Genomic DNA, 121,896 nt, shown 5'->3' on the forward strand with positions numbered 1-121,896 from the left:
TTCCAATCATTCCTTCATCGGTGTACATATGGCATCATTGGGGGCAACCAGAATGCTCACCACCTGTCCACTCAGGGACCTTTTTGATAGTTCCTAGCTCATAGTATAAGCGGTAATATATTCACATATCAAAAATGGAATCTCTGTTGAAGATCAGCAAGATCAACCAACCGATCTATGTAAAAGAGCCATGGACTCATCCGTTGAGGACCAGCAAGGTCAATCAACCATATCCATGCTCGAATTCAGAAAACAACTCTTACTCCTTGTTCCAATATCTTCCACGATGCATGTGTGGGTATCGTCACACGATGCATGTGGGTATCGTCACACGACCCAGAGCCCAAGCACCGTATGGTCAGCACCCTCTAGGATCCTTCGCAGGTGACCTAGTGCTGAACTCATAGGCTGCTTTTGGAGGCATCAAAATGACACTTTCTAGCTTTTGAAACAATATTGTCAATCAATAAAACATTTTCTCATTCATTGAGTAATTGTTCCACATAGATGTAAACTATATGAAGATTCCACGCTAGTGGGCGGCCATGCTTTACGTGACCAAAACAAGCACTACGTTGGCCTTTGTGGCCCATGCTTTACTTGACCAAAATAAGCACTACATTGGTCCTTATAAAAAATTTCTTATCAATCAACTAGAAATGAGCATCAGTGGGCAAATCGAGTTCAATGGTGTGTAATTTTTGATTTTGTAATCTGCCAAGTGATGTTTCATTTCAACAAATTGATTTTAGAGGGTTGTAATTAATGGGTAACCAAATTGCATACACACTTTCTTGTAAGCACACCATCAATGTATGTGTGTACGTGTACACACACTTACTACATTTGTGCTCATATGACACGTGTAATGGCACAAATTGCATGATAGCCTACTTTACTAGGGTTCTTTACTTCTGCAACTCTTTCACATTGGAGCTATGGGTTGTTGCGACTTTGTTGTACACGAATGTTCATAATAACCCTACAAGGGATGGTGGTGGGCAGTTACGTTTTTGTGGCACCTGGTGCCTATGGGTTACTGTGATTGTTGCGTCTTAGTATATGATTGTTCATCATAATCTTACAAGGGAGGTGGACAATAACGTTTTTGCGACACCTATTGCTATGATGAAGATAGAAGACTTCTTTGCTCTGTCTCGATCATGACCCATATATTAGAATGGAGGTGGGTTCTTTAACTCACTTAGCGTGTTTGCCTTCTTATTGAGCATTACACGATGTCTCTCACCCTTGCCTCTACAGGGGGTCCTTCTGTCTAGGTACACAAATACTTAAGAAAAACATTATTTTTTCATACCTGAATAAGCTGGGATTTTGCAAGTAATTAAACTAATCTATGCAAGTATATTCATGGGCATCATTATGTGTTTTAGCTCTGAATATTGCTGGATCAAATATTTGTTTTAATTGTTCTACATGGTAAGTATTTGAGAAAAATAAAAGAGTGTTGCTTTAAAATATGAATACACATGGGTTCATTCTGGCCATGATCATCACTCTGTTTAGACTACATCTTCTCATACTAAAGATATGCTACAGATGGTTATGAGTTGCCCAGCAGCCCAGGGCACACAATAGATTTACCAACTATCCTCTGAATCTCTCTTGATATAGTCCGACACCTTACCCTCATCAACTTGAGTCATATGATCCTTTAAAATGTCTTCTTAGGTCAGATATGACTCTGAACAACCCTGATCTTCAACCCTATCTCCTCATCTGATCTTCTCTAACAACCTATTGACCTAAATTGACCCCAGCTGACTCTTAGTTGACCACTACCTGATTGTAATCTGATTCAACTAACTGCTATGTTGACCTCTGTTAGATTCTTGTCCTCCAGACCCTTAGATTTTCCTCCAGTAGCAATAATCTTCAATCCTCAAATCTCTAGCTCTAGGACCCTACTGAATATGTCAGTTGTCCTGACTCTTATTTGACTTAGGTTTAACTAAACTGATTCAGTTGACTCAGCTGATTCAGATCTCCTTACCCCTGTGTCCTTTGACACTCACAGACCTTCAAACACCTCAAGTCCTAATAAAAAGATTGAACACTACAGTCTCTTTCCTCACTTAGGTGACCTTTAGCTACTATGATGACTGCGTGAGTCCTATCTGGTTCAGCTGTTTGATCTGACTCAGATCTTTCCACTTATGTTTCCTCTAAGGCTTAAAAACCTTCCAAAACCTTAAATCTCACAAAGATTCAGCCTTATAACCCTTAAACCGACATCAACTATCTTCCAGTTGACTCTATTAGATATCCTTCAACCCACAAACCGTTTGACTGACTGAGACTGACTTCTGACTGTTAAACTAGACCCAAAATAGCTCCCTCTCAACCCAAAAAGACTGACTCTATTCTTCCACACGCTCAGCTGATGGGTTCTGACACTCACCTGACCCTATCGGACACTGATGACTCTCAGCTGGCGATCTGCTGACTCAAACCTGACTCAACATACTTCAGATCTTCACTCACAAGTGTTTTTATAATCTTACTGAGATTATTACAGTCTTATTGAGTTTTGAGAGTCTGTTTCAAATAGTAACATGTTATTGAAACCTACAGGGTTTAGCTCTAGGGGTGCTGCTCCTTAGAAATTATATGTAGGTTTGCTAGTTACATAGCAATGAATACTTTGCTATCTTCAGCTCACTTGGTCTACTCTTACTGAGAGGAAGTACACTCCCCTTTCACCTATTTGATTTGGTTATGTACAGGTCCTCCTTCTATGTATGTAGCAAGATTTCAAGATTGATAGAGATGGCTCATAAAAAATATCATAAGATTGTAAGATATTAATGAACTTGCTAAATGGAGTTTCTTTTAAGATAAATTTAATGATGACTGTTGAATAAACACATAATAACTGGATGTATCAGTACATGCGGTGTTAAGTGCTACGTGGATTTACATAATTTAGCTTGGTTAGGTGTTTCTGTTTTTAACTTGTAGAGATAGGGCGACATCTATAACATGTGGATAGGTCCACTAACACCTGTAATACACATTCAAGCTAACAAATTGTTTTGTCCGTTTGTATGGTTGTAGAGGTAACAGGACCTACCTACCTTTTCTTTTGCAGTTAATTTCAAACAAGCTTTCCTTTCTATTTTAGTTTTATTTCCACTAGATGCAACTTGTCATCATTGACCTTAAAATGTACATGATTCATTGTTTAACTTGTTTCATGTATAACATTTATTTAAATCAAGATGGTATGGCTTCATGAATAGTTTTGTCTATTCATTTGTGGATATTGTTTGTGGATATTGTATATGTTTTGAACTAGCAACACACACACACACACACACACACACACACACACACACACACACACACACACACACACACATGTAGGTAGGTAGGTATGCATGTATGTATGTGTGTGTGTGTACACAACATAATATGTTTTCATACATGAGTTCCATGAGTGCTTTAAAAACCTAATTTGTAGTGTATTTTTTCTAATCGCAATTTTAAAATATCAATTGGGATTAGGCATTGCCTTAAAAAATGCCCATTTTAGTTATAATCATGGCATTTATATAATTATTTTGAGTGCTGCTGCTCCACTAGAAACAAGCCCTTTAAGTACAAAGTTTATTGTTTTACATAAGGCTTCACATGCACACATAGGCGTTAGAGACATGCACTCATGATGCTCAAGTGATTTTTGATGCTTGTTTGTTGGTTTAAGGCGTCTAAGTTTTAGTTTGTGATGTAAAATAGAAACAATCATTGATTTGTTTTTATTTCACACACCTGTAGAATTCTCTTTGTACCGCTTAATGAAAAATCTACTTTTGCTTTCATCAAGTCCAGAACGTGGAAAATGATTGGAAATTATTCATGTCTCATCAAGCCTTTCTCCCTCCCTTTTAGGAAGATTTCATAGAAAAGCTGGCTTATATTGTGATCACATTAACTAACTTTGGAGGCATCAAAATGACACTTTCTAGATTTTGAAACAATATTGTCCATCAATAAAACATTTCCTTATTCATTGAGTAATTGCTCCACATAGATGTAAACTATACAAGGATTTCACACTAGTGGGCTCTGCCATGCTTTAATTGACCAAAATAAGCACTACGTTGGCCTTTATAGTAGAATTCACTTTGTACCACCTTATGTTCATGAAGTCTAACAGATTGGAAAATCTATTGTTCATGTCTCATCCAACCTTTCTTCCTTTGTTTAAGGAAAGGTGGTTTATATGCGATCACATTAACTAATTTTGGAGGCATCAAAATAACACTCTAGATTTCGAGAACAATATTGTCCATCAATAAAGCATTTCCTCGTTCATTGTGTAATTGTTCCACATAGTTGTAAGCTATATGAAGATTCCACACCTGTGGGCCACAATGCTTTACTTGACCAAAATAAGTACTATGTTGGCCTTTGCGGCCCATGCTTTACTTAGCCAAAATAAGCACTATGTTGGCCTTTATACTAGATTTCTTATCAAAATTAACTAGAAATGCACAATCAATAGTAAATTGAGTTCAAGTGGTGTGTAATTTTAGATTTTATAATTTGCAAGTGTTGTTTTATTTCAAAAAATTGATTTCATGGTGTTGTAATTAAAGGGTAACAAAAGTGCATACTCACTTTCTTGTAAGCACACAATCAATATATGTGTTTACATGTATGTGTGTGTGTGTGTGTGTGTGTGTGTACATCTATACATATGTATGTATGTATGTTATATATATACACACATACATACATAAATACATACATACATATACATATACATAAATACATATATAGGGCCAACAACTTTGTAAATGATTTGTTTGGTGTTTTTTCCAAAGATTATAAATTAGGTGGGTCAAATTACTTCTTATGGAGTTTTATGGTCAGAAATGTCCTTGTTGCAAAGGGCTTATGGGGTCATGTTAGTGGTGATGATCCTTGTCCAAGTGTTATTACTCCTACTACTCCTCAAAGGGGTTAGGGGGCCAACAAACATGATCACATTTGGTCACAGGACTATTAAACATGCTTGGCATGTACTTGGATCGTACCATGTACATAATGAAGCACATGTTGCTTATCTACACAAGCAATTAGAGTCAGAGCAACATATGAATAAGGGAGACTCTATAGACAATTTCCTTACAAAAATCAACGATTTTAAAGAGTAGTTGGCCAGTGTTGATGAAGTATATCCTGATAGTTCATTGGTGCCTACTATCTTGAATGCATTGCCAGACTCGTATCAAAGTTTTGCTTCTACCATCAGACTCATAATGAAAGGCAATCCAAATGCCTTGAAGTTTGAGGAGTTGGTTTTTATGCTCTTGAAAGAAGAGAAATCTAAGCAAAACAGATATGTCATGCGTACAGGAGACTAGGCTTTTGCTGCTAGTCAACAAAGAGGTAAAGGTAAATCCTTTCCTCAGGGTACTCACAAGACGAAAGCATGGTCATCGGGCAAGCCTGCAGACAAGGAAGGCGACAAGCCAAAGAAAAAAAGGCAAATGCAAATATTACAAGAAACCTAGTCACTACAATAATGAGTGCAGGAGAAGGAAAAAAAGAAAAACTCACGTATTGCTGTAGTAGCCATCAACATCTAATGTAGAAAATAATGAATATGTAAACTATGCACATGATGATTGGGCTTTCATTGTGAAATGCATTTTTGACCCTTTGCTCTATTCGGGGGGCGGTTCATTTATATTTTGAATCTTAAGAACTCCAATCATACCCTATAGAGAGGCATCCCAGTGTGGATGGATCAAGTGATTCTTTCAAAAGACGCGCAAGGAGGTTCAACGATTTGATTCGATTGGAATTATCCACCCCCCCACCCCTAAAAAAAAACAAGGAAAAGGATGGAAAGATGACTGTATTGGTAATTTGGTTGAAAGATAATGAACCGTGTGGAAAGGCCGGCCAATCCGGCCCAATTTCTTTATGTAATCTCAATTAATTGAGTTGGTGCCAGGGGATGGGGTAAAGCGGAGTAATCTAGTCAGTAATAGATAGATTAGGTAGGTAGGATAGGGGAATAAGCAACTTGCTAATGTTTCTGTTCCATAGTATACTCATCAGGACCGATTTATGTACCATGCCAGTTGCCATTAAGTGAATTGCCAACTGATTTGATGACTGCACTATCGTGATTGGTAGCTATTTCTAGTCTGCCCCCTTTGGAGGACTCTATGGTAGCAATCACTCTATCTTCTGCGATCAAGGTAGCTATCCATTTCCATTTTTCAGAAGCGAACCTCGAGCATTTGTCATTCACGGTCTCCTCCATGGAAGCGACATCCCTAGTTTGCAAGATTGTAGGTAGCCAACCCCCTAGGGGTCAAATTTGAGAAAGGGTGAATTTCTGACATCCAGATCCTTGGCCATGGCTACATCCATGTGGATTTCGACTGGTCCCACCGTGGTGGATAGAGTGCTCAGTCAGAGCCCCATCACGTTGCACATCGCGCATCCGTAATTCGCTCGATGGCTACATCCATGTGGATTTCGACTGGTCCCACCGTGGTGGATAGAGTGCTCAGTCAGAGCCCCATCACGTTGCACATCGCGCATCCGTAATTCGCTCGATGGCTACACATCTTTGAGCCCACATTCAACCCGTTGGCAACTATTGCAGGATTCCTAGTCACAGATTTCTTTCCAAGCCTTTGCAAAGAGTAGCTCTCCCCAAGACCATCACCTTTCTCGACCTCAATGGTGCATGTTTTCAGCAGTGGTGGTGGGTGGAGTACTAGGGAGTACTTTGGTCTCCCTAGATAGTATTTCATCTACTGCTAGATGGGACACCTAGCGCAATATCATACCCTCTTCTTCCCTTAGAGACTTTTGTCGACCAACCCCTGGCTCCCCCAGCTTTAGTTCTATCATGTGGTGCTCCTCCTCCTGAGGGGGAGGCGTTGCTGAGAAATATGGTGCCATTGGATTACACTAGAAGGTTGGGAGTGAGTAAGGTACAAGGTCATCTAGCAGGTTGCCACATCATCAAAGCGAATTTATCCCACATGAGCTCTCAAAAAACTTAGTACTACCTCATATAAAAGGGGCACTTCCAAGCAATGTAAACACAATCAACTCATCTCAAGCAATATCAAGTAAGTCTATTTGGTTGCATATCTTGTTCGTCTCTTTTTAGTTGTTCTTTACTTTTCTCATGTTATACTAATCATGTTTAGCATTTGCTTTAATCCACCTTAGCTTAATCCTAGCCTTGATCCATGTTTGTCAACATGGTATCAGAGCTAGGCAAATTAGGCTTGGCAAGGTGCTAGATTAGACTTACATTTAGTTCTCTCTCCTACACTTGCTAAGTGGTCTAAAAAAAGGACTGCTACACATGAAAGGAGATGGATGATCATGAAAACTTGATTTGTCTTGCACTTAAGCATTAGGGCAATTAAGGGAAGAGAGACAGAGATAAGTAGAGGATATTGCTGCTTAAGGGACGTAGTAGAATATGTGAAGATTCATTAACAGGTCAAGCAATATGCCAAACAATCTTCATATAACAAGCCAAAGGCATTAGACATAGGTACACATCAACATCAGCTTGCGAGCAAGGCGGTTCATCAAAAGACTACGCACAGCAGTATTGCCCAGAGAGAAGAAAGGGCAGTGAGTCTAGCTTACAGCCAGCTAGTTGAACACAAGACTATGCATAGTAGAATTGCGTAGAGAGAAGAAAGGGTAGTGAGTCTAGCACAACAGCATTGTCATCGTCATTTTCCAACAAATATAGCAGCAGCAGTAGTTGCCCGCATCACCAAATCATTACACAAATGCAACAACACTACGGGTAACTACTTTCTTAGCTCTGGTCACTCCTAGCAGTGTTCTAGCTAAGGCTCTAATCCCGGAGCAGACGCTTGCCTGCTTCCACAAGCAAAGCGCTGAGAATCTTTGGACGAAGAAAGAAGACAACCACAACCTCTGTAACCATTGTCCCATAGCAGCCAGTTCGCGACATCTTCCAGTAGCCAGCTTGCGGTGCAGATAAGGTAGTCGCATCCTTATTGTCTTTGTGGTTCACATAAAATCGCAAGTTTGAAAACCTTATGGTGAGAAAAAAAAACATATTTTCTTCTAGAGGTTGTTTCTATGGAGAAAATCAAAAACTTGTGGGTGATGATAAATTGGGAGCCCAACACACCAACACCTTGGACAACACATGCTTCAATCATTTCAGCATGGTGGTCTATGCTCCAAGCCAAGGTTGCATGGAAGAGAAGAAAGAAGAGGATGGAACGCTTGGGTGCCCATGCACTTAATTTGTATCACATTTTCTTGCATTAAAAATAAGTTTGATCCGCATGCATATTGCACATCCTAGTGACATATATTATTTCCATGTTTTGCATTGGGATTATACAATGGCCATACAGGCTAAGAACTTTCTGTAAAAATATTGCATTTGTGTTCACATTTATTGGGGCATAAACATTGTTATATAGGACTCAAGAAGCTCATGGTAAGACCACCCCCTGCATGACATAATGTCGCAGCAATGTGCAAGAAAAAGAACCAAAGTCACAATGAAGAGGGCAACATCAAAATGAAAAAGAAGAAAAGAAGTCAAGGAGAAAAGCCAAAGACATGTAGAAAAGCATGAAGTCAACAAAGAAGATAACTCTAGCAACTCACTACCCAAGCCAACATTGTAAAGGCCACCAAATGAGTAGGCCAAAAATCATTTGAGATGGTGTATCTACCCAACCACCTAAGGGTAGCCAGTTGACCACCCATGGGGGGTAATGATAGTTGTAACCCTATGCTTAGAAGAGACCTCTAGACCTCAAAGATAGGTTAAGTCTCTATCAAGAGATGACCTCTAGGCCTCAAAGATAGGTCAAGTCACTATCAAGGAGGGGGGGGTGAAAATATGTTGTACAACCTCGCATCTGACCACCTTGAGTAGCCCAAAGATTTGACACCAAGGGAGGGTGTTGAGAAATATGATGCCATTGGAGCATACTAGAAAGTTGCGAGTGAGTAAGTTACAAGGTCATTTAGCAATTTGCCACATCATCAAAGCTAATTTATCCCACATGAGCTCTCAAACAACTTAGTAGCCACCTCATATAAAAGGGGCATTTCCAAGCAATGTAAACACAATCAACTCATCTCAATCAATATCAAGTAAGTCCATTTGGTTGCATATCTTGTTCATCTCTTTTTAGTTATTCTTTACTTTTTCTCATATTATATTAATAATGTTTATCATTTGCTTTAATCCACCTTAGCTTAACCCTAGCCTTGATCCATGTTTGTCAACATGCGTCTCCCATTCCACCACTGCCAACATAAACAAAAATAGCCAACAATTGTGGAGGGTTGACAACCTAGCCAACACACTAACGTCAGCATCCCCTCCCCCCTGTGGATCTACCCTCGCACGTAGGTTCTCAAGGTTATAGTTTGATCTGAGAACTTTTTTGAGCATTTACACACGGATGATGTGGGAGATTTATGTGGATTCTCGGCTTCCTCACAAGCTCCCTTGGTTTTATCGCTAGACACGGTGCCCCCGACAGCAGCTACAAGATTACCCTCGAACGATATAGGAGATCCAGCTAGATCCATGGTGGCCTCATAGGCTATTGCTCTGAATCTTGCAGAGTCCGATGTCCCCTCCATGTGGGCCTAGGGTCATCATGGCTCTTGGAGAGAAATTGGAGGTTCTAGGAAGGACCGACACACTGCCAACATCAACAACAATAGCCGCGACGATTGTGGAGGGTTGACAACCTAGCCGACACACTGACATCAGCATCCCCTCCCCTTGTGGATCTAACCTCGCACGTAGGTTCTCCAGGTTGTTATAGTTTGATCTGAGAACCTTTTTTAGCATTTACACCCGGATGATGTGGGAGATTCATGTGGATTCTCGGCTTCCTCACAAGCTCCCTTGGTTTTATCTTTGGACAACACGGCGCCCCCGACGCGGCAGCTACAAGATTACCCTCGAACGATATAGGAGATCCAGCCAGATCCATGGTGGCCTTATTGGCTATTGCTCCAAATCTCACAGAGTCCGATGTCCCCTCCATGTGGGCCTGGGGTCATCATGGCTCTTGGAGAGCAGTTGGAGGTTCTAGGAAGGGCCCCCCTATAAGGGTCTGCTACTGATTTATTTTGTCGCGATCTAGTAGAGAGGTTGCACCCTCGAGATTTTTGGAGTATGCACTAGGCGGAAGCATAGACAAAAGAGAGAGAGAGAGAGAGAGAGAGAGAGAGAGAGAGAGAGAGAGAGAGAGAGAGAGAGAGAGAGAGAGAGAGAGAGAGAGAGAGAGGTTGCACCCAGATATTGTTGGAGTATGCACAAGTGGAAGCATAGACAAAAGAAAGAGAGAGAGATGGAGAGAGAGAGCAATTGTTGACAACATCACTTTTATTGATAAGCAAGAGGTTTACAATGGTGAAGCCAGTCAACGAGTGTTACAATGTGCTTGAGGATGAGAATACAAGTGGGAGAGAGGAGGCCTTTAAATAAGGAGGCCATGAATTAGCCAACTGCACATGATGCTAGTCGACTACTCACGAGTTGCATATAAATATGGAAAAATACATAGTCCCCCAAATAAAAGGGTCAGCTCCCATGCATAGAGATGTAAAAAATTCTAACACCCCCTCTAATGCTTGTAGTGTGCAAAAGTCTAAAAAAGATAAGCTAATGAAGATGCAACCATGGACACTCCAGTATTGCGCAGTACTATAAATACACCTCAAAAAGAGTACCTGCCAACCTGACTCCTTGAAACAAAATGCCACCTTGAACATCAAAGAAATCTTCTTAGCTCTGAATTCCTACACTAATGTGCAATGAACTCCAAGAATATAGAATGATGAGCTAACAAACCACCCCCATAATCCCCCAACGGTGGACTATGAATATATCATGTCCCAAAACCTTGAACAATGAACTCGGAACACATCATATCCATAATCTCTAATACACCAAGCAATAAACCTAGAACACATCTAGTTCATTGCTCCCAAAGTTGACCTTGTCTTGCTAGATTTTTAATGATTGGAACTCTGACTCGTGGTTCCCATACACCAGGAGCTGCAGAGTTAAGTTTTTTCCACAACCTTGTCATGTGTCTTGGCTTTCTAAGGTTAGCAAGCTATGGTGGATCAAACAAATCCATGGTGTGAGTGTTAAGACACACACACACACACACACACACACACACACACACACATATATATATAGAGAGAGAGAGATGCCACCAAGCTCAAGAGAGAGACACATAGTTGCACGATTAATGAAGATTAGATCTATATTAATAGAATCACTTCATAGTACATAGCTTTTATAGACAAGCAAACTTAGATTTAGATTAATAGAATCACTTCATAGTACATAGCTTTTATGGACAAGCAGCCTTATCTTTTCACACAGCATCACTTATGTCATGGTTGGGTGGCTATAAGCCCTTGTTTCCATGCACATAGCATACACATACAAATGTTCACACAAATAGTGGTACACATGTTGGGACACACACATACGGCCCTGAACCCAACAAACCCCCCTTGGGAGCGAAGGTGGGAGTGATGAGGAACTTTCACTCTAGGCAAGTAACATACCCCCCTATAGTATAAATGCGAGGTTTACAGAGATTTTAGATTAGTATTTGAAAAGGAAGGCCCAAAGATTTGTGGAAAGCCTCAAACTTTTAATGCGATAAGGCTTTAGTGAAAAGATCTGTCACATTGTCATGTGTAGTATAATTGATCAGATTGATCTCTCTTCATAGAGCCACTCTCTGATATAGTGGTAATGCACTTCAATGTGCTTGGTCCTAGCATGAAAGACAATATTCTTTGTAATTTCCATTGCGCTTAATGTTAGTGAGAATAAGAGTAGGGATGCCTGAAGGGACATAAAGATCCTCCATCAATCTTCTCAACCTTTGAGCCATGTTGTAGAGGTGCCATAGCCATTGACGATAACTCCATGGGAACTACTTCAAGTAATCTCCTAGAAGAAACCCTTTTGAAGCATCCTTTGGCATGGTGTTCACATTCATGTAGAAAATGGCTGAGCAGTGGAAGATTGGGGTAAGAAAAGATAAAATAGATTAACCACATCTATTACCCCATACGTGAGTTGGTCTGGTGTTCAATATGCCACACCAAACGGAATGCCCCCACCTACTAAGACCACGACAAGGAGGAATCTGGTGTGCATACTACTTGAGGATGGGAAACCATGATACTAACCCAATAACAAATGGCAAGGAAATTGTTCCCATATATATATTAAGCGTTTTAGCAATGCAATGTGTATTAGAACTTGGAGGCGACATCCACGACCAAGAGGTGGTAGCTTGGGGCCCAAAAAAATAAAAAAGGAATGACCTATATCTTTTCCAAGGAGGAAAAGAAGACCATTAGCTCATCAAAGCCATAGATTCCCATGTAGACTTTTACCACCATCAGCGGTGAAAGGAGCTTAATCTTTTTGAAGTATTGGTCAGATTAATGGCCACAGAGAGAGATGAACCTATAGGATTAAATGAGTATATAAAACTCTCTTGATCCACAAGAAGGGCAAAGAACAAAGCCTTAGGTAGGCTGAAAATGAAGCTAAGCGTGTCCTGCATAATAACCAAGCTTGCGCAAATGACCTTAGAGAAGTGCCTCCGCATTTCAAAACGTTTAATTTGGATGATCGCTTTGTGCACTTTGAGAAAGCAAAGAGATCCCTTAACAAGAAGCTTGGAACATCTTATAATAGACCAGCTAAAGTTAAGGAGGTCGACCTGTCTCCTAGAAGAAGAAAAAAACCTCATTAATCTACTCACAGAATTCTATTTTGACATGAAGGGCATACCCCCAGACTATTCGCATTATGGATGAAACATAGCGCCTATCAAATGAATCCTAAATACTCCAAAATGGTTAAGAATGAAATTGACAAACTTGTTGAGGTCGAATTCATTTATGAGATAGAGCACACAGAATGGCTATCCTCAATAGTCATAGTACCAAAGAAAAATGGGAAGATCTTGGCTTGCGTTAATCTCAAAAAGTTTAATACAGCCACAATGAAAGACCATTACCCATTACCATTCACTGAGAATGTGCTGGGATGATTAGCAAGCAAGGAGGCTTACAGCTTCCTTGATGGGTTCTCGAGCTATAACCAAGTGGAAATAGACCCGAATGATTAATATAAGACTGCATTCTCCACAAAGTGGAGCACTTATGTGTATAGAGTTATGCCATTCAGCCTATCCAATGCCACAGACACTTTCCAAAGGCTTATAAGTAGAGCATACAAGGAATACCTTAGGGAGTTCCTTGAGGTATTCATGGATTACCTTTTCGACAATTACAAATATAAAGCACATCTCTAGTGACTTAGGAAGGTACTTGAAAAATATCCATTGTATAAATATCCCTTAACCCACTCAAATGTCATTTTTAGGTGAGGTATGGAGTAATACTAGGCCACATTGTTTCTAAACATGACATCTCTGCTAGTGATGTGAAGCTAATTCAAGGGTGTCCAGTGTTTCATGGGACGTCAGACACTATAGAAGATTTATAATCCTGTATGTCAACATAGCAAGATCCTGATACATGCTACTTGTCATCTTTGAGTGGGGACAAATGAGTATCAAAAGTCCTATGACACTCTCAATAAAGCCATTGCAACAAGTGCACCAATCCTAAGATCTCCCAACTAGGATATTATTTTTCATGTGCACATAGATGCCTCAGTCTTTTCAAGTGGTTGTGTGAGATCATAACATCGATTTTCTTGTTAGCTTTGCTAGATGCTGAATAAAACTACACCACCATAGAAAGGGAAGGAATCTCAATGGTCTCTGCTATAAAAAAGGTACCCGTTCATTATTTGCTGGCAAACAAACTTGTATTTTTCATAGACCATCAGGTGATTCTTTACTTGGTCAATAAGCCTTACACCACGGGAAGGATAACCTAATGGCTCATGATCCTTCTAGAGTTTGGTTTCACACCGATGACTATGCCAAAAGACTCATAGCATGTTTATGTTGATCACTTATCGTGCATCCCCAATGGAGAACTTCCAGTTGGAGTGGAGGACTCTTTAAACTCTCTATTATTCTAGAATGGACTGAAGAGATTTCCCATTATTTGGCTAACAATGTTTCCCTAAAGATACCCCTCATTAAAAGAGACAAAGATGGTGCCTTATCAAAAAGGTAGTCCCCTACCAATAATTATTACGGTAAATTAACAAAGCTAGGCTAAAATAGGATCATGAGGTGTTGTCCTCTCAGGAATATAAATATGTCAAGGTCCTTGAGCAAGACCACTCTGGGATAGTTGGAGGATGTTTCTTGATAGATACCACCATTAAAAAAAGTTCACTTTGTTTGCAGATGCAACTAAGCTTGTAAAAGGCTGCGATGAATGCTGATTCATTGTTGGGATTCACAACCATGACAAAATGCCCTTGCACCCCGTAGTGTCTTTGTAACCATTTGAGAAATGAGGCATTGACTTTGCTAGACCAATTAGTCCAGCAGCTCGAGGAACTCAAGCGCAATTTGCTATAGAGTATTGTAACTTGACATGCAGAACAAATGCCATCATGCCCATGGAATTTTTAATACCAAGCTTCAAAATTGCCATCAAGGAAAGGTTAACAAAAAATGTACGGATCGACAGATTGTTTAAACTTGAATGCTTAGAAGAAGCCAGAATGCGTGCATTGGGTAGTACGGATTGATAGTTAAAAAGCTGAAGTATAAGGAATGGTTTGATGAAAAGCTCAAAGATAAAGATATCGAAGACAGGGGCATGGTTCTCATGTATAGCACAAAAAACCAAAAGCGTAAGCTAAAGTATAAAGGGATGGGGCCATTCGTTGTGTGCAAACTCGCCCCACAAAGGATTAACATGAACTGAAACACTTGGTAATGTGGAAATGCAAGGATTCTTTAATAGTGGTAAACTTAGACACTACTATGGCTCTTTAATTGTGAATTCCTTGAGGGCAATTCATCAAAAAAAAGAGGAGAAATAAAAGAAGTTGCACCAAAGCGTGGGGCCCAGCAGTAGAAGCTAAGGCTACATAAGAAAATTTGCTGATTCGCTGGCGCCTATTTTTCGAGTGAAAAATGTGATTTCTTCTTCATCAATTGCAATGACTCTAATTCCTCTTAGCCCCGGGGTTTTCAAGCATGCTCAACAAGCTGGTGAAGTCAGAAATTGATTTGATCAAGTCTACAATGAGATCCAAGCTCTTCATCAAATCTGCAGGTGACTTTGGTAAAACAGAGATTAAGCATTTAATATTTGGTCAAATCTTGTGTTTCTTGGCTTAATCCTCTACTAGACTAATTGCTATTGATGGCCTTGAAAGGATTTGAGCTCATTTGAAGTCTAAGGTCCCAGATCTGGGCTCCCCGCATACTCTGTTTTTTGCACACAAAACAGAGGATTAATTTGCTAATTAGTGATTAATCAGTACTAATCACTGTATTTTGGTACAATTGAGGGTTCAAATTAACCATTAGGTATCTGATACAGATCCCTATAACTTCAGATTGCAATTTGGAGTTGGTTTGATACTCCAACCATTCCGTACAAATTGGTTACCCCTGATTTAATGTAATTTCTGATAAAATTGTACTGATAAATTTATGGTAATCATCATTTTGCATTTAACCCTTGGTTAATGCCTGCAAATCACACTCAAATTCAAGATTATTCACAACCAAAGTTGCATTTGGAAATGTGCATAAGAATGAATGCTATATGCATTATGTATTGGGCACATTACATCAATGTAAAAATGGGATCACACACTGCCCTTGTCTAGAAAAGGCAAGAGGTAAGACTTCCCGCATAGATTTGGCCATTCAATGGATGAACACACACGATTGGCATGTCGTGATGAGGCTTTTCGATTCCCTCACCACGTCCTCTGCCGAGGCCTCACCTTCTTCGATCGCAAACAAGGGTGACTTCATCAACCTTTTTATTCCCACTGAGTTATGCCCGTACACTGCTTCCACACTAACATCATCACCAACACGGCCATTCAGTGGTGGGGATGCGCACCACAGACTTGGGATGATGTGATGAAGCCTATTGTCATTTCACTGCAGCTGCTAGTACTGCCTGTGCACCCATCAACATCCTTGTCTTGTACCACAGAATTTGGAAATAGGTGCAACTAATGTGCACCAGTAAGCACCATCTCTTCGACATGGTGCACCTGGCCTACCCCCAGGACACATCTTTGAAGAGGAATATAGGGAGGCCCTTGAATTTTATCAATCCATGGAGTGCCAACACTCACTCGAGGTTAAGGAAGAGGACAACACGGAAACTACCAAGGAAAAAGATGATGATGATGATACATCTAGCAGAGTAAAGACATGTTTGAAGGCCCCCCAACAGGATCATCATGCAGACATGACATGCCCTTCAACATCAGGCCCCTTTTCATCTATATATGCTTTAGGAACTTCTACCAAAGGCAAAGATAAAGTACATACCTTAGCACCCCTTCCCGTGGACCAAACCCTTGACATGAGCTCCACCTCTCCTCACCTTCACCCCACCACCTATGCCACTCCTCCTTGGATTTCCCCACCTGCATCTCCATTACTACTATCACCTCTCTCATCTCCTAAGCCACCCCCACCACTGACCTTTCTCAAGGACTTCCTCAATGGATTGTCTAAGACCTCAACCTTGCAACCCGATCACCCTTCTCTCCCATCAAAGGTCTTGGAAGAAGGAAAAATCCCAAAACCACCCCTTGTGGGAGAGCAGGCACCAGATACACCTCCTTGATCGTCCATTCAACTAGCATGATACTCTCGATGGGATAAATATTAATAGAGTCAAATTCCTAGACCAACGGCAATGCCCCGAACCTACCCCGACACCAATAGGATCACTGATTACCTCAATATATTCCTTATTAAGCTTTATCTAGAATAGAAGTTCAATCAGTGGTCCACATCTCATCAAAAGAGGGACCATGGTGGGGGATACAAAAACGACCACTGACCAAGGTAGCTCTCCAATAATGCACGACTTGATGGGGAAGCAACATGTGTGGTTGGCGACCTTACATTCTCAAGGCCAAGTGTTGGAAAGAGCACTGCTATGCTTCCATGGTATCTTAGGATCACTCATGTTTATTTCCCAATCAAACGCAGATGTGTATGGGACCTCTTTGAGAAGGGCCTAGAGAAGAACCCAAAGCTATGATTCAATTTGCCATGGGTACTTCCACCTCAACCACCCATACTCCTACATGAAGAATGGATGCTTTGCACAATGCGAAAGTTTATCCAAGATTATGATGTGCCGGACCCTATGATGGTCATCATCATTCGCTTTTTCAAGCTTATCTCATCGTCCTTTTGGTGGAGTTCCCTGATTGGCATGCATTTGATAGGATAACAAGGCATGGCCTTCGACATCAACAAGGGTCCCACACTTCAACAAATGCTCGACTACTATAAGTGAGTACAATGGATACGAGGCTGGCTGCATGATCACATTCAAAGATATGTTTGAGATAGCCTTTTGGATATCCTACATGGTCTTTCATCAAACCACCCAATACACAAAGTCCCGAGGTTTCACGTCACTGGAACTTCAATGGACTTTACAACTAGCCTCCTTGAAGCTTCATTGTCGATTCCAAGGATGGAACCATGATTAGGAAGGGGGTTATATCAACCACATTGGCTAACATTACTCTAACATGTGCTGCAACATCTTCAAGCCATATTTTTGTACTATGCAATGTGTTTTATGTAAAATGATTATGGGAAATCTCTGAGCTTACGACTTGTGTAATGCACTTGATCACTGTGAAGACCTAGGCATGTTTTTTATACTTTTAAAATAACTTTTTTTTGGCATGTTATTGTTAAAAAACATGAGTATCTTAGAGATAGTCATGCATGAAAAACTCAAGATAGTCTCATGACCGTGGAAAACTTTGGTTTTTCACATCGAATGATTTTGTGAATTTTCTTTTGAGGTGATGTTATTCATATGATATGAGGGACAAGATCAATATGATTTGCAATGCTTTTGGAGTACTATTGGGTGCGAAAAACGGAAGTTCTTCACAGTGTGAATATGTCCACTGGCTTTTCATGCCAACTCATCTTCTGAATATCATGTTCTTGAGTTGCTTTCATGATTCTTTAGATCATTATGAAGTGCTAAACATGATTTATGATCCTTTTAGAGTAACTTTTGAGTTGATTTCATGATTCTTCAGATCATTGCGAAGTGTTAAACATGATTGATGATCCTTTTAGAGTAACTTTTTTTGGGTATGAAAAACTTGAGATACTCACAAAGTGATTATTTCAGAAAAGTCATGTGTGGACATTCCCACATGTTTGTTCATGATTGGATTTAGGGGTATAGCGAACTTCCTTTCCTCCTCTTCCTTTGAATCTTTACTGCTCTTCCTTTGAATCTTTACTTCCTCTCTAGCTCTAGGCCTCTTGTACCCACTTCCTTTCTTTGCCACTATCAAGGTATATCACTGGTCGAGGTGCTCCAGCTCCTTTGAGTGTTGTATCTCTTCTTCTAGCCATTGGACAAAGTTGGTTGTTGAGTCCATGATAGGATCTATTTTAGGCTCTTTCCCCACTTTGCTCTTTCTTTTGTCACCCATGGGGCTGATCATTGATGCTTTTGGTTCTTTAGACCCCAATCGTATGTTGCCTTCATCTACGCTAGTCGAGAAGGATGGCACTGCATCTTTTTCCTCTAGACTAGTGGAGACTCTTGTGTCCTTTTTGAGATCAAATTTGCTTTGTCATGCTTACTCTCTTTTGGATACCTCGTGACCTCTAGTTTTTCTGTATTCTTGTCCTTACTTGCTCTAGATTTTGGACTCTCTAAGGCAACTAGATCTAGGAAGCTCCATTGTAGTACCCCTATGATTTCAAGATGGCCTTAGGTACCCATCAACCATGGCTTCTTTTTTCGGTTCTCCCTTCTCCATTTTGGTTATATTGGTGTTGTAGATTGTTCTGACTCTTTGAGCTAGGGATTTCTTTACTCTATGTTTGGGTATCCAAATTCCAGATAGGGATTTCAAGAGGTTCATAGGATCCCAATGCTTTCTAGTTTATTGGTTCAAATGATGATGGTTCTTGGAAGCAAGTGGAGAGGTTACCATGACTCATTTGGATATAGTTTATGTGTTGGAGTAATCAGGTATAGAGTATGAGGGTAGTGTTGATTTTACTGAGGTGAGACCTCATGGGAGACACATGATTATTCATATGGATCTAGAGATTTTCACATTTGACCTAGATATTATCCATTATTGATGGAGATAGACCCTACCTATGAGGATTACTTCAGTGACCTTGGAGATTCTAGGGTTAGTGATTTTTGGGATGAAGATTCCACTTGTCTCTTATATGTGGATGTGTTGTCAATCTTCAGTGGACGATGATGTTTATGATGATCCTATTGACCATATTCTTACTCTGGAGGATCATGCACGCATTGAGGGATTTGCACATGAGGATGTGATGCATAGTTTAGGTTATGCATCACATGGATATAGTGGATCGTGCCATGTTTCGAGTTGTGCTACATCAACGGTGTCGATTCCCATCTGACCTTGAATGATGCTAACTACGAGCTATGTGTGTTTGGTTCCTGTGATTATCGACATGACGCTATGTTTTGCGGAGCCATGACATTTACCTTTGGGTGAATCATTTGCCATTTAAAGTGTGGTTTTTGACTGTGGCTCTTGACTGTGGCTCGACATTCAAATGCACCTGCAACACATCCTAGTCTCTCTCACTTTCACTCACTGCATGTTTGAAGCCCTCTATGTGCATTGCATAGATTCCCCTTCACTTACTGCTCTATCTCAAGATTGATCAAATCTCTCTTTAACAAGCGAGCAACTCGCTCTCAAAAGGATCCATACAATATAGAGATCACAGGTGTTTGATCTTGTACTCGATGGAGCTTTGTTGTCATCGAAGACTCTAGTGACATAGCAATCATGGAACCAAACACCTCTCAAACCTTCATGTGGTCTCGATTAGGCGATAGGAGTCCCCCCCTCTCCCCCACTTAGAGTCATCCAAAGGAGAGAGTGCATAGATGGTGCAACCGAGCCCGAGACCCTATGGAACCATGCACCCTGACAAGATTCACCAGGGAAAGGGCATAATCTCTTAAACATCCTTAGATGTCATAGTGTTCTACAGCCACAGGAGGTGGACATTTCTTTACACTGTACACCATACAGGAGGAGGATGAGCTTTCATGGACTCATGTAATTGGGAATGTTTTATCTCGTAGATGTTTAGTTTTTCATGATTCCAACATTGTACTCATTTTCAGCCTCATAGACCCTCTGGGTCTTTCATAGATGTTTTGACTCTCTCTCTCTCTCTCTCTCTCTCTCTCTCTCTCTGCATCGCATGTCTGAAGCCCTCTTTATGCGTTGCAGAGATTTCCCTTCACCTATTACGTTTCGCTCTATTAGCAGACAAGCGAGCATCTCTTTTTCAAAGGGTTTGTAAGTAGCATTGCATCCGCCTCTACTGTTTCTTCTCTCTCCGTAGCATGTAGGACACACAAAGAGTGGTGGATGGGCGCCTCATGGCCTAGGGAGCGAGCAGGAGTTGCGTGGTGTGCTAGTCGCAGGTTTATGGGATTTCTTAGGTCACCAGGTAGGCATGCCACATGTAAGCTGCGTTTCCTACAAGAATAGGAGCAGGACATTTTCTTTGCATTTAATACCAAATGCCTACACAAATATCTCATTGGAAGTATGGTTGAAAATATGGGTGACTAGGGGTTCACTATAGCAGGACCAAATAGGACTAACAAATCAAATTATCAACATGCATTTATTAATACTGATATTTCTCAAGTCTCTGTAGGCTGCACTAGACTCGATTGGGTTTCCAAATAACGGTCGCTTTACCGGCCGTGTAAACAATAGTACCCAAATAAGCACCCAAAACGTTTTGACGTTTTTTCCTGTTAATTAATCTACGAAGAACCTCCGCAGCTTCAGCATCGAATTATCAACCCCACCATCAAATAAAGGTTTCAATTTAGCAACGTACACGTGTTCGTCTCTATTGCCTCCTCTGCATGCTTCTCGACGTCTCCGACAGCTCCAGCGAATAAAGCCTGCATTACACAGCCATCAACAACTATTAACGAGCAGGAGGAGGAGACGGGAGGATGATAGAGGGGGGTCGCGAGCAAAGGGCGAGGAAGATAGAGAGGAGGACGAGACAGAGGGGGTGGCCGTGGAGGACGAGACGGATTTTTTGGCCCTTGCAACAAACATCCGCGTAGGTGTGTCCGTCTAGATGGAGGCCAAGCAGACGATAGAGAGGAGGTCTGCGTAGGTGTGTCCGTCTAGGTGGAGGCGGAGACGGAGCACGATAGAGAGGGGGCGGCCATGGAGGAGGACGAGATTGAGGCGACGGCCGAGGAGCACGAGACGAAAGGGATGGGTGTTGTGAGGACGAGGATGAGAAATGCATTAATTTATCCCACGTCAAATAGCACTCACATACTTTCTAAAATATACAACAAATGTTTCTCATCTAAATCCCCCCCCCCCCCCACACACACACACACACACACACACACAAAAATGTTTCTCATTTAAGATATGCCCCCCCCCCCCCACACACACAAAATGTTTCTCATTTAAGATACCCTCTAAAATATCAACAAATGTTTCTCATCTAAGAACCACCCTCCCCACACACACAAAAAGAAAAAAATTGTTTCTCATTTAAGATATGGCCCCCCCACACCCCACACAAAATGTTTCTCATTTAAGATATCCCCCACACACGCACACACATATATGGATAGAGAGGAGGGGTAAATAATAGCACTTACATAGTTCCTGAAATATACAATAAATGTTTCTCATTTCAGATATGCCCCCATATATATATATATATATATATATAGAGAGAGAGAGAGAGAGGTAAATAACAGCACTCACATAGTTTCTGAAATATACAACCCACTAGTTTCTGTGGCAACATTCGTACACTTACATAGTTTCTATGGCAACATTTGTTGTACACTCACATAGTTTCTATGACACGTTTGTGTGTGAGTGTACAACAAATGTTGCCATAGAAACTATCAAGTGTACAACAAATGTTGCCACAGAAACTGTGGGTTGTATATTTCAGAAACCATGTGAGTGCTGTTATTTACCCCTCTCTCTCTCTCTCTTTTATATATATATATATAGAGAGAGAGAGAGAGTATATATATAAAAGAGGGGGGGTAGAGAGAGAATATATATATATATATATATATATATATATATATATATATATATATATATATATATATATATAGGGGGAAGAGAGAGAGAGAGAGAGAGAGAGAGAGATGGCATGCCAACAAGGTTCAAAGGACTTAGAACACTGGCCTCGCAGCGTCTCCACCTCAACAACAGTCAACACTCAGAACAAATTGAGAAATGCACCAAACTCCAAGACAAAAAGGTGATATGGTTTTTTCTGGTTTGTTGATTCTTGTGATCCAGTTCGCCCGTTTTACTATTCTTATAATCGTAAATGTCATAGCAATGAACCTACTTTACATGTCTGCATCAGTTAGGTTCTGTTGTTACTTTCTTTTTGTTACAAAAGTGATTCATGTTTTGAAACTGAGAGAGAGAGAGAGAGAGATACACAAGCTACAAAGTAGAAACCAGAAGCCAACATTGTAAAGGGGACAATTGGAGAGAGCTTTTGAGCAGTTCATTCTTTGACATAAGAGGTCATTAAAAAATGACTTTGAGTTACATGTACTTCAATGGCGCATGGAAACACAGGCGATACTGTGATCTTATGTACAAAAACAGTGTATGGTTTGTAGCACGTGCCTGCAAAGACTATGCAAGAACAGCTAGTGCAGAAGCGCTCTGCATCTTGTTTGAAGATGCACCTTTAGGAGCTTCAAAAATCTAAGTGAGTTCAAACAAGATGCACCTTTAAGAGCTTCAAAAATCTAAGTGTGAGTTGATATGCTGGAGTCATTTACCACATTGCAGTCTTTCTGGGACTATACTTCCTTGAAGACATACCCCTTTGAGAGTTGATATGCTGGATTCATTTACTACATTGCAGTCTTTCTGGGACTAGCCTTCCTTGAAAGCATACCCCTTTGTGACCTAGAAACTCCTGAGCCAGCATTTGAGAAACTTCCACTCCATGATTTGTTTGATTGTGCTGTACTTTGCATGTGAAATCCATTTCCACCATTAGAACTTCTTCTATCCTGCATGCATCCATGCATTAGCATACAACACAAAATTAAAAACAGCTGCATGGATTTTGCACTATTAAAAGTTTTCCAATCACTAGTCTTCCCTTGTCTGTGCCTTCCCCTCTTCTTCCTCCCTTTTTTCTATTACACATTTCCTAAACTATTTCTGAATTTCATAAACCCCCATCCAAAACTCCTATACATGTCTTAATTTCTCTCTCTCTCTCTCTCCCCCCCCCCCCCGCAGCACTGCCCCACAGAACAGTTGGTATGATGATGAGTGTCGTGAGACACGAGCACAGCTACAGCGTGAGATTGCCATTGGGACTCACACGCATAGACAGGCCAGGATGATCTTTCGGCGCCTTGTGCGGAGGAAGAAACAAGCCTACCTGGCTAAGCTAGAGGAGGAGATCTACCAACTCTTCCTGGGGAAGGACAGCAAGAGGGCATGGAAGATGTTTTAGGAGAGACAGCCTGGTACTCCGATTACAGCACCTGAGGCATGGCATACTTATGCTAGAGAGCTATATGATGCACCAGGACAGCCCCCCACCCCCCCTCCACTAGGAGCTAGACCAGCTAGCAGCACCTTTTTTACTATGCGGATGGTGCTAGATGCGATAGACAGGTTACAGAATGGAAAGGCACAGGATCATGATGGGCTAGTTGGAGAGCATTTCTCATATGCGCGCAACACTTTGGCTCCGCTCATCGTACATGTGTTTAATCGTGCCATTTGTGAGGGTTTCCCGGCAAGCTGGATAGAGCATATCATTGTACCGCTCTTTAAGAGTGGGGACCCCATGGTACCAGGCAATTACAGGACGATCATGATTGGTCATTACTTGGCCAAACTATATGGCTCTATATTGGAGTCGGAGTTGAGCCGCTGGGCAGAGAGGCATGGTCATCGAGCACATGGACAGGCTGGCTTCAGAAGAGGATTTACTACCTTGGATCACATATTGACACTTCGGGCACTTATTGAAGAGGACAGGGCACAGAAGAGAGGTACCCGAGGATATGCAGTGGGGGATATATGCTTTGTATGAGTTTGTGACAAGCAGAGTCCGGACTATCCGATATGGTGACCAGCACGATAGGGGTGAAGTAGGGATGCCCGCTATTGCCCACCCTCTTTGGACTGTACATTGATGTGGTCTCCAATTATGTAGACAGATTGGGAGGCCGAGTGGCATGCCTGGCAGGGGTGTTCATACCTATCTTGTTATATGCTGATGATATTGTTCTAATCTCAGACTCTCCGGAGGGATTACAGAGACACTTGGATGCATTACAAGCTTTCTGTGCGGATAGAGATCTGACAGTGAACCTTGGGAAAACCAAGGTTATGGTGTTTAGCACCACACAGGCATCGGTGACGAGATCAGAGCCTCAATTCACTTTCCGAGGGGAGCCGGTTGAGTACGTCAGGTCATATGTCTAGACACTTAGGAGTTACTTTCACAGGACCGCGTTTCTCCCTAAAGGAGGCAGCAGCAGCTAGATTAGCTCAAGGGCATGTAGCCTTGGGGGCACTTGAGAGGCAGTGTGCACACATACAGTTTCAAGACCCGCACACCAAATTGTGGCTATTTGATACACTTGTCACACCAACCCTCCTGTACGGAGCTCCAATTTGGGGGCCCAGTATACATCACAGATCTTAGAGAGGGATGGAGGCAAATGGAGAGACCACTGATTATGATGATTGCCCGCATGATTCGGAGCAAATCATCAATACCACATGAGATTGTTCGGGCTGAGCTGGGTGCCGCACTAGTAGTGACCGAGGCCCTATTCGAGGCAGTTACCTTTTTACAACGGCTATGGGAGCTCCCTCAGCAGAGGTACTCCCGATTGGCATTGACCTCATCCTTTTCCTTGGTGAGATTATGTAATGGCAAAGCAATTTCAGCAAAGTGCTTAATGAAGCATCGGTAATACGAGCATAATCCCAGAAAACTTCGAATTTCATGTACCGTACGCAACTTTGGCCAATCCTTGATTGCCTGTAATTTGATCGGGTCCATGCGTATGCCTTCTTTTGATACAATGTGACCAAGGTAGTGAATTTCCGATAAGAAGAATTCACTCTGCTTACCATTTATGTAGAGCTTGTGACTACGAAGCTCTTCGAACACAATAGCCAAGTGCTCACGGTGTTATTCCTCATCTTTGGAAAACACAATGATATCATCAAAGAAGGTTCCAGTAAACTGTCTATGCTTTCTGAAAATCCTATCCATCATATCAAACGTGGCCGGTGCGTTGGTAAGTCCAAACGGAACTACTAAGAACTCATAAAGCCCAAACTGCATTCGGAAAGCAGTTTTATGTACATCCTGCGGTGCCACTCGTATTTGATGGTAGCCGCTCTTGAGATCAATTCAACTAAAACAAGCTGCACCTTCCAACTTGTCAAGAATATCATCGATGCGCGGGATAGGAAACTTGTTCTTTATTGTAATCTTGTTAAGGGCACGATAATCGATGCACATCTTGTATGTTCCATCTTTCTTTTGCACCAATAACACAGGTGAGCAATAAGGAGATGAGCTAGGTTGTATCAACCCTTTCTCAAGCAAGTCATTTACTTGCGCCATAATCTCTTCTTGCTGGCTGGCACTTACCCTGTATGGAGGTCGGTTGGGCAGTGTGCTGCCATGTATCACATCAATACAGTGATCTTCAGGATGCTTAGGTGGTAATTCACCAAGCAACGCATCACGAAAACAATCACTATAATGATAAAGGAACTCTACTCGCTCTCGAGTTAGTTGATCAACATTCACTCTTTCATGCTCAGCACTCTCTCTTACAAAAACCAAGTAAGAACAAGCAACTTTCTTTATTACCTTATTGACCTGTACATGACTAACAACAGGTATGGTAATTCCTGGAGTATCAGCATCTAGAACAATCTCTCTACCTCTACGCATAAATGATATCTTCTTTTCTTTGTATGATTTCTTTGGCTCCATACGAGCATGCCAAGGCATTCCCAACAAAACATCACAACCAGTGAGAGGAGCAACCATAAAGCTCTCATGATCAAGGTAGGCCTGTATGTGAATGCGAAGCTTGCCAATGATTGGCGTTACATTCACTCCTTTACCCTCAAAAGCTGCATCTGCATCCATTTGAGTGCCATAATCTGATACATCCAATACTATGGCGGTAGCCATAGGCACAGAAATGAAATTGCCTGTGGATGCATCATCAAAAAGAAACAGTGCAGGTTGATCTTCTAGCTATCCCCATGCTTTACCTATGAGTCTTTTAGTTGAAGTATGTCCTGTGTTTCCCAGTACATCTAGCACAACATTTACAAGAGGCTTTTCGGTGCCACCATCAGCGTTTTTCGGGTTTCGTGGGCACCCATAATACAAGTGATCTTTACTTCCACATCCAAAACATTTTCCCTCACGTGCATACTCAATCCTTTGCTGTTTTGATAGCCCATGATCATTGTGTTTGCCCCCTGGCTTCTTGGATGACGTTCCTTTGTACCTTGGGTATCTTTTTGATCACTTTTTAGGGGCTGTCCGCCCTTCTTCTGGTCATAACCAGTCCTCTTCTTGGCCTTGAAAGAATCTGAAATTGGCTTATATTTATCATGTTTTATGTGCAATGTCTCCGCCACAGTAGCCAAATGCGTTGTCTGCTGAAGGGTTTGGTTTGGGTACACTTCAAGGCTCTCTTGAATGATCGGATGCAACCTAGACTCAAACTTTCTTTTCTTCTCTTCATCAGAGAGTGTCATGAAAGGGGTAACTTTCAGCAATACCTTCCAGTATTTGGCAATGTAAGTCTGCACCGACTCCCCTTCTTGTTTCAGCCAATCCCATTCTTTGCGCACATTTTTAGCCAAGTTTGGTGGTAAGAATTGATCATAAAACTGAGTTTTGAATTCAGCCCATGTGCGGGCAGCACTATGGTCCAAGAGTTTGGCCATCCACCAATCACTAGCTGTATCTCTTAGATGCATACCCACATGTCTTAGTTTAGACTTCTCCGAGAAGTCTTCATTGCAAAAAGCTATCTCAAACTGCCAAATAAAAGCAAGAGCTTTGGTAACTTCCAGCTTCCCAAAGAAGTTCTCAAATTTGATGTCCTTATCCCCTGACTTAAACTCTTTGGCTTTCTTCTTTGAATGTGATCTGCCATGTCCATCAGTTTTAGCCATAGGGGACCCATGTCGAGCTCTCTTTCCACTATCCCGAGCAGCACTCATAGATCGGGTGGAATCGGCATCACGAGAATGCTCTCGGTGTGGAGCAGTATGATGAGGATGAGATATGGCCTCTTCTGAATCATCAAAATTTGCATATGCTTCCTAGTGAGAAACCTTTCTTCCACTGGAATCCTCGGATACATCCCTTTGTCCTCTTAGATAAGACTTGGCCAATTCACGAGGATCTTTATATCCCATCTCTACTGCCATGGCCTCAAAGGCTGCATCATCTGGATAAATTTTCCTTTTTGTACTCAAGACTTTTTGCACATCTGGATCCTTTCTCAAAGATCTCCATTGCATAGTCTCATCATGGTATCGTCTAACTTGGCGCCTCAAGGCCTCCAACTCAGACCTCACATCAACAAAATCTGTATATGCAGTACCAGTAGTCTCTCTTGCATTTTCCCTCTCTTGCTTAGGAGGAGTATAAGCAATTCCAATAGATCCCTCGGCATGTGCCCTCTCCTGCCCAAGAGCCTCAGCTTGAGTGCTCATGTTATCTCTTCTGTACGCTTAGCCAATAAATTTTTTTTCAACAGCCAATCAACCCTATTGACCCTGTTCCATAAGTCGACCAGCTCTGTAGCTCTTGTACATGGAGTTGGCCAGATTTTCCACACTTCCTACTGCTGTCCACAGCCCATATACCCTCTACAGAAGAAGTCGACCTCCCCCATCTGGCTGCCCTTGACTTGCTCCACACCCCAAAACCCAGAAAAGCAACTCGTTTGGCAAAAATAGCCTGCAAGGTCACTTTTGGCAACTCGTGGGTTTCTGGTCCATGCCCGGGTGACCAAACCTAAAAATTGACTGCATGTAAGTGCACTTCACAAGCAAATGCTTGTGCGCGATGATTTGGATTAAATCTCCCAAGTTGCCATCTTGTACACAAAAACTATCACGACCATGGGCACCACCCACGCTGAATCCAAATGCTATACTCACTAGAGCCATTGCCCTTGCTTGAGCCCAACTAACTCACCACAGGATCACCAACCCTTCCATGAGTTAATATACTCACTAAACAAATTCACCAACTCTGTCATGAGTTTATGCAGACACTAGGGTCTCCAACCCTTGCATGAATGCATAACTACAGTAGTCAGAGTCACGAACTCTTCTTACTGACTTAAAGTCACCAACTCTAATCACTCATTAAAGTCACCAACTCTTACATGAGTGAATCTATCATGCTCCAAGAAATCCTTCCACATGGCACATATATCTAGAGGATTGTGACATCCACGTCTCATCACAGAATGAATTATGCTCTCGAGATCATTGAGCCTGAGAGTGTAGAGGAGGCTCGTTCACTACCGCAGTGGTGGCGGCAAGCCATGGAAGCAAAGATGTCCCCTATTGAGAGGAATCACACTTGGTCTTTGGTGCCACGGCCTTTACATCGTCGTGTGATTGGTGTGAAATGGATTTTCAAAGTCAAGTTTCATGCAGATGGTACTTTCGACAAGTACAAAGCCCGCCTTGTTGCTAGAGGATATGCTCATAAGGCAGATGAAGACTTTGATGAGACATTTGCTTCTACAACCAAGTATACCATCATCAGGATTATTTTGACTCTAGCTGCACACTTCAGATGGCCCGTGTTCCAGATAGATGTAAAATCCGCTTTTCTGAATGGAGATTTAGAGGAGGAAGTTTATGTTGAGCAGCCGCTTGGTTTTGTGATTTAGGGATAGGACACGTGTATCTTCTGAAGAAGGCTCTTTATGGTCTCAAACAGGCACCTCGTGCCTGGTATGAGAAGATTGATGCCTTCTTGTTATCTCTTGGCTTTGAGAGGACATATGCAAACAACAATCTCTATGTGCTTCTTTCTGATGGGGATATTTGTGTCATTGTTTTGTATTTTGATGGCCTCATCCTTTTTGCCTCAGATACTGAGTTGGTCACATAGGTTTAGTCCAAGCTTTCAAATACATTTGAGATAACTGATCTTGGCCTTCTTCATTATTTTCTTGGGCTAGAGGTTTGGCAAAGAGATGATTGTATCTTCATTTGCAAAAACTGCTCTCACTTTATGGGTTGGTCAGACTCTACACCTCTCTCTTGTTCCATGGATCCCAATGCCAAGTTATCCAAGGAGGATGATACACCGTTGGTGGATTCCACAGAGTACCGGAAGATTGTTGGCTCATTGCATTACCTTGCCAACACCCGTCTAGATATCTCCTATGCTATGAGTGTTCTCAGTTTGTTCTCATCAGCCGCTCGAAGGTCTCATTAGCAAGCGACTTTCAGAGTTCTTCGTTGTCTTCCAGGTACTTCAGATTATGGCATCACCTATTCGAGTGGTGCTGATTTGGCTGGTTTCACAAATTCTGATTGGGCAGGCTGCATTGATACTCGGAGGTCTACATCTGGATATTGCTTCATCCTTGGTACAGGATTGGTTTCTTGGAAGTCTCAGAAGCAAAGGACTGTTGCTACTTCTTCCATCGAGGCTAAGTGTAAGCCTAGCAGGGCGTGCAATGACAGACTCAACCACGTGTCCAAGAGATAAAAATATAAAGAGAGAGGGGAGAGAGAAAAGGGAATGGGAATCTTGCACAGTACACATTGAGCGGGGAACAGGCCCCACCCCCTTTCAAGAATTTATTCAGGAACAATCCACGGGCGTGCTGGCCAGAATCAATATAATCAATGAAAACAAAACAAACAAATATGTCGATGTAGGATATCCAAGTCGATGTCGATGTCGATGTCGATGCACAAGATCTCTGATGTCGAGCACACCACGGGGATGACCCACAAGTATCTCTCACTGGGCTAGTACCAGATCCAAGATCCAAATCCAATGGATCCCAAGTCCAATGAATCCAAATCCAAGTCCAAGTCCAAGTCCAAATCCTAGTCCAAAATCCAAACTCCAAACTCCATGTCTAAGCTCTGTGTTCCATGTTCATGAACAAGCTTCATGCCCAAGCTCTGTGTTCCATGTTCATGAACAAGCTTCATGCCCAAGCTCTATGTCCAAGTTCTTCATGTCTATGCTCAAGTTCAAGCTTCCATGTCCAAGCTTCATGTTCCATCATCCATGTCCAAGCTCTAAATCCACTCGCTCATCCCATGAATAATCTCCACAATTCCTATAGCCTTGTTGATGATGAAAACCCTAGAGAAGCTCTTTCTAGCATGAAAACTGATATAAAACCTGTTTTAATGGTTTTCAGGCCATAAAACCTCCAAAAAGCAAATTTTAGGGTTTTCTTTAGCAGTTTTAGGGTTTCTGGAATTTTATGTCCGCACAGTCCATATAGCTGTACGGATCCATACAATCGCACAGAAAGATGGTGACGTGGCACTGCAGTTCCTAGAGGCGCTCTGAAATCAGCGGGTAGCGATAAAAAGCTCCATGATTTGGTTCATAGATGATGATGAAGAAGATAATCTCCACGCTTGAACGAAGATGGCAACGCGATGAAGAGATTCTTCTTCAACTTGATGCTCAAGAGAGGCTCATGCTTCTTTTATACTTGGGGAAGCCTTACTTTTTGCCAAAAAGTAATGCTTTTGTTTTGCTTTTGTCTTTTTATTAAATATTATTAATAATAGCCAAAGTTCTTGATTTGTGCTTTTACAACTTCAGGGCCTTTTTGGCTCTAGAGCTGCTTTTTGAGAAAGCGGCTTTTAGGTTTTTGGTCCGGCTTAGTCTCCTCTTTCCAATGGTGCCCTTGGCTCGTGGTCAACCCTGTTTGACTTTTTGCTTTTTCTTGCTTTTTGACCAAGAATGGTGCTTTTTCTTAATCAATCCTTATGGACCCTGTCCCCATGTCTTCTTCCACCTGTTTGGTGTCCGGGCATGGATTTCATTATGTGAAATAGAGCTAGGAGGGTCAAATAGTTACACTAAGTACAAATCTTACCTTCTCTCCTCCATTGAGGCACTTTGGATTCATCAGATTCTGGAGCATTTGTGTTGTGCTGATACTTCCTCGGTTACCATCTTCTCAGATTCTTAGAGTGCTATTGCTCTAGCTCAGAATCCTGTGATACGGGGATGATCCAAGCATATTGAGGTGCATTATCATTTTGTATGCAACTGGATCGAGCTGGGACTTCTTCGGTTGGCCTACTGTTCTACCAAGGACAATGCGGTTGGTCTCTTCACCAAACCACTTTCGAGAGCTACTTTGGAGGTGTTACTTCAGTGTGTTGGTATTGGACGCGCTGAAGAGGTGGTGTTGGAAAATATATCATCTCCAAATGGTCTACATGTACCCTAGCATGCTTGTACTGGTCATTTCTATGAGGCCTTGCATTAGCATACAAGCAAAACATCATTTAGGAATTTTTCTAGCATTTTTACAAGTCTTTTTAGGCTATTTATGACATATTTTTGCCTCACGACTGTTGTCGGCTTGGTACAGCTGGCCGACTTACTCATATGGGAGATATATAAGGGTTCACACCCTTCTCCCTATATCTCATCTCATTCTTGCATATTTGCTGGAGGTCATTGGCTGTTGCAATAGTCTCTTATGCTTGTAAGCACGTACGGGCTTCCCTTGTACTCATTTTCAGCAATAATCAACTGTCTATAGCCTTCTATAGTTTGTACTTGTGCCTACAACCTGTGTTTTCTTTTTCTTTCAGTCAATGAGTTTATCCATATGAAGTAACAAAGGATGATTTGCAATTGTATATAACAAAGCACTCAAAGGGCAACCCTGCCTAATCGATTTCCCAATACCCAACGAGAGGATGAACCTTTGCATAGTATGCACTGTGCCGTGTTGTCTTAATATAGCCAATAAATGACATTACATATTTTTTCTCCAAACCCAAGTTTTGTCATTACTACAGTAATGTAATCCCATTGAACTGTATCAAAAGCCTTCGCTACATCTATTCGCACTAATAAGACATCCTACTCTATATGTTTGGCATTTTCTATTCCCACATATGCATTACATATATTATTTGTGATTTGCTGTGTAGGGACGAAGCCATACTATGCTAGATGCAGGCCTCTATTCAAGATCGTTTTGATCCTAGCAGTAATCATTTTAGTGATTAATTTATAGATCACATGCATCAATGTAATAGGCCACCAATAAGAGATATTTGGACACATTTGTTTTTTTGGCACTAGTTTGACTAACCCCTCTTACGAAGAGGATGGCATAAACCCTTGTAACCATGATTAATTGATCATAAGCAAGAGTGGTTGTTCTAGTATTTCCCAGAACTAAAGAAAGAATAAAGAATTCCACAGTGAAACCATTCCAACTTGGGAATTTCCGTCGATCCAATGATTGAATTGTAGCGCTTAGTTCTAATTCCGAAAAAGGAACTTCAAGATCTTCCGTTTCTTATGCATCCATGATTTCTTCCACATGCATTGATGAAGTCGTCAAGTAGTGCTCTAGCCATACCAGTATGCTCAAGGCTTCTTCGGACTATCCCTGTGTTTCCATGTACATGTTGATGCACACCAGCCTCAAAATTTTCCTTCTAGCGTGATAAAAGGATGTCTTCGGGATTTCATGCACCTCATACCATGATCGACAAACAGACACCCATCCCATTAAGTTTAAATTCATATTTAATATTCTTTATTTTTGAGTCTTGTAGCCAAGACACAGAGAGCACATCATATACATAGTTTGTACAGACAAAAATGTGTTGGATGTGGAGGGCTAGCAGACCCCGAATCCAAGAAAAGTAACCAATGTTAGAATGCAGTCACGCACTCGGACAGAGTCATCTGCATATACATCTCGGAATCAAGTATCTACCCCTGTGATGTTGATGGCGGGATGTTGTTGGCTGATGTGCTTAAGGGTGGAATGATGAAATCGCTCCCTTTCTTTTGACAACAAATGCGCCAATAAAATGTATGACATATGCATTAGGGGTTGAATGACCCAAAAACCTGGAAATTGGTTTCGGACTATATGTACAGAATGAAACCAGATATAGTATGTTTGCTAGAACATAATCAACATGCTCTAGCTGGGCAAACACGTTTTTTCCATGACTATGATTTATATCATGCAGGTTCGAATACTTTTTTTTTTCTTCAGAAAGGAGACTTCTATTAAGTATGAAAAAATTTTACAAAATGGAGATTTCACACCAGGTGGAGATCTCAACCAATCAGGAGCTCTATGCTACCAATAGGGTCCCGAATGAGAGGACGTGAAAAAAATACCAATGTCCCACTCTCTCATAAACTGGCCGCGCTTCCTCTCCGCAGCCCTTGAAGATCCCTCGATTCTGGCCCAGGTAACCATGATGGTGTGAATAATATCACTCCAAATCCTGCAAAGACATTGAGAAACAAGAACGGGAGTACCCTCAATGGCCTCGGTGCATCTAGCCTTCCAGATATTCCAGGCTGAGATGCTAGCAATAATCTCCCAAGAGCTGTCTAACCTCTGTGCCGGAGGGACAAAGTGTGAAAGTGGCAAATCCTGAAGACAACACTGCTGAGCAACTCCTTGCCTAACCATAATGGCCAAGCTCCTGTCAGTCCCCTCGAATCTCAGCTGAGGCCCAGACTGTGTCAACCAAATGATAGAACCAAAAGAAATGATAGCATCCCTCTTAATACTACCAAAGAGGTGTGCAATCACAGACCAAACCCTCTGTGCTTCCCTACATTCCCATAAACAATGGTAAACTGACTCCGAAACTCCTACACATATAGGGCATGCTGGGCAAGCACCAGTAACAGACCTCCACTGATTGGTGGCCAGACCACCATGAAGAGAAACCTAGTAAAGGAGGAAATCTGTGGCTTCCTATAAGAATGCCACAATCTCCGCCAAAAAACCCTCTGAATGTCAGTCGAAATGCCATAAGATTCCCAATGGGGTCTAAGAGTAGGGACACTCTGAATGTGTCCCAAGATAAGATGTCTGGCATTCCGCACCGTATAACTGAAAAAAGGCATGTTTTTCAATGGGTTACAAGCATCCTTCCACTCCCACTCACCGAGGTCCCAATGCAAATGTCTGATAGGACAGCCACCATACAACCGAAGGCTAACACTCTCTGTGATCATCCCTGGGGGGGGTCAACAAAGACGTGCTTCCCTAACCTGCCAACAACTCTGACTGGACGAATCTGGGGGCCCTCAATAAGGTCCTGCACGTCACATCTCTCCAGCTGCCATCCATCCTGTACAGAAAAAAAGACCCGTATATCATCCTCCCTAGGCAAGGGGAGACCCATAACCTGAAGAGGAACACCTGTCCCAGAAAAAATCCCAAACCAAGAATGATGACGGCCTTCCAAGAAAGATCCAGTAATCCAGTGGTTGGGAATGGCTACATCAATCTGTGCAATCCTCCGGCTAGAGCCTCTCAAATGCTGCATGAAATCCAGTCTCTGTACCTCAGTGAGGCTTTTAAACCTCTTCCAAGCCAGCACTGTGGGGCATAGGGTCTCCCAGCCAGCCCAAAGAATATGCATAGCTGCCCCAAGAGGCCTACCATGCACATCTAAGATCAAATCATTCCACAGAATGGGCTGCCGGTTAACTTCCTCCGCTGAACACGGGGAGATGTGTACCAAAAAACTCCTCAGGCAGTCCCAAGCCCGTAGGAGGGACCTAACCAAGGGGGCATCCGAAAAAATAAAGCGTGAGCTGAGAGTACAGTCACCTCCGCGAACAAGGACACACTTCGTGATCTGCTGCATGAGAAAGTCCTTCCACGGCTCAGTGCCTAGAAGAAGCCCCTAACAACCAGCTTACAAAGCAAAGCCTTACATTGCACCTCAGGGTCAATGATATTCAATCTCCCTTCCTGCTTAGGCCTGATAATGGTTTCCCAAGCAACTCTAGCCCTGGTGTGTGCGTTTCCATCAAGCCCTGACCAAATAAAGTTCCGAATAAGGCGACGAAGCTGGCCAATGCAGCCCTTATGAAAAATCCAGCATGAAGCGATAAACCAAGTCATGGCTAGCAAAACTTGGTTAACCACCAAAGCTCCCAGTCGAGCTTCCTCCTACTCCAGTGATGAAGTTTACTTTTAATCCTTAAGAGCACTGGAGCAAACTATTGTGCAGGGGAGATGTCAATGCCCACCTGACAACCAAGGTATCTGGCAGAGCATCCTCTCTCAATCCAAGTAAAACCAACATCTGTACCCCAATCTGCAAAAGGAGAATCACTGATCCAAAAACCAACTGCCTTATGCCAATTGACAATAGCTCCTGCTGCCAAACAAAAGGCCTCCAAGGCTGTCCGGAAAGAACATAAACAAGCATGAAACCTCAAGGAACAACGCCGTATCATCTGCTAACTCAGAGTCCAAAAACTCTTCCTCCGTGCTTGCATAAAGGTAGCCTGAGACTCACAACACCAGGGTCAGCCCGAAGAAACCTGCTCATAGCCTTAGCTACAATGAGGTACAGTAAACGGGCGAGGGGACAGCCCTGCCTCAGTGAACGGGAAATCTGAAAACGCTCACCGCGGCCCCCATAGGCCAAAACAGTGGTATGAGCCTCCCTGTATAGGCAAGACACCCCTCTGATCTAGTTTTGGGAAAACCCCATGTGTGCCATAGTTCCCTCCAAAAAATCCCAATCCACTCTGTCATAAGCTTTTTCAAAATCAAGCAAAAAAAATGGCAAGAGGCTGCTGACTAGACTTTGCCCACTCGACAGCTTCCTAGAAAGAAAAAATGTTATCAAATATACTCCTTCCTAAACCATTCTGAGTATCATGGATAGTCCTTTGGAGAATCAACTGCAACCTTATACTCAAGGCTTTAGCTAAGATTTTATATGCAGATCCAAGGAGGGTGATGGGCCTCCATTGCTTGATGTCAGTCTTATCCCCACTCTTGGGGATAAGGTGAATCAGCCCCTACATGAGGTATGGAGGCATCATACCCAACCACCACATTTCCTGAAGGGCAACAGTGATAGCATCTCCAATATGATCCCAAAAAAGAATAAAGAAGGCGGGAGTAAGACCATCATCCCTTGGGCATGAACCATTGGAAAGAGCATGCAGTGCGTGAAGGAATTCATCCTTCAAGAAAGGGGCATCCAGGGAAGAACACATAGCATCTGTAATGAGCCTGGGCATGCACTCCCAAACTTTCTCCCGTGCCACATCTCTCTGAGGAGAGAGGGCACCTCTGCAGTCAACAAAGACCGATAAAATTATGAAGCAATACCCCTCACCTTATCAGGCTCAATCTGAACCTCACCCTGTGAGTCCTGCAAGTACCTCACAGATTCCCAGCTGCTATGGGAAGGCCTGTGCGCTTAAAAAAACTCTTTGTTGCATCTGCCACCCATCTCAGTCCAAAAGGCCTCGTTCGCATGAAAGGCGAACTCAGCCCTCCTATCCATGGCTAACTGCAGCTGTACTCTAACTGTGGTCAAGAGATCTGTAATCCAAGTCGCATGTGGATGCTTTTCATGTTCCCTCTGAAGAGCAGCAATCCTTCTCTCCTTGTCCAGAGCCTCCTTCTTAGACAAGGCAATGCTATGATAATGATGGCTGGTCCTCTCAAGAGCTAGGGCAATATTATGCCGAGGATCAGGACCGTCACAAGATCTCCATATCTCTCTGATCTCAAGGGAAATGTTAGCATCAAGATAAAGAGAGTCAGGGATACGGACATGGGGAGAGGCCGAGCGAGCCCCAGGCTCCCTGAGACACAGAACGATGGGGCAATGATCGGATTTGGTGGTGCCAGGCATAATAGCAATGGTGCCTCCTCTGTCCAAGGACCAATCATCCACATAAAACCTGTCCAGACGTGCAAAGATGCTCTCATCCCCGCTCTTGTGGTTATGCCAAGAGAAAGATAAGGAATTTGGCCTTCTCTGGAAATCATCCTCAGTCCAGCAATCCCTGCCAAAAAAGGAAAGCGTGAACCTCTCCCATGAGGTTTGCTCCAAAGGGTGTAAACCCCCTTCGCATCCACCCTTCTTGTCAGAAGGTTGCTTGACCATATTAAAATCTCCTCCCACTATCCAATGATCAACCTGGGGAATGACATTTGTAATGGTGTCCGAAAAGGCCACCCTTTCACCTCTCACGTTAGGTGCATAGATATTCAAGATTCCCAATTTCTGACCCTCATGCATGATCAAGATCCACTGCGCTCTAGCAGGGATGATAACACCGTGCCGAATAACATGAGGTATAATACATGCTGCCACTGAAATACAAACACCCCCTCTAGTCCCTCTTCCCAATTTTGCCACACTGAGATCTATCCAATTTGTGTTCCTACAACAGCACATCCATAGACCCTCCTGTAACAGTAGGCTGAAGCTGGTTCTTCAGAAGGCGCTTCCTACCACGGGTGGGAAGCCCTCCAAGGCCCTGAACATTCCATGAGACGATTCTCATGGAAGAGAAGAGGGTTTGACCCCCGATCTAAGAAGACGATGGGCAGCCTGAGGATGCCTCTCATAATGCTGAAGGACGGGAAAATCCACGGGGCAAAGTCCACTAACATGCCCTTGTCCGAGGCCATGCACAGTACCTACATATGTACCAGAAACCTGTTCGCCCTGCGGGGCATCAAGGGGAATTGCATCATGCTGAAAATGCTGCAATACATGATCCCCACTGTGCTGAACATCCTGCATATCGCCCCCTCAAAGTAGAGAGGACTCAACAAAATCATTCTCATCTGAGATATCATCTCTCTGCAAAGATGCATCAGCTGACACATCCCTCTGACCAGAAACATCATCTATCTGTACATGATCCGAGGAGGCCTTCCCATCACCAATCGCACCAGGGGGGCGGGCGTGAGAGACAGCTCGCCACACCTGGCGGACTGAAGGACGGGAAGGAACCAAGGGAGGTGGTGCTTGAGAAGCACGCTTACGAGGCCTCCTGCGACCTCGAGCCCGAGGACAATCTCGAGCAAAGTGACCCCGTCGGTGACAAACCCGACACTGATCGGGTTTACCTGCAATCTCCATACGTTGCTTCAAAGGGCCACAAGGGCCCGGAAGCAGAACATAGTCCTCAAAGAGCTCAATGTCACGGGTAAGAACCATGACCCTGGGGACAACATCCGCCGAGGCAGTGACCACCTAGGCAGAAGATGTCGGCTAGGCGTGAAGTGGGGGCACTTGAAGAACCGGCCCAAAGGCAGACCCGATGGCCTCTAACATAGGCCAATATGCGCGAGGAAGACTTGGGAATCTGAGAGTAATCGGGAAACGGTTCCGGTCTTCCTCAACAAGGTCAAAATAGCTGGAGTAGGGAAGAAAGAATATCTTCCTCAGGCCCAATGGCAAAGGGCTGCCCTTCAAAATCTCTGAGGCTGCGTCCTCAGAATCAAAATCCACTTGGAAGAAACCTCTTCCAAGCAACCTGACATCTTGAAAGTGTACAGCGAGGTCGGAGGGCAGAGCCGCCAGGACCCACCCGAGCCTGGAGATGGGACGGGTGAGATCCAAAGATTCTGGCAATGAGGATCGTTTTGGAGTCTCTCTCTATTTCAGCGCAGAGGACCGCAAGCTCGGCTTCGGAAAAAACAATGGTTCGCCGAGGGAGAATGATTAGCCATGATGCTCATCGAAGAAAAAGGCCAATTTGAACCCGGATGAGGAGCAATCTGAACCAAGGGGAAGAGGTAGGCAAGGAGGCGGAGGACAGGAAGGGAGGGTGGAAAAGGGAAAGCAAAAAGGAAAGGGAAGCAAGGGGGAGATGGCTGGACGCAAAGGCGAAGAAGGGCGGGGGAAGGGCAGCACAACAGGGCTGCGCAGAGGGAAGAGGCGGAGGAAGGAGGGGAGGCAGGGAGAGGAGGGGAGGCGAAACAACACAAACTGGAGGGCGAAGAAGGGCAGGCAGAGGCAGGGGCGAACACTGGGGAAGGATGAGGCGAAGAAGGGCAGGCAGAGGCAGGGGCGAATGGCGATGGAGGAAGGAAGGGAGGTGGAGTGAGGATGGGGGCGAAGCAGGCACAGAGGCGGAGGGGCGTAGCGATGGAGGAAGGAAGGGAGGCGGAGTAAGGAGGGGGCAAAGCAACCACAGAGGCGGAGGGGCGCAGGTCAAGGTTCGGGGAGCTAGGCGGTCCTCACCGTTCGTCCGGGGGAGGAATTCATTTTTGTTCTACATTGAGATTTTCATGAGGCTTACAGAGGATCGGTTCGAATACTTTTTCTGGAGTTTGTGTATTAGTTAGACATGTATTACAGCCAACAGTGGCCTATAATGATCCAGATGGCCATCTGATCATTGTGCAGCATACGTTGAATGGCCAAGTTTATGAATTTGCATCAGTTTATGCTCCCTCATTTTCAGCCCACAGAGCTAGGCTTTGGCACAAACTTTTGCAGTATCCATGGCTGACAAATGCATTTCTATGCCGGGACTTTAATAATTCACCACTACGTGATGACAACACTCGTGGTCACTTACATATGATTGCAACTGAAAGGGTATCATGGACAAAGTGTTCATATCCATGTACTCAATTCTGATTTTTCCTTCACTGATAAATAGTGCCTCCATGAGATGGCTAGTCCCATGACTCTTGTACAAAAGATTTAGTGTTGTTAAATCTCAGAGTTTCTCCTTTTGGATACAACTTAGACCACAACCCTTGAGTTTTAGAATACTCAATTCCCTATAGTGGAATATAAAAACCTTGAGCATTCTCCTTTGTTCTTGGTTCCTTGGATGTCAAAATACAAAGGCCAGTGACATGGGCAATCCTAATCGTTTTTGCATTTTGTGGGACATTGATAAACCCACCCCTCTGTCTATCCTTGTGAAGAAAGATGGTGTACATGTGGGGGGAAAATGCTTTGACTTGAAATGAGGTGTGTTTGCAGGTGCATGCTTCACATGCCATAAGTTTGGGCATCTGGCTTTGGAATGTCCCACTCTCGCATTGCGGCCTCCAGCTGATTCTATTCCTCCTGCTCTCATGGTGAATGAACCAGTAGTCCAAGCAAAGCCCCCTTCAGTTAAGACACCTAATTCAGCCCCTGTTGCCAAGGTGGGTGTACAAACAAGAAGCAAAACCATGCAACAGCCCCAATAGCAAGTACTCTCTAAGGCACCTTAGAAAAACACTGCTGCAAGCATTTTCCATAGTCAGTTATTACTCCTTGCATGCAAATTGCAAAACGATACCAAGCAACATCTATGTCCTCATACATTTATTCTTGAAGTGCATTGACAATATCACGCACCATATCCTGAAACAAGGGGTGAGTGAGAGTGTTGTTATGTACCAAGCAAAGCCTCTTTTCTGGCAGCTCTACATCCTCAATGGGAACATCTAAATAGAGACCCATCCATAAAGGATCACGATCTGAGAGTCCTAGAGAATAATCAATCGATGTTACTGGATCAGTGTGATCAGTATTTGAACTCCACCGGTCCAATCTAGCACGATATTCAGTAAAGGCATTATGATGAAATGTGAAACCTTGTTTGTCTGGACAAGTTTCTTTCCAGATATCCATTTCATTTAAGTGGTGCATACATTAATTATTCTACCATAGTCAAACACTAACATGGGTAGTTGGACCACAATAGGACTTGGTGTAAAAACAAAGAAATTGGTGTCAAAACCAAGGAACTATTTGTGCATTCATTTGTTCATTTGATTTATGCTTGTGAGTATATTTGGGAATGCATGCCAAGGATTGGGGATGCCTGGTCAAACCCAAGCATGTGTGCACGTGGTGCAAGGGGTGGGAGTATTTGCCAGAGAGGTCAAACCCAAGGTCACTGTATGTGAAGGGTGAAAACTGTAAGGGCAAGATGCTCCCCAAAGCCAAGCACAAGAGAAGAGGAGGACATTCCACATGAAGAACCATGTCTCAAGAGCTAGAGAGAGAAGAGCTAGACCCACAACAAGAAAAAGCCAAGAAAAGCAAGACTTATCAGTTGAGGACAACTGTTTAATAAGTTGGGGGGATGCCACCGAAGCATCAAAATACAGGTTGCTAATATGCAAAAACACAATGTGCAAAAAAACAAAGTTGGGGAGGGAGAGTGACGTGGCGCTGATGACATGGTGGCAGGATAATAGCGCAGGGCCACCTTACAGGCTTGGAATGATGCGACTTGCTTTTGAAAATCAAAAGATTAAAAGATTTTTAAATACTAAAAAGAGAAGAGCTTTTATTATTAAAAAGATACTTTTTAGGCTATAAGTGAGTTTTAAAGCGCTCTTCTCAAGTGCTTTTGGGCAAGAACTAAAAATTCAGCTATTCTCTCATTGTTGAGACATAAAAAGACGAGAGCTCTTTAGCTCTAAGAACTTGCACTCAAGACTCCTCCAAGGGGTTTTATCTAATATAACTCAAAGGGGGGGGGGGGGAAAGGGGGGGGGGGGGGAGTCGGTCCAAGGCCATTCCGACCCCTAGTGTGGTGTCTTCTCTCTCTACTCTCTCTCTTTTGTTTATTTTCAGATTTTCTCAAGGTTTTACACGTGAATTTATTGTTTATTTTCAGATTTTCTCAAGGTTTTACACGTGAATTTATTGTTTTCTTGAAGGTAAGCTAAGTACCCATGCCACAAAACTTACGAGGGTCTGTTACAACCCATCACACGTGGGCGCAAATTATAGCTCTCAACTGTTGAGCCAAGCCTAGTAGCGCTTCGCTCAAATTCACAAGAAAGTTAACCACCTCAACCCATGATGAGGATATTATAATCCTTAGTAGGATTCCACGGAAGCATATAGGACCATTTGCTTGCCATAATACAATGGCGATTTTCCGAGTAGTTGTTGTTTGTATGTTCCTCCCGAAAGGACCACTTCAAAAAAGCCATGCATTGCATAATACACACCATCAAGAAAGCATCCACCCACTATATTTTTAAACCATTGTTAGTTGTTGTTTGTATGTTCCTCCCGAAAGGCCCACTTCAAAAAAGCCACGCATTGCATAATACACACCATCAAGAAAGCATCCACCCACTATATCTTTAAACCATTGTGCAACATCATTTGTTGATGGCATTTTCCTAGGGAAAAATAAGATGACAGCACTCTCCGAAAACTTCTTTATTATTGGTAGAAGTGTTTGCACCAAAATTTTGTATTTAATTGCAGGTTTAGGCTTGTCCCACACAACCTAGTTTTTTGAGAGTCCTTGTGCAGAACATCACATAAGTATTGTGCATTCAGATTATCATGGTGAGATAGAGCAGGAGCTGATTCCTTTACTCTTTTACGATCTTCGAAAGTCAAGATGATACACCCGTGGGTCTTAACTTTCTCATGAAAGACTTGTTTATGTCGGAATGCACAACGGAAATGAGACTAACAGTCTAACTGCTGTGAGAGAAAAAACATAGAAAACATAGAACTGTAGGAGAAATGAAATGATATATTAATGTCTCTAAGAGGCCATAATGGACTATGAGATAAAAACTGAGGGTACATCTGAAGTTGGTGTCTCGTCAAAGAGAACAACCAAATGAAACTGAAAAGTACAATAAATTGACTGTCTTATAGTTATAAGAACTATAAGTAAGACTCCTAGATGATAATGAGTAGAAAATACTGGAAAATGTATATCAAGTAGATCCATGTATGCTAATTAGTTGAAGTGATGCCCTCTCCTCAGAACAAATATCTCTGCCATGGGGCTATCTAGAATGGAGTGGTCGTAGAAGCGAGGTAGGCGCCTCCGATGCCGAGCAATAATGGTTCTGATCTGGCGATGGTGAGGATGCCGTGGTCGCGATCCTAGTGGGCATGGCTGACGAGCACGACGTAAGACGACTGCTCTTACCAACAACCTCGCCTACAAAGAGTGGCTTTGAGGATTCTAGCACAGGTAACCACTAACCACTTGGCACCAAGTTACTAAATTATGTGTAGATACTAGAATCCTGAACATTGTTTATTTTTATTGTGAATTAGGATTGCTCTTAGGGTGCATGTGAGAGGAACTGGAGTTCCTACTCACTTATAAACACAAAGTTGCGCAATCAATTGAGCACGAGACAGTTAGAGCGGCTGGTCTATTGCCGCAATAACTTGCGTATGGTGCGTGCAATGCACGATATGAGTCAAGCTAGACAGGTATATTGTTATGTAATATGTTAGGCTTACATAACTTTCAATGTTTTATTATTTATCCCCTAATCAATTATAAAACTTGTAGATAAACGTCTACGAATTCAAGTTGATGGTGGACACTCTTAAAAGTGTCCACAAGGAGCGTAATGCAGAGGAGGAGGCCATATATGCGGAGCTCTACAAAGAGATAGAGGAGATTGATAGACGAGACTCTCGCACTCGTCGTGGCTGCCGAGCTAGAGGTGGAGTACAAGTTCGGCCTATTCTTACTTTTGGCTCCCGAGACTCTGATCGCCCAGTTGCTACCTATGTCAGACATGGCTCCATGAGTCGGAGCTCTACTCCCGCAACGGTTAGAGTTGAGGACACTTCCATTGCAAAGTCTTCTTTGGCAGTTCATGGTGATATAAGGGAGCCTGAATATGATGATGAGGGCAATGTTCTTAGCGATGGGGATTTTGGTGGGAGCTCTGAGGTGTACTCCTCTAGTGAGGATATTGAAGAGCCTAGCGATAGCTTTGAGTCCTGAAACATAGGCTTTTAGCCTCTATAGTCCTCTATGGGCTTTTTGCATTTTTGTACTCACATTTTTGTACTTGTCCATGCGGCATGCCGACTTTTGCGGCTCTATATATATTCATCACTCTTTGACATGTCACATGTACATTTGTCTACTTTCATTTTTTATGCAACTTGCAAGTTGAACTATATGAAAAGCCTTTGCTACATCTAGCTGCAGCAATAGTACATTCTATTTCGAGTATTTGGCATACTCAATGCCCACATAAGCACAACAAATGTTATTTGTTGGGCTTGATGTAATCCTTTTGTGCAATATCTTTTTTACTCTCCGAGTGATTATTTTAGTGATGATCTTATAAATAATAGCCATTATAAATAACGGCCATGAGAAATTGGACACCAATCCGAAAGATTCTGACAAAGCTGCTTCTTCGTTAATAAGCTAACTAATCCTTCTTTCCAAGATGTTGGCATAACACCTTGCTGCCAGGATTGATTGTCCTCAAGTAGGTCCCAGAATTGCAAAAAGAATTCTGCAGTCAACCCCATCCCATCCAAGAGATTTCCATTTGCGTAAAGCCTTGACTTCATTGTGTATCTCCACAGATGTAAATGGGTTTTCTAATTGAAAGGCTTCCTGACCATCCATTTTTCCTTTGACATTATGAAGCAATACTGTACGAGCACGTGTCATAGAAGGGGTTTCATTAGGAGGTGATGCAAAAACTTGTTGGAAGTGAGTCACACATTCTTGCTCTATCTATAGTGCGTTTTGCGTCTACTCTCCATTATCCTTTTGCACTCGTGAGATGCATTGTTTTTTGTTTGGTTACTTGTAAGTTTTTAAAGAAAGCTTCTAAAGAGCAGCCCTTACCAAGATAGGCTTCTGTCCAGGCCTGAATTGCCATTTTTGTAGCTTCCTATAATTATTCAATTCAAGCTGATGCTTGGCACAACATATCTGATCCTGTTCCTGAGAAGATAAGGAACGAACACGGCTAATTTCTTCAAGAGTTTACAACTTATTTTTCAGCCGCTCCTCACCCCCATATACCATTTACCATAATTTGTAATCACCCCTTGCATACGGGATGCAAAATGGTACCAATATGGATTGAAGGTGTGTACGGGAAAGACGAGTACCCACTACAAGTGAAGGTTTGCATATGTGTATGTCTTTCTTGGTATTTGGGCAAGTGATTAAATCCCTGCTATATTTGAAACATTGGCATATGTATGTGGATAAATATGGCCTCCCTCCATGTGGGAGAAGAAGAGGCCTGCAAAGCTTGTACAAGATTCAATTTCTTCTTGGTAATAAAGAATTCCAGCGGTGCAAGGGAGGGGGGGGGGGAAGTGTGTGTGCACAATGGGTTGCAATCTGACCCCCAATGTGGGTGTCCTATGCATGTCTCTACTTTTCAGCATTGTGGATGCACAAATTTCTCTAGTGTCCCCTCCAATATAAGCACGGAGTAGTCTTAGTAGGGCCACGAGGAGCTCTCTCTCAAACTGACTCAATAACTCACTATAGGCCACCCACAAGATAAGTGCGATAAATAGCCCAATCCTCTAAAAACCCCTAGACCCTCCCATTTGGATTCCTGATCTGGTTTCCTAATCAACCCTAACCAAAGGTTGGTCCTATAAACCTTGATCTGGTTTCCTAGTCAACCTTTTTTTTTCGAAAAAAAGATCCTTCAATTAGTTAAAGAGAAAACGCCCACAAAGGGCTAAGTACAACCACAAAGGGCTAAATACAAACTCGCCTCATATAAGGGCGGGAAACAAGTGATCATAAGGGGGAGAGATGCTTCTCCTCCGGCTCGCCGCTCTATGAGAAGAAGGTTATCTCATACAGGGGGAGCGGGGGGGAAACAACCACACGGGTGGTCTATACTATGTAGTGTCTGTATCTATGAGGAAAGAGCTAGGCCTCCAAAGTCTCAAGAAGGCTTCTCGCCACTTCTGCATGCGGTCTGAACCTCCCTGCAGCTTCCCCCATTGACCACAAAGGGTGTGAATGATGTTGAGCCATATGCTCCTGATGGTCTCAGCCGGCGGAGTGTGGGTACCCTCGATGGCCTCGCTACATCTAGCACGCAAGATGTGCCAGGCTGCTATGCTACTGCAAATCTCCCAACGCTGGCATGAGCATGGACGCCAAATGCTGCAGGTGGGGCTGTGACTAGTACTACTGCAATACGATGGTGGGAGACCCATGGCCTCCCCCATCTTCCTCGTAAGTCCTGACCACTCTAGCCTCGATGGCCCAAGCGACAGTACCCCAAGTGATAAACTGGGTCATTGCCCTGTCCATAGCAAAGATGCGCAGAATCTGCTGAGTCTTCGGGCAATCCCAAAGGCAATGTCCCTGAGACTCCTGGGGGTGGCCGCACCTCGGGTACCTCGGGCAAGCTGCTGGCCGCCCTCCGATTGCCACCCAAGAACCCGCTGCTAGACTCCTGTGTGCCGTAAACCACAGGAAGAGGGTGATTTCCTCACCCGAAAGCTGTCCCAAAGCCTCTTCCAGAAATCTGAAAGGAAGCATTGTGATAGGCCTTGAGACTACCAGTGTGCTGCTATTGCCGGTGTGCCATCTATCTCCGACATCTGGATCCTGCGGATGAGCCTCGCTATATATGCAAAGAAAGAGGCATCCAGAGTCTCCACCCGATCTGTGGGATCATGCCACGTAGACTCTCCAGGGTCCTGCTGCAACCGCGTGAGAGGTCGGCACTCCCAAATCCATAACCGCCAAAATCTCTCCCTGGCCACCTTGGCTGGTGCTGGATCTATGTGCCATGCACGTGCCCAAAAACCAATCACCCTCACCCTCTGCAAGGTGCAACCTCTGAAATCCTCCAGGGGGTGCTCTAATCTCTCTAATCTGCCATGTAATCCAATAAAAAAATTGAGCAGACAACTGTCCTCATCTTCTCCATAGACCGCCACGAGAATATCGTGTTGGTGAACACGTCTTGCCATATCGGGGGGCTCGGATCTAGAATAGGAGTCAGGCACTCGGAGGAGTAGCTGAGTGAATGTCGATGCTGAGCTTGTCTCTACCCCGGATCCCTGTCAAGCCTCTCTCCTGCTCCTCCTGAGGTAACTGCCTGTGTGCAACCCAATCTCCAAGAGACTTGGTTGGTCCCATGCTCAAGGCACCCCGGGATATGTGCAGTCGGGCCCCTGGCATGTGGCCACTGGGTAAACGGATAAGGGGGATCCACATCAAAGGCTGCCGAAGCTGCTCCTCTGAGGCCACTGGAACAATCTGTCTGAGGGCTGGCCTGAGATGATCCCAAGCACAAAGTAGAGTGACTGCGAATTTGTCCTCAAAGGCAAGACGAACACCATGGGCTCGCATCTCTGTGAAGATCCATCTAGTACTCTGTGGCCATGGGCCTCCAAGGCTCAGAGTGCGGGCTGAAATCCGGGCCAAGAGGAAATCCTTCCAAGGATCACCACCGGGTTGGAGTCCTCTGACAATGCATGGCTCTGTATAGCTGGATCAATGAGACCTAGCTCCCCTCTGCTACTTGGCTGAATGATCACTTTCCGTGCCACCTTGGCCCTGGCTGGCCTCCCATCACTTCCGGCCCACAAGAAGCTCCAGATCAAACACTGTACCTGGCCAATACAAGCCCGAGAAAAGGCCCAGCACGAGGTGATGTACCACATGGTGGCAAGCAGTGCCTGGTTCGCCACCACCACTCTGCTTGCTAGGGATAGCCTCGCCAAGCTCCAGTATAGAAGCTTCTTCCGAGTACTCAGAAGAAGCGGAGAGAGCTGTTGCTCGGGAGAGAGCTGCTACTGCTTCCTAGTCAACCTTCACCAAAGGTTGGTCCTATAACCCTACTAGGGCCTTGAGATGTAAGTCTCTCTCTCTCTCTCTCTCTCTAAGTACGTGCTCCAAGAGGTGACTCAAAGATCATAGACAGCACTATCGGGGTGAAGCAGGGCTGCCCCTTGTCTCCTACTCTATTTGCTCTATACATTGACGAGATCTCGGATTACATAGACAGACAGGGAGGACCAAGAGCACATTTAGTAGGAGCCCTGATACCGATCCTCTTGTATGCAGATGATATTCTGATTCACCAGAGGGGCTGCATAGGAATTTGGATGCATTACGGGCCTTTTGCGAGGACCGGGACCTCACTGTAAACCTTGGAAAGACCAAGGTCATGATCTTTAACACCTCCTCACAGTGGATAAGTAGATCTACAATACAGTTTACATACAGTGGAGAGCCTATGGAGTATGTTACCTCATATGTATACCTTGGGATCACTTTTTCTGGACCTCAGTTCTCGATGTGGAAGGCGGCCGAAGCTAGATTGATGAGGGGATATGTAGCCCTTGGCTCGCTAGAGAGGCAATGCTCACAGATATAGTTCCAGGAGCCGAGGACGAAGCTTTGGCTATTTGATACTCTCGTTACACCTGCACCACTGTATGGTGCCCCCATTTGGGGTCCTAGCTTATACCACAGGAGGAGACCAAGGAGAGAGCCGGCCGAGACAGATACACAGGAGGTATATGATGGGTGGAAGCCGATGCAGAGGCCCCTAGTGGCGATGATCTCACGCATGATTAGGAGTAAGCCATCAGTGCCACATGAGATTGTGCAGGCAAAGATGGGGGCTGCACCGATAGTGACAGAGGCTCTATTCCAGATAGTGACATACTGGCATAGGCTATGGAAGCTTCCACTAGATAGATACCCCTGGCTAGCCCTGGAGTCCTCGAGACAGCTGACACTTGAGGGAGATATAGAGTGCTAGTATGCACAGGTAGGCACTTGGTTTGGCATGCAAATGGAGGCACTCCCCCTGTTCCAGTATAGCATAGAGGCCCCGTCGTTTTCTCTCAGCCGCACAGAGCGGAACAGGGTTATGAGGAAGGACATTGTCAGACTGGATACTCAGAGGACATGGAGTTCACCTAGTCGTCCACTAGGGACAAAGATGGCCTTCTACAGAGATCACCTCCTATGCCTGACAGAGGATGGTTTCATCATCCGCCTACGCTACATGGACACACACCTATCTTTTGGGGTGAGATGTGCGATCGGCAAGAGTCACACCTCGTCCCACCAACTGACAGTGGAGACTGCCAGATATGGGCCCAGGGCAACCGCACCAGAGGAAAGGATATGCCAGCTTGGTCACGCAGAGCCCGAGACAGAGGATCATTACAGATGCCGATGCCCTGTATACTATGAGATTCCGGGGAGGTTCCACTGCCTTTTCCGACCTCGGTTCAGACCACTTTCCAAGATCATGGGCTTCTCGGATCAAAGATGCCTGGGACATTTTCTTCTAGAGCTCCTAGACACAGGGAGTCCTTACTGAGATCTAGATCAGCTGTACTTGCTCGAGAACTAGCACAAAGAGCTCTCACCGACTTCTTCCATACCAGCACTCCGAGGGCCGATCCACCCATCATACCTGAACCACAGGCTAGTGCAGGAGCTCGGCCGAGAGGTGTGACACTCGACAGAGCCACTGAGTTATGCAGAGCTCGACGCCCTAGACCCCATGGCCCTCGCCCAAGGCCATGCCACCACAGGAGGATCCGGGCCATCATCTCCCATTATCGCAGGACCTTCCCGTACCAACTTAGTTTTACCACCTTGAGCACCATGTCACAGGATCCCATGAGGTATGTATTAGTTTTTAACTAATAAACCTTGTACTCAGTCAACTCTTCATCTTATGTGAGCATTTACTCATTTTTGGGTATTTTCTTTTATTCTTTGGATTTATCTTATCCCAACACTTGGATTAATCCTATTGGCCCATAAGAACCTTAATTGGACTATAAAAATTTATGAAAATGTAGACCCTTAGGCTAAGGTCTCTTATACCATTTTCAATTAATTCCTAATGCACATTGGAAAGTTCATTTTGAACTTCTGTTTCAGGGAAATCCATTTTAGACACTAGGAGAATTTTTATATCAAAAGATATCTAAATTTTGGATTATCTCTCTAGATATTTTCTCTCTCTAGGCCAAAATAGGGTAAAACAAGATCTTTCTTTTATTTCAAAGAGGGGAATAATTACAAGAACAGAAAGGGAGGTTCTTACACCTTTACACCTCAAAAGCTGGAGGGAGGAATCTCACATCATGGTTTGACCTACATGGTTTGCGGAGATAGTGGCACTACCACCCTTTCAGTACAGTCTGAATTGTCCATTTTTTTATCTCACCCGCTCAGAGCAAAACCGTGTGATCAGGATGGATATCATCAAAGATGACACAGAGAGGACATGGACTAGTCCCCTTGAGCCCTTAGGCACGAAAATGGCTCATTACAAGAGCCATTTTCTACACCTCTCACCAGACGATTTTATCACCCGCCCGTCGTACATGGATGTACACCTATCACATGGGATACATTGTGCCATTGGACACATCCGGACCTCATCACACCAGCTACAGATTGAGACAGGGCAATATGTGCATCAGATCTTGGATGACTGCATTTTTTAGCTATGCTACCAGGAGGCAGAGACAGAGGAGCACTGCATTTGTCAATGTACAGTCTGTTATGAGATCCGAGGGAGATATCACTCCCTCTTCTGAGAGGGTTTTGGGGCCGTTGCACAGGGTCATGGAGTTTGAGGATCAGAGATGCCTGGGATTGTTCCTACTTGAGCTCAAGAGACAGAGAGACCCTCTTGGCAGACAGGAGACCGAGCCATGATGTACCTAGACAAAGGACCCTCATAGATTTCTTCTGCACCAGCACCAGGAACCCAACCCACACACCTCCCGATACCTTCTCCATTGGGCCATCAGGGCACCGACCACGCTCCCAAGGAGTCACCACTGATAGAGTAGTCATCTTATGTCGTGCTCGTCGGCCACACCCACCAGGATCCCGACCACGGCATCCTCACCATCGCCAGATCAGAGCCATTATTGCTCGGCATCGGAGGCACCTACCTCGCTTCTACGACCTCTCCATTCTAGACAACCCCATGGCGGAGATACTTGATCTAAGGAGAGGACAACACTTCAACTGATCAGCATACATGGATCTACTTGATATACATTTTTCTGTATTTTCTACTCAGTATCATCTCCGAGTCTTACAATTAAGTTTTTATAACTGTAAGACAATCAGTTTATTGTACTTTTTAGTCTCATTTAGTTGTTCTCTTTGATGAGACACCAACTTCAGATGTACTCTCAGTTTTGGTCTCATAGGCCATTATGGCCTCTTAGAGACATTAATATATCATTTCATTTCTTTTCTCGCGCCAACCCCCCCCGCCTTTGCGCCCCCTCCCGCCAGCCCCTCGCCCCCTCTGCATCAGCCCCCTCTGCCCCCCCTCCCGCCCCCCTGCGCCAGCCCTCCCTCCCGCCCCCTCTCTCTGCGCCTCCCCTCCTCCTACCCGCCAACCCCTCGCTCTCTCTGCTGCACATACCGCTCTGCCCCCCCCCCCCCCACCCCCTCCCCTTTGCTGCGCCTCCTGCCCTCTCTGCCCGCCAGCCCCTGCGTCCCCCCTCCTCCTAAGTCTTACGGCATTTTGATTGACATTCAAAGGGCATTTTGGCGGAGATTGTGACACTCTTATAGGAAGCCACAGATTTCCTCCTTTATCTGGGTTTCCCTTCATGGTGGTCTGGCCACCAATTAGTGGAGGTCTGTTTACTGGTGCTTGCCCAACATGTCCTAGATGTGCAGGAGTTTCGGAGTCAGTTTACCATTGTTTATGGGAATGCAGGGAAGCACAGAGGGTTTGGTCTGCGATTGCTTACCTCTTTGGTAGGATTAAGAGGGATGCTATCATTTCTTTTGGTTCTATCATTTGGCTGACACAGTCTGGGCCTCAGTTGAGGTTCGAGGGGACTAACAGGAGCTTTGCCATTTTGGTTAGGCAAGGAGTTGCTCGGCAGTGTTGTCTTCAGGATTTGCCACTTTCACACTTTGTCCCTCCGGCACAAAGGTTAGACAGTTCTTGGGAGATTATTGGTAGCATCTCAGCCTGGAATATTTGAAAGGCTAGATTCAGTGAGGCCATTTAGGGTACTGCCGTTCTTGTTTCTCAGTGTCTTTGCAGGATTTGGAGTGATATTATTCACACCATTATGGCTACCTGGGCCAAAATGCAAGGATCTTCGAGGGCTGCGGAGAGGAAGCGCGCCATTCGGGACCCTATTGGCAGCACAGGGTTCCTGATTGGTTGAGATCTCCACCTTGCTTGGTGTGAAATCTCCATTTTGTAAAAATTTTCATACTTAATAGAAGTCTCCTTTCTGAAAAAAAAAAAGGTCACTTGTGACGGAGCTTCCCAACGAACTGAACGTGCCTATTAGAAGCACTAATGAAGAGCTGATGATACACATGCTTCTTGGGCTACAGACGACCTGTAAATGAGTTCCAATAGTCTTGATGGCCTCTCTCAGGAACCAGGCTCTGATACCATTTGATGGTATTGTGGGAGATGAGCAGACAAGCTATGGTGGCTTGAAGAGCTTCACCATAGCTATGGCATTGGACAAAGAGAGCAGGAGAGAGTGTGAAAGTACAATGACACAAATAAGGAGCATAAGCTGGGTGACACAACATGCAAGAAGAGTGGTTAAGTTACTCTCAATGCAATTTTCTGGTCTAGATCTTTTGGTACTAAGGGTGATGTTTGCATTTCAGTTTCAGCTCCAATTTTTCTCTTAGAGCTCTGAGAGGGTAGTTTTAGTCAACAAATTAAGAAATAACGATCAAAATCATGTATGTTTTCACCTACGAAAATGAAAGTACTTGACAAAGCATGGGGCCAGAAACTTGGTTGAGAAAGAAGTCACCTATTTTCGAAATTAAATCCAAGAACTCATCTATTAGAACGTTCATAACTTACAAATGCGAAAATACGTTCGGCAGAAAGCATGGGAAGAATTTGTGGCGGCATTCTGTTGGTCGACACATGTTCTCCAGCTACAGGGCTCAGTTTCTCCACTTGATGATCACAAGACCTGAGGTACGACAAGGAATGAAATAAAGTAGTCCAATCAAATCTGACTTGCAATAATTATATCATAAAGTAAGGATTTGGCACTTCTTACATGCACTTGAACCCATACAAAGGCTTTGTAGTAAAAAGAGCATTTTCGGGCCTTTGGAGCTGTTCTTTCATATAGCGAGCCAATCTCTGCAGTGAGTCGTATAAGTTTAAGAAGAGTGATAATCTATGATATGCATGATAAAGGAAATACAGACGTAGGGTGAGACGCAACTCCTGAATTCCAGGAGTATCTTGCAAGTTTTACTGAAACTAAGATATAAATAATCTGCTTCATGGGAAAAAAATTTTAAGTTCTATCATGAATTTGTCCTCCCTCAACTTGGTAATCACATAATGAATTCAGGCACATCAGTTGCACCATTTAGTTTAAGAATCAGACATGTCATGGAGATTGGAATGCAGGAAAGTGAATAAGCCAGCATTAGACAGGACGAAGCACAACAGCCAGAGTCATACCTGCAAATCAAACTTATCAGCTTTTAATGCCAGTCCATCCTGTAAGGCAGGCACAGCCATATTGAGCTCTTGGATCCTTGACAAAAGATTCAAAATGTCTTGAGACAACCTTAAGCTAGTTTTTTGACTCTCCTTGGGCTCAAACTTGTTCGTCCTTAAAGCTTCCTGAAAGTAATGCAAATTACAATCAACTTAATTTTTTAAAACATGCAAAACGCATTGCTTGGGGGGGGAAAGACAGAGAAATGAAATGAAATGAAATGTTATATTAACGTCTTCAAAAGGCCATAATGACCTATGAGACCAAAAGTTACATCATGGTGGATCTGATACAATGTCTGGATAAAAAAACCCAGAAAATGAAAACTAATGAAAAATAAAAAATGAAAAATAAAGATGATACTACTGGCACCTAGAAAACGAAACTGGAACTGGAAGGTACACTATGGAGGTGCCTCCATCTCATAATATGTGCCGCATCGGACACTGGCGGATCTCCTCAATATCCTCTGTGGTGAGCACCCTGACTGGGTGTCCCGCATGCCTCGCAAGAATAATCCGAATCTGCCGCTGCAACCTCCGTCTATGCTGGGATGCCCTCCTCCGTAGTCGTGGGCGTCTGGACCACCCAAGCTCAATCGCACGATCAATCAGTGTACCCCTGGTGTGGGCGGTATCCATGTCCCAAATCGAAATAAAACCGACACTTGTTGGCCCCAAAGCTTGGCGCCCCTTGCGGTATTTCTTTATTCAATTTCAAAAATATGTAAGGCTGAGTACAACAAAACCAGCCAAGAGAATACACCTGTATGTCCAATCTGGCAGCCCACAATACCTCTTAGCACAGAGGATTCACACACACAGATCTGTGTCTCAAAGCAACACTCTGTGCTTCCCTCTGATCAGCCAAGACCATTCAGCAAGACAGCCTTGAGCATACATCTGGCATATCTCATGCACATGATTCCACAACTCAGCACAAACATACATTCACTGTCCAATCTCTATTTCCACCCTTTTCAATCTGCCATACCCCTCCTCTCACAAGGGGCCAGATAGCACAACTCTACAGCAGACATAAGCCAATGGAAAGAAAGACAGATGAACAAGTTCAGAGCTTACCAAGTCAGCACGTGATTCTGCACCCGTGGAATAGTTCGTACCAGTCTGCAGTTGACAACGACTGTCTGTACTCTTTCCCCTTCAACCACTTGACTATTGCACCAACCAAACTCTGGAAAAGCTCTGCTTGCAACTGAAGATGCTGTACCTGTCCGTACAGGTCAGTATTTCCGTACTGTACCTGTCCGTACAACCTCTGCACACCTGATTGAATCTGTCCCGTACAGAACTGTACGGACTGTGCTACTGTCGCCTGAGTCTACTTATGCGCCTGTTGTACCCGACTTTACCTGATGGTACTGTTCTGTACCTGCAGCACAGCCGCCTGTCAGCAGTCGTACAGCCACCTGTACCTGCTGTCCGTACGATTGTACCTGCAGTACAGCCTCTGTCAGTACCCACAACACCGCTTGTACCTGACCTGCAGCAGCCGTACACAGTACCTGCTGTCGTACAACTCTGTATGGCCTGCACACGTGGACTGTACGGGCAGGTTTGCACAGAAAACAGCAGCAAAAACCATAGCCAGCAGTCGACCAGCTTCTTTTCTCCTTCTCCATGCTTGACTTTACACGACTCTCCAAAAGCTAGAGAGAGAGAGAAGTGAGAGAGGCATGCAACTCCAAAAGTGGAGTGGCCTCTCTCCAAAAATGTCCTAGGGCCCCAACTTTAATAAACATTAAAGTTCCCTAGGGGCCACTAAGGCCTAGGGGCAACTTATAGATAAAACATTAAAATATTAATGTTCTAGTCCCCCCCTTCACACCTGGAGATGTCCACACATCATTATCTCTGTCCGAGCACCCCAAATGTGAATCATTTAATATTTTTGCTTAGCAACCACCATGCCCACACTTGTGCTGTATCCAAAGTGAAATTTACAATATGGCAAGATCAGCGTCCCAATCTCTCTCTAAGCCATGCACATGTATCAACATTCACTGCAAACCAATGGCGTAGTAATAGTCCAAGTTGTATACCACTCTGAACCATACACAACCACAATATCCCATGTGACTAGTACACATATATCATAGAAGTCCCATAAACAGATGTACTGTCAGCCATCAGTACCTTCGGGTGAGATAAAAACTACACCAAGCGACCTCTAGATGTCATCTGAGCCTGTCTGTATCAAGGGAGTGGAGGTGCTACCCCCCTCTTGAGCATCAGGTAATGCTCCAGACCCATGCTCTGCTGAACCTGAATGAACCACAACAAGAGTCGGCTCTAACTCAAAGGCATCGAGATAAAGCTGCAAAACCTGAGGTGAATCTGTTAAGTCACCTTCCTCCATCCACTTCGCATCCATCGGTGAATAGTTCTTGAACTTCACAAGATAGCGACGGGAAACTTTACCTCGTACCTTTCTTTCCTTATGTGCCAGTATCTACTCTGGAATAAGAACCTCATCAAGTTCCTCAACTTCCGGCTGAGCCTCATCTGATACATCCTCAGGCACATCCCCACGGAAAGGTCTAAGGAGACTCACGTGAAAAGCATTGTGAATCCTCCAGTGATCTGGTAGCTTCAAACGATAGGCTACCTCACCAATCTTTTCCAATACCTGAAAAGGCCCATAATAACGCATGCTCAACTTAGGGAATAAGCGCTCTTTACCCTTCATCTTCTTGAGTCTAGCCTTTTCAAAGCGCAAAAGAACCCAATCACCCAATGCAAACTCTAGAGCACGTCTGTGACGGTCTGCGGCTTTCTTTGGCTTCTGCTGAGTTTTCTGGAGTGCCAACTTAACTCTCCGATAAGCTTCATCCATATTTTCCACATACTGATCAGCCTCAAAGATCTTATCCTTTGTATGCAAAATGGGTGGTACCTTCTTCCCTCCTTCCACAATCTCAAAAGGCGCCTTGCCCGTCGAGGTATGGACAGTGTTGTTGTATGCAAACTCCACCAAAGGAAGATACTTTTCCCATTGTTGCTTGTGCTCTGACACATAACACTTAAGAAGATCCAACACTGTAGAGTTAGCCTCTTCTGACTAACCATCTGTTTGTGGATGAAATGACGATGAAAACTTGAGAGTTGTACCCATGTTGTCAAACAACCCTCTCCAGAACAAACTCGTCATCCGTGGATCACGGTCACTAATGATAGACGTAGGCAAGCCATGATACTTGAAGATGTTCGCCATGAACAACTTCACCATATGATCTACTTTGATCGTCTTACGTACGGGAATGAAATGAGCCTGCTTACTGAACCTGCATATGATAGTCCAAATGCCATCATTGCCCGTTTGTGTCCGTGGAAGATCAAATATAAAATCCATGGCAATGCTCTCCCAAGGTCTATCTGGAATAGGTAAAGGCTGTAATAACCCTGGTGTCTTTTGACGGTCAAACTTTACCTTCTGACATACGATGCATTGCCTCACAAAGGCATCAACATCTCTTCTCAAGGTTGGCCAATAAAAGAAAGTCTCCACTGCTTTTACTGTGGCGTCAATACCTCTATGACCTGCATACGGTGGAGCATGGCTTTCAATCATAACCTTGAGTCGCAATGGCCTGGTAACACATAGTCGGCCATGCATCAATAAAAATCCATCTCTGAGAGTATAATGCTCATGCCGCTGACCCTCAGACATCTGATCATACAACCTTTCAAAGTCCTCATCATGGGCATACTGCTCTTTCATTTCATCAAGCTCATGATGATAAGCAAGTGAAACTGCTGAGACCTGTGGCTTGCGTGACAAAGCATCTGCCACTACATTCTTTTTGCCTTCCACATGCACAATCTGGAAGTGAAACATAGACAAAAAAGTTTGCCCAACGCATATGCTTCTCTGAAAGCTTAGTTTGCATGAGGAAATAACGCAAGGTCTGATGATCTGTCTGCACAGTAAAATCAGCCCCAAGCAAATAGTGTTTCCATGTAGAAAGAGCGTGAATTACAGCCAACATCTCTTTCTCATAAACCTGTAAATGCTTCTCGGCATCTTGCAATATTCTACTCTCATAGGCTATCACATGTCCTTCCTGCATGAGAACTGCCTCAATGCTACTTCCACATGCATCACACTGGACAACAAAAGCCTTTCGGAGGTCCGGTAACACCAAGAGTGGATCCGAAGTAAGCTTTTCTTTGAGCTTTTTGAAGGCTGTAATTTCCCGATCAGCCCATCTAAACGGAGTTGCCTTCTTTGTTAAGGCATGAAGGGGCGAAGCAATTTCAGCAAAATACCGTATGTACTGCCTGTAATAGGAACACAATCCTAGAAAGCTGCGTACATCATGTACAATCCTCAAATATGGCCAATTAAGAATTACTTCCACCTTCGCTGGATCCATAAAGACTCAATGCTTAGACACAATATGCCCCAAGAAATGTATCTCTTGCAAGAAAAACTCACTCTTCTTGCCATTAATAACCAGCCTATGGTTCCTGAGTTCTGCAAACACAATGGCCAAATGCCTTCTATACTCTTCCTCAGTTTGTGAATGCACAATCATATCATCAAAGAATGTGCCCACAAACGCTCTATGAGGTCTGAAAATCATGTCCATCATTCTGTTAAATGTGGCAAGTGCATTTGTCAAACCAAAGGGCATAACCAAGAACTCATACAACCCAAACGTGGTTCGAAATGCTGTCTTATGCACATCCTCGAGTCTAATACGTATCTGATGATACCCGCTTTTCAAGTCAATGCGACTAAAGACTGTGGAGCCCTGTAAGCGGTCCAAAATGTCATCGATCCTCGGAATGGGGAATCGATTCTTTATGGTGTTCTTGTTCAGCGCCCTGTAATCAATACACATACGCCAAGAACCATCCTTCTTTTGCACTAAGAGTACAGGTGAGCAAAAGGGTGATGAACTAGGCTATATCAACCCTTTATTCAAAAGCTCCTGCACCTGACTCATAATTTCTTCCTGTTGGGCTGCACTAACACGATACGGCGGTCTATTCGGTGGAGTACTACCAGGAATTAGATCAATGGCATGATCTTCTGGCCTCTCAGGAGGAAGTTCTCCTAGCAATGACTCGGAAAAACAATCTTGAAACCCACATAAGAAATCAGTCCTGTCCTTATCTAGCATAGACAAATTAGACTCAGACTCATCATCTTTTGCATCCTTTACATAAATCAAATACGCGTACATAAATCAAATACGCGGAAAGATGCTTTTTCATTACTGATGAAATTGCCGAAGCGGATACAATAGGAACAGATTCCCCTTTAAGTTTTACATCCAAAACATGTTCTTTCCCTCTATGAGTCAGAGTGATTTTTCTATTGTATGTGTCCACCACCGCATGTACTCTATGGCACCATGGCATACCCAACAAAACATCACAGCCATCAAGAGGCATGATGAAAAATTCTTCGCTGTCCACATAACCCTGCAAATGAAGCCGGAGCTTCCCAATGATAGGAGTAACCGGTTCTGCATACCCTGGACAAGCCATGTTAGCCTCATATAACGGCCCCATCTCCTCTGCACGAATCCCCAATCGGCCAGCCAAATCTGGTGAAATGAAGTTGGCTCTAGCACCTGTGTCAAAGAATATCAAGGCATTTTGATCTCTCTCTTTGCCCCATGCCCTGCACAACTCTGTCTCTTCACCACCTGGCTGTTCCCCAACAAGATCAGGAACTAACCCTACAGAAGGTGTTGGTTTCTTTGACTTGGGCTCTCCTTTATTGTCAAAGTCCTTTTGGGACTTTCTCTTGGGACAATTAAATGACATATGTCCCTCTTCAGTACAGTAAAAACATTTCCGAGCATCTCTCAAAGCCTGTCTTTCCTCAGAAGTTCTCTTGGGCATTGGCAACTTCTTATACCGCGTCTCTGAAGACCCTTAAACATCACGTGAAGCATGCCCAGATTTTTCAGCTTTCTTGGTCGAGTTCTTACTTCCTTTAAACCCAGATGAACCTCCAGTGAGTAACACATTAGCTGTCATAGCATTCTCTAGCATCTGTGACATGTTCGTTACTCGAGTCTTGATACAATAGTCACGCACCTCTTTGGGCAGCCCACAACAATACTTCTCTACCTGCTCAGACAAAGGCACTGCACGGTAAGAAGTCACTGGGAGTAAAGCTTCCCAAAACTTCTTGTTATAATCTTCCAAATTTTCACATTTTGAAGCATCCAACTTGTGCCATGCAGTCATAACATCCACCTCAAATGTAGATGTGAGCCATACGAAAGAGAAAACCTGTTTAAATTGTACCCAAGTAGTGGGTACTATGCCCTACAGAAGAAGAGTAGACCACCACTGCAAAGCATTGCCTTTGAGAAAAGTGGCAGCTTTCCTCACTTTAGAGGACTCTCTGTAATTCCCACCAGAAAAAGCAGCATCAAACTGCTGTAAAAAGGTAAGTGCTTTTAATTTATCTTTGGCTCCACTGAATGTATCAAATTTCACAGCAGCTCCCCCTTCCTTATAATCCTTCGCCTTTCCCATAGGCGTTAGATTATCGTATGGAAGTGGCTTCGCAAGATTGCTGTCCCCAACATTCATGCCCATCATAGGGTCAACATTACCCATTCCCACACCTGGCATGCCATACCTTCCAGCCATGTTTCCAAACATACCATTATGCATACCTGGCTGCATACCACCATACATATTTGCTTGCATTCCAGGTTGCATGCCCCCAAACATATTTCCTTGCATACCGGACTGCATACCACCATACATATTCCCCTGCATACCAGGCTAAAAATTAGCTCCAAAAGGCCCTGGCATACCCATGCCTCCCTGAGGATAACCCCCAGTCATAGATTGGAACACAGAGCCACCACCAAAATAACCTGGATGCATAGTCTGCTGAGGAATAGATGGCTGTCCAAAGAAGGAACTCTGAGAGTTAGCACCATAAGCATGCTGCATGTTCAGAAACTGTCCAAAAGATGGATACTGTGGGAAGGCACCACTATGACCTTGAGGAAGGTTCTTAGAACGCACCTTCTTCTTCTTCTTTTCGGGCTCTGTACGGGATCTCATAAATTCAGCAAACTTCTCACTTTGTGTGAGCTGTATAAACACATCCATAACACCAGCCAAACGATTTTTAAACTGAGCATCATCTACATCTTTACCAAGCACATCTTCTGGCTGTGTTACATCCTCATATTGCTCAACATCTGCAGCCTGTTCTCCTGCAGGAATATCCTCGGATTCGTTTCTCTCATGAGAGGTCTCTTGCTCTTCATCTTCATGATAAAAGTACTCGTCTTCTGTATCAGACATGTTGCTGAATTTTTCAGCGATGACTTTCCTCGAGTCAACCACGAGCTCACCCCCTTAAGAAAGTTGATGATTGGTCCCGGCAACGGAACCTTGAAACCGGCCTCTGGTAGAAACCAAAGTGCGGTAGACTAGCAGTCACCCTTCCACTTGTAGTCCAGATATGAAAACAAATTTGATTGGAGCTAGAGTGCCCCAAATCTGAAATAAAACCGACACCTGTTGGCCCCAAAGCTTGGCGCCCCTTGCGGTATTTCTTTATTCAATTTCAAAAATATGTAAGGCTGAGTACAACAAAACCAGCCAAGAGAATACACCTGTATGTCCAATCTGGCAGCCCACAATACCTCTTAGCACAGAGGATTCACACACAAGATCTGTGTCTCAAAGCAACACTCTGTGCTTCCCTCTGATCAGCCAAGACCATTCAGCAGGACAGCCTTGAGCATACATCTGGCATATCTCATGCACATGATTCCACAACTCAGCACAAACATACATTCACTGTCCAATCTCTGTTTCCACCCTTTTCAATCTGCCATACCCCTCCTCTCACAAGGGGCCAGATAGCACAACTCTGCAGCAGACATAAGCCAATGGAAAGAAAGACAGATGAACAAGTTCAGAGCTTACCAAGTCAGCACGTGATTCTGCACTCGTGGAATAGTTCGTACCAGTCTGCAGTTGACGACGACTGTCTATACTCTTTCCCCTTCAACCACTTGACTATTGCACCAACCAAACTCTGGAAAAGCTCTGCTTGCAACTGAAGATGTTGTACCTGTCCGTACAGGTCAGTATTTCCATACTGTACCTTTCCGTACAACCTCTGCACACCTGATTGAATCTGTCCGTACAGAACTGTACGGACTGTGCTACTGTCGCCTGAGTCTACTTATGCGCCTATTGTACCCGACTGTACCTGATGGTACTGTTCTGTACCTGCAGCACAGCCGCCTGTCAGCAGTCGTACAGCCACCTGTACCTGCTGTCCGTACGATTGTACCTGCAGTACAGCCTCTGTCAGTACCCACCGCACCGCCTGTACCTACTCAGCCTCTGTCAGCGCCGCCTGTACCAGCAGAGCCTGCAGCAAAGAAAACAACCGCCTGACCTGCAGCAGTCGTACACAGTACCTGTTGTCGTACAACTCTGTACGGCCTGCACACGTGGACTGTACCGGCAAGTTTGCACAAAAAACAATAGCAAAAACCACAGCCAGCAGTCGACCAGCTTCTTTTCTCCTCCTCCACGCTTGAGTTTACACGACTCTCCAAAAGCTAGAGAGAGAGAGAAGTGAGAGAGGCATGCAACTCCAAAAGTGGAGTGGCCTCTCTCCAAAAATGTCCTAGGGCCCCAACTTTAATAAACATTAAAGTTCCCTAGGGGCCACTAAGGCCTAGAGGCAACTTATAGATAAAACATTAAAATATTAATGTTCTAGTTCCCCCCCTTCACACCTGGAGATGTCCACACATCATTATCTCTGTTCGAGCACCCCAAATGTGAATCATTTAATATTTTTGCTCAGCAACCACCATGCCCACACTTCTGTTGTTCCATTTTCACAAGGTCATGACAAAGAGAGAGAGAGAGAAAGAAACAAACAAAGCTGTATTAACGTCTACTAGAGACCGAACTCGACCTATGAGACAAATCAATGTACAACTGTCAATGTCTTCTGGATGTCCAGAAAAAAAAGAACAAAATGAACATGAAATAAACTATGAAAGTACTGAGCTAGTGGGGGGTGTGATGGATGGAGCACTACTGCTAGAGGCTCAGTATGCAACCTATATGGCAGGGTATACAAGAATGCAATGCAGATCTGTCTAGCTCCAACCACTACCATAATGGGGGTGTAATATGTGATACATAGGCGATGGCGAGGCAAAAATACCTCGAAGCATGATCTCCGGGTGTGAGTGTAAGTGAGCTAGCCGCTCCTGGATATGGTGCTGATGTCGAGCCCATATCTTTGTGATCTCCCTCTGATGTAGTCTGGGAGTCTGGTAGCCTGGTACTCTCGGTCTCCGTCTGACTCGGAGGTTCGCAGCGCGCTGAAGTGTAACCCCCTCCTGTGTCAGGAAAGGCACTGGGATAGATCTCTGGAAGAAATCAGTGAGCTGGAGCTGTCGCCCACCTCTCCCTATGGTATGAGTCCGTAGCAGTGTCTCTCTGTGGTGCTATGTCTCTAGCAAGAACTGGCCAAATCTGCGCTGCTCTGCGGACTCCATGATCTAATGACAGTATATGCTCTGCATCTGCATACATAATGTTCCTCACTCTCAACCTCCTCCTGGCATAGTCTGCATATCATCTCTGCTCTGGGGATCCGTGCTGCCCTACCTGCCTCAATCTCAAGCTGGTGTGATGACACTCTGAGCTGGCCAATCACCACTCGGGCACTGTGAGACATGTACACATCCATGTATCCAGGTCTCTATATGAATCCATCCGCTCACATACGCATAAACTGATCTCTGTAGTATAGCATCTTTGGCAGTAGAGGCTGACTGGGTGTAATCCTAGTCTCTTTAGTGTATCGCTACCTTAAATCCTGCCGAAGGACTCTGTTCCTCTCACTGTGTGAGAGCTGGATGTGTGGTGCATGTATATCATACTGGAAAGGTGGCACGTGATCTATGTCAAGACCAGGCTGAGTGAACCACTGTATCATCTGTGAATACCATGATCTCCTATCTCCACTCTCTACGAGCTGCCTAGACGCCTCAAAAGCTCTATGTGAGAGTCGATCTGATGGCATATCTCTGATCCTCTGTATGAAGCAAATCGTCTGGAAGAGGGCCTCTACTAGCATAGGAGGTGCAGCAAACTCCGTCCGGACAATGTCATGTGGGACGGAGGGTTTGCTGTGGATCATCCATGAGAGCATGAGAATCTAAGGCCTCTCTATCTAAGACCATGTGGAGGTGGCGAGCCCAGGTGCCCATACTGCTGCAGCATACATCAAAGCAGGGGTGACTAGTGTGTCAAACAACCACCCCTTTGTGCGGGGCTCCTGGAAGTGTGCTTGGTGACACTGTCTCTCTAACATGGCCAGAGCTGCATACCCTCGTGTGAGTCTATCCCTAGCTGCCTGTGCCATAGTAAGTCTTCCTGGCGGAGTCGTAAATGTAATCCCCAGGTACACATATGAGTCTACCACCTCTACCTGTCCTCTTGCTAGTGTGAAGATGGCCTGTCGTCGAACCGGCCTTCAGGTGTGGAAAATCATGGCCTTGGTTTTCCCAAGGTTCACTGTAAGCCCCCTCAGTGTGCAGAAGTCATCGAGTGCATGGAGATGGTGCTGTAGTCCCATCCGCGACTCAAAGACCAGAATAATATCATCTGCATATAGCATAATGTGGACTGTGGTACCTGAGATGTCTAGCCTGTGCCCACCACTGTGACCAATGAAGTCAGCCACCTCATCGATGTATAGCCCAAATAGTGTAGGAGAGAGTAAGCATCCTTGCTTCACACATATGGTGCTAGCAATAACATTAGATAGCCCCCCGGGGCATCGTATGCGCCCGAAGACCTACTCATATAAAGCATAGATGCCCCAAACCATCTCTGATGGGATCCCCAATGATTGTAGGCGCTGGAAGAGTCTCTCTCGTGGCACCGTGTCAAATGCTTTGCAGAAATCCACAAAGCAGCAGTATAATCTCTTCTCCCGCGCCCTAGCCTGGTCAATCAGACATCTCAGAGTGAATATATGGTCAATAGTGGAGAAAGCTCGTCGGAATCCAGCTTGCCCTAGTGCTCACAGTCCCTCCTTCTCTGCATATGAGCTCAACTCTGCCTCGAGCACTGCGCCATAATGTTTGGCCAATGTATGACCAATCATGATGGTCCTGTAGTTGCTGGGGTCTAGCATGTCTCCCGCTTTGTGGAGAGGCACGATGGTGTGCATAGTCCACTCAGCTGGTAGGCCCTCCACTAGTGCCCTATTAAAGAGGTGAGCAACAAAGGGTCCCAGTGTGTCAGCTGCATAAATAAGATGCTCACTCTGTATACCTGTGTGGTCAGCCGATCTCCCATGCTGTAACCGGCGGATAGCTCTCTCTACCATCGAGGCGGTAAAGAAAGTAGAGGTGGTAGGGCGGGATTCCTGTGGCTGCAATATGGGCGGCTGCTGAGGGATATGGTAGAGGCTCTTTGCATGTGTGCACCATGTGTGTGAATCCTCAATCGGGGTACGAGGGCGAGGCTCTCTCATCCTGCGCCATGCAGTGGCTGCATCTCTGCTCATGAGTAGGTGGTATATATCCCAGTACTATGCCTCCTCATATGCACGCCTCTTATGGCGTGTGAGGACCCTCATCTGTCGGCTCGCCTGTCTCCGTGTAATGGTCCCCAGTGCTCTCTGGGCACGGAGGTGTCTATACAGCTTGGGGCATGCTCCCAGATCTATCTGTGCGCGCAATGTGTGTATGATGGGAGAAGCTGCGGATGGCGGCCGTATGTAGTAGAGATGACAGCTTGGGGGTGGTGAGTGTGTCTAGAGGTGACAGGGGATCCATCTGGAATAGCCTGTCATATACATGATGCTCATATATGTCTGCCAAATCATGGGTGAAGTAGAAAGTTGTATGCGATGCCTGTGTGGGCTGTGTGGGTGCTGGTGTGGAGCTCGCCAGTGACAGTAAGAGGTACGTGTGATCTGCACCAATAGGACAGGGGGGGATGGTGAAAGATGTCACTGCCTGTGTGGTCTCCATGGACCCATGATGTAGTCCATTGTGCTACCCCCCCCCCCCCCCCCCCCCCCCCCCCCCCCCCCCGATCGTGGAAAGCATGTCAGTGCTCCTGAATCTTGCCACTGTCTCATCCCGATATAAATAACGAGATGGTGTCACACTCCCAGCTCAAGTAAGTGATGACCATATCTGGTGTCATCCGGCCCCATGTCCTCTGACACCCTGCAAGCTCCCGTGTCCTCCACCTCTAGTGTGTGCATCACCTCGGGGTACTCGAAATCATAAATGTCGCATTGTCGGCTCTGTGTCCGTGCATTGAGAGAGAAAGAAAGAAAGAAAGAAAGTTATATTAACGTCTTCAAAACGCCAAAATGACGTATGAGACCAAAAGGTTACATCATATCCATGAGGTACATCATCCTGGGTACAAAATAGTAATAAAGAAAGATAACAAAAATCTAGAACTTTAAAATCTGATCTAGGTACATGAGCAGAGAGCTCTCATATCACCCTAATACATCCCTCATGGGCCGCTGTGACATGGTGCTCAAGGTGGTAAAACTGAGCTGGCGCGAGAAAGTCCTGCGATGATGGGAGATGATGGCCCGGATCTTCCTGTGGTGGCGTGGCCGTGGGCGAGGGCCATGGGGTCTGGGGCGTCGACCTCTCCATAACTCGGTGGCTCTGTCGAGTGTCACACCTCTCGGCCGAGCTCCTACACTAGCCTATGGTCTAGGTATGATGGGTGGATCGGCCCTCAGAGTGCTGGTATGGAAGAAGTCAGTGAGAGATCTCTGTGTTGGTCCTCGAGCAAGTACAGTTGATCTGGATCTCACTAAGGACTCCCTGTGTCTACGGAGCTCTAGAAGAAAAAGTCCCAGGCATCTCTGATCCGGGAAGTCCATGATCCTGGAAAGTGGTCGGAACCCAGCTCGGAAGAGGCAGTGGAACCTCCCCCGAATCTCATACTACACGGGGCATCGACATATGTAATGGTCCTCTGTCTCGGGCTCTGTGTGACAGAGCTGGCATATCCTGTCCTTTGCTGCAGCCACCCTAGGCCCATATCTGGCAGTCTCCACTCCTAGCTGGTGGGACGAGGTGCGGATCTGGCCGATCGCACATCTCACCCCAAAGGATAGGTGTATGTCCATGTAGCGTGGACAGATGATGAACCCATCCTTTGTCAGGCATGGGAGGTGATCTCTGTAGAAGGCCATCTTTGTCCCTAGTGGACGACTAGGTGAACTCCATGTCCTCTGAGTATCCAGTCTGACAATGTAATTCCTGATAACCCTGTTCCGCTCTATGCGGCTGAGAGCAAATGACGGGGCCTCTATGCTGTACTGGAAGGGGGGGAGTGCCGCCATCTGCATACCGTGCATGCCAAACCAAGTGCCTACATGTGCATACCAGCACTCTGTATCTCCCTCAAGTGTCAACTGTCTCGAGGACTCCAGGGCTAGCCGAGGGTATCTATCAAGTGCAAGCTCCCATAGTCTATGCCAGTATGTCGCTGTCTAGAATAGAGCCTCTGTCACTATCGGTGCAGCCCCCATCTCTGCCCGCATAATCTCATGTGGCACTGATGGTTTACTCCTAATCATGTGTGAGATCATCGCCACTAGGGGCCTCTCCATCAGCTTAGATTGATCATAAATAAGAAGCTCCAATATAGGTTGAAGGAGTCAAGCATTTGTTGCTTAAAAAGGCTGTTTGCTCTTTTGTTTGGCCATTTTGGGTTACTTGTATATGCAAGACAGGATCATGGCAGCATGATGACAATGTGTACACAGTGCTCAAACCTCCTTGATCCACATCATGTGCCCATAATATTTAGAGAAATGATGATGATTAGAGAGAGTGAAGTACAATGATTGGACACAAAGTACAAGTTTGCTTCATGATTAAGCGTGTACAATGACGCCCCTTTTATGGGCTGAAAGTACCTCTTCTTTGACCTTGTTAAATGAGGTGTGTACATGGGCAGGTTGCCCATGGTAGGCACATGAGAAAGCATGAGGTGGATGAGTTATCCCACATGAGGGGATTGTAATGCCTACGGGCTCTTTGTATAAAAAGGGTTTTCCCTACTCTTGAAGGCAATCAATACAATCCATTCAGTTTGTTCAATTTCTTTAGTTTGGCATTCAGTTCAGCTACAGGTATAGCTAAATTCTGGCAATCCTGCTGGGGGAGGGGTCGAGCTTCCATCGCTCCCCCTCCCCAGATCTCGAGCCGTAGCTTAGTTTTCTTTGTTGTGCGCTTGTAGCTTAGTTTTTCCTTGTTGTGCGCTTGGACGCCTCCACGTATCATCTGCTGTGCTGCTCCAGGTTTCTAGTCTAGGATTCGATAATGTTCGTTGCTCCATGTAGCTTCTGTCTTATGGTTTTTTTTCTATGCTGGTGCCTTTCGTCACCGGCTTCTGCAGGTATCGGCTACTCATAGTGTCGGTGCTATCCTGGTACATGGGTTGGCGTGGCCTGTGCTTCTTCAGCTTCTCCTAGGCTGGTCCTCATCCTCCCCAACTTGCCTTCCCTCACCGACAAAACCCCATCTCCTCCTCGCTCCCTTTCCCCTTTTTGCCTTCTACCACCCCCCCCCCCCCCCCCCCCCTCGCTCTCATAGCCCCTTTTTTCCTTCGCTTTCATCACCCTCCCCACTCTCTGTCACCGCCCCTATCATCCACCACCTACTTCTTGTCACCTTCATGCCCCTCGAGGTAGCCATAAGCAAGGACCGGTGGACAATGTCTGTTCACCGTGTGGGTGCACGTTAACAGCCAGGATTCCAGCAGAAGTTCTTAATTCCAGGGATTTGTAAAGACCACCAGTCAGCCATTCAACAGATTTTGAGGTGAAGAAGCAGCAGTTCTGCAGCACACAAGTCCAAAAAGCAGAAAAATTGGTAAGGCAAGCCAAAGGCAGGTTGAGGATGAGGCTGCTAGTACCAAGGAAGAGTGCTTGCCACGCAATGGAGTGTTTCAGCGACACCTTCTCTTGAACAAGGACATCGGGCTTTCAATGGCTTCTTGGGTGCAATTTTCATGTATTCATTTATGTAGCTTTTTTTTTTTCAAAAAGAGATTTCTATTAAGTATGAGAAAAACATACAACAATCACAACTATAAGCCAGAAAAGAATAGAATCACCCCAATATGTAAGGTGATTTCAACCACTAAGGAGCATCATGATGCCATGTAAGACCTATACTACTAGAGGAAAAGAAGATGCCATGGTCCCACTCCCGCATAAGTATCACGCGCTTCGCCTGCATAGAACGAGAGGGCCCCTGAATGCGAGCCCAGGTAGCCATAAGAGTATGGATGATATCACCCCATATAGTACTAATGCATTGAGACCCAAAAATTTGGACACCCTCAATAGCCTCCGTGCATCTAGCTCTCCAGATCTGCCATGCTGTAATACTGGCAACAATCTCCCAACTGGTGTCAATCGTCTGTCTGGGGGGGTGTATAATCAGAGTGAGGAACATCCTGCAATAAACCATGCTGGGCAATACCTCTACAAATGAAAATAGCAGAATCTGTACCACTACCCTCATAAAAAAGCTGTGGACCGGACTGCGAGAGCCAAGCAACTGCCTCCCAAGTCACATGCATGGCTCGGCCACTCAATTTGCCCATAAGTTCGGCTATAGAACCCCAAATCTGATGTGCAGTGCTGCATCCCCATAACAATGTTGTACAGTCTCAGAATCTACCGCACACCTAGGACAGGAAGGTGCTACACCGAAAACCGATCTCCACTGATTGGTGGGGAGACCACCATGTAAGAATAACCAAAAGAAATGAGAGATCTGGATCCTTCTGTATGAGGGCCAAAGTCTATGCCAGTATCTACGCTGTATCACTGGAGACATATCATAGCTCTCCCAATGAGGCTTGAGAGTAGGGATCCTATGCATCTGTCGAGTGAGGAGAAGCCTGGCATTCCGAACAGTGAAACTAAAAAAAGGAAGGCTTTTCAAAGGATCGAAGGCATCAATCCACTCCCACTCTCCTGGATCCCACTGAAGATATCTGATAGGACTGCCACCATATAACCACAAACACCAAGAGCCATGAGTCACTATATGAGAAGAAGGGTCAATGAACCAATGCTTCCCCGATGAACGACCAACAATCCTCACTGGACTAAGCCTGGTATCTGGGATGATCTCCTCCATACTACATCTCCTCAATCTCCCTCCAAGCATCATCGAGTAAATGATGCAATCTGTAGCCTCTTGGCCCGAGAGAGCAATGACCTGCAGAGGTATGCCTATCCTCGAAATCAATGGGCAATCTGTCTAACCATAAGAGGATCTGAGTGAAGAGTGCCATGTGAATCCTACAACTGCCTGACATTGTCTCTGGCATGAGATGGGCCGTGAGTAGCAAAGAAATGTTTGTTACATCTGCCACCCATCTGTGTCCAAAAGGATTCCTGGGCATGGAAACGGTACTCCGTGCGCTGCTCAAGAGAGTGATGAAGTTCTGCCCTAACAATACGTAAAGAATCTGCAACCCATTGAGCATGAGGATGTTTCTCGTGCTCTTTCTGCAAGGCAGCCAATCTACGTCTAATAGCCCTTTCTAAATCCAAGGCCTCTTGCCTCTTACAAAGGGAACATGTGTGATAAAAGTCACTAGCATCTCTTCTTTTGTTAGACCATGAATAAAGAAGAGTGGATGAACTCCTCAAAATGTCATCCTCATGCCAACAATCTCTGCCATGAATGGAGAGTATAAACCTCTCCCAAGACGCTCTTTCAAGAGGATGCACCAAGCCTTCATGTCCACCTCTTTTATCTGTTGGCATCTCAACCATGTTAAAATCCCCACCAATAATCCAATGGTCGGCAAGAGGCATCAGTGTAGTGAGAGATTTCCAAAAGGCAATCCTCTCACCTCTATGGTTAGGAGCATAAAGGTTGAGAATACCAATGCGTGTAGTACCTGCATAAGAACGATCCACTACGCTCTCGCGGGCAAAATAACACCATGTCCAATGATGCAAGGCAAGATCAAAGCTAAAACAGAGATATAGACACCACCCTTGGTACCAACAGCTGGTGACCAAAAGGTGTGTCCCGAGAGAAGCTTGCCCGATCTCCCACACTGGCTAGCATCCAGTTTATGCTCTTGCAAGAGCAATACATCCATAGGTCCTCCTGTGACTGCACAATGGAGCTAGGTTTTTACAATTTATTTCCGCCGACGCGGAAAAAAAACCCAAGACCCTGAATCTTCCAAGAGACCATCCTCGTAAGGATTGAGAGTAGGAACGACCAAATCTCGTGGTCAACGTAGAGGCGGAAGTACGTCTCACATAGGTAAGGGAGGGAAAATCTGACGATGTAAACCTTACCTCTCTCTCCCACTCCAGGGAAAAGCCAAGGCTAGTCCTCAGAACTGGAGAGGTATTATGACAATGCGAATGCGCAACATCATCCTCAAGGGTACAATCATCATGTAACTATAATGCAGCATCCTCTTGTGAAGGATCTAGATCATGTGCCTACAAAGCCTCATCCTCCAAAGAAGGATCAACATCCTGTGAGGCAAGAGCTACATAGGGGTTAGGGTGCTCCATAAGGGGTGTGGGTGAAGGCAAGTACCGGGGTCCAAGGGTGCCTGCCATCCCTAACCACAACCCAACGCTATGTGGTATGTTGTGGCAAAGGAGCAACTCGAGTATCGGCAACTACAAAAGGCCTCTAATGGGCAGGACCACGCCACCTCCTAGCATGGCCCCTCGATTTAGGACAATCTCTAGCAATGTGACCCTGTCGACGATAAATCCGACACAGGTTAGATCTGCCTGCAATCTCCATCCTCTGGTGGAAATGAGATCCGTCAGGTCTCTAAAGGATAACACAATCATCAGTAATCGATGGATTAGGAACAAGCACAAGGACCCGGGGTACACCATCAAGAGTGGCGGTAACGGCCTCGGAAGCTGAGGTGGGAGAGCTAGGAAGATCTGGTACCTCTAGAACTTGGCCAAAGGATGCCCCTATGGAAGCTAAAAGCTTCCAATAGGACCGAGGAAGAGCAAGGAACCGTAGTGAGACCGGGGTAAGGCGCTAATCCTCCGCCACTGGATCAAAGCCCACCTAGTACTGAAAGAAGAAAATCTTCCTAGGACCAAGAGGAAAGGGACTGCCAACCAAAACCTGAGAAGTAGTTTCTGAAGAATGAAAGTCCACCTGGAAGAAGCCTCGACCAAGCAAATGAGTATCCTGGAAGTGCACAATCAGCTCTGAAGGGAGAGCTGCTAGAAGCCATCACGGGCCTGCGACGAACGAGAGGGGTGGGAACCATAAACTCTCGCAAACAACAATGGTGGTTTGGACCTCAAGGTCAATGTCGTGCTCAAGAGAGGTGAGCTCGTCTTGTGAAAAATTGATGATCCTCCCAGCCAGTGGGGGTGACGAAAGATTGGCTGCAGCAGAAGAAGCCATAAAGCCAATCAAAAAAATGGGCGGCTGACTTGAATCCAGATAAAATTGCTGCTGATAAAGAGGCGGGTGCAAAAGTGGGGGGCAAAGGTGGGAGCAGCTGGGGTAGCAAAGGTAGTGGGGCAAGCGGGGGCAGCAAAGGGGCAGGCAGGGATTGCAGATGGGCAGCAGAGAGGCAGGCGAGGGTAGCAAATGGGGAGGCGGGGGCAGCAGAAGGGCTGGTGGGGGCTGAAGAAAGGCAGGCGAAGGCAGCAGAGGGGCAGGCGGGGGCTGCATAAGGGCTAGCGGGAGCAGCAGGAGGGCAGGCGAGGGCAGCAGAGGGGCAGGCGAGGGCAGCACAGGGGTAGGTGGAGGCAGCACAGGGACAGGCGGGGGCAGGAAAATCAGCAGCGCAAGCTCACCCGTCACTTCAGTTCATTCATGTGTTTGAGGTTTGAGGTTATGTGGATTGGTTTATCCCAAAGTCAATCATCTATGTATGGAAGTCGTAGGAGCCATGTGTGCATAGTAGCCACGAGTTTCATAAAAAAGGTTTTTGAAACGCGTTTCGAAACGTTTCATTGCCCGACCCAAAAGTATGAAACGGGAGGGGTACCTGGGGGGGGGGGGGGGGACCCAACAATAGGGACCCTCAACAAGTTTCATATCAGTTTATAAGACTGCAAACAAACAACATGTCACCTTGATCTTATAGACTTAAAAATGTGTAAATAAAAGCAAGACATTGCAATTTGAAATTTGATTTACGAATCACAATATCATATCAATATTTGACATCATGATTCATGACATGCCAACCTTGGCCCCTGGATACCGAATTTAACAACTTACAAGTAACAAAATTACAAGTAGAGAGAGAGAGAGAGAGAGAGGTAAAACCTGCTAGTTGCAAGGCTGTAGCAAACACGCACACACGCTCTCTCTCTCTCTCTGAAACTCGCACGTAAGCTCTCTCTCTCTCTGTGAAACGCGTGCGCAAGGCTGAAAAAGGCCCAAATTTTGAGCCATACGTTTTCAAACGGCAAAAATCCCCAATTTTGACATTAAAAAAAAAATAAGCATAAAAAACTCGTTTCAAATTTAACGAAACGTTTCGAAACGTTTCGTACTTCAGTGGGGATGCAAAACGCGTTTCATTGCTACTATGCATGTGTGGCATGGTGCATTAGAGTAGGAGCCAAGGGGGCAGAGGGCTTGACCCACCATTGGTGCAGTAGGGGGAACGGTTTGGTCTGTGGTGATGCAATTCCTGACCCCAACTTCTCATGTCTTAGTGGTTGATGATGGTTATCTTTTGTATTGTATTCGTGGTAGTTTGGTGGTCATACACATGAATGGAAGCTATGTACTTGTTTCTTTTTGCTTGTTCACCGCGACGGTGAACTCTTAACACCCGGGGCACCTGTACACGGGCAAGTTGCCAATGGTAGGCACATGAAAAAGCACGAGGTGTATGAGTTATCCCACATGAGCGGATTGTAATGCCTACGGGCTTTTTGTATAAAAAGGGTTTTACCTACTCTTGAAGGCAATCAATACAATCCATTCAGTTTGTTCAATTTCTTTAGTTTGGCATTCAGTTCAACTACAAGGTGTGACATCAGTGCTTACATCAAGGGAAGATTCTAGGCTAAGAGACTGTTCCCACACTTAACTCTGATTTCCCAACATCATGCATAGGTCTCCAGGCAACCATTTGATTGAGACAGGTACATCCCAATGGTCGAGTTTGCCTAAGATCCCCGTTAAGTGCAAGACTTCAAGGTATTCATATTTATGCAATTAGAGATTTTCTGATGCATATGCACGAGATGTTGGTCACTTTAGGATTCTATCAGCACAGCTCATAGTAGAGCGCAATTTTACGCTGGTAGGAAGTGTTTAGTGAGAGTTTTTTCCAAGAAAATGCTTGTGTATTCGAGAGTACCCAATAGTTCTTAGGCATTGTGGGGGCAGGGATGGACCCCCTAGGCACGAGGAACATGAATTACCTAATTCACGTGTGGATAGGTAATATAAATAGCTACGATAATTGTCTTCCGCGATTTTAGGTTACCAATTCCATGGGAGTTCGAGGAGGAGGTTGAGTTTTTAACGACTTGATTCGGTTTTGATTTTCTCTCTTGTTCCACGAAGTTAGCCTTGTAGGAGCGGTGGCCTATAACTAAGCTGGTTCCTATATAGCTAAATATGTGGAAAGATTAGACATATGTGAACCTGATTTTGGAGTCATTTGCTTGATGTGGCTCGACTTTCCCGGATTCATTTAGGACGCAGCCTCAGAGGTTTTGAAGGGCAACCCTTTGCCATTGGGCTCGAGGAAGATATTCTTTCTTCCCTACTCCAGCTATTTTGATCCCGTTGAGAAATACCGGAACCGTTTCCGGATTACTCTCACATTCCCAGGTCTTCCTCGCGCATATTGGCCTATGTTAGAGGCCATCGGGTCTGCCTTTGGGCTTGTTCTTCAAGTGGCCCCCCTTCACGCCTTGCCGACATCTTCTGCCCAGGTGGTCACTGCCTCGGCGGACACTATCCCCAGGGTCATGGTTCTTGCCCGTGACATTGAGCTCTTTGAAGACTATGTTTTGCTTCCGAGCCCTTGTGGCCCTTTGAAGCAACGTATGGAGATTGCAGGTAAACCCAATCAGTGCCAAGCTTGTCACCAACAAGGTCACTTTGCTCGAGATTGTCCTCGGGCTCGAGGTCGCAGGAGGCCTCGTAAGCGTGCCTCTCAGGCGCCACCTCCCTTGGTTCCTTCCCGTCCTTCAGTCCGCCAGGTGTGGCCAGCTGTTTCTCACGCCCGCCCCTCTAGTGCGATTGATGGGAAGGCTTCCTCGGATCATGTACAGATAGATGATGTTTCTGGTCAGAGGGATGCGTCAGCTGATGCATCTTTGCAGAGAGATGATATCTCAGATCAAGATGACCTTGTGAGTCCTCTCTACCTGGAGGGGGCGATATGCAGGATGTTCAGCAGTGGGGATCATGTATTGCAGGATTTTCAGCATGATGCCATTGCCCTTGATGCCCCGCAGGGCGAACATGTTTCTCGTACATATGCAGGCACGGTGCAGGGCCTCGGACAAGGGCATGTCAATGAACTTTGCCCCGTGGATTTTCCCGTCCTCCAGCATTATGAGAGACGTCCTCAGGCTACCCATCGTCTTCTTAGATCGGGGGTCAAACCCTCTTCTCTTCCATGAGAATCGTCTCATGGAATGTTCAGGGCCTTGGAGGGCTTCCCACCCATGGTAGGAAGCGCCTTCATAAGGTCCAACTTCACCCTGCGGTTACAGGAGGGTCTATGGATGTGCTTTTGTTACAGGAGGGTCTATGGATAGATCTCAGTGTGGCAAAACTGGTAAGATGCTTTCTGACCACACCTTCTGGTCCTCGGTAATTGGGACTAGAGGGGGTGTTTGTATTTCAGTGGCAGCATCTATTATACCTCATGTTATTGGGCACGTTGTTATCATCTCTGCTAGAGCGCAGTGGATCTTGATCATGCATGAGGGTCAAAAATTGGGAATCTTGAATATCTATGCACCTAACGTGAGAGGTGAAAGGGTGGCCTTTTGGGACACCATTACAAATGTCATTCCCCACGTTGATCATTGGATAGTGGGAGGAGATTTTAATGTGGTTGAGCAACCTTCTGACAAGAAGGGTGGACGCGAAGGGGGTTTACACCCTTTGGAGCGAGCCTCATGGGAGAGGTTCAAGGAAGGAGTATATTTGATAACATCTTTTCTTCCTGGGAAGCTGTCGAGTGGGCAAAGTCTAGTCAGCAGCCTCTTGCCATTCTTTTGCTTGATTTTGAAAAAGCTTATGACACAGTGGAATGGGATTTTTTTGTGATATGCAGCGGAAGTCTTTGTATTGGAAGATCCTGTCACACAAATGCTCACACCGTCTTCTGTATCCTGAGTTTCGTGAGTTTAGCAATCCATTTCAATACTTCAAACTTTAAAGAGATGAGAGAGAGATATATGAGAATTGTACACCAGATTGGGTCCCGAATTACCCACTGAAGGGCCCCCTATCCCGATAACGAGATAGTATTTGCTTTATTTCTTTAAGGAGAATGACTGTGGACTGTAGATAAGCCAAACGCAAGATCTCGGAGGATCGGAGATTGGCTAAACTGTACACGGCTGTAGAAACACCTTGATGACCTGATCTCGAGCCTATGCACTCTTCCCAAGGGCATGAGGAAGGGCTGCACACCTGAGGCTGAGAAAAGAAGAAGGTGGACTGTTCTACACTATGTTAGAATGCTGAAAACACTTATGAATGCTGTGTTACCTTCACTAGATGACTGCTGCATGTATGGATGATGCACAAAAGGCTGGATACTGATGCAAACTGTTGATTCAGGGCTGGAAACTGCTGTGGACAGAAACGCAGACCTACAGGGAAGCTTGCTGGACTGAAACGCAGGTGTACTGAAGCTGCTGGACAGAAACGCAGGTATGCTGCTGTACGGCTGGACAGAAAACACAGATCTGCTGGCTGAAACCTGGCGTTGAACTGGGGCTGGTCTGTATGCTGAATCAAGGCCTGAAGTGATGCTGAATGCAGGCTGATTTGATGCTGATGGCAGGCGCCTAGGGCTGACTGAAGCAAGGGTTCCCAAGGGGCTGGAGAAGTAAGCTTATGAGCTCCAAGGGCTGGATTAGTCTAGGGCTGAAGGCAAGGATACTCCTAGGGGGCTGAGGAGGAGAGCTCTTAGCACAATGAAGACTGAATGAGAAACTAAGCCCTATGCAAGCCTATTTATACTAACTGGAGGTTGGTCAAGTTGGCTGGTCATTTAATAAAGTTTATATTTATAACTGACAAATAATGCAAATAATGCTAAATAAATACTATAAAATATGGAAAAAATACCAGATAAATCCTAGTAAATTCCCTAAGACTTCTGGGATGTTCTAAATGATGCACAGGCATATGAATGCATATTATGCAGGATGCAGAGTGCTTTTTGATGCAAACCCTAAGGCTTCTACTGACTCTACATGCATGAATGATTCTCTCCAAGTGGGTTAAGGGACTTGACTGACTGACTGACCCGCTAAGGCTGAGGAATAACCTACCTAGCTCGTGCCTGACTTATCCTGGACTGAGGATGTACAATGGGGTCACGGCGTACGACAATTATCATCCTATTGGGTTCTAAAACTGTACAACTGTTGCACTTCTGATGATGAGCCATCTTGTCACCATGCACTGAGTGCAGAGTGCATGTGACATTTTTGGAGGCCACTATGGCATACATAGGGTTTTCCCAAAACTGGATCAAAGGTGTGTCTTGCCTATACAGGGAGGCTCATAGCACTGTTTTAGCCTGTGCGCGACGCAGTGAGCGTTTTCAGATTTCCCGTTCAGTGAGGCACGGCTGTCCCCTCGCCCCTTTACTGTACCTCATTGTAGCTGAGGCTATGAGCAGGTTTGTTCGGGCTGCCCCTGGTGTTGTGGGTCTCAGGCTGCCTTTATGTACGGAGGAAGAGTTTTTGGACTCTGAGTTAGCAGATGATACGGCGTTGTTCCTTGAGGCTTCACATGCTTGTTTATGTGCTTTCCGGACAACCTTGGAGGCCTTTTGTTTGGCAGCAAGAGCTTCTATCAATTGGCATAAGTCAGTTGGTTTTTGGATCAGTGATTCTCCTCTTGCAGATTGGGGTACAGATGTTGGTTTTACTTGGATTGAGAGAGGATGCTCTGCCAGATACCTTGGTTGTCAGGTGGGCGTTGACATCTCCCCTGCACAACAGTTTGCTCCAGTGCTCTTAAGCATTAAAAGCAAACTTCATCACTGGAGTAGGAGGAAGCTCGACTTGGCCTCTAGAGCTTTGGTGGTTAACCAAGTTTTGCTAGCCACGACTTGGTTTATCGCTTCATGCTGGATTTTTCATAAGGGCTGCATTGGCCACCTTCGTCGCCTTATTCGAAACTTTCTTTGGTCACGGCTTGATGGAAATGCACACACCAGGGCTAGAGTTGCTTGGGAAACCATTATCAGGCCTAAGCAGGAAGGGGGATTGAATATCATTGACCCTGAGGTGCAATGAAAGGCTTTGCTGTGTAAGCTGGTTGTTAGGGGCTTTCTTCCAGGCACTGAGCCGTGGAAGAACTTCCTCATGCAACAGATCACGAAGTGTGTCCCTGTTCAAGGAGGTGACTGGACTCTCAGCTCACGCTTTATTTTTTCGGATGCAGTTCACCGCTCCCCTTCATCCCCCCTGGTTAGGTCCCTCCTACGGGCCTGAGGAGTTTTTTGGTACACATCCCCCCGCGTTCAGCGGAGGAGGTTAACCGGCAGCCCATTCTGTGGAATGATTTGATCTTAGATGTGCATGGTAGGCCTCTTGGGGCAGCTATGCATATTCTTTGGGCTGGCTGGGAGACCCTTTGCCCCACAATGTTCGCTTGGAAGAGATTTCAGAGCCTCACCGAGGTACAGAGATTGGATCTCACGCAGCATTTAAGAGGCTCTAGTCGGAGGATTGCACAGATTGATGCAGCCATTCTCAACCACCAGATTACTGGATCTTTTTTGGAAGACCGTCATCATTCTTGGTTTGGGGTTTTTTCTAGAACAGGTGTTCCTCTTCAGGTTATGGGTCTCCCCTTGCCTAGGGAGGATGATGTACCGGTCTATTTTTCTGTACATGATGGATGGCAGTTGGAGAGATGTGACGTACAGAACCTTATTGAGGACCCCTTGATTCGTCCAGTCAGAGTTGTTGGCAGGTTAGGGAAGCACGTCTTTGTTCATCCCCCCCAGGGATGATCACAAAGAGTGTTAGCCTTTGGTTGTATGGTGGCTGCCCTATCAGACATTTGCATTGGGACCCCGGTGAGTGGGTGTGGAAGGATGCTTGTAACCCCTTGAAAAGCATGCCTTTTTTCAGTTATACGGTGCAGAATGCCAGACATCTTATCTTGGGACACATTCAGAGTGTCCCTACTCTTAGACCCCATTGGGAATCTTATGGCATTTCGACTAACATTCAGAGGGTTTTTTGGCGGAGATTGTGGCATTCTTATCGGAAGCCACAAATTTCCTCCTTTATTTGGGTTTCTCTTCATGGTGGTCTCGCCACCAATCAGTGGAGGTCAGTTACTGGTGCTTGCCCAGCTTGCCCTAGATATGCAGGAGTTTCGGAGTCAGTTTACCATTGTTTATGGGAATGCAGGGAAGCACAGAGGGTTTGGTCTGGGGTTGCACACCTCTTTGGTAGGATTAATAGGGATGCTATCATTTCTTTTGGTTCTGTATCGGGAAGCAGACGCGTGTATTGGAATCGTATAAATGTGAACAAGATTCTGAGCACTTAACACTTGAGCATTACAACCACAAAGCTGAAAATGACAGTACACCACATAAAGGGGGCGATGATAGGCTGACCCCCCCTTTAGGTTATATTACCAAAAGAGTCTGCAAAGTACAAGATTACGGGTGCCTAGGGATTCACCACCAGCCTGCACCTGATTCTTCCAAATACATTATGAATGAATACATTTCAAACAAGAGAATCTGTAGGTACATCCGCCCTGCACAAGCCTCTTCACAGGTACATCCGCCCTGCACAAGAGTATCACAATCCTCACAGGTACTCCGCCCTGCACAAGATGTAAATGGATCTTTAGGCCCTGTTTCCACGCGAGAAACTGATCCACAAACCTGTGTTCTCCGCGAGCAAGTGTCCCCAATGCTTGCCCTAAGCACCTGCTATACCAGGAATCCTTGAGACACATCCATGCTCACATATTCCATTGCTGTCCGGCCTGTTTTGTGCAATAACCAATCCAAAACAGCAACTTTCTGTCACGAGAAATCCACCTGTAAAGAGTCCTACAGCCCTGTGGAGGTCCCTAGAGCTGTCCTGTACTGTCCAAGTTGACTTTGGACACCTGTAACCAGCCCAAAACTCGCAATAACCAGAAATTGCAGGTCTGAAATTTACCAACCAGCCCTTTAGAAGAGTGTGGGGATCGTTGTCCAAGCTTGTGTGAGTCCGGGAAGCAGCAACCAGCCCTGTAGCAACTCCCAAAGGTCCAACCAGCTCTCCAATATGTTGAATAATCAGTAAAACAGCCCAAAGGGCCTCTTGAGGGAGGCGCCTTTTTCAGGTGCCACCTCAGGGGCCTGGTGGGTACACATGCTGGCTGACATGTGTCCCCATAAGGTGTCCAGGTAGGTGTCCAGCCCATAGTGCTCCATTTGTCCTGTTTCTATAAGTTTAGGTCCAACCAAATGGAAAATGGCCATAAGCTGTCTGGACTTCATTAATTTTGGTCCAACCAAATGCGAACGCATTATAAGTTGTCCGGCCACTTATTAATGAGTGTGGACCTGCAAACCAATAAACCTTAGTAGTAAATGAAGTAAGCTGTAAATTGAGTGTGGACGCACTTACCACCTGCAAAACCCATAAGCCCACAGTTTTAGGCCCAAACAGGAGTGCACACACGTGTCCACAAGGTGCCTGGGCGTCCCCGGTCCCTCGGACTTCACAAGCCAAAATAACAAGCATTGTCCAGTAAAATAAAGTTATGGCATGCATCATTTATGCATTGTGCACATGTAAACTTGGAGAACCACCTATCATCATTCTTGTACTTGAAAATATTCCGCCTGCCATCATAACACACCATGTGTGCATGGCCGGAATCCACACGGGCACCGCCCGAAAGTCCACAAATGTCCTGCCATGTCCTTGGACTCATATGCATCCACTCATATGATCCATACACATGCCCAGGTATAATACATACATGCATCCGCATGTTTCTAGGCCTGACACGCATCCGCATGTCCCTAGAATATAGGGATTTGTGACAGGTTCTATCATTTGGTTGACACAGTCTAGGCCGCAGCTGAGATTCGAGGGGACTGACAGGAGCTTGGCCATTATGGTTAGGCAAGGAGTTGCTCGGCAATGTTGTCTTCAGGATTTGCCACTTTCACACTTTGTCCCTCAGGCACAGAGGTTAGACAGCTCTTGGGAGATTATTGCTAGCATCTCAGCCTGGAATATCTGGAAGGCTAGATGCACCGAGGCCATTGAGGGTACTCCCGTTCTTGTTTCTCAGTGTCTTTGCAGGATTTGGAGTGATATTATTCACACCATCATGGCTACCTGGGCCAGAATCCAGGGATCTTCGAGGGCAGCATAGAGGAAGCGCGGCCAGTTTATGAGAGAGTGGAACAATGGTATCTTTTTCACGTGCTCTCACTCGGGACCCTATTGGCAGCACAGAGCTCCTGATTGGTTGAGATCTCCACCTTTCTTGGTGTGAAATCTCCATTTTGTAAAAATTTTTCATACTTGATAGAAGTCTCCTTTCTGGAAAAAAAAAATCAGCCTCCTCTTGCATGGATCTCAACAAAAGTGCTATTTCCTTTGAGAAATTCGCTGGGGAAATTTTTCTACATGGCAAACAAACATTCATGAGATGGAGTGTGGAATGTGGTCAAGGGCACTGATGAAGAGCCCAAGGGAGAAGAAGGATCCTTGGCAATGTGCGCTTGGCAGGATAAGAACAACAGGGCACTCACACATATCGGCTTGAGACTAGCTGACAAACTCATCCATCATCTTGACGTAGATAAGCCAGCCAAAGAGGTATGGAAAAACTTGAGAATCTTTTTGGTGACAAGATCAATAATTCCAAAGGAATAGTTTCCGTGTAAAAGCTGATTGTCCAGTGGAAAAGCAACATATTGCAATGTATATTTCCCTTGCTTCTAGCAAGGCTAAGCGAATCCCCATGAATCGGGCCTCCTCGTCTCATGAAACCACTGGGACCACCTTGCATAGGTGGGATCTAAACAATATCCCCACTCCTCCAGTTCCTCGCACTCCCTCAGAAGTACGAGTCTAGCCTCCGTATGTGGACTCCCACATGCATCCTGAATCCTGTGGTAGCCCTCTCTCAAGGCTTCGGTGTGTCTCGGTGTAGAAAACAACATCCCTTTCTGGGCAGGTCTCAGACCACAAGGTCTCAGTGCAATTACATGTAGCCATGTGTAATGTATCTCCAGTCTCATACACCGCGCACCATCATTTAGGGCGTAGTTTTGTGATGATGATGACTCCCGTCTGGGTACACTGCCGACTTACCTCCCTTGTTGCTTCATTGACCTTGAGAAAGAGAGAAAGAAAGAAAGATTTTACTAATACCAACTAAAGACCTGAAAGACCCGAAGGGTCTATGAGACCAAAAAGATGTTACATCTGCATCAGAACACAAAAAAACAGAGAGAGAGAGAGAGAGAGAGAGAGAGAGATGCCTTATTTTACTTACATCAATTGCTTCAAAAACTGCATTATTATCCATTTGATCCACATTTCCCACAAGAGTGTGCCTTTGAGAGGCAGTTGGGAAAAGAGTAACTTTAGACATTCTTTTGGATATCTCATTGTCCGATTTATCCCCTAGATGTAAATCCCTACTATCAAAAGTATCAGATACAGTGCCTGAAACGAATTTTGAATTTCGCTGATTATTGAGGGTATCTGGCAGTACTATTGGTACGACGTCTCCAAGGCCTTCAAGTATTTTCACCAGCTTTTCTGCAGGATCGATTGTCTGGGCAACTTTAAACTGCTCAGTGTGATGACCCGACAGAATGAGGATACTTTTTCCAAGCATTCCAAAGTCTTTTTGAACCTGCAATAACAGTTATTCACTATCAAGTTTATCCTTATACCAATGATTCAAAAGGAAGTGAGCAAGTAATACAAAGCATATTTGCAACTCAATTTAAAAGTAGTTCTTGCTGAAGCTCAGTGCAGTGCTTGATGGCTATATATTTACCTTTGCAATCTCTTTGTTGTGCTTTTCCATGGCCACCTTTACATCCTTGGTCAACTCATCCACTAGTTTAAGGCTCAATTCCACTACTGTTGTAGCTTTTGCATCTCGTACAAAAACCTGCATGTACATATGCACAGCATGCTAAGGCATTAGCTGTGAGTTACAAAATGTTTGAAACTTTTAAGTCTGAGCCCTTGAAAAAATTCAAGTCAGTTTCGCAGTTTGTTAGACAGGAATGATGATAGCAGGTGCAAAGTTGCGGCCTGGTTCGTCACTATGTTGATAGATTCAGAGCTCCAAAATATCAAAGAAGTAGCTTCAAAATCCTACTGATTCGCCCAGCTTCTATTCAGTTAGTTAAGTATTGCAGTTGAAGCTGCAGAGACTCCTTAGAGGATTTGGTGTTCTGTTGCCTGGCTTATCAGCAGTGTCAAGATTGCAAGTATCAGAGCATGGAAGATTTGGACAGCCAGATGTACGGAGGCTACTGATGGCTCTCAGAATTTCTCTACTCAAGATGTGTGTCATTTGGGGAGATATTATACACTCTTATGGCCACTTGGAGGGTCCTTCCAAATCTGCACAATCTAGGCACACTGCAGAGAATGGGATCATGTGTTTTTTTCTTCTTCTTCTTTTTCAAGTAAGAGACTTCTATCAAGTATGAGAAGAGCATACAACAATCACGGCTATAAGCCAAAATAGAATCACCCCAATATGTCAGGTGATCTCAACCACTGAGGAGCATCATGGTGCCATGAAAGACCCGTGGGACTAGAGGAAAAGAAAATGCCATGGTCCCGCTCCCGCATAAATACAACGTGCTTTGCCTTTGCAGAACGAGAGGACCCATGAATACGAGCCCATGTAACCATGAGAGTATGGATGATATCACCCCATATAGTACTAATGCACTAAGACTCAAAAACCTGGACACCCTCAATTGCCTCCGTGCATCTAGCTCTCCAGATCTGCCATGCTGTAATACTCGCAATAATCTCCCAACAGGTGTCCATCCTCTGTCTGGGGGGGGGGGGGGTTGTGTGTGTGTGTATAATGTGAGTGAGGGACATCCTACAACAAACCATACTGGGCAATACCTCCACACAATGTTTGAATCGCTGTCCTCGTAGAAAAGTTGCGGACCAAATTGGGAAAGCCAAGCAACTCCCCCCAAGTGACATACATTGCGCAGCGACTCAATTTGCCCAAGTTGGGCTATAGAACCCCAAATATGTTGTGCAGTTCTGCATCCCCATAAACAATGTTGTACAATCCTAGAATTTGCCACACATCTCGGGCAGGTAGGTGCTACACGGAAAACCAATCTCCACTGATTGGTGGGGAGACCACCATGTAAAACAACCAAAAGAAATAAGAGATATGGCTTCTTCTATATGAATGCCAAAGCCTATCCCAATATCTCCGCTGTATCACCGAAGTGATGTCATAACTCTCCCAATGAGGCCTACGAGTAGGGATCCTATGCATCGGTCAAACGATGAGAAGCTTGGCATTCTGGACCAGTGAAACTGAAAAAGGGATGGCTTTTCAATGGATCAGAGGCATCAATCCACTCCCACTCACATGGATCCCACTGAAGATATCTGATAGGACAGCCACCATGTAGCCACAAACACCAAGAGCCATGAGTCACTATCTGAGGAGAAGGATCAATGAACCAGTGCTTCCCCGAACGACCAACAATCTTCATTGGACTAAGCCTCGTGTCTAGGATGATCCTCTCCATGCTACATCTCCTCAATCTCCATCCAGGCATGGTAGAATAGATGATGCAATATGTAGCCTCCTAGCTCAGGAGAGCGATGACATGCAAAGGTACACCTATCCGAGAAAAAACTCCCAGCCATCTCGGATGATAATCTCCATGAAAGATCCCAAAGAGCCACTCATGTGGTATAGCTCTATCAATCTGATCAATACGTATGCGAGAGCCCCTAAGATGTTGAATGTGGGTGGAACTCTCCGATCCACTGGAAGACTCTTGAGGGTCTTCCAAGCAAGAGCTATATTGTATATGCACATCTCTCCCATCTTGACCACTGCATGTAACGAGATGCACCAAGTAGCCGACCAGCCTCATCCCTAATGAACTTGTTCCACATATAGGTTGTCACTCAACCTCACCCAAAGACCTAGGAAGCCTCTCTCGCAAGAAAGATCTCATGCTTCTCCATGCTCTAGCAATGCTACATAAGAGGGAAAGATGGTGCCCTGATATCTGCCTCCGTGAACAAAAGCCGTGTACTGGGCAACCAATCTCTCCCAACACGGGGTGTAGATCTAGAAATTTGAGATTTAAAAAAATACTTCCAAGTCGTGCCAGTTTTGTGCCGACAGATATTTTATACTTGTTCCATGAACGGGAGATATGTCCATGTTACTATTTGCACTTGCACACATGATTTGCATGCTTGAAACTGTTTTCGCATGACATGTATTTGTGTGTTTGCCTGCTTGACGTGTTACTTACTGAGCGGGGACGCCTGCCAGTGAGTCGTGAAGTCTGCTCTGTATTCTGACAAGTTTTGGTGCATGTGAACAGGTGGTAAGTATGTCGCACATATTGTTTTAATGTTTCATATTCGAACCTTTTATTTTATAAGGTTAGGTGTTCACATTCACTTAAATGTGGGCACCCCCTTTGGGCACCCACTTAGGGGCCAAGGTGGGGAGCCCCACTTAAGTGAGTGTGGGGGTGGGCATGGTCACCTACCCAAACTCCCCACCCACATGCAAGCGTGGAGTAAACTCCACTTTAATTTCATAAAAGAATTCCTCCTCCTTCAAGCGTGGACATCACCCGATTACTCCATCCACGTGAAGATCAAGAAACGTCGCCTACGCTTCTGCTCCTACAGCAACCAGGCGCATGCTTTTACCTCTACTGCTGACGACTGCATCTCAGGCTGCTGGCTACATTTCTGAATAACCAGGCGCATGCTTTTACCTCTCCTGCAGGCGACTGTTTCACTCCAATACAAGCTTGAGTGTGCTCTTTCTCTCCATACAGGCTGCGCACGGCTGCTTCTCCCTCCCCTACCAGGCGGCTGATGTACTGTTGCGCCTAACCCGGCGACTCTGAAATGCTGCAGCTGCTCCCACAGGCGGCTAAATTCCAGCAGGCTGCGCTGCCCTAACCTCTGCGCCAGCTTTACCTGCAGGCTGCCCACCTTCTACAGTTATACAGGCTGCGCATACTATCTTCTCCACCATTGTTTGCAACCCCACAGGCTACAGGCAGTTTGATTGATTGCTGCGCAGGTATCCTCCTACCTATACAGGCTGCGTATCACCACCTGTACGCGTTTGTGCACAGCATCACCACCTGCAGGCGGCTGTAATCTCCATTTCCAGTAAAGGCGGGTGGCTGTGCGATCCATATCCAGCGAGCTACTCATTCTCCTCCACACTGCAGCCAACCATCTCCTCCCTTGTAAGTGGATGCTTCTTCTCTCACAGCAGGCGGCTGTGCCTTTGGCGGTGATACTTGTCTTGGTGGTTCACCACGAGGCGACTGAGCCTTCATCAAGGGGACTTCGCATCTCCTAGGTAGCTTCATCATACCACGAGTATTGGTTTTCTATCAACCATCTACAAGTAAGTGAATTTCAGATTTAAGTAAAGTATTTTATGTTTAAATCTGATAAGGGATTCATCCCGCTCGGCCAACACCCGTTCGGTGCCGGGTTGTCCAAGCTCTATTGGAGAACCTCGGTCCAAAGGTGCTGAGATCGGGAGAGCCAGGCGTTAGTACGAGAGCGCCTGTTTGTGCGTGGTCTCGGAACACCAGTGAGGCGCTCTCCGCGGAGTCCAGTGAAAGCACAGGACCGTAGAGATTGGACCACACCAGTGGTCGTACTGCTTCAAGCTTCTACATCGAAATTCGACTTCGAGCCTATTTGTTTGGTACTGTTTTCATATGTACATGGACATCATCTGGTTCTTGGAACCCATGGAGCATTGTATTCATTAAATACTCCCAATAAATATATCATATATTGAGGGGGGGGTCGGCCCATTCTGGCCCCAGTGCTGGTGTCCATCTTTCCATTTCATTTCATTTCAATTTCAAGTTGTATTAAGTTGTCCATTTCAAATTTGTGGTTTTAAAGTTGTGCTATTAAGCGTGTGGGTGTCCAACGGAGTCTTTCCCACTCGACGGGATCGGTTTCAGACCCCTCCTGCATCACGTCAGTCCACCCTACACCCCGCACCCGCCCTAGGGTGCTGCGTGATCTCTCCGCCTCATCCCGCCGCCGCACTGCTTCCCCTGCCCCACCATCCATTCCACCTACCCCCACTATCAGCGGTTGGGTCCTGTGTCATCCTGCCACACACCACCTTCGCCTTTGGCTGTTTCTTCATCCTCGACAACAACTGTTTCTACCCTCTCCACCAACCCATTCTCCACATTAGCTGTTTCTACCTTCGCTCCTTCTCCTGTTTCCCCACCTACATCATCCTCTTTTGCTCCACCAGCTGCTTGGGAGACATCCTCGATAGTGGCCGCCGCCATTCCTGCAGCCACTGCTACCATAGCATCTGGAGGGCCCTCCCTGCGTGCCCCCACTCTCGACTCCCCGTATGAGGTGATATTCCTTGTTAATGAGGAGGACATGGAGTGCATTGAGCTTCCTCATTCCCCATTTTCCTATAGTACTCCCGACATTTCTGTGGGAGATCTTCCCTGCCCCTGATTTCAAAGCAGCTCTCCATGCCATATCCTCGTCGAGCTCGTCATATCATTCAGGGTCTTGACCTCTCGACTCATTTATCTGCATACCTCACCGACTACATTTTTGAGCTCTCTAGTGATCTCCACTGCCAGAGGGATTGCACCCGCTGGGTTGCAGACACCGTCCGACTATATTTTTGATTTTTGAGCTCTCCAGTGATTGCCGTGCCAGAGGGATGGCAGCCGCCAGGTTGTGGACACCATCTGCAGTCTCCAGGCTCAGGTGTGCACATTAGAGCAGCACCTGCAAGGGACAGAGTCCGAGCTCACCCACCACCTCTCTTCATCTTCCCATAGCACTGAGGAGGTGGTCAGATTACGTGATCTTGTGGAGCTGCACAATCAGGAGCTGGTCTCTTTACGGGCCCAAGCAACCAAGTTGGATACCCTCCGAGCATCCCTCCGCTCTCTCCAGTTCCTTCTCTTTGGTCTCCCCACTTCTTCATCCGTTGGTGCTAGCACTAGTTCTCGGCACCTAGCACCACTTCTGGCAGTACTTAGAAACCCTACTATCATGATGGACATTTTCAGTTGTTAATCTCCTTGTATATACCATCTTTGTATGATGTCATTTTTTTTCTGCACCATCTTCATAATGTAATCACTGCATGCATGCATCTTTCTACATTGTAATAACCACCACATCATGCATACTTTCCATATATGTAATCCTTTTCAAGGCAACATACTTCTATCTTCCTCACCGAGGACGGTGAGCACTCTAGTGGTGGACAACCTGTAGCCACCAAGGGTGCCCACACGGACTGTCCACCGCAACAGCGTGACAGTGTCACACTGCCACACCGTCGCAGTGAGTCAACGGAGGCACCAAGCATTTGGGATCATGCGAAGCAGAGATGCACCACCACAACTGACACAAAGAGGTGCACACAACATTGAAGGCTCCAATGGCACTGGCACTAACCGCACCGAACTGACACTGCAACGGCATCTCCTAGAGATAGGAGATTCTACCAAAGGCTATGTTGCCACCTCAAGGCATCCAGCAAAGATAGGAGATGCCACCGACTCGGCCTTAGGCATATATGGCCCCTCGATCCATTTTGGAGGAGATCCATATCCCATCTTGGAGGACATCCTTTATCCATCATCCCTCCCTATCACCTGAAGGACATCCTTCATGCTCATCCTTCCTACCACTTGTACCCTATGTTCTAGGGTCACTTGCCATCTGCTTGAGCTGTGTCGTCCTCTTCACTGTGACCTCTGCTGAGTGTGCACAGTACAGTGAAGGACATGTATCAATGTTCTCTGAGTAGTGCAAGTGTTCTCGTTCCTTCTGCAGTCTTTTCTCTTCTTGTGTTGTGTTCCGCTTCATAGTGTCTTCTATGTTGCACTGTGAGCATCCAGGACTTCGGACATACTGTCCAGAGAAGAGCCACCACGTAAGTGTGCCGGGCAACCAGCTTTGCTACACATGCATGGTGCCAAAGGGTCGCACACTCGGTTGCAGAATTTGTGCTCTCCCCTCTACACGAGCCGCCCGAATAGTGGTCATCGTGATCGCCTGATTGGAACCAAAGAAATCTATAATGGAGGTTTGAGAGGTGTCTAGCTCATCCCGTCTCCATGAGTGCTTCTTACCAGAGTCTCCTGATGATGGCGAAACTCCAAAGTACAGGCCCAAACATCTGTGATTTCTATACTGCATCATCCATGAGAGGGGACCAAAACAATAGCAGAAGAGGCAATGAAACCATTATAACAGACTGGGCATCTGCATATGTAGTGCTCCTCCATCTCCATCTCCCCAATCCTGCATAACCTACATACCGGAGCCTCCTGTGGGAAGCCCTCAACTCTTCCATACTCAATCCTGATGCAGTGGGACGACACCCTCAACTGACTGATGGCAATCCTTATCAGATGTGACAAGTGTCTGTAGAGATATTGTGCCTTAATGATGCCATCCTCTTAAACCCTCAAGAAGTGCTTCTATGGAACTCAAGCTTCATGGGAAGCTCTCGCAGTGATACCCATCTCCGACTCGTGTGGAGTTGGGTCAAGTCCAGGCAGATGGGACATTAATGTCATCCTCGGCAGGCAATCTGTGTCCAATGTGTACATATGGGAAATATAGGTGACCGTCTAGAAGAGAGCATCAATGACCAATGGTGCTTCCCCAAACTATGCCAAGACTATCTCCTGTGGTACAAAGGGATTACTCTTGATCATGCGTGAAAACATCATCACCTGCACTGTCTCCGTCATCCTCTAGTCCTTCTCTCTAAAATCACCTTCCCAAAATGGAGCCCCATATGTCATAGGTGGCCTCACCAATGTGTCAAACAACCAACTCTTTGTTCTAGGATCCTGAAAGTAGGCTTGAAAGCACTCTCTCCAAACAAGCTGGTGCAGCATAGCCAGGCGCCTGGTGAAGATAGGACTGGTGAAGCCCAGAGAGACATGCGAAGTAACTATCTCCATGGTCTCGCCTCTATATGAGAAAGAGCGTGATCTTGGTTTTACCAACATTTACTGTGAGATCTCTCTCCTCACAAAACATCCGAAGTGCATCCAGATATCTCTACAGCCTCCATGATAAGGACTATGTCATCCCCATACAAGAGGATGAAGCATACTGCTGGGCTAGACGTGATTCTGTAACCTTCAATCTGTCGATAAAATTTGAGATCTCATCAATGTATAGCGCAAAGAGTGGGGGAGGCTGGGCAGCCCTGTCAGACCCCAATGATGCTACAAATCTCACCTGACATGCAGCTTGGAGTTCATATCCTGCGAGTCACTGAGTCATAGAGTGCCAACACCCCCCACATCATCTCTAGTGGAGAATGGAGCTCCTTTAGGCAAGCGAATAGAAACAATCTCGGCAGTAAGTCAGAGGCCTTCCTAAAATCCTCGAAGTAACAGACAACAGGTACCTTCTACGGTCTCGCCTCCTCAATGGTAGCTCGTAATGGAAAGATATGGTCTATGGTCAAATAGTTCCTCCAGAATCCTGGGGTGTGTGTGGGTAAAGCAAGGTGAAGTTTTCTTTTGGGGATAGTTGCTTCCACATATTTCTATTGGAAAGAGGGAGAGGGAAAACACCAAGAGAGTTGATTGTAGAAACAAAAAATCAATCTAAGACCATGGTAGTCCTCTAGCAAAGGCACACATTTCATACCTTTTGACATGTGTGCCATTTGTCTTTAGAGAACAGGCTTTGAAGTTTAATAAAGATAGAACATTGAGCCTAAAAACTGTACACACCGGCATGTGAGTATTTCTATAGAGTTAACACAAAATATTACTTGGAAAGTAAAATATAAATTTGTCTACAGCAGTCATAATAAAAATATTATACGTTTCCCTTTGATGTCTCCAGATTAATTTCATCAATATGTTGTGTGGTCATTATGCATAACGACATGTTACAGATAGATCAATAGGATATTTATTTATTTATTCTTGGCCTTGGGCGGGGGGGGGGGGGGGAGAGAGAGAGAGAGAGAGAGAAGGAGGCTTCTATTAACTACAAACAAAACAAGAGCATAGACATGCTAAAATTATCCCAAAAGACAATGTGTATAACTAGTCTAGGATTTGATGATTCCAAGAGAGTCTCAGAGGGGTAGATGATAAAAATATCACATGATCCCTGCCCTCGTCTCTGCCTGCGCTGCTGCCCCCGCTGCCTTCTCTGCCTTTGCCTCTGCCCCCTGCCTCCTCCTTTGCCCTTGTTTCTTCCCCCCACCGCCGCCTCTACCCGTGCTGCTGCCCCCGCCTCTTCCTCTGTCCCCTGCCTCCTCCTACCTCCTGCCGCCTCCTGCCCGCACTTCTGCCCCATGCCTCCTCTGTCGTCTGCTTTTCCTTTCAGCAACTGTTTCTACTTGGATCGGCCACCCCCCATTGATTGGTCTTATGGCTCCCACCCCTCTCGCTCCAGACCACCCTTATTGCGAGGGTTTATGGCTCCCACCCCTCTCGCTCGCAGGCCCATGAATGGCTTCTGGCAGCGCTCCCTTTGGAATTGATTGTGCACTTCCAGGATACACGTCATCTTGGTTGAGGCTTCTTCCATGTGGACCTTCTTTCTCCAGAAGCTACTTCTCAAGTATTGGTTGGCAGCCCCTTTCCTCTTGGCCCTAGGAAGATTTTTTTCTTTCAGTACCAGGTGGGCTTTGATCCAGTGGTAGAGGATCAACGGCTTACCCCGGTCTCATTGCGGTTCCCTGCTCTTACTCATCTTATTGGAAGCTTTTAGCTTCCATAGAGGCATCTTTTGGCTAGGTTTTAGAGATACCGGCCCTTCTCGGCTCTCTCGCCTCAGCATTTTGTTGCTGTCACTGCCGCTTCTGATGGTGTACCCCGGGTTTTTGTGCTTTTTCGTGATGCATCGATTACTGACGATCATATCATGCTTTAGAGGCATGACGACTCTCATTTCCGTTAGGATGGAGATTGTAGGCAAACTTGACCAATGTTGGATTTGTCGTCGACAAGGCCGCATTAATAGAGATTGTCCCAAATCAAGAGGCCAAGGTAGGAGGTAGTGTGGTCTTACTGAACAGATTCCTCCTGCAGCTACCTAGATTGTATTTGCCCCTATGCCTCAGCAGACCACACAGCGTTGGGTTGTGGTTAGAGATGACAGGCGTCGGATCCCCGTACCTGCCCCGTTACCCACACCCTCGGAGGAGCACCCCAACCCTTTTGTAGCTCTTGCCTCACAGGATGTGGATCCTTCTTTGGAAGATGAGGCTCTACAGGCACATGATTTAGATCCCTCGCAGGAGGATGTAGCATTACAGATACAGGATGATTGCACCCTCGAGGATGACGTTGTGTAGTCGCATTATCATGGTACCTCTCCAGTTTTGAGGACCAGCCTTGGCTTTTCCTCGGAGTGGGAACGAGAGGTAAGGTTTTCATTGTCAGATTTTCCCTCCCTTACCTATGAGAGACGTACCTCCATTCCCATGGAACATTCAGGGTCTTGGGAGTTTTTCTCCGTCTTGGCAGAAACAAATTGTCAAGACTTAGCTTCACAGTGCAATTACATGTGGTCCTCTGGATGTATTGCTCTTGCAAGAGCATACATTGGATGCTAGCCAGTGTGGGAGATCAAGCAAGCTTCTTTCGGGACCGCCTTTTGGTCGCCAGCCATTGGTACCAAAGGTGGTGTTTGTATTTTAGTTTCAAGTGTGATTTTACCTGCGAGAGCGCGGTGGATCCTTGTTATGCACCTTACACGCATTGGTATTCTTAACCTCTATGCTCCTAACCATAGAGGTGAGAGGATTTCCTTTTGGAAATCTCTCGCTACGTTGATGCCTCATGCTAACCATTGGATTATTGGTGGGGATTTTAACATGGTTGAGATGCCAATGGATAAAATTGGTGGGCATGAGGGCTTGATGCATCCTCTTGGAGAGGTTTATACTCTCCATTCATGGCAGAGATTGTTGGCATAAGGATGACATTACGAGGAGACCATCCACTCTTCTTTACTCATGGTCTAACAAGAGAAGGGATGCAAGATGTATTTATGCACGGTTAGACCGGTTTTATGTGGATGATGGGGTGCTTGACAGAGAGGGCCATACTGTTATAGCAGCACGCACTTCAAAATCGGATCATTGTCCAATGGTTTTATGCATTAGAGATTCGAGTCGCCATGGATCAGCACCTCATGTATGCATCTCTGATCATTTGTTCTCAGATGTAGTGCTATCACGTTAGATGCTTGATATTTGGAGATCTCATGATTTCTCACGGGCCTCGCAAAGTTTGGTCTCTGCTCTGTGTTGTTAGCGACTTTGATCACATGTGTGCCCATTCTAAGAGGCAGGAGGCCTTGGACTTCGAAAGGGCTAATAGACGTAGATTTGTTGCTTTATAGAGAGAGCATGAGAAACATCCTCATGCTCACTGGGTTGCAAACTTTTTATGTATTGTTAGGGTAGAGCTTCATCATTCTCTTGAGTAGCAGCGTTCGGAGTACCACGGAATCCTTTTGGACCCAGATGGGTGGCAGATGCAACAACCACTTCTTTGCTACTTAGGGCCCATCTCATGCCACAGATAGTGTTAGGCAACTGCAAGATTCACATGGCACTCTTCATTCAGATCGTCACAGATTGCCATTGATTTCTATCGCGAGCTTCTTAGCACTAAGCCTCATTCTGATTTGAGACACAGAGGCACAGAGGAAGGTTTGGAATGCATTGTCACATTTGATTACTGAGGAGATGTGTGCCGTTCTTGATGCCCCTTTTTCTATGCAAGAGTTTAGTCATGCTCTTCATGCCTTACCTCATGGTAAGTGTCCTGGGGCCTTGTTTTTTTCATTACTTTGTGGGTGAGATTGGGGCAGAGATTACATTGGCTCTCTAGGAGAGGTGGGACAGAGGTTCTATGCCTTCTTCTCTCACTGAGGGGCTTATCTTCCTTATCCCTAAGAGTGGGGATAAGACCATGATTGGACAGCGGCGACCTATCACCGTACTTGGGATTGCGTATAAGATACTTGCTAAGGCATTGAGCATTAGATTGAAGCCAATTTTGCAGGATATCATTCATGATACTTAGAATGGATTCTTACATGGGAGGAGCATGTTTGATAACATTTTCTCGTTTTGGGAGGCCATGGAATCGGCCAAAGTGAGTAATCAGCCTCTAGCCTTTTTTTTTTTTTTGGATTTTGAGAAGGCTTACAATAGAGTGGATTGGGAATTCCTTGAGGGTACTCTTAGCCATAGGGGTTTCTCTCAGAGATGGATCTGGGGAGTTTCATGCATGTATCATGATGCCCACAGTAGTGTGCTTGCTTGCGGTGATAAAGGTGAGCAGTTTTAGATCTCTTGCTCAGTACAGCAGGGATGCCCTTTAGCCCCATTATTATATATCATAGTCGTAGAGGCCATGAGCATCTTCCTCCGCTACACTGCAGGTATTTCTCGATTGAGGTTGCCTCTTCATAATGAGGAGGAGCTGGTTGGCTTTGAGTTAGATGATGACACAACCATGTTTTTGGAGGCCTCAAACATATGCTTATGTTCCTTCCGAGTGGCACCGGAAGAGTTTTGTTTGGCAGCAGGGGCCCTCATTAATTGGCACAAATATGTCCGTTCTTTGATTAGTGACTCGCTGAGAGTCGCTTGGGGTGCAAGACTTGGTTTACCACTTGGGCTTGATATTTCTCCTGGAGCAGGTGTTTCCGGTACTTACGACTATTTGGAAGAAGCTTCTTCATTGGAGCTCCAGGAGATTGGATTTGGCCTCCAAAGCATTGGTGGCTAATTAGGTATTGCTTGCCTCGTCTTGGTTTATTGCCTCTTGTTGGTGCTTCTCTCGTGCGTGCATTGATCAGTTGCAAAGGTTGATCCGCAATTTTCTTTGTTTGGGTTTGGAAGGCACCACAGACACACGTGTCAAGGTAGCTTGGCTTACAGTTATTCAGCCCAGATGAGAGGGGGGGCTGAATATTATTGATCTAGATGTTTAGTGCAAGGCTTTACTTTGCAAACTTGTGGTTAGAGGTTTCCTACCAAGCATAAAAACCTGGTCTTCCTATGGAGTGACAGTCCCATAGGTAAGACAGTTCCAGGCACGAGGAGGAAATTAAAGAGGGGATGGAAAAAGTTACCTCTGGAGCCAATGTGACTGGAATGGCCGATGTCAAGAGGCGGAGACAATGGTGCAGTAAAGTTAGCACCTGCCGGAGGCGGCATCTCTATGGAAGTGTGAAAAGATGGAGATGCGGTGGAGTCACCTTCCGCTACCGAGGGTGCTGGTCCAAAGTTCGCCACTGGAGTCGCCTTCCATGGCCACCAAAGGTTCTGTCACAGAGACCTGTGCCGCAGAAGGTACTTGAGCGGCAAGTGGTACTGGGGAGGAAGAAGGCCCCACCGGTTGGAGGAAAAGAGCGATGGAGTGCTAGTACAGAACGGGGATGTGAGGTAATTCGTCTCCCATGATAGCAAAGGAGACGAATGAATGAAGCGAATGAGAAAGAGACCCTTGGGGATATGTGGTTTTTGTTTTTTCTTTCTTTCTTTCTTTCTTTTTGGGAAACAGGAGGAGATGAAAAGGCAACGATGGAGGGGTGGCTCGCAAGTAGACATTGAGGCGACGATGGGGGTTTGGGCTACTCGAGTCAACAGCGGGCGGGTGAGCCGATTGGTTAGGGGAGGAAGATGGGGGGGATCAGGTAGAACGCAAGAGGAAAAGAAGGGAGGTTTGGGTGTGGGGTCGGGTCGGGAGGGAAGGTAGGGGAGTAGGTGTTGCGTAGCGAGGGTGGGCCGGCCATGACGGGATGGTCGGGCGAGCGGAGTCGAGAAGACGGGGGCTATCCGATGGTGGCAGGGGAGAGATGGAGGACCGGTGGCTGAATTGTCAAGGCTGAGCAAGGTGAAATCGATAGGATCGAGGGCGAGGGGTGAGGAAGGGTAGGGTTGTTCGATTTGAGTCATGGGGGGGTTGGAGGGCGAGTCGGCAAAAGGGAGGGGCAAAAGTGGCGAGGCGGGTGTAGTTGAGTTGATGAAGGGGGAGATGGCTGTGGTGGAGTCGACGAAGGGGGAAGATGGGTGTGGGTGAGGCAGGAGGCAGATGCTATGAGAGGGAGTAGGAGCGGTGGACGCAACAAGCATGTGGGCGGATGGTCCAAGAAGAGGAGGGGCTGACGGATGGACAGAAAGGGAAAGGGGGCGGGTGGTGTAGAGAGAGACAGCTGTAGGTCGTATGGCTGTCGGATGGTCCAAGAGGAGGGGATGCGGATGAGTGTGAAGGGGGGGTCGAGAAAGGGCTGTCTAAGTCGAAGATGAGACTGGTGGAACGATCTAAAGAAGGGATGCAGGTGATGATCCAAAAAAAACGTGGGTTTTTGGTGGACAATTCAAGAGGGAGGGCCGGGGGGCGTTCTAAGAGGCTCCCCCCCTCGCCAGCACATCTCCTGCACTCCCCCTCCTTGCGTGTTCTAGCACTCGCCGCCCACCCCCCCCCTCTCCTTTTTTCTTTCGTTTCAGGCTCCCCCCACTCCCTCCCCTCGTGGTGCTTACGCCACCCCCCCCCTCCCTCGCTTTACTTGCCTCCGCCTTGTCCTACCCACACCCCCCCCCTCCCCCTTTCCTTTTTTTTGTTTCCATCCTTGTTTTTTCTTTGCCTCTCTCCTTTTCTTCCCTCCCGTGTAGATAGGTGCTTTCCGGTTCTTTGGGGTTTTTCCTCTTTTCGGCAAGCTTTGGCAAATTCTGGTCTTCACCCTCAAGAGGACTCCATGGCAGCCGCTCCGTCATCCCCGACCGAGGCCGCCGTTACTTGCATTTCCTTCTCTAAAGCGGATCTTCAGATTCTCGCCATGACTATTGCCTCACTGGAGGCCTCCACCCTAGTTTGCGAAATTGTTGGTAGCCGCTTTGCATGCTAACAGCACAGGGATCTTTTACAAGCGAGCCTCATTGGCGAACTTGCAAAGATCACTGATATTCACCCTCTAGGGCATGGATACTACTAGGTGGAGTTCGACTTGCCATCCGCATCAGACTGAGTCATACATCTGAGTCCCCTCGCATTGTGTACGGCGCAAGCCTTCTTTGCATGGTGGCAGCATGGCTTCGATCCCGCGTCTGACCCTCTGGTTGGCGTTTTGGGCTCCCCAGTGACAATTTGTTTCCCAGGCCTTACGAAGGAGTACCTTCCTCTTCTCCCAATGATTGGTGGGGCCATCGGGAGAGTGTTGGAGTCCCCCCCCCCCCCCCCCCCGCTACCTTGGGCCTCACACAAGCAGCTAGGATTCCATCCCTCCGCATCTATGTAGCCTCGCCGGAGTCCGTGTTGCATTGTATATTTATTCCTAGCCTCAAGGGTGACCCCATACAACAGCGTGTGGAGTATTCAGGCCTTCCGGGTCAATGCTTCATTTGCAGGCAGATGGGTCATTTAGCCAGAGCTTGCCCTCGGCGGCAATCCAAGGGACCGCCTCCGGTGGTTCCTCCCCCCATTTCTCATGTTGATCCTCACCAAGGAGCAGGGAGAGAGGTAGGCCCTCAAGCAGCGGAGCACCATGCCCCACCTATAGACGACCTAGCTGCTGGCAAGTGGCGGACGGTTGGCCCGCGCTCAGGCCGCTAGACGACCACCAAAGCCGAGCGCCGCCGCCACGCGTGCTAGGCTGGTAGATCACAAGAGGATTTGATTCTATCAGAGAACCATTATGAGCAGCCCTCTCTAGTCTCAAAGCGGGCCCCACCAGTATGGCGGCTGGTCCCTTGTCAATATTCCCCCCACTTCCCCCCCCCCCTTCACCGGCTGACCCCCAGTGTTATATGAGCCCCCGGCCAGCCTCTCTGAGCCCCCGGCGGGCCCCTACCCGCAGCCTACCTCACCGATGGATCTCTCACAGTAGCACGATGTAGACCCAATGCAGGCTCATCCAGATGCTGTCCAAGCTCCTTTGAATAGCACTTCAATGACCACTATGCAGGCTCAGAGAGGCCGGCCAGCCTCTCTGAGCCCCCGGCGGGCCCCTACCCGCAGCCTACCTCACCGATGGATCTCTCACAGTAGCACGATGTAGACCCAATGCAGGCTCATCCGGATGCTGTCCAAGCTCCTTTGAATAGCACTTCAATGACCACTATGCAACCCCAAAACTGAGGGATGCACATATGCTGGCTGAATGCTGAAGTTAGCCCTTCAAGGAGACTTGGCAATGCTTGGAACTGGTAACAGGAGTCTCAGTCGACCAGCATAATATGTGCATCAGCAGGTGGTCGGGTAGCCCTTCAGTTGGTTGGCATCACACTTAGCATATAATGTTTAGCGCAACATTTAAATTAGCATTTAATGCTAAATTATGTTCAATTGCACCAGCAGCCTTGGAGCATATAAATGAAGCGCTTCAGTCCCTCATTAAAAACATTCAGGTATTCAACATAAAATTAGCAACCAGGGGCCGACTGTAGCAATGAAGCTTCACAAGCTGTCGGCTGAGTCCTTGTCATGGCTAGGTGTGATACTGTTATCGGCTGAGAGCCCTTGTGGCCATGGGCTAGCCTTTGGCTGGCCCATAGGCCTGTACACTATGCAACTAAATGCCCTAATGCAACTCTACAGCTATGGCTGGACTTCTACATGCACTATATGATAGATTCTCCAAGTGGGTTAAGAGGACTAACACTTGACTGACCTCTAAGACTCAGAGACTAACCTATGTAGCTTGTGCCTGGGTGTCCCTGGACCGAGGGCTCACAATGGGGCCACAACATATGACAAAATATTCCTAAAAGGGTGATTCCTACTTATGTGAATGGTGCACTAATGTAGAGCCAGTTTGTCACATAGCACTCCAGTGCAGGGTGCATGTAACACAGTCCCACACACAAGCACACATAAACCTGTACAAATATCTTGCACGCATTCTACTGCATCATGTTTTGATTTTAATCAAGTGCGTTATCGAGATCATATGGGCCAGTTACATACGTTACTAAGTTCCCAGACTTAACAGGATATGAGGTAAGAGGAGGGTTTTGATTGAGTCTAGGAGTATGGTGCTGCTTTATACAGGCTGCACTGCTCCTCCTAACACACGCCAAGCTGTTTGGATTTCTTGTGTCAACAAGAGCTAGCTATGAAGTTTCAAAAATAAGTGAAAGCACTTTAAGAACACTTCTTCCCAACTACCAGGAGCCAGGAGCCTTTTTAGAGGGAAAAAGAGCTCCCAAAGCACTTTTACCAACGTCAAGGGACTGGGGAGGTGACATTGTATTCCCTCAGTCCAAACTGCAGGAGGCATCCAGTTGGATCAGCAGCAGCACTTCTGTGCTTAAAAGCAACCCCAGCGGATTTTGTACTTGAAAGCAACTTGAGGCTTCTGATTGGACTGCTGTGCTTGATTCCATGGAGAATGGTTCTCCTGATGGACAGATCAGCAGATGTCTAGGTTATTTTCTCAGTCATGCTGAGAAGGCAGCCAACCCAGGACCTCGATGTGAAAATGGCTTGGTTCCTGGCATTAAGTAGAATCAAACAATCTTCCAAAATGGCAAAGGCCACCCACAGAGGTTCTCAACTATGAAATGTAAAATTTATGCATTTATTTGTACATCCACCATTAAGAGAGACTCGAGAAGCTCAACTATGAAATGTAAAATTTATGCATTTATTTGTACATGGTTTTTACGTTATCTTGATATCCCGGTCCACCATTGAGGGAGACTCGAGAAGCTCTTCTAGAGACAGCAGATAACCTCTTGAACTGTGACTGAAGCTCAATTATATTTGACTCCATTTTCTCAAACGCCTGCACGAGACTTATGTAGATTAAGATTAAGATCTTGTGTTATCTATTATTTGCCCCAACCAATTTTGTTTAAAAATTGTGCAGTGGGAGAGGGCTTTTACATCCTTAACACTCTGCGTAGATTGCGAAATCTTATCTATATCATCCGCATCAGCCTTCTTTTGCATGCGGTTCTGAAGTTCTGCAACGGCCGCCTCCAGTTTAGCTTTTGAGGATAGAGAGAGTTCACCTTCTGCTGTCGTTGGCAGTTTACCAACATCCACAAGGAACTTCAACTCGAAATCAGATCGCAGATTCTGGAAAGGGCATGAAAGAGGCAATTATTTTAAGAAGTAAACACCTTGTTTTACTTGTAGGCATTTGAAATTTATTTTGCACTAAATACACACCACTATTTATTTTGCTATACTTCTAGGCCATTTGAAACTTGTTGTCAAGTAAATACACACTATTTATTTTGCAATTATTTTAGATTCATTTATATCATGTATATTCACACATACTTTTTTCGCAGGCATAAATCAATACTAAGATAGAAGATCTATCTTAGCTCTCTGCCGCCACGTCGACTCCCTCATTCTATGCTCCCCCCCTTCTCCTCCTCCAGCTCCTCCTCCTCCTCTTCCTCCAGCTCTCCTCCCATCCCCCACTCCCCCTCATCCTGCAAGTTGCCACCCCTAACTATCCTGCATAAAGGGGTTTCTGGGGCATCACTGGGCAGGTCTGCATGGGAGAGAGAGAGTAGAGACAAGCCCACAATAGCTAGGGAGGACCACACATGCAAGAGAGAGAGAGAGAGAGAGAGAGAAACAAAGAAAGAAAGAAAGAAAGGTTAACGTCTACAAAAGACCCAAGGGTCTATGCGACCATGAGTGATACAATGATACCATGGGTAAACTGAGCCATGGAAAAAGTAACTAAAAGAAAATGAAGAACCATCACTAGTACATATACATTGATATCAGCATGTGACCCTGTGTATGAGGCAAGGTGGATAGAGACGTTGAAAATGATACATAAAATGCAAAAAAAAACTTAGTACCGTACAAGACCTCAAGTCCCCTACCTAAAATACGTTAAGTACGCTACCTAAAATAAATAAATAATATTATATATATATTTATTTATTTATTTTAGGTATGCTCTTAAGGGTGTTTGTGTGTGGGGAGTGTGTGTGGGAGCATATATTGATACCAAGTTCTACACCACTATTGAGCAGTGATGACGTTAGTGGGGGAGTCATAGAATTTGGTCCATACTATGCATGATGGAGTTGATGGTTATATAGTCTTGTGAATGATTACCATGAGTTTATAACTTGCACTTTCTTATAAGGTGAATTTGGGCATGTTCTTGGATTCATCTAGGTGTGTGTAATGTAGAAGTGTGTGTGTGTGTGTGTGTGTGTGTGTGTGTGTGTGTGTGACATTGCTTATTGACTTTGTCCGTCAAACGCAGCCCTAGACAAAGATGTTGGCAGCCATGTGTGCACGCATGAAAGTAGATGCTTATGGTCACTGGGTTTTGGATCACTCGGATGTCATTTTTGGTCATCTTACTGGGCGCATACCAAGTTGCCCTTTTGCCACTTCTTTGATGACAGCTTGGCAGCAGATCTTATGTTTCATCCATTGGTCAGATAGACCTCCACATACAGGGAACTTACTCCGATCTCAAAGCATTCATTGGAGTCGAGCCTTTCCTCGGCCTTTAGCGATGGATCACCCAAGAAAGGCTTATCATCTATTGACTTTGGGAATACGTATGGTACAGGATGTGGTTGATGAGCATGGTATGGTTCTTTCTTTCCCCAGGGCCACCAGACAATGGCATCTGGGCATGCATCATAGGACAATATGGCGTGCCATAGCTGAGCTTCTGGCTCCATTTCAGCCGGTACCCCCTCTTGAGGAGGAGGATTCATTACAAGATTGGCATTTTTTTTTTCAGAAAGGAGACTTCTATTAAGTATGAAAATTTTATTTACAAAATCGAGATTTCACACCAAGAAAGGTGGAGATCTCAACCAATCAGGAGCCCTGTGCTGCCAGTAGGGTCCCGAATGAGAGAACGTGAAAAAGATACCAATGTCCCACTCTCTCATAAACTGGCCGCGCTTCCTCTCCACAGCCCTCGAAGATCCCTCAATTCTGGCCCAGGTAGCCATGATGGTGTGAATAATATCACTCCTCCAAATCCTACAAAGACACTGAGAAACAAGAACAGGAGTACCCTCAATAGCCTCGGTGCATCTAGCCTTCCAGATATTCCAAGCTGAGATGCTAGCAATAATCTCCCAAAGACTGTCTAACCTCTGTGCCGGAGGGACAAAGTGTGAAAGTGGCAAATCCTGAAGACAACACTGCCGAGCAACTCCTTGCCTGACCATAATGGCCAAGCTCCTCTCAGTCCCCTCGAATCTAAGCTGTGGCCCAGACTGTGTCAACCAAATGATAGAACCAAAAGAAATGATAGCATCCCTCTTAATCCTACCAAAGAGGTGTGCAATCGCAGACCAAATCCTCTGTGCTTCCCTACATTCCCATAAACAATGGTAAACTGACTCCGAAACTCCTCCACATCTACGGCATGCTGGGCAAGGACCAGTAACTGACCTCCACTGATTGGTGGCCACACCACCATGAAGAGAAACCCAGATAAAGGAGGAAATCTGTGGCTTCCTATGAGAATGCCACAATCTCCGCCAAAAAACCCTCTGAATGTCAGTCGAAATGCCGTAAGATTCCCAATGGGGTCTGAGAGTAGGGACACTCTGAATGTGTCCCAAGATAAGATGTGTGGCATTCCGCACTGTATAACTGTAAAAAGGCATGCTTTTCAAGGGGTTACAAGCATCATTCCACACCCACTCACCGGGGTCCCAATGCAAATGTCTGATAGGGCAGCCACCATACAACCAAAGGCTAACACTCTCTCTGATCATCCCTGGGGGGGGGGGGGGGGGGAGGTCAACAAAGATGTGCTTCCCTAACCTGCCAACAACTCTGACTGGACGAATCTGGGGGCCCTCAATAAGGTCCTGCACGTCACATCTCTCCAACTACCATCCATCCTGTACAGAAAAAAAGGCCGGTACATCATCCTCCCTAGGCAAGGGGAGACCCATAACCTGAAGAGGAACACTGGAACCGGCCTCAGGTAGAAACCAAAGTGCGGTAGACAAGCAGTCACCCTTCCACTTGTAGTCCAAATATAAAAACAAATTTAATTGGAGCTAGAGTGCCCCAAATCTGAAATGAGAACGACACCTGTTGGCCCCAAAGCTTGGTGCCCCTTTCGGTATTTCTTTATTCAAATTCAAAATGCTGTAAAGCTGAGTACAACAAAGCCAGCCAGGAGAATACACCTGTATGTTCAATCTGGCAACCCATAGGACCTCTTAGCACAGAGGATTCACACACAGATCTGTGTCCCACAAAAGCAACACTCTGTGTTTCCCTCTAATCAGCCAAGACCATTCAGCAGGGCAACATTGAGCACACATCTGGCATATCCCATGTACATGGTTCCACAATTCAACACAAACATACATCCACTGTCCAATCTCTGTTTCCACCCTTTCAATCTGCCATACCCCTCCTCTCACAAGGGGCCAGATAGCACAACTCTGCAGCAAACATAAGCCAATGGAAAGAAAGAAAGATGAACCAGTTCATAGCATACCAAATCAGCACGTGATTCTGCACTCGTGAGGCCAATTGTACCAGCCTGTACTTTCCTCCTTGCAATCACTTGACTGATACACCAACTAAACTCTGAGAAAGCTTTGCCTACACAGTTGTCGCCAATAAAGATGCGACCTGACTGCCGTTTCAGATCCAGATGTTGTTGATGCTTGATGCTGCACTTCTGCTCTAAATTCTAAAATGGTATCAAAGCCACACCTTTGCTATGCTTGCCCTAGTATCGTCTAGTTCCTCTCGCCTTACATCGTGGACAAGCCTTGATAGTGAAGCTTCCCATGGAGTCTACTTCTGGGTTGAGGTCTCATGCTGGGGCTGAGAGCGTCGTAGGGTTATCTAGGTTTAGGGTCGTGTGTTGGCCTTTATACCATCATCTATGTGGAGCAAGCTTTAGACGAATTGGGGTGTTGGTAGGTCATCCTCCCACCAGCTGGCACGTGTGCATTACAATATCCCATAAGTCCTAGCATAAGGTTCCCAAACCTTGGTATATAAAGGGTAAAAAAGACCTTTGGGCTCTCTTATCCATCTGCTTGATGCTGCACTTCTGCTCTACATTCTGACGTGGTATTAGATCCACACCACTTCTATGCTTGCTGTGGTGTCATTTGGTTCCTCTCGCCTTGTGTGAACAAGCCTTGAACTGCCTCCTCACTCGAAGATGATGAAGCATCGAAGTCCATCATCTCTAAGTGCACAAATGCCGGAGTCTTTGCAGCTGAGGCTGAGGAATCAGCACTCTTCCCTGTCCGCTTAGGACACTTCCTCCAATAGTGGCCTTTCTCGCCACAATCATTGCAGAATCTTTCGGCCTTCAGCTTCTCACAAGACTTCTCCGGTGAAGCCTTCCCTTTGCCCTTGTTGTTATTCCGGCCTTTCGACCGTTGGCCCGTTAAGGCCTCCGAACCGCCGCTGTGAGGAGGGTTCGTGAAACGTTCCTCCTGGTCCAAGACCATTGGCACAAGCTCCTCCCAGGTTATGGTGTTGAGCCTGCCACTCGTAATCAACGAGGAATAGAAAGCAGAATACTGAGCAGGTAAGTGGGATAGCAAAGTGATGGCCATGTCTTCAGATGATATCTCTTTCCCAGCTTGTAGGACTTCCTGCTGAAGGGCCTGCAGCTTGTTAATGTGTTCCCGCATTGTCGAGGACTTTGCAGGGTTCATAACCCACATCTGCACTTCCAAGGAGATCCGTTTCATGGGTGATACCCTGTTATAAAGTGAAGCCAAGTGCTCCCATATGCCTCGCGCCAGCATCATGTGCTTTACATGATTGATAACTTGTGGTGTGTAGTTGAGGAAAATAAATGACCGGACCCTGGCGTTGACACGATCCCACATGTGTGCCTGTGCCTCTCGGTCCTTCCTCATCGACAGTAACTCCCCTTCCTCTGCTTCCGGCCGTGGAACCCCGATGATGATGAAATTAGCAAGGTCATATGACTCCAGCACAGACTCCATCATGACCTTCCAGATGCCTTAATTAGACCCGTCCAATTGACGGTCCACTGGGAACGTGGGGAGAGTCGGAATCTTCACGTGCTTCTCAGCCATCTCTAGTAAATCTGCCATCGCGGGGAGAAAACTGAAAGGGTGGGTGGGTGGGGGAAAAAAATCTGTAAAACCTGCAAGTGGCTGTCCAGCACCTTTAGCCCGCCTTTCTCTTGCACCTTCTCTTCCCGAGCAGTCCAAAACAGTCCACCAATCAGCAACCTAACACTCCCCCTCTTGCTCAGAAAAACTCCCAAGATCTATCACGAGCCTAGGGCTCTGATACCATGTCAGAATATGCAGCGGAAATGATAACCAAACTTGGGTTGACAAGAGCAAGTGGAATGCAGAAAATAGACAGCACAAGAAACACAGAGAGATAGGTGTGTAAACTCTTCTCTATACACAAGATCCCGCAAAAATACTGAATGATACAATGGTGGGGGACATGGGGCCTATTTATATGCCCCATGCATGCAATCGGCCTGCTGAAAAAGCACTCCACGATTGCATCAGCAGTCGGCCAGCAGTAAAAGAAGTCCACGACTGCATATAGCAAGTCGGCCAACAATAAAATACTCCACGCTTGCTGATGGGCAATCGGCCAGTCACACGACTGCTGATGGGACAGTCGGCCAGCCACTAGGTGCTCCTACCAACCATCTGGCATCCATCCACACCATGGAAAAAATGGGAAAAAATAGGGAAAAATACGAGGAGTGAGGAAAAATGATAAAACACCTTATATAGGGCGGGCACACCCACAACAGAGGCCCTGGTGTATAAATATAGACAGGAGATGACTTCTAACACACACTTCATGATCTGCTGCATGAGAAAGTCCTTCCACGGCTCAGAGCCTGGAAGAAAGCCCCTAACAACCAGCTTACACAGCAAAGCCTTACATTGCACCTCAAGGTCAATGATATTCAATCCCCCTTCCTGCTTAGGCCTGATAATGGTTTCCCAAGCAACTTTAGCCCTGGTGTGTGCATTTCCATCAAGCCCTAACCAAAGAAAGTTCCGAATAAGGCGACGAAGCTGTCCAATGCAGCCCTTATGAAAAATCCAGCACGAAGCAATAAACCAAGTCGTGGTTAGCGAAACTTGGTTAACCACCAAAGCTCTAGAGGCCAAGTCGAGCTTCCTCCTACTCCAGTGATGAAGTTTGCTTTTAATGCTTAAGAGCACTGGAGCAAACTGTTGTGCAGGGGAGATGTCAACACCCACTTGACAACCAAGGTATCTAGCAGAAAATCCTCTCTCAATCCAAGTAAAACCAACATCTATACCCCAACTGACTTATGCCAATTGATAGTAGCTCCTGCTGCCAAACAAAAGGCCTCCAAGGCCGTCCGGAAAGCACATAAACAAGCATGTGAAGACTCAAGGAACAATGCCATATCATCTGCTAACTCAGAGTCCAATAACTCTTCCTCCGTACATAAAGGCAGCCTCAGACCCACAATACCAGGGGCAGCCCGAAGAAACCTGCTCATAGCCTCAGCTACAATGAGGTACAGTAAAGGGGCGAGGGGACAGCCCTGCCTCACTGAACGGGAAATCTGAAAACACTCATCACGCCCCCCACAGGCTAAAACAGTGCTATGAGCCTCCCTGTATAGGCAAGACACACCTCTAATCCAGTTTTTGGGGCCTGGATAGTTGAGTTTGTCTCGGAAGGACAATGGCTTTGGGTAGTCAATGTATACAGAGAGAATACTTCCACCATAGTTTTTAAAAGAAAACTCAATTGTTAACAACTCCCTATTGAAAGATTGAATTATTGTGGAGTGAACAAAGAAAGCTATCAACTTCCTAGCACAAGGGTCAGAGAAGGATCCCAACATATGGAATCATACAAGATTCAAAAAGTGATTAGGCAGGTTGGTAAGCTACGGGCTGCAGACAGAAGAGAACACCAAGAAGAGGTGGAGAAGGAATGGAGGCACCTCCTAGGTAAAGGGCAGAGGAGTCTCAACCCAACAGGAGTTGGAAAGGTACAATTGGTGCAAGAATCAAGTGGATCTCTTGGAACATAAGAGGGCACAGACCAACAGAATACTCTCTAGAAAACTTTTCTTTAAAACTTCCCAGGTTCTCTCTAGACACTTCTTCAAGGCACTAAAGAGGAAGAGAACCCAAGAAGTTTTGTCTCAAACTAGGGGAGAATAGGGATCTGTGAAAGGAATCACAGGAATCGGCTTCCAAATGGCTTCACTTCTTGGGAAACACTCTGGAAAAGGTTTCAAGAAGAAAATTGGTGGCTGTTGGACATAGTTACAAGGTTCATCGAAAAGCAAGGCTCAAGGGCAACCCTCTCAGTGGTTAGCCTGGAATAGGGTTTGTAGGCCCAAGACCAAGGAGGATTTGAGGTCTTGGACATCCAATTACATGCTAAAAAATTTGGGTGTTTTGTACCTCAGTAACAGCCCTGGACTCTGATGCTAAATCAGCTGGTTGACCATGCTGAGGTCATCTTCAAAGGCCAATGGAAAGGTCTCTCTGGGCAGGAGAAGGTTTTCTCCCTGGGCCCCTAAAACTGCCCCTTAAAGGAACTTTTTACTTAAGGCAGGGAGAGGGGTGCTTCACCTTACTGAATAGTGTGGGTCCTAGAGAAGTATTGGCAACTCCTTTGGCTCTTATTGACCCATAGAAAGCTAGGAGATGGAATAACAAGCAAATTGTTCACTTATGGGATTGGTGGGATGGCCCCCTATTGGGACGGAGGGAGGAAAGACAGCTGAAGGTGATGTTCCACATTGTTGAAACTGATATAAATTTGATCTCTCAGGTGTTAGACTAAAGCTCAACATCTACCTGTGAATACTTGCACAAGGGACATGACACTTGCTTTTATAGCAACTGGCACAGGCAATGTAAACCATGCAGCCAAATCTGCCAAACAAGCCAGCCAGCATCACAATTGTTCCCCCAACCTTTGCACCAATCATGCACTGCAGTCTATTTTGTTTAGCTGCCACAGAAAATCCTTCTTATCCAAACATGTCTGAAACAAAAGATTCAGATCACTTACTCTGCAATACTGCTGAAGCGCTTCCAAGTCTGAGGCATGCAACTTTGCCATCTGGTCCAACCTCAATTTAAGCTGTTCATTCTGAATTCACATGACCCAAGGACCAGGTTGGATAGAAATGGTTAGGTTCAACGGTGTGGCCGCTGAACTTGAGAATTACATGTCTTTCTTTTTTTTGGTTCTCCCTTTGTTACACATGTTGTTAGAGATCCTTTTACAGATAAATTGGAACGAAGTAGCAATTTTTTACTTGTTCTTCCAATGTGTGGAGCTTCTCATTTTGTTCCTCAAAGTCCACAAGCAACTCTTCCAATTTTTGGTCAAAGCTTTCAAGGGAGATCGGCTGAGAAGCTTGAATAGCCTCCAAATTCCTAGTTGATTCTTCTAGTGCATCCAAACGATCCAGATTTTTGCTTGCTTCTTCTAATGCAGCCAAACGACTGAGACAAGGAGCAAAAGACTGCACTCGAACATCTAGGTCATCAAGTCGCTTTATGTCACTCCTGTTGGTATCCACCCTGTGGATGTGAGAAGCACATGATGGGTGAGCGGCAGAGCCATACAGTAATAAGATTATTTTATCCCACGACAAATTATGAGGGTCCAAAATTACCATACAAACTTGTACAGACAAAGACGGAAATGTATTTGCACAAATTTGTCATATGGAGAACACAGAAATTAATGCGATGATAGAAACCAAATAGTGACAATGAGTCTTTACCCCTGCTGCAGAATTTGCAGACGCTCTTCAACCATCTGTGACCATTGCTGCTGCTGCTCCATTTCACTCTCTTTGGCCTGCTTCATGTCTTTTACAGCATTCTGGCTGTCAAATTTGATGCGTTTGAGAAGCGTGCAAAAATGAAGGAGCAACATTCCGGAGAGGGCAGACGTAGTACGTGGTCTTACCACAACTGGCCCAGCTCGTCCTTCAAACCAAGGAAGGTTTTGCCTTGTTCCTCTGCCTTTTCGAGACGCAAAGCCTTCAGGATCAGCACATGTCGTTATATTCAAATCGTTCTACGTTTTGCAAAACACGACGTATTTCTTCCAGAGCGGATCATGATGACATGTACACAGCAAGCAATGCTTTCTCATAGTATGAAGACAAAAAGCGAGAAGAAGCAGAAGAGAGACAAGCCTGGGTAGCGATTCGGTCGCAGAGAGAGTGGAGGATGGAGTGGAGCTTGTCCCAGTGCAAGGACGCCACCACGGGGACGTGGTGGACGGAGAGCACGTCTCTGATGGTCTGCAGATCGCCATCGCTGGTCGCCTCCTGCACCTGCACGGCCATCACCGCATGGTTCATGGGATCCTCCATATATTGATGGGGTGTGTGCGATGTGGCAGCTCTTTCTTCCTCTTTTTTTGCAAAGCAGGAAATGGAGAAGAGGGCACCATGGCGAGGGCACCATGGCCAACCTCATTTGAAAGGAGACCAGAGGAGACGCGATTAATGTACCCCTATAAATAATTATCATCATCATTGTTTTATTTTAGCTATGAGGTGAGTCCAAGTGAGAAACCGGTGTGGCTAAGTTTGTACACACAAAGTTAATATAGATTATAGCACTCTTTGGTAGTAAGACAGCAGCAGGTGCCCATGCATTTCATCTTGAAGAGTGGAGTTTGATGTACCCTTCTTCTTCTTCTTCTTCTATTGTAAATCTAAGTGTAACTGTCCTCTGAAACCAAAATTCTGTTCACCCTCCTTGTGAAGGGTAACACCCCTACCTAGTTCTTGACTACGAGCATGTTTCCATGCAAGGGTTGGTTGATCAAGCCTTAAGACGAAGCTAGTTAGAGTCCCCATGCAATTTGTGGTTGTTCCTTCTTTTGTGAATCTCGTAGCCAATTGTCACCTTGATAGATAGGAATTTCAACTAGCAACTTGGCAAACATGGCCTTATCTATAGTCTAGCTACTATTTATTTTTTGAAGACAATTTCATGCTTTTTCATCGATCAAATCCTAGCAAAAAGTCGTTACATATGTTTTCATCTTCTTTCTAGAGCCCATGGAAACACAAATGTAAAAAAACCAAGTTTTTAATTTTCAAACCTCTACAATGTGGTGTCCAATCCCACCAAGTGTGGAAACAAGCCCTACCTCAACCACACCTTACTAACCACTATAGATTTGGTAAAGGACACTCATGGTAGCATTAAATTTGTTAGTTACTAAAGTGCAACAAGGTTGTTCATATGAAGAAGCACTTGTATCACAAGAATTTATGCCTCACAAAGAATGTTATCTCATATCATAATTAGTTATTTTCGCAGTTGCAAATGCTAGTACCTATCTTAGATTAAGTAAATCCAATTTGTTCATTTGTGAGCCATGGGTGGACCATGGCACTTATTTAAAAAGGTTTCATCCTTGGGCTCAAGGTCATGGTTATTCGATAAGGAAACCCACAGTAAAAGGCTAGATAAAGTGATCAATATTGAGGATATATTAGGAGATAGAGTACCATACTAAATTTCATGATGACAATTGCCATGATGTTCCTCACACTGATGAAAACAACGTCAAAACTTGGGAAGGCTCTCGCAATTAATAAATGTTGGGGATGGTTCAAGAAGCAAGAATTGAGAAAATCACAAAGTTTCTGTCTTGAAAATCAACCACTTTACATTCATTAAAAAATAAGAATAAAAATCATTCGTGCAAGTATGGTGCTAAAATAAATGCCCAAACAAATTTCTAACGCTTAGGATAATTATATGTTGGGTAATTTTGCTGTATGTACTTATGTAGTAGGGTTGGTTGTTTGGCGCACTAAAGTGGTGGCTCTTCTCTAAACAAGATATCCGGAGTCCTCAATGCTCATAGGGCAATGCACATATGAATAGACAAAATAAAGTGGAACATAACAAAAGTGATAAGATTGGCAAGAGTGACAAGAATACCAGACAACGCTTATACTACTCCAAGACATTGTTACATGCCCTCCACTATACCATACGCATCGAGCAGTGGTCACAGTGAGCAGGACGACACAGAGGCTCAAATTGATGACAAGTGACTATAGCACCCAAGGCTAAGGCTAGGATGTAGTATAAAGGATGAAGGACATGAAGGACGTCCTCCAAGATGAGTTGGGAGACCATTTAAGCATTCCTACAAGATGCGGTAGAGTTGGTGGAGTCGATGGCATCTCCTATCTCTGGTAGATGCCATCGGAGTGGCGGTCTTTGGTGGAATCTCCTATCTTTGGAAGATGCTCGTTGGAGTGTCAGTGTGGTGTGCCTTCAATGCCAGTGCATGCGCCCCCCATGTATTCATTAGTGGTGTGCCTCCACTTGCGGATAGTCCAGCGAATGCTTCAGGATGGTTCCTTTCATTGTGGCAATGTTACAATGTTACGGTGTGACAGTGTGATGCCCTGGCTCTGTACAATGTGGGCACCCTTGGTGGCTACAAGTCACCCACCACTAGAGTGCTCGCAGTCCTTCACGAGGAAGATAAGAAATATTGTGCATGTGCAGATTGTTACATATGAAAAGATGCACTATGCTCTATATACATCATGAAAGATGGGTACAAAATTAAAATATTGGCATCATGAAAAGTTGGTATATACAACGATATCATAAAAACTAAAGATTTTTCTCATGATGGGGGGAAGCTCTGGGTGATGCCTGATGTAGTACTAGATACCCTAGTGGATGAAGAATTCTAAGGACTAGAGAGAAAGTAACTAAAGAGAGCACTCCCCTGATCTACACGAGAGGTCACCTTATGTGGAGAACCCAAAGTAGGTGTAGGCAAGGAAGGACCTCTAAATGCAATGGTAGGGGTAACTGTAGGCATGCCGATGCTCACCGATAGTAGGAGTGTCAGCAGTGCATCTCAAGAACATCGAAGTGGAGACGTTTCTGTGGGGGGTTGTTGGTGAGATGGGGTGATCGATGGAACCTATTCCTATCAATGACGGGAGCGAGAGGTGGAGAGCTAGAATACTACTATTATCGAGGATGGGGTACAACCGAATGACTCCATGCCATTGATAGTGGAAGAAGGTGGGATAGCATGGGGTAGCAAGAGGGGCAATGCATAGATGGGACGAGGCGAGAAGATCCCTTTGCACCCCAGGTCGGATGCGGGATGCTGATAGGGTGGACTGGCTACATGACTTCACATACCACACCCCTAGAGCTGACTCCTTACGTTGTCACCTAGATGGCCCTGCTATTGTCAAGGTGTATGCAATGGGTAACAACTCCAATCTCATCTTCCATTGATTCAAGAACCAATCATCACCTTCTACATCAATCTCACCAACATCATAGGCATCCTCAATGGCATACATGGTAGTTAGCCATTGATGGATGGCAAGGTAGGCTACCATGCATGCACCTCCTATCACTACAAGAATGGAGGGTGGAAGTGTGCAGTGAAGCTATGGGGAGTGCTCATGTTTTAGAGGGTAGAAACAAGACCTCCTTGGGTGAGAACTATGGAGAGTAGCACGAGAAGGGGTGTGGAGAAGAGGAGATGATGAGGCCGGATGGCAAAGCAGTGTTCGAAGGGGGGGCATGGAGGGAAGCTATGGTGGATGGCCGCGAAGGGTCTACGCAGTGCAAATGGGTGAGCATGTAGAGAGGATGATGGGAGAGCTCCTTAGCAGGAGATGCAGAGCGGGACTCAGAGGTGGCGTGATGCAGGGCCACCAACTACCATGTGGACGTGGCCCTGCAATCGGCTAGAGCCGGTGGGGATGACCGCATGGATGACGATGCGTTTCTTGGGTGTAAGGGAGAACTCTATGGGGACGCACTCTTTAAAGTAATTTGCTTTCCAAATCTCAAGAAGGCCTAGGCATTATTTATTGACATGAATGTCACTTTTTGGAGCCGACCTATGAGGCTTGAATGCTCTCTACCTATGATTTTGTGAGGCTTGAATGCCCCTTTTAAGAGGAGGAAATTTTTATAGCCTTCATTCTAGGTGGTGGTGATAATTCTGCCCACCCCTATTATAGTTGTAGGTGGTGGTGATAATTCTGTCCACCTCTATTATAGTTGTAGGTGAACTACTTAACCACAATACTATTGGGTATTTTGGAGTTATTTTAGAGTCTAGTGAAGTGTCCTTTAGTGGTGTGAACACCCTCTTATTTAGGGTCAAAAGATAAGGCCTTGGTGCCTATAAAAGTATGTACTTGGGTCCTTCATTCTACACATTATGAGTACCATTCAAGTTGTGCAATCTCTCTCGTACTTGAGTATCTCTCTCCCTCTCTCCCTCTCTCTCTTCTACAAACTCCACCATGATGCTAATATTTCATCCTCCATAGCTCCATGTGTGATCTTTTGTGATATCCTATATGGTATCAGAGCATAGGTCTTCGTTACCTTGCCATCATCTTCTCTATGTGGCCATGTAGTGACCTTTTGATGCAATCGCCCGTCATTAGCACCATGCCCATCGCTTGAGCTCTACTCTCCGTCCTCGTTGTGCTCTACTAGCAATGCCTGAACGGTTGCTACTCGCCTCCTTTGTTGTTACTACAAAAGGAGCTTTTTGCAGTTGGGTGGGGAGCAAAAGAGAGAGAGAGAGAGAGAGAGAGAGAGAGAGAGCTATGAAAAGCTCAACCTCCATAAACCTTGAGGATGATGTCAAATGATGAAGTTTATTCTATTCTTTCATAAAAGACATGGGTTACATATATTTACCTCAATGCTTTTCTAAATCCTTCCTAACATGCATGTACTTTTTACCAATGTGTGGCCTTAATACTCTAGCCATATGCCAATGACCATTCCCATTTCTTGCTTTATTGAGTCCATCATGTTCCACAGACTTATATTTTCTTGGTGTTTAGTAGGTCCAACCTCTGCTCCTAATCCCCTACACCTTATGTTTAGTTACACGTCTTAAGAAACTTGTTACGGTCTAAATCCACAACCCATAGTGTACTCGTCATGAAAACTGTCTAATCTTTGTATAGAATAGCTTTTGTGAAACCTAATTTTTTAATGACAATTTGGTCTCTATTTTAAAAAACCTTAATCTAAAACTTGGACATAGTAGTTAACTTACAAAAATTGTAACATACCTTCTAAAGTATTGACTTTAGGTTGGATGTGTGGACAAATAATAAGGTGGCCTGCAACACCTATTGAAAAGGCATAGATCTAATCAATGATAAATTTAATAGTCATGTAAGGTGGCTTAAGGCAGAAAGTTTATAATTCTCTTTGAGACCTAATCATGAAATTGTTGATGATGTGAGTGAAAGAGAGGAGAGAGTTTTAAAAAGTTCTTTAATGTTGCTTATTCATTGATAATTTTTGTGTGATTTAACCTAGTTAGACTTTAAGACAAAACACCTTAGATTTGTAACGTCATGAGGTTGGGAAGCTAAAGGCTCTTTACAATTGTAATTTTTGTACAACTCAGATGCCCTCTTTTTGTATGCTATTACCCAATTGAGCTAAATTTGGATCCAATTAGGTTTATTTGGACTTGATTGGACCCGCTCTAAATGAGTTAATGCCTAGATCAAATCGCTCAACTTTTTTTTTGGTATAGTGGAGATTCAATTGGCTCTCATGTATCATTAAAGTTATTAAACATATAAATAGAAAAATAAAAAATAACATTTAAGGTTTTTAAGCATAAAAACTTATCACAACCCAAAACAATCTTTAATCAAATGATGACCAATGCATATTTGGCGTCGAGGGTCATATTACAGTCTCATGTTTACAACTTTATTATAAATATTGTGAATGACAAGCCCACACCCCACCCATGCCCCTTCCCCTTTTCTCTTTATCCCTCCTCCGAAAAAAAAAAGAATTTTGTTAAACTACGTAAAATTTTAAAGAGCATCAAATAAGAAAGAACAACAATATGAGCACTATCTTTGAAAAATAAGGTTGATGCCCTTAACTTCTACACCCTTGAGAAACCCATCAAAGACTCACATTAATAATCTAACCTAAAAGCAAGAAACTAGTCAACCCTTGCAATTTTTCCTTCAAGGAAGGAACGACAAAGAAAACTAAAAAGAATGCTCTCTAGAGTAGGAGATATTTCTCCACCCTTAACTACCAAGGGTAGAAGGGTGGGTGCAAGATTTTCCCCTTTCTCAAGCTCTTGAAAAAACTCAGCATCATAACTGATATACTCATGGTTTGGCTAATCCTTCAAGTAAACGAATCGCAACTACATGGCTTCATCAAGAAAATAGAACATGAATCTTGTTAAGAAGGAGGGGGGGAAGGACTCCCTTTCAAGAGAGTAGAAGAATACATCTCCAGGATCAGAGGTAGAGACATCGATTCTTGGGCACTGAGCACCTAAGAAAGGACCTTCATTTACAATCGCTTCTCTTCCTCCTGCCATGAAGATTTTGTAACATTTTTTAGAGTCATGCATGGCTATGGGGACTTGTTTGCTAGCTACTACACAAGCTACTGTAGCTAGTGAAGATTAAAGGGAGTATGGGGATACGCTCTTATAGAGACAAGCTTCACTCTTTGGTCACTCTGCGACTAATTGATATTCTTCTCCTCTAAGAGCATAAACTCATTGATAAGTAGTAATGTGATAGATTAGGTAACCTCCTACCTAGGCATTTGTTTTGGTTTGGTACTCTTAGATCTCATGGGGAAGACTGCATTTTCGTTTCTTTCCTTCAGTGGATCATCCTTGAGGGGTCCTTAAATTGGACTGCTCAATATTTATGCACCAATTTGAGGAGAGAGCACGTAGATTTGTTAATGGCTGGCACAAGTTGGCGATGAGACTTCAATATAGTTGAGCATCTTGTTAAAAGGAGGGGGGAATGACTCCCTTTCAAGAGAGTAGAAGAATACATCTTCAGGATCAGAGGAGGGGGGGGAATGACTCCCTTTCAAGAGAGTAGAAGAATACATCTTCAGGATCAGAGGTAGAGACATCGATTCTTGGGCAATGAGCGCTTAAGAAAGGACCTTCATCATACCCACTTGCACACAAAAAGTGGTCTAAAAATGTTGACTAAAACAAGCAAAATTCTTGCACCCACCCACCCTCAAGACTACGTGCCATGGGGTCTTAAAGACCCTTGTTAGGTGACATCAATGGATCGCATTAATCGCGATGCCTTTTTTTGAATCGTCGAATAAAGTACACTAGGTCCAGTAAACCAGGAGTGAAAAACATAGAATATAATGGCTTGAAACCACATGGTTTCGTTGCTTAAAGGTATAGTGTAGTGGTAAGATGTTTCCAATGGTGACTCAAGGTCTCGCGTTCAAATCCTCTTTTGCACATAACATCTTACTCCAAAATTTTCTAAGTCCCAAACCCAAATTCACCCTCATTCTATGATGTAAACTAGGAAGTAAACTATGATTTGCTAAGTAAACTAGGAAGTAAACTATGCCCACTTAGAAAACTAGAAAGTAAACTATGATCGCTTAGTAAACTAGGAAGTAAACTATGTCCATTTAGTAAACTAGGAAGTAAACTATGATCGCTTAGTAACCTAGTTTATTGGTCCTAGTTTACTTTATTTGATGGCCCAAAAAAGGCATTGCGATTTTTGATCAATGCCATCCACCATTGATGTCACCTGGCAAGGGTCTTTTAAGACCCCGTGGTGGCACTTAGTCCTAAGGCCCATCCACGCTCCCTGGTTGGAAGACCTAGGAGGTGATATCATTTCCTTTTTTCATCTCCTCTTCCCCAAGGTACTCAAACATTTTCCTTGCCATCTCCTTTATAGTAGTGTGCTTATACACCTTAATTGTTTTGTGTGCCTCATAGTGCCATCAGGCAACTTAATATCGCTTCACACTTCATTAGCTAGACATTTAGCTCACTTCATATTATCGTGGCCAAGCACTTAAGTTCACTAGACACTTAAGCTCACATCATATTTTCTCAATCGAGCACTTAAGTTCCATTCACATTTGCATGACCAGGTAACCTAACCTATCATGTTATAATGAATGAGTACCATAAACTCTCTTCAATTTGATTTAGACTAGCCATCTTAAGCTCTTCTCACACTCATTTGGATGTGCATAATCTTAAGCTCTCTTCACCATCATTTGTCACAATCACCCGAAGCTCCCTTCACATTTCCCAAGTCGAACATGCCAAAACATTTTTACACTCTCTAACTAGATACCTTACGCTATCTTCACATGACATGGCATGCCCTTTCAATATCACTATATCTCACATATTTTTTCTTAGCACTCTATTACCGACCCCTCCACTCCACTCTTGATTTAGCCTCCTCATAGCCCTTTTCAAATCTTTGCAGTAAAGACTTTCATATTCCTATTTTTTTGCTCTCTTTTTTGTATTTTACTTTTCCTTTCCAATTGGCACAAAGGGAGATTGTTCATCTCCCTTATAAGAAAATGACACATATACGATTCAACCTTCTTCATATTCGGAATTCGGGTATCCAAAACTCATAAGTTAACTAGACATCTTAGGCATGGCCAGTTGCTCATATATAATAGTTCATAGTGTCGTTTACATAGCACTTAGCTACCATGTGCAGGATTATGACTGAATGCCTCTAAGTCTGAATCCATGCTAGATGTGGCGCTCTGTACCTTGCCATTTTATAATAGGGGTGCTTGTGCATCCTTGAGAGCACGTGTCGAGAGCCTCCCCCGAGATGGAAAAAGTGGCTGCCCCATGGGGCTCTGAATGGTAATTCTAGACGATCGGGGAGATGAATCCTTTGAAGATAACTTAAAATGTTCTTGGTATTATGTGTGGTAGAGTAGCCTTGCTACCTACAACCCATTGATCGCCTCACGGCACTGATTTGTCCCCTTCTCTCCTTGCAAGCAAGGTTTTCATATGCCTTGAATGGGGTTAACATCCCCCCTCTATTTAATGTAGATCATATCCTCAGGAATCATTCTACTATTGAATCGCCAAGGGTGTTCTAGTGGTAATTTCCATGCTCTTGTAGGGTTCTTTTTTGGTGTAGAAATAATTTCTAGAACCCTATGTTGATCATGTCCTTAAAGGTTGTATGCATGTAGGTAGTTAGGCTAATAATAGTACATGATCACCCTTGGCTTTGGTTATTTGTTCATGTCAAGTTTTGGAGGTTATTGAGGTTGTAAGACGCACATCTTTCCTTTGCATGTGTGATTAGCCACATAATAACTAGATTGGGTATGTTCTTCCATGCCTTGATGAGAAGCAGCATGTGTTGGCATTAGAGTTTCATGTTGTCAAATTGTTAGTTGGAAGAAAGAAAAGTTGTATTAGAAATGAGAGTCATTTTTGTTCTCACCACTGAACTCTAAGATCTAGGTTGGCATGTAGCATGGATCAAACCCCTTAAGCCTTTTGAAACATTGACACATACACTCTTACATGCTCTTCAACGAGGAGAAAATTCTTTTTTCCATGCTCATTGGATTCCAAAGGCTTCAATGGGGATAGGGAAGCAAATCTGATATGAAAGGAATCAAATTACTCATTAACCGGAGTTCAAGAGGAGTCTATACTCTAGCTCTCATATGGGAGAGAACACTATGGCCAAGAAGCTTGAAGCTTTATTTGATTGATTAAGTGATTTCTTCCTAATTAGTTCCCATAGTTGGCATTTTTATCTCCTACCTTTGCACTACCAGTTATTAATGTCCCTCATACTTGGGCAGCCCCTCAAACCCATGACCTTGGCCTCAGTATCATAGTTGGCCCAGAAGCACTTTCTTACAAACTATCCCCACCCACATGTTTCTTCTTAAAAACATTTCATCAATTAGATAATCCACATGGGTAGGATATCCAATCATGGCATAAGTGCTTAGATAATCCACATGGGTAGGATATCCAATCATAAGTGCTTAGGTACCAATCAACCAAAAGTGAATAAATGAATGGCATATCCAATCCAATTATGAGAGCATCATTATACTTGCATGGTTGTAATTGGCCTCAAATAGCTATAAAGTTCATCATTTTCCCTCAAAATAGCTTAGTACTAGCTCTCCAAGATAGTAAGTACATCAAGTCCACCATCTTCCACAAATGTAAGTATCTTTATTCTTAAGTGGTATGAAGCTCTCTAATAGTGATTTACACGAATTTCAAGCAACTAAAGAAATGTTGTTCCCTTCCATTTGACTCAACAAATGAATCCAAAATATTCTCATGATCTTTCAAAACCATGGTGAGTTGCCATGAGGCTTCTTCATTGGGTAAACCCTTCCATTTGGTGAGGTATTCCACTAAAGAATGGTTTCATAACACACTTTCTCTAGGACCCAACACTCTTTTTGATACATATTCCACCATGCCTTCTTTGTTCATGGGAGACCCAACATATGATTTCAATTGAGAGACGTGGAACACATCATGTAGACATGTAGTTGCCAATAGCATCAACACTTATAGAGCACTTATAAGCCACTTGTCCCACTCTTCTCTTCACTTTGTATGGACCATAATAACTATGAGAGCCAATATGGTACTGGTATTTCCCTTAAGATGCATACTTTCATTTTGGAATGCACAAAAGCACCCAATCCCTTTCTTTAAACTCCACTAATCTCCTATGGGCATTTTGCCTCATACTCCTTCGAGAAAGCTTTAAATTGTTCTTGCATTGTTGTAGAATAATTTTCATCCTTTCAACGTCATCCTTTGCATTTTGATTTGCAACTTCTTCTCTATTGATCACCATTGGCCCATTCACCTTGTATCCATAAATGGCCTCAAAAGGTGGCATTCCAATGCTCATATGATTTGTACTATTATAAGCAAATTATGCTAGAGGTAACTAATTGTCCCATACATGTTAATTGTTATGGAAATAGTGTCTCAAATATGTCTCCACCCATTCATTATATCTCTCTATTTGCCCATCCATTTCCAAGTGATAGGTGGTGCTAAAAGCTCAAATAGTGTCCTCCAAAATGAACCCATAAATTTGTTATCTCTATTACTGTCAATTTTTTTAAGCATTCTACAGGATCTTTGTACGACTTACAGATTTAATCTCTCACAACAACATACCAATAGAACTACCTTTAACTTAAAACAAATTGACAAGATTAAGCATAGTATAAAAATAGAAATAAAAGTGGACATCACCATCGACGAGTGTTGGGTTGAATCTCCCCCTTTGTGTAAGTGGATCCTCCTTCCTTATAAGAGTATTTTAATAATGTGTTGGTAAAACTAGCCCAAGGATCCATTAATGGTGTACCTTTTCCAAAAGTGGATTTGTTTATAAAAATAGATGGACTAACCACAAACCTTAGTGCAACTAGTAAACTAATGTGTGAACCCAAAAATAATGGTTAGCTCATATGTACAATGCTAGCACATGTATACAAAATATTGGGCACATGGCCATATTTCCAAATAATCAAAATTATGGTATGAACCACTCAAAATAGATGCTCAATAAATAGAGCCATGTGATATATTCATTTTCACATAAAGTCTTATGGTCAAACGCTTAAAGCCTTATAGTCTAGCCTTAGAATAGACTAAGCTTAGGCAAAAACATGGAAGAAAAGGTACAGCACCGATGTCAACACAAGGAGGGGAAAAAAAGAAAAGAAAACAAGCCGTCGTGCGCCACCATCGATTCAGGGGAAAGAAATTTCTTTACATAGGCAGTTTTGAGAATGGGATCAAGGGTTTCAAGCCTTGACGACAAGACATGACGATCATATTTGTAGCTTATGATCTGAAGGAGAGGCAACCAATAGAAAGGTGGTTCTAGCATGACACATGGTTTTTCCATGAGCAAAGAAGGTTTTGTCCAAAAGGTGGCATTTATTCCTTGCCCTTGATCAAAGATTCAATCTTGTGGTGTAGAAAATTCACAAAAACCATCCATCCTTTGTCCAAAGGTCTTCATGTGCTTGCCTTCCTTACCCTTTGGATTTTTGTGAGCTTCTTCACCTACTTGTACCCATAGCTCTGATATATACCACTCTCTGGATCTTTGTACAACTTGAAGAATCAATCTCTTCTAATAACATATCAATAGAAATAAACCTTTAACTTAAAATAAATTGACAAGATCAAGCATAGCATAAAAATAGAAATGAAAGTGGACATCACCATCGATGAGTGTTGGGTTGAATCTCCCCCTCTACGTAAGTGACTCCTCCTTCCCTATATGAGAGTATTTTAATAATGTATTCGCAAAACAAGTCCAAGGAGCCATTAATAGGATACTTTTTCCCAAAGTAGTCTTGTTTACAAAAATAGATGGACTAACCACAAACCTTAGTGCAACTAGTAAACTAATGTGTGAACCCAAAAAATGGCTAGCTCATATATACAATGGTAGCACATGTATACAAAATATTGGGTAGATGCCCACAGTCCAAAATAATCAAAAGTATGGTATGAACCACTCAAATTAGATGCTCAATAAATAGAGCCATGTGACATGGCACTATTTATTAAGCCATGTAACACATGCATATACCATGAATGTTGAGAGACTAACTTGACCTCACATAGATCATCATTCACATGAGACACACTTCGATCGTGTGTTAGCATCAATGGGAGACACAATACACTCCCCGTATGAGCGAAGACTTGTCGCTCATATGCCTACTCATAATAAATAATAGTGTTAGTTACAACATATGCATATAATCTTACGACAAAAAAAAAAATAGTTAGGCCCAAAAATACAACAAGTCAGTACCAATCATGCATATACTACCCATGTGG

General features: G+C 44.9%; 2 protein-coding genes across 2 annotated transcripts; one reads left to right on the forward strand and one right to left on the reverse strand.

Moving 5' to 3' along the window:
* Window positions 1-22,740: 22,740 nt before the first annotated feature.
* Window positions 22,741-109,501, reverse strand: LOC147634424 (uncharacterized). The gene is made up of 13 exons (XM_086804446.1): window positions 109,349-109,501; window positions 109,117-109,190; window positions 108,929-109,033; window positions 108,455-108,722; window positions 108,205-108,285; window positions 100,072-100,266; window positions 99,851-99,970; window positions 82,947-83,066; window positions 82,434-82,799; window positions 53,593-53,757; window positions 53,177-53,262; window positions 52,972-53,086; window positions 22,741-23,334 (listed from the first exon to the last, which is right to left on the reverse strand). The coding sequence occupies exons 1-13, from the start codon at window positions 109,499-109,501 to the stop codon at window positions 23,173-23,175; spliced, it is 2,010 nt and encodes a 669-aa protein (XP_086660572.1). The 3' UTR covers window positions 22,741-23,172.
* On the forward strand, window positions 42,927-45,062 carry LOC147634425 (uncharacterized). Its single transcript, XM_086803355.1, has 2 exons — window positions 42,927-43,328; window positions 43,415-45,062. Exon 2 carries the CDS (start codon window positions 43,683-43,685, stop codon window positions 44,100-44,102), a length of 420 nt encoding a protein of 139 aa, XP_086659481.1. The 5' UTR covers window positions 42,927-43,328; window positions 43,415-43,682; the 3' UTR covers window positions 44,103-45,062.
* Window positions 109,502-121,896: the final 12,395 nt, after the last annotated feature.

The sequence above is a fragment of the Cibotium barometz genome, chromosome 10, assembly GCF_041138505.1.
Source record: "Cibotium barometz isolate CiBa-2024 chromosome 10, ASM4113850v1, whole genome shotgun sequence".
Classification (NCBI taxonomy): Eukaryota; Viridiplantae; Streptophyta; class Polypodiopsida; order Cyatheales; family Cibotiaceae; genus Cibotium; species Cibotium barometz.

What these genes read in the sequence shown, in the direction of transcription:
- LOC147634424 (XM_086804446.1), bottom strand. Translation starts at nt 109,501, where the DNA reads ATGGCCGTGCAGGTGCAGGAGGCGACCAGCGATGGCGATCTGCAGACC. An exon ending in TCCACACATTGGAAGAACAA is followed by an intron (nt 108,286 to 108,454) that starts GTAAAAAATTGC and finishes ATGTGAATTCAG; the next exon opens with AATGAACAGCTTAAATTGAG. An exon ending in ACAACAAAGAGATTGCAAAG is followed by an intron (nt 82,800 to 82,946) that starts GTAAATATATAG and finishes CTGTTATTGCAG; the next exon opens with GTTCAAAAAGACTTTGGAAT.
- LOC147634425 (XM_086803355.1), top strand. Translation starts at nt 43,683, where the DNA reads ATGGTGGACACTCTTAAAAGTGTCCACAAGGAGCGTAATGCAGAGGAG.